This window comes from Dermacentor variabilis, chromosome 11 (genome assembly GCF_050947875.1).
Source record: "Dermacentor variabilis isolate Ectoservices chromosome 11, ASM5094787v1, whole genome shotgun sequence".
NCBI classification, from domain to species: Eukaryota; Metazoa; Arthropoda; class Arachnida; order Ixodida; family Ixodidae; genus Dermacentor; species Dermacentor variabilis.
This window is the reverse complement of record NC_134578.1, coordinates 52963862-53092820: the sequence shown is the minus strand read 5'-3', so window position 1 is coordinate 53092820 and position 128959 is coordinate 52963862. Positions and strand designations below refer to the sequence as shown.

The 128959-nt window shown below is 45.8% G+C and overlaps 1 protein-coding gene and 1 long non-coding RNA gene across 7 annotated transcripts; one reads left to right on the top strand and one right to left on the bottom strand.

The window, feature by feature from the left end:
• The first annotated feature begins 7511 nt into the window (after positions 1 to 7511).
• Positions 7512 to 57504, top strand: LOC142563764 (uncharacterized). 6 transcript variants are annotated; one of them, XM_075674376.1, is made up of 9 exons: positions 7512 to 7576; positions 11768 to 12029; positions 12247 to 12323; positions 19324 to 19352; positions 23138 to 23287; positions 36768 to 36799; positions 42359 to 42426; positions 53370 to 53465; positions 57078 to 57504. In XM_075674376.1, the coding sequence occupies exons 1-9, from the start codon at positions 7522 to 7524 to the stop codon at positions 57200 to 57202; spliced, it is 894 nt and encodes a 297-aa protein (XP_075530491.1). In that variant the 5' UTR covers positions 7512 to 7521; the 3' UTR covers positions 57203 to 57504. The 6 variants fall into 6 exon arrangements, with proteins under 6 accessions (XP_075530491.1, XP_075530492.1, XP_075530493.1 ...); XM_075674377.1 differs by lacking the exon at positions 23138 to 23287; XM_075674378.1 differs by lacking the exon at positions 42359 to 42426 and having other exon boundaries at positions 57078 to 57130.
• A 35616-nt stretch (positions 57505 to 93120) lies between these two features.
• Positions 93121 to 95322, bottom strand: LOC142563752 (uncharacterized). The gene is made up of 2 exons (XR_012824399.1): positions 94358 to 95322; positions 93121 to 93540 (listed from the first exon to the last, which is right to left on the bottom strand). It is a non-coding gene; the product is annotated as an uncharacterized LOC142563752 (long non-coding RNA).
• Between the last annotated feature and the right edge of the window lie 33637 nt (positions 95323 to 128959).

Below are 128959 nucleotides of genomic sequence, written 5' to 3'. Positions count from 1 at the left end.
ACCTTAATCCGCTGATGATGATGTTTGGTAGCACACGTTGCAGACAACACCGGCTTTTCTGCCTCATGGGACATGTAATGTGTTGCTATTAATAAGGAATCCTCCTAACCTTGGATGAACCGAGTCCTCACTCGGATTACCGTTTCCGAAAATAAGGGTTTATTTCTCTCATAACTGCGAGTCAGCCTAGTTGGAACAGATTCATTATTTAAAACATTTTGTGCGCGAACAGACAGGGTCAAAGAAGAGGGGCAAGACAAGGACGAGCACTTTCTAACAACTGATAGGCGTGTTCTGTTTGACTAGATCGCGCAGATCTGTGTATACTTAGGCAGGAAGTTCTTCGAATATAAAACCAGTTGTTGGAAAGCGCTCGCCCTTGTGTTGCCCCTTTGTGATCTCCCTGTCTGTTCGCGCACAAAAAGTTTTTAAATAATGAATTATTTCTCTCCCTAAATGTATTGGTCACTGAAAAAGCACGTGTTTAACAATCTCAATTTCTTGATCATGAGCTAATGACATGAATCTCAGCAGAAGGGCTCAGCTTTCGCGTCCTTGCAAATAGACTCTATAGAGTTAGGCATACCCAGCATTCAAATATAGGATTACCGGTTTTTTTTTTTACAATTCGTCTTACCAAGTTAGTTTTCTTTCTAAACAACATATCTCTGCGTTTTCTTTCGCGTTTGGTCAATTTCTGTTCTTGTTGCGAGAGATTCTATAATACATGTGTATCTATTTAATTAATTTCGATTACAATTACAAATCTTTTAATTAAACAGGGCTCCTCGCAATAAAACTCAGTCCTATACAGTAGCGTAGGTGTTAAGCATAAAACGCTTTTTGCTCTAGTTGTCGGTGACCTTCAAGTGACCGTTATCCGGTGACCTTCAAGTCGTTATCCGGGCGCTCAAACGGGATGGTGCGTACAAGGTGCAAGAACAAAACGAGGTCATCCGGGCAACCAGTCAAAACTTAAGAAAAAGCGGCTTCTTGTCTCCAAACCTTTGTACAGTACCACATTACATACGCTAATTACTGCCCAAAAGAGTTACAAAAATATTGCCTTCCTAATTCTTCCTCACCTTTGTTCACACGATAACTCAAGCTGTGACCTCCACTATACTGAAGTTTTATTTGTCATTTGCAATAGAGACGTTCAAAAAGCAGATGCGGGCTACTACGTGGACGCCATTGTCATATTTTTGTGCTTAAACAGGGTTACCTGTTCTTAGGAACGCCAGCGGTCCGCGAATCCCGTGGCGCGGGTTTTGCGCCGCCTCGAGAGATGGCGCCACGCTGCGTCAGGCGCTATTCTTCTAGCTTGGCAGTGCTCTCTGTCTCCCTGGCGTCTTTCGCTGCCTCGTGCTACCTTCAGGCACTTCTTCGAGCTGGGAAGCGTGCGTATAAACCAGCGCACAATATGGGATGGTGCGGTGTGATGTGAAGGTGTGTCCCGTTGCGAACATGCACAACACCAATTTTAAGAGTGTTGCTGGTATGATATCTAACCCATCTGCTAGGCCGGTTGCCATTTCATGCTTACATCTACTGTCAATTACGGGAGAGCCAGCTATGTTTTCCTTACGAAAAAAATATTTGTGTATTTATTATTTACTCGGACGTCCATGTGTAAAGCTATCTATGTGACACGAGATATTTTTTTACCTTTATTGCGTCCCTTTAGCCGAGATGTCAAAAATAAGCAGAAAATGTTAGAGCATACATATTAAATCATTGGCCGATCTTTAAAAGAATAGCACAGCATATTTTTCTAATAAATATTCGCAGATCCCACACGCTATTGACATATCTTTCTACGTAGATTTTGTTGGTGTCAGCACGGGACGCTGCTCTTGATTAGCATCTCGCTATCTAAAAAAACGCATGAAGAAGTTTTAACGTATTTTCAACGTAAAACACCTCACGCCACATAATCTTGTCGTAATCAAACATGCGGCATGGTTCAGTGCATGACGTAGAAAGAATTACAATGCAATGACGATGACGGCCCGACGACAACGGCATGACGATGCTGGATTGAAGACGTAAGGATGACCTCAACTGAAATGACAACATGCCGTGAAGACGACTACCTCACGGCACTGAAATGAAGCTGGGTGACAACTCACGTCGACTGTATGACGACGATGAAATAACGACAACTACGAGAGTATGACAGCGTAATTGCTGCAAACACCTTCAGTGTCCTATTCTGTACACCTCTGGGTTAGACGACTTTTTGTCGCTGAATGTTTTCATAGTGCAAAGGGAGTGGTATCACAAATCATGGATGTACAAAGCGTGCTCCCCGCCCTCCAACCTTTACACGTTGGAGCTGCAATCCAGTCCCCACCAAGCTTTCATTTCCTTCTGCGTGTTCCAAACTGAACAACCTCTCTCATTCGGTACCATGCCTTTCCGGGAATGCCTAATGAGACATGGGTCATAAACTGCCACCAGCGCGACCTGAACAGCGCGACCCGAACAGCGTCACCCGACAATTTCTCGCCATGTTTCGGGAGTGTGACGCGTAGGACAGACTCGCGAACTACAGCCGCGTGAGCACATTTTACAAGTGGGGCATTCTAAAAACAAACATCTCAGTATACTGCAGTATGTAAGAGATATCAGTTTCAGATGATCTATTATTCATGGATTTCTCTTTACAGTGTGGAATACGTTGACATAATACCTGCATCACGTTTTTGGTAGACTAATAGCTGTGACAAGCCACTGAAAACGAATAACGAGGCTCGGCAGCAAAACCGAACTAGTCCAAAGCTGCTGTGTAGAGCGTGTTTGTTAAACTGCCTCAAGCCGACTCTGATGCCAACGTGCTGAAGGTTATGCGCTCACATTACCCATGTTCATGTGCGTTTATCAAACAAAAAATTATATTAAAGCGCTTTGCTGAGTGACAAAAAAGAGCAAGTAAAGATCCCATTTTCAACAAGGACTCTTGGGGAAATCCAGCTGAAGCACAGTAAATGTAGCTTCTCTTTAGGAGTGCCCTCTCTGCTTCATTTTCCAAGCGAAGCTGTTATTGGCTAACAAGTTTTAGTGGCGTTGTCACACACGCACACATACACACACACACACATGCACGCACGCACGCACGCACACACACACACACATACACACACGCACAGTTGCTTCCACAGTAGAGAAGCTGCGGGAAAGGGTGGTTTGATGAGTTGACAGCTGCGCGATTGCCTCAGCGTGAATCATTAGCAAGGATTCCAGCTGCATAGGCGCGGGCTCACGCCACGCGCGCAACCAATCAGAGCCGTTTCGCTCCTGACACGCAGGGAAAGTGCAGGAAAGGGTTCCGCGTGCGCTGCGGCGGCTTAGTTTCCATTCGATTCAGTCTCGGAAAACCGATGAGATGGCCGCGTGTTGTGCATTACCCCGAGGAACAGGCAGCCTTCGACGAGCGGTGACCATGGCTCGCCAGTTAAAGAGCTCGCCGTCGGCGCGTCGATCTAGCCTTTAGAGCCGCCCGAGCCCAGCAGGCAATCCCACATCAACAAAAAGAAGCTCCAGGGCTGAAGAAGCGCGTGGCCGAATCCATCCGGCACCATTACCTGTGGGTTACATAAGCGAGAGGATGGTCAGGTGAACGCAAGACAAGCTTTGCTCTTGCGTGGCAATCCTGAGATAGTCGCGATAGGGTGAATTCATCAAGTCTTTAAGTATAACATGCTATGTTTTGTGGGAATAATGGTCATCATGCAATAAAACTGCGACTTTGGCAAGTTGGCAATGCTTCATTGTGAAATAAAACAACGCGCAAAAACGAGCACGCATAGAACAAGCGACACACAACACAAGCGACCCGCTGTTGCCGCTTAGTGATCGTGGTGTTGTGCTGCTGAGCACGAAGTCACCCCAGCCACAGCGACCGGATTTCGATGGGGTCGAAATGCAAAAACGCCTTTGTACTTAGATTTCGAAGCCCATTAAAGAACCGTAGGTGGTCAAAGTCAATCTGCAGTCCCACATTACGGCTTGCCTGATAATCGTTTCGTGTTTTGTCACAGAAAACCCCATTATATATTTACCACAAATTTTTATACAACGCCATCGCTATTCTCATTTGAATGTTTTATGGATTGTTCCCCACAAACACAAAGAAGTACAAAAGTGCCCGTTGCATGAGTTGCCGCGGCCTTCTATATGAGCTCAAGTCAGAAAAATATCTGTTGCAGAAAGGTGAATTCCTTGTCAATCAAACAAAATGAAGTCCGGCAAACGCAGTTTTTTTCTTTGCTTATGGCATAGGCTGCTATTACTTCACAGGGAATTAGATATTTGTGCCTTACTATTACCTCAGCCCTGGCAGATAGCGGTGAGCAACCACATGATAGGAAGTGCAAAGCTACATTAGTGGCAGAAGCATTCTTCACCGAAGTCATACAATAATGGAGCTTTCTGTATTGTTTCAAAATCGATGACCATCATGTTCTCTCTGCGCATTGTAGCGGCTGCTCGATTCAAGTGTTTCTAGCTGATCAAAAATTTTTGGATGGTTCAAATATGTATACTTTACATTTACTGATCTTTATTTTCAATTTACTTCTAAGATTCGCAATTTCCAAGGATGTGCGTAAGGTATGAAGGCCTCACCGGTGACGTATTAGTTGAATTTCGTACGCTTTGGTTATTCCCGCGATATTTCAATGGTTATGGTCTGTGGAACGCGTATTCAAAGGTCCAATCGTCCGCTAATACCTCATACTCAACAAGGTTCGAGGCTTGCAATAGTGCAGCCATGACGTTCCTTGATGCACGTTATGAATATATGTCCTTGTATTAAACGTGACTTCCCTAAGTGGAATTGAAGACTTTTTTTGGTGCCGTAAAGCATATCTTGGATATACAGCATCATAAAGGTGTCCGAAGTGAATATATAGCTAATCGTGAAAGGCACTCAGAGCCAATCGGAATAATATCAGGAGCAGCGCGAAGTTCGACGGCAGCTTTATGTCACGCATCTTTTTACGTCACACGGGGATCGGACATACAGCCGCGTTCAGCGGGGCCGCATGCGTGATCAGGTAAAGGTAACGAATAATTTTAATCCGGGTATTTAGTAATACATGCTACTTTGAGATATAGAAACGCTGACCTGGACCTTCGTGACCGTTTGCTGACATTTACGAACGTAAAAAATGTGTCATAAAATCGGTAACTCCAATGTGTGTGATGCAGTATTGAACGAATTGATACTATTCACAAACTTTTTTTCCTTTGAAATGAGTCCGCCTCGGTCTAAAGCTCGTTCGTTTTTGTGTAGTTTCAGTAACACTTCTTTGCTTTTTACAAAAAGTGTTCGCACTAACAATAAATTCTGTAAGTACAGTCTCCCTTAAGTTGCATTATTATTGTTAACACGAACGCACTTTGTCATGCATACCTAATGTAGGATTGGTACCTGAAACTTCGGGTAGGCTGGCGGTAAGAAAGGGACTGTACAAAGCTGTGCCTTGGACCTTGATCCTGTAAGATCCACAATAGCATATCATTTCTGTTTGAATGCTAGTATCAGCTAAGACCTACATTTACATCGTACGGAGACCGTCTGACAGTTCCCCAGTGTTGCTACACACGTGTGTAAGCGTCACCGAATCCTTTCTCAGTAGTACGAGCTGCTCGTTAGTCGTTCATATTGAACAATAAACACGCAGTGAAACATGTGCGCATTTAGCGACAAAAAAAGACACGAAACGAAACCGACAGAAGGAGGACTGCCTTTGTCGCCCTTCTTTTTAAATTTCATTTTGTTACTGAGTGGCTGGAGGTGCTATGGCCTGAAATTAAACGGTTTCTTCAGTAAAATTGGCTAAAATTACGTTTTTCTTGGAAGGGAAGTAAGCGAAAAAGATACTAAATCTAGTAGGAATTTTCGAAAATCCGCTACTGTTACACTGCTGCACATGCAACGTATAGTGCAGCTTGAAAAGTTCACAAAGTTAGCGCAAGTGAACGTTTTCTACGTACACATCGTGTACATGTTTCGAGATATATTGCGAGCAATATAGCTCGTAATAGCACCGAGACCTTTTCGCGTCCATCAATTCACTCTGACATGTCATTAGCGTGTGAGTTGCTTCTTTAGTGATGGGAACGGCAAAAGAAGCAATCATGTTTTATTATAACGTTTCACCATAAGTGGCATTTAGGTAGGAGACGTTTCTTCTCCTAAAAAGTGGATTATTTCGTGTATTTGGTCAACTATAAATGCTCTAAATGTTTCAAATCAAAAGCCTTAATAGTCGATCACAAATCGTGACCCGTGCGTTAGGTGCACGACGTAGCTCTAATGATCACCTAGACTTCATGCAAATTAGAATCTAGTTGACTTCTACTCATGGAAATGTGATGTGGCTTTATGTTAAAGGCACATGGGGACACATGCCTTTTGCTCCTCAGGAAGTAAAGCCAAGAGTTCGCATCTGGCTCGTGATGAGCTGGCCGGCTAACGTGAAAACATACCTAGAGCGCTTTTTCAAAGCGTGACATGGCTTGACATTTACCAAAATGAGCCCGACGCCGATAATGTGCACATGCGGCGTGGCATTAGCCCGAGTTCTTGGGCCTTTCTTAAAAACGCATTTTACTTCGACGTACATTCACAAATTTTACAGTCGCGTACAGAAATCTCAGCTTCAAGCGAGAACCCCGCGGAGCTGCGATTGATTTGGCATGCTTATCTCAAAAGACCGTCCCGCTCAAATAACAATAATATGTAATTTTTATTTGCTAAACGGCCAGATAGGGTCAACGAGCGCAACGACATATGGTGATAAGTTTTCAATGTACAGTGGATGGAGAAGACAGTGGAAATGATAGATATTGCGTGGTTGTATAAAGGCTTAAAAACAATCGCACTAAATTGCGCAAAATATACGAGTAATGAAAACATGACACTGACTAATGGTGTGAGCTATGAGCATAAATGTTCCGTTATGAAAAACTGATTAAATAAAACATATACAGCAGAAGTAATGCTCCAAGAGGGTCCTTGAAATCCAGTGATTAGACGTACGTGCTGTAAATTCTTTTTGCACTGCAGCCTCAGCCTGCAACCAGGTGACTCGGCCAGATGGTTTGTACGGTGTTTACGTCTGCCAAAACATTAACACTGTTTTAGGATCGAAAGCGACTCCTTGTTCAGAAAAAAAACTAATTCTGTCGTTTTACGTGCCAGAACCCCGATTTGATTAGGAGTCATGCCGTAGTGGGGGACTCGGGGTTTATTTTGAGCACCGCGGGATCATTAAAGTGCCCCCAATGCACGGGACAGGGATGTTCTTGCATTTCGCCCCAACTGAATTGCGGTCGCTGCAGCCGGAATTCGATCCCGAGACCTCTTGCTTAGCAGCGCAACACTATAGACGCTAAACGCCCGCGGTGGGTGATTCAGAAAAAAAATGCTCTGTGAAGAAGGATGTGCTCACGATATATGAGATATGTGCTTTTACGCTGGCCTTCTTGTTCAGGGCACTGGACAAGAACATGGAAAACTACAAGGATATTGCCACACCTATGATATGTGGGAGGATCACTTCCGGTAAGGAGGTACGAATGTGTTCGATAGGTATGTCGTATCCTTAACCTGCGAAGGTTCTCTTTGCAAATATTTCAGCAACTCGTGGCGCCAGAAAGGCTTTCGGTGTGTGGGAGGGATAGCTTTGTTTGTGTAGGAATATTGTACTGACGCGGCACTTACGTCTACAGCATCAATGCCTTTTATGCCTCTATGACTAGGTACCTAGCATAATATGGTGACTTGGCTGCCCATCTAAACTGAGCGTATGGAGCTAAAGAGCTCATTGAAAACTTTATTCTCCTGTTTTCGTAGACTCAATACAGCTCTAACGACGCTCAAGAAGGTTGTGAACAGAATTGCGCTCGCAACATTCACTAGCTATATGTGCCTAACTGCGGAAATCATTGTGCATATTTCCGCAGTTACTTTTGTAATGCTTTAGTGCACCAGACATTAAAAACACTGCCCAAGAGCTGCATAAACAACGCCAGTATGAAATTTGTAAGCGTCCGTGCTAACATCTGCACAAGAGTACTTCGCCTACAGTTCGAGGAAGTGCGAACGTACAATTAGTTTCACAGGCTCGTTTGGAAATCTCTATAGAGGAGACGAGATATCACACTCGATAGCCTGCCACTACGAAGGCGGTGGAAGCCTACTGGTAACCAGTAGGATATTCTCTTGGAGCAGTGCGCCTGTTCCTTCAACCGACGCTTCTAAACGCTGGAAAAAAAGGATTCCTCACAGGCGGAAGAAGGGTGGTTTTCCTGGCGAGTTGATGATGCACCAAGAGCACATTATCGTCTCGCAATGTGTACTGGACATGAGTGTAGTTGACGCGATGCTTAGTGCTATACACTAAGTTTTGTTTGTCACATTGTAGGATGTGGGCTCTTTCCTGCTCAGCAAGGAGGCAGCTGTGGAGCGGAGAAACATTTCTATTAAGCGGCTTCTCGCAACACAACCATAGTCATTCTACAGAGTGCTATGTGCATTCATATCTCCAACACCAATATATGGTTCAGGATGTTTGACGTTAAAGCTTGGAAAGTGTGCTCCGGGGTGTTGATGATTCGGAGGGATGTATAATGAACTCATGGTGCGCAACTTCTGAAAGAGCGCTGCTCAGATTGAAACTTCCTGAAGGGGATTTCGGAGAAGTAACTGCAGACAAGCAACGCCTTTGTGTACTATTGCTGCAACCCCACACGACGTAGCGTGTGCGTCGTCACAGTCTTTTCGAAAAATTGCTTATGCCTGAGGAAGTTTCTTTGTGTTGGTTTACGCATGTCTCCTGAACGCAAAACACGTTTGCGTTGGATTCATGTAGAAGTTCTTTATATAGAGGTCGAGATTGTGGATGAGACCTCGCACCTTCCGTTGTAATACTTGTGTATCTATTTCCAGTTGCGAACCGGCATTTGCAGTTGCGGCCTGTCGTATTAACATTAATATTACCGCTACTGTTACCGCTGCGACCACCACCGCGGCGGCCGGCTACGCCGATGCTGCTTTGAAATCTTATTGGAGAAGGAAATAGTCGATGATTCACGTATACTTTTGATGCCTATTAGGTACTGAAATGCGTTGACTGTATCTGTCACCGTTTGCTTTAAAGGTTTTGTTGAATATATGATGAGTAACTTTCCTTGTAGGCTACTTTGTTTATCAATCATGTCATTCCCCTGCTAAGCACCTGGTCGCGGGATCAAATTTCGGCCGTGGCGGCAGTATTTCAGTGGAGGCGAAAAGCAAAAACACGTGTGTGGCGCGCATTGGGTGCACGTAAAGAGCTCCAGGTAGTGAAAATTGATCCACATTCTCCAGTACAGCATAGCTCATAATTATGTGTTGTTCTAGTACGTAAAAATCAAGAATTTATTTTTTAGCCAACATGCACCGTCACGCCGTCGTGCCTGCTGTTTGAAGCCTGGCTGCGTGTTCGTTGCCTAATCTTGTTGCTCAAAATCACATATGGGCTGAGTCAGCAGGTGTCTCGCTCTGTGTTTTGTGACGTCAGCACGGAATGTGACGCTCGAGAGCGAATGCAGAAAAACTGCTCTAATTTGCTCATACATCATACCCCGCACGTCTTTTCAACATTGTTGCGGGTGAAATGTACTCATTATATTTGTCCTTTAGCCGTTGTAGTAATTCCACAGCTTGTTCGATTTGTTAAGCGCTTTTTTTTTGGCAACCAGCTCTCCCATTTGCATTGGCCAATTGGCATTCCTCGACTGGGTATTAAACAACGCAGCTTTGTACCAACTTGCAAGTCGTATTTCTGCCTTCAGATGCGCGACTAGTAAGTACTTATTCTTTCTTACAGAAATCTCTCTTAGGATCTAGAGATCCCGCCACTTGAGCTTAATTGCTGTGGGTTTGCGCTGCTGAGGTCAAGCTGGCGGGTTCGATCCCGATGACAATGGTGGCATCTTAATTCGAATGAAATGCAAGAAAACTCTACGGCACGCATTTCACGCTCACTGTGGACGGTAATGCGTTTAGCGGGATTGTAATGCGTCATGCAGTGGGATTCCTGTTTAGCTCTTCCCTAAGAACACTCGGTGCCGCATAGCCCTGCCTCTGTGAAGCCTGTACGTATGCTCCGAACTGCAGGGCTCGCCGGTGCGTGCCGAACGCTGAGAAACGCGTCACGCGGCAACTGGTCTCCTCTCGCGCTTCTTTCTGTACAACCTGCGCCAACCCGTCGCCCTGCAAAGAAGTCAGCATGGCCTTTGAGCCGAGAAGCGTGGCTCCCCGGTGGTTTCGAACGCGAAGAAGCTTTCAGTAACTTGCCGTACATTGAGTGGCGCGTGTTGATCCAACTTCGGGAGAGATTCATTGAAGAGTAGCTCATAGCCAGTGCATTGATGGCGCAGTTTGCTAAAGCGTTGGCGTGAAAAGCGTTGAATTGAAAGCGGCTCATACCAAGATCTATAGCGCAGCCTGCTAATGCGTCGGGTTGCTGTTCGTAGTGAACCCTTGCGACGCGGATTCGTTTCCGCTCAGCATCGGAGAACTGGGCATAATCGCAAAGGCACATACCTAGTTGCCCAAGTTGGCGTCAGAGAAGTTCGTTGAAGAGATGCCCACACCTACTGGCCCACACCCAATGTACAAAGTTGACATGGAAAAGCTTCATTGAAGACCAGCACAGACCGTGTGGCACACACGCAGTGCACTCAGTCGGTGTAAAAAATTTCTTCGTACAGCAGTACCTACGCAGTACCACGTCTGCATTTACTCTTGTCACGGTGAAAGGGGTTTAATGAAGAGCCGCGCGTATGCAAACATTACCACATATTCGGTGACCTAAGGTGGTCCGATGTTTGGTTTCGATCTCTGTTAGCCAGAACGGCACCCCGATGTACCACGTATTCGACCAAGGAACACTCAGTGACCGAGCTAGGCAGGAAAACAGTTGCATACAAACCTACATAGATACAAACTTAGATATATGGATAGATAATTACAGAAATAGATCGCCACCGAAAGCTGCGTGAAGCGCGCTCAGAATTCAAACGCAATATCGGTGACCTCACATCCAGATAAAAATACCAATCAAAGCCCTCATTGTATCAGTTCAGAGATGGCTGATCAGTGCGCATGATTGAAGAAGTGTTGAGCACAATTGCAATATTGCTTAAAAACATTTAATCACGTGATCATACTTAGCCGACATCGGAACACAAGTGTAGACGTCGCAAAATTCACTCAGCCTGAAACATTTTCCCATGGCGGTACTGAGCCTCGCATGTCTTGCAAAATTATAGCACCTCCTGTAGCGGTATTATAACATTGGAGGTCTTTTCGTGCACTGAAAATAACGATCAGCATTGTTAAATCAGAGCACTCAGTTTTATTGCAATAGACTAGATTCATTACCGCCCCGTCTGCTTATTCATCCACACATTTTTACCCGTGACTTCAATTTACCATATGAAACAAATTAATTAACTGTTTATTATAGAAGACGAACTATGTTGTATCCTTCACTTCTAATTTTTGCTTTACCAATGTTCCTTTTTAGCACTTGATTAGTTGAATGAGTACGCATAACTTTACAGTCAGCTCCTAATAGTAACTGCTTAAGCAACGGTTATAATTTTGAAAAATGCGGGTACACCTAAGCACTTTGAGTTGGGAAAGCGAAAGCATTATTGTACGGTTGGAAGCTGCTGAGCGATCCTTCAAGTTTTCCATTGCTAGCAATGTACCATGGCGGTACGTCCTGTCCGAGCCAGCAAGCAGCAGTAGACTGCGGTGCCAACGCCGCATGCACCCACGTCCTGCGCAACGAGAGACAGAGCAAGCAGCGCTGCTACCAAGGCCGGCAGGCACTCGCAGCAGCTAATCCCCGTGGGGCTGAGAGAGAGGGCGAGCCGGGCTTCCGAAAGGCAATAGCGAGGATGGCGTGCGTTGCGGCGATGCCGTCTCCCCTCAAGGACTACCTGGCGCGCCAGCGCGGCAGGTGGGCCATTTCACCCGCTCTCATCTCAAATTTTCTCACCTAAGGTGTTTCCTTTCGCCCGCTTTCAACTCAAATGTTGGTCGTTGCACTTTTTGCTTCAAGCGTCATCCTTAATGTTATCTTCAGAACCGTATCGAATCAACAACGTTAAAAAATTTATTATTTCTTCCGAAAATAAGAAAAAAATAAAGCATGTTTCTGCTGTTTTCTTTTTCAGAAGCGTGGAATTATTACTGACTTCGAGGAAGATGATATTCCTCAGCTGCATCTTCTTCGTCACCTTCACTTCTCCGAGTAAGTTATTTAGCAGGAGAGCATTTTTCTTAACTTCTCCGACGACCGCTTTCACTGCTTATATCAGTTCATTGCTTACACACAAGATTAAACTTATTTTAAAGAATACGTGGCCAACATCGCTGTCACTGAGTTACATGGAATGTGGAGTTAAGTACGTGGGCGCATTGGTGAAATGTAGTAGTAGAATAAGAAAGTTATACAAAACTACCCATTTTTCGGAAACACACGATCATGCATTTTTAGCGCAGGGGATTCGATCCTTGCTATGCAATTCACTGAACACCGAATATGCAAGTGGTTCTCGTTTTCTTAATAGGGATGGTTTATGTAGTGCTTTCAATGTCACGCTGTATTCAATTGTATTCACCGTATTTGTCATTTGTGTTAATGTTTCTGACCCCACAATCCAGCAACAGTTTGTCAGAATCACCAATTCTCTGTTTTCTTGTTAGGTTACTTTCTTGCTGTGTTACACATATCAAAGTTTTTATGTTCGTGAATTCCTCGCTGCCTCTAGCGTTTTCTACATTTTAACAAATTACTTATTCTTATACTCAAGCGCCATTCAAATGTTTTCTACATGGCGTTCACTGTTTTAAACTGTCTAATTTGTTTAATTTGCGTTTTGTGAACGATGTCAAGGAGAGGAAAATTATTACTGGCAGCCCCGTATATATTGTCGGTGCTTTACACCTAAACATCTGTCAGCAACATCACGGATAAAAATGACAAAACTAGTTCATCCGAAAAGGTTTTCCTATCTATTACAAACACAAAGTGGGACAAATCGGCATAGGCAAAAAGAATGATATTGCTACACTGGCTGCAGAGTGTGCGCATTTGGAAATGTTGGTTTACCTTTCAACTGCCCTCTTATTCAAAGGTACAGCCTTTGGGGTGTATATGTACCACACAACCATAATCGTCATCTGTCTTGTTTGCGTTTCCTTTTTTTAAAACGCCCCGCCCGCTCCTTTCCTGTCGGGAATACTATGTCATGCTGATAACGCGCATGTCGTTCGTTACTGGGAAGTACCGGGCTCGCCGCGTTAAAGAAAGGAAATGCGGACAAGACAGATGATGAGTGTATACTAATATGATCAGTAAAACAACAGTAATAAATTTATTCGTTTCCGCGAGCTAAAGTTGACATAAGCTGTAGTACACGATTTGACTGAGAGTTAAGTAATCCGTAGGTGGGACCTTCAGAAGTAGTCATCGAGCGTGAGAAGCAATAAGCTTTTAAACAAGAATTTAACTTGCTGCCTGCGGCCTAAATAATCATTTACAGAATAGCCTGAATCTATAATGTTGTGAACAGACATCAAATTTTAAGGTCATCCTAAATGTCATACTGCACTTATTTCAGGCAAATACGTACTTGGGCTTTCTGGCATTTGCACTCAAAAAAAATTGTGACTGCTTTCCACCAGTTTGGGAAATTTGTTGCACTAACTATGACGGTACATCACTTTGAAAGCAGACAAAAAAATGGCATCATGCCCTAATTTCATCTGTATGAAATATTTCTATATATTGAAATGATGAACTGCCTTTACAAACGTAGCATTGAACATTGGTCCACAAAGGAATACATAAATCTAGTCCACATATCGGGGGTGTCTGAGACTGTTAGTTTCTCAGTTTACATAGTTTCAATTCTATAACATGTACCATACAGAGAGAAATTGGTGTACATCTTAAAGAAGAAAAAGTCGTAAGCTCCCCCCCCCCCTTGTACGCGATCCACATCATTCATTCTGTGTCAAACCGCAACTGTCACTAATTTAAAATTTTCTGACATCTTTGTTGTTTGATTATAGTTTCTTGTTATTACATATTTTGCGACCATTTGCCTCCCTTCTACGAAACCGCTTTAAGAGGGCCAGTTTCCCATCTTTTGTTAACCCAAATATATTCGAAAAAAAAACTCAGGTAAAGGGAAAATGCAAATGGTGGTCTTCACTGACAAAATGCTTCTCTCGCTGCAAATGAGCTCAAAGACAAAGGAATGGTAGAAATCTCCAGAATTTGCGCTGTTTCAAATTATATTTACTCGTAATTATACTAATGACAGCAGATGCGTCAGCGCTTTGTTTGATTGCATTTATGAAAATAAATTGGAATATTTTCGGAAGCACTGTCTGTTGCGTAGTAAATTTTTTGCCGCCGTTGAAAAGAAAGCTCGTGAAATATGTTAACATACCGTAACTCCGCCCCTCCTATTGCATCGCAGTACTGTCGGTCCTAATTATGATGAAAAGAAGTAAACGCGCTGCACACCTGACTCGGTAGTTCCGCAGCTTTGACGAGCTGGTTACTTGGCATTGCCGCGAAATTCCTTCCATAGAGGAGAGCGTTGCGTATAAACCCATGACTACTTGTGACAGCAGTAAACAAACTACTTTAACCAAATTGTCCAAAATCCCAGAGAAAGTATACATTTGCCGCCTCAGCTCAGCATGCACACGTCTTGAATGTAAGCCACGTCGAAGGAATTTGGCCTGTCATGTATGTGACCGAAACTGGCTATTACGCAGCAGTACTAATATTTATTTTGCGTCCGTACTTGAGAGCACCACTGGTTGGGCTTACGAGCGAATAGTGTTTCACCATTGTCGTTATTAAAATTGACAAATCTTCTATTGAACTAGAGAAAAAAATAATAGCGAATCCACAGGTTTGTCGCCGCAAGGAATTTAATTGCTATTTTCAAGCCGTTCCTAAATCAGGGTTTTAACATATTTGTCATACTTATAGAAATTAAAAGGTAAATGTTCACAACAATCTAATTAGAAGTGGCACAACAAGATTGGCAGTATCGCCCGAAGGGTGAGATACTGACTGTAGTAGTGGGGTCAGACGTTGGGCTTGAACTTCTCAGATAGTGCTCTAGCTATATGTGGGTCCAACTAACGCGGGCGCGACGTAAGCAGGTGCACCAAAATTTCCGGCACCCTCAAAAGCTTTAACGCACAGCGGCGTAATGATATCGCAGGACTGCCACTGCGCGGCCCATAAAAGAGCAGTGCCTGAAAAATTACATCACTTTCAGGTTCGAGCACTGAGATTGTTTTGCACTTTTAGCCATTGTTTGAGAAGTCTTCAGATAAAAAGCGTGAACTGTGAATTTTATGTCTCACGAAACTCGTTTGCGGGCGGCCATTTTCAAAATGTCAATTTTCTTCGAGTGTCCTTATAAGTACAATCGCAATACAAACAATCTACGTTTCCTTTGGTCGGTATTGAGAACATCGTGCTCGTTCACTTCTTTAGGTGCCGTAAGTATATCTGTTATATAATAATTCGATTAAAAATGGGAAACAGTTTCTTACAGGGCCCCAAATTCTTAAATCCCCCAAACTGCAATCAAATTAAGACGCTGCAGAATACTTTCTTGCTGAAGCGAACATCTATTCAACAAGAGCACAAGCAATTCCTATTTTGGTTAGCCTATTTACGCGTAACATCGTCCTCATAAGAAACACTATAAAGATTATGTTTACGTTCAAGAATTGCAGATAATCGTAATTAACATCGAGGCCCATCATTTTTTTGGCATTTACCCATGGCAATGCAGATTGGAAATAAACTATTCGATAAATAAACGGCAATAAAGACTGAGAGCACACTAATCAGAATTTGTGTTACCACAAATAAGCACCCACTTTCAAGCGTTTCCTCGTCGTCGTGTCCTCTTTTCATCGTGTGTCCGTCCTTTTTAGCGCTACCATCACTTTCAAAGACTGCCCGCCAATCTGTTGACTGTATATGCCTTGTTGTTCTCACTGATCTATAAATTTTTTCACATGTGTTCTAGTTTTTTCTACATGCACACACAATGCAATAAACCTTTAGCCGATAGTGAGCTCTTGTGTCTTCGTCTTCAAGGTAATTCTAGGTGTCTTTAGCTTCGCTGTTCAAATGATCAATTCAGCCCAATGCCCGGGCCTGACGGCGAAGCGGGACTCATGGTAGGACATCGCTGCGATACAATATTCGATTTAAAATGAGGCATCGTCGCAGTGTCGTCCTTATAAAACGTGAGGCGGATTGCCAATGCATTATGCTATGCATTACGCACGCAGCATTCATCACACTCACCAGTTATATGACACCACAAATGCTGCGTAGTGCTTTTGTGTTCGTGAATGAACACCGAAAGATGTTGAATCCATGGCTTTCGAGGCTCACTATTGATTTTGCATCTAAATCGAGTCACTACAGTCAGACGTGTGCTTTCCATTGTGGATGCCGAGACAATGTCAGAAGTTGTTGAATATACTTGTGTTTCATGAACTGTTTGAATTTGCCTGTATTAAGTTTTATGCCACTGTCAGAAAAGAATTTACTCGGTTTTCCAGCAGCGAAGAAGCTTTTCTGGCACCATATGTAAGCGTCATACAAGTCACTTTACTGAGGAAAGGCCCACACATAACGCATGGCGTGATCTATCGCAAAGTGACTAAGCGCATCAAATCGTATCAACCTAGCCTTGAGTTGCCCTCCTCCTTGTTTGGTCAACGGGAAGAATGAAAATCCTTTCACGGCAAGGGAACTCGTTGTGCCAGTCAAGCTGTTGACTCGGTGAAGCTTAGGCGTGGTGTCGGCACTTACTGTGGGACATGTGTTGCGCTCCTGCTGAGATTTCTCGCTTCGCAGTAAGGTAGCAGTGCGCTATGTTCCGCTTTGATGCACGTTGAAAGTCATTGCGTTTCAAAGACGACTCTTCTTCCAGAGCAGCAGCAAGTCACTTTGCGAGCGTTTTAAATGTCTTCGCATCAAGATGCACCCACCTTTCTAGACGCACACTTTCAGTCCAGCGAGAAATGATGTGGGCGTGCTTCACGTCATCGATGCGGCCGGGTTGTGCTTCCTCTTCGTGAGGCTGATTTATTGGTTGACTACGCTCCAGGTGAAAACGTATGAGCCGGTGGAATGAATCTTCCGCACGTGCAGCGAAGAGTTCAAGCCCAATTTCTTTCGTGCTTTCCCATGATTCGTGTCTGTCGAAAATATCAGCAAAACGCCAACGCAAGGCCTCACCATCCATGTGATCCCTGAAGTGGAGTTATAAGTCTCGCGCCAGCCATCCTGTAGTTATCGCCTTGACGTGAAAGAAGCGTAGCCATTTGTTTACACGGACGTCATCTTGTGCTTTTGCGCACTTCGGTATGGTGAACACCTTCTTGAACGTGTTGATGACGCTGCTGGAGTATATCCTGTCGAGCTATTGTGACAGTAGGGCCAAGCTGTCAACCCAACCTCCAAGTTTTATACCTGCGCTGTTCCTCTTCCTGCTTCACGGACATCCTTCTAAATGAGCGTGAACCATACGGACACAAAGAACAACATAGAGGAAATTACTTGTGTTGAATAAATGAAATAAAGAAACGATAAATTATTAGAAATGAAAGTGGATGCAAAAACAACTTGCCGCAGGTGGGGAACAAGCCCACAACATTCCCATTGCACGAAGGTTGTGGTTGTTCCCTATGTCATCCTTTGTGTCAGTGTTGGCTTCTTATGATATGACGAACAAAAATTAGCCCACAACATTCCCATTGCACGAAGGTTGTGGTTGTTCCCTATGTCATCCTTTGTGTCAGTGTTGGCTTCTTATGATATGACTAACAAAAATTGGGCCCCTTGATTACGCCCCTTTCATCTCGCTTATTACATAACGAGGGTACTCGAATGGGGCAACTTGATGCCTGCAGGTAGCATGTGTGGGTTTACTGACTGGTTGCCTTCACTCAAAAAGATTACGTTTTCGTGACGCCTGCGGCAGAAAGGATCGTCCACGTTCGCCGCCAAGGTTTGTGAGGCTGCTGCTGATGATGATGATGATGATGAATTTCCCCTATTTTGTCTTTGGTGTAAATGTTTGGTGGCCTCTTGTGATGTTACTAATAAAAATCGGGCCATTTAGTTAACCCCATTTCTTCTCGAATATATATATACAAGCGGGTTGCTTCATGGAAGGTTTCCTGAATAGCCCCTCATGAGTAGAAAAAGGCCAGAATGTGAAAACAAATTTATAAACATAAAGAGAGCTCCAGAATACTTTGAGTGGTATACAAACGACTCGCAAATAAACTCTCCCGCACCCTGGCAGGCCGCAAGCCACGTGCACTTCCAACAGAATTCTGCAGCCAAGTCTTGCATGAACAGTTTCGCTGATTGCTTGTCAAGTATTGTCGAACAAGGCTTCCTTCTCATTTGCGTGCTGTCTTGTCCGGGCTCCTGTGCTGCGTTGACAACACAGTAGCCGCTGTGTTGTCCACGCTCATAAGCTCGTCAAGCCGTGGCGCTCCTACCTCTTTACCGTTTTGCCTCGCTCAGCAGCTAGGAAGTTAGGTTAATAGATGAAACACTCTTGTCATAGTGCACTCCTAGTGGCATTTCCAGACCTGATGTCATTTGTATCGCGGTAGCAAACAACTGTGCTAGAAGGGGCCTATTTAGAACCCCCCTGCCAATACTAAAAATAGGAAATAAATCATTGCTGAATGTTGAGCTTTGGTTATTCCGTGGAATTATTTGTTTCACGTTATGAGAAAAATGTACGCGGGCATGCATGAATACTTGCATTCTCATTATTTGGGGGTGTGAGGGCTTACCCCCTCCCAGGTCGCTCCTGCCAGCTCCCTTACAACAGACGTGGGAGGAGCTGCTCAGAACGGCGGATGAAAAACTACAAAAAGCCGTCGTTGCCTGGGCCGAAAGGGTCGCTCCTCGTGAGGGGCCATCCTAGGACTCGGGCCTGCAAGATAACTGAGCAGAATCTCAATAAATTTCTTACCACCACCACCACTAAATCTGTGCCAGAACTGTCGACAATGTTTGGTCCGAATTTTAAAGAATGGTTAGACTAAATTAAAAGTGACACCCACATTCCTCCTTGCTCCTGCTTATGTATCGGCCAACCTTTACTACCGAAAAGCAACTGTCGTAGCAAATTTTGTAAAATCCATGTATTTTACTTTACTTTCAGGCACTGGTACTCTAACCAAAGTAAAAAAGGTAATTTATATTCTTACATAATTTTCTATCACACAGGGTTACCAGTTGAATCTGTAACAGCACGATTGTTTCTCTTCTTGCACATAGAGAAGTCATTTAGAGAAGTGAAATGTAAAATGATTGAACAATAATTTTGTATAGACCAAAATTTAAGGTGTGCGTTATAAATGTTCTGCTAACATTGAATGATCGATATCATGGATGTTCTTTTGCGCTTCGGTGACAATAAGTCAGATACCAAATATCTAGAGGTGCCCTGGGGCCTTAGCAACGTTTTATATCTACATACACATGCGCAATCCACAAGTTTAAATATGCCAAGGGCATAATATCTGGATGAAAAGTACAGCCAGACTCATGGAGTTGTAGCACGAAGGCAAAACGAGGATATTGACAGGAAAACCATAGACTTGCTGCTGAGGTTTTATTATTCATTGTGCCAAAACCTAGAGAATGCAATAAAACAGAGAAAAACAACGTGAATACATTGTTGCGCCAAGAACAAAAATAAATACTTAGGAGGGAGGATATGAAACGACAGATCGAGCGCTGAGCGTCAACTGATTTTATTCTTACAGCAGGGCCGGGAAAAGGAACAAATGCGCATGCGTGCATGAGTGTTGCCTGGAGCGATTAGAGTGACTTTTTTTTAACAGCTGCATCTCGTTGTGAAACAGAAGAACAAACGTATCACTAATACAACTCGTGCCTCTCTGTTTTATGTGGTATGTCTTCAAAAGTTCTCCTGGTAACGTATCATCACTCCTGCCACGTATCTTTATGTCACGCAGTGGTGGCTGGCATCTGCCTTCCAGGCAAACCATGCAATGCGCAGGTAAATGCGCATTACCTTTATTGATTACAGACAATTCACACTCCCGGGAGGTGATACGCGCAGAGGATCGGCAGCCTTCGCAGCCGTCTTTTAATGAACCATCGCTATTAACACTATGATAAATACTGCGGCCGCAAGTTTCAGCTTCGCTGGTTAACCATCTGTACGGAATGCGTGGGCGATGTGTTTTTTTGTTTGCGCATGCGCATTGGGTTGGGTCGGACAAGTTTTGGGCGTACAGGCGACAGACGGACAGACGAATCGGCTAGCCATATACAACTTTGCTGTAAAATAAAGAGATAGAAGTGAGTATTCAGACACAGCAAAAAAGAACAACAACAGAAGGAGACAATGTGGTCAATGTGTTACAATCGCCATGCACACGTGTGCCCTCCCAAAAATTCCAGCTATTTTTTTTTTCTTATAGGGTCATGTATCAGTCTCCGAAGCATCAGTTGCTTGAACTTAATTCTGGGTACTATCGTCCCCGTGTTTGTGGATACCCGAGGTCCGTTCAAGCCAAATGGTGCAGCTATGCGTGCCGTAAAGAACCTTGCACCTATGATGACGCAACCACTCATTACAGCATCGGCAGTTACGTAATCTTAAACAAAGGCACTATCGAACGTGCATGATATTTGGAGCAGAACAAATCCCATGTAAAAAGAGCGAACGCCTCAGCAAGCCATTCATGGCTGTATCAGCCAAAAAAAAAACCCTGAATTATTCCGGAAGCCGCGCATAAGAACATAGATATTGGCGCTATATACAATTCAGTGTTTGCCTATTGCAACAGTAGTTTTAATGCGTTAACATTCTTAGAATACTTCACGCACTTTCTGGGGCCTATCTGTCTACCTATGTATGTATTTCTCTATGTTTATTTCAATCTATGTATGTGTTTAACCATTTTCCCGCCTGCGTGGGTCACTGGGTAGTCTGCGGTCGAATGGGTAGCGCAACAGGCTGCTGCGCTGGGGTAACAGGGTTCGAAACGAACGCTCGGACAAACTTAGTGCACTGAGTATGTAGCACTGCGTGCATGCGCGTCACTCTTCAACAAACTTTTTCACGTCGACATGGGTCACTGTAATATGCGAGACTGGGTCAGTGCTGGCTGTTTGAAGGCGCGCTTGGAGGCCGACTTGTAGCACTGGATATGTGCCACTTGGTCCATGCCGGCCTTCACCAAACCTATTTCATGATAACTTGGGTGACGAAAAAGATTTCTTAAGTTTCTGCGATGCTGAACGCAGTCGAAGCCACGTAACACAAGTTCCTCAAGCACCGCAAACCGATACATGTGCCGGCTGCGCCGCAAGAGTACTTGGTATTTGCCGCTTTTCAAGGAAAGCCTTTTCGTTTGGCAAATAAAGTTTCTCTCTCTCTTTAGTGAGGGGAACCATAAATGCACTGGGTGTTTGACACTCTTCAGTGAACCTCTCGCTAATTTCAATCACTGAATAAGTGTCAGTGAGTAGGTAGCACTGACTTTGGCAAGTGAGGGAACAATTTTCAGCGTGTGCAGGCACCTGTATGCCAAATTTTGGTTTGAAGTACCATTCCCGAAGTTTTCGACAGTGCCACAGCATGGCGCAGAGTGTCCAGAGAGAAGAACGAGAAAGGAGCCTGGTTGCCGCATGACATCTCTATCAGCATTGGCAGGCACTCGTGCGCCACGCATTTTGGAGGCCATCCACGCGCAGGCTTCGAGGCGGCGGTGCTAGATGGCGCAGGTGGCTTAGACAAGCGAGAAAAAGGAGTGCTGCTGCAGTACACGCATTATACATTGCTTAGTTCTATTGTGCAAATACGTTGTGCCGTTTATTGATTCAATACTAACACATTTTCGTCGACAGTCATGAGAGAGGTTGGTTCTGCCGCATTTTTTTCTACAGCGAAGCTGTTAAGGGCTAGTTCCCTCAGGATCATGTCCGTATGTAGACACAAAACTCCCCATACGTGGTCCGATCCCGAAGATAGCGCAATACCTGGCCGACCTGCGGCGGAGGGTGAGCAGGCGTTAAGCACTCTCCATACTAGGGACGATACCGAAGATAGTGCCATGCTGGGCCGACCCGCGGCGGAAGGGAAGCAGGCGTTAAGCACTCCCTATGCGTGGGCCGAACCGGAAGATAGTGCAGTACCGGGCCGACCCGTGGTGGAGGTGCAGTCACAGCTACAGTCACCGCATACACAGCTGCCCTTGATACTCTTCTTTAGAGAATGGAAGTGTCCTGAGCTTTTTTTTAATTGCCATTTGTCTGTTTATTCTTGTTTCAGTCGTTGCCTAATTATATTTTTTTCGTTTCCCTTTTTTGTGTAAATATCCTTCTATTGGATAAAAAACATTAGTTGGAAGTCCGCGCTTGTTTCTTTCCTATGTGGATCCTCGTTTCGTCTAGGGGCCTTAAACTCACGATATTGGATCACAATGTAGCCGAAATAGCAAGTTTGCTTCCTAATTGCAGGATAATTTATAGGACGGAAATAAAGTTGACATCTGCATAATGCGAACAATTATATGTAGATTTTAGAACACAGGCAATTGATTGTTGTTTAGGTACCCAATCACCCAACTTGACATCAAAGAGGTTCATTGAACAGCGACATATATCCAGCGCTACACACCAAGTGGCACGTACCCATTTGTGTTTCCCTGCGCCAAAAGCGCCAAGTGGCCCCATTTTTAGGCAACCCGTCACAAGTACTCGTCTTGCCATCACAGGCTCATTGAACAGGCGTACATACAAAGTGCCACACACTAATGGCTCCAGTTACATATATCCAGTGGCACCTAGTGTCACATACGTCGAGACCCAATTGGCACATACCCAGGTGGCCCTAGGGCTGAGTGAATTTATCAAGGTGCTGATCGTGCTAGTTGGTAATCCATTTTGAATGTGAAGTGCGAAAGAGCAAAGCGAACAGTTGTGTTCATTTGATGCAGATTGTCAGTGGAAGCGACCCAGTTGTGCTACTGTGGGGAGAATTTCTACCAAAGAATTTAATGAATCGTCGTTGCTGGAGGTCTACATATATTCGCGCAGCGGACAAAGGCGGAGTCAGTGTTACTCTCCACAGCAATTGGATTGAAAATGTGAGTATTAGCACATGAAGAATATCCAATATTACGTTTTCTGCTCTGTATTCTAACGACACTATCAACTGTTGGACGAATGAGATATCTATTGATTATGCCTTAAGCTTGCTTCAATCAATTACTCTCTTAGTCATTTAGTTTTTTATACAACACGTCTCACATATTGGTAAGCATCAGGGGTGGCTTGTTAAAACCATTCAAAAATAACTTATATCACTGCTATTTCATATATCTATTTTATATACTCACGCCTTTTACTTTGCTATTATTGTGGGAAAGAAAGAAGTCATCACTCGACCATGAATGGGTCGTATGCACAGTCGGCTCCGCTTTCGCCCTGCGTGTTGCCCAATCAGACGCAACTTTAACCTCTGGCTTGGATTTCAGGAAGGCACATTGTGGCATGACATATGTTCATCTGAGGGAGGATGGTCGTCGTTGAGAGAACTCCCTCTCAAACTAAAACACGTTCACATTTAGAGTTATAAGGGTTAGAATTTCGCAGTTCTTTAGAGAAACTTGACGGTTGCTTGTCTATGGAGCCCCCGCGTTTGACATGCGAGGTCCAGAAATAGCGTGACGAGGTTAGGGCCCCAAGACTGAGGGATGCCAATTCGCGGGCACTACATTTGACCACATTGGGTTTCTTACGAAAAGGAAGCGAGCACGATTGCAGAATTAGTATGTAAGACCTCCACTAGACCTATCATGAGGTAAGCATGTAAGCTTTATAATGCGTAAATAAGTGGGCACTTGCGTACTTGGTGACAAAGTTTCTTACCATAGTGCCCATATATGACCTTACACTCTCAGCAGCTCGCGCAAGACGTTTGATGCACGCCCATGCGGTTGTGTTCCCGACACCGCCTGCCCAAGTTTTTTAGAGCGAAGCTGAACATGGATACCCCTCCGACCGTCTGGCGGTCGCCTGTATGCCAAAAACCTCTCCAGCACAACCCCATGAGCATGTGCGAAAGAAGAAGACGAAGAGCCGACGGCTTACGCATCGCCAGCGGAGCTCGTCGTGCCTGCCTGTCCCTGGTTCCTGCTTGCCTCGACAGAGCGACCGTTTCGTTGACCTGCAGTGGTGTTTTGGCTGAGTATCGGGTGGTTTAAGGTGTCTCATTAACCGTATTTTAGTTCCTGGTTGATTGGCATTCCTTGCGTCAGCCGTCTTGAGCTGATGTCGACCAGTTCTCCTGGCCAGGCGCGATCCGCCTGGTCAGCATCCCTACCACCTAATGAATTGCCCATAGATTTATTTTTTCGCAGTGGCGTCAGTACCATTCCTGTGGCGCTTGTGCCTACCAATGGAGGTTCCATCAGGATCACGAATCCACAGGCTGTCCAGAAGGCACTTAAGGCCACAACTAACCACTTCCAGACCATCACTGATGTGCGAGCGTTCGGACGGGGAGGTATAGTGTGTCGTTCACCCGACCAGACCTGTGTAGAAGACCTCTTGAAATGCACTTCATTCGCTTCCACCCCGGTGAGTGCTTTTATTCCGCCTCATCTTGCGTGCACCAAGGGTCTTGTACGGGGCGTAGACTCCAGATTAAGTCCTACTGAAACCCTGGAGAAGCTGTCCGCAGCAGGCGTCATTGCCATCTACCGTTGCAATCGACTGGCCAATAACGAGAGGGTTCCGACAGAATCTGTTATTGCCACGTTTGTGGGCACATCATGTCCATCTGAAATAAAGGTGTGGCCTCTTGTGTTCCGTGTAGAGCCGCTTGCGTCACGTCCAATCCAGTGTAAGAATTGTTGGAGATTCGGGCACAGCGCAGGAGGATGTAAGTCTAGCTTGCGTTGCCGCACCTGTGGGGATGGTCATTCTTCAAGTGCATGCTCTACTCAATCTCAAAAGTGCTGCCTCTGTGCGGGAGAACACCCAGCAGACTATTCGAACTGCTCAGCTCGCGCTCAAGAAGTACAAATTCTTGAAATAATCGACCGCCGTCGTTGCTCCCGAAGAGATGCAATTTCAGTTATCAAAGACAGGGCCTTCGGATACTCTAGTGTTGCAGCGCGCAACACTCCAAGCATGGATCTTAACCTCTCAGAAGCAATTGACTCTGCTGTGGATAAAGCAATGGCTAAAGCTATGGATAAATTGATATCCAGTCTCTCTGATTGCTTAGCGCAAATCATTTCCAGTCACATGATGCAAATAATGCAGCCCACTAGGACACCAATGCAGTGCCCAGTATCTAACGCCAGACTTCGAACGCCTAGCAACGAGGTCGAGACGCCTTCCACAGTTGCAGAATATTCCACACACACTACTTCGCTAGTCCAAACACGCGAGGATGAGCCCTCTTATTCAGACACTGCTATTGTCACAGACATCGAACTTGACACTCGAGCTCCCAAACGTATGGGGTCCCCAATTTCAACAACTATGAAACCAAAATCAAAAAAGAGTCAACCAACGCCTGTGCTTACAGAAAGTATTCTAAAGGCGGCAGTTGCCGCTGCTGTGCGTTCAACACCATTGGACAGTTGAAAGTGCTGCAGTGGAACTGTCGTTCTATATTTTCAGCTTCAACAGATTTATCTTGCCTATCTATTCAATTCAATCCAGATATCTTACTTCTTCAAGAAACGTGGCTTTCACCAGAGAAAAATTTTCATTTAAAAGGTTTTCGGTCCTTCCGATTAGATAGAGACTCGCGAGGTGGAGGATTAATGATACTTGTTTCCAGTAAAATTTGTCACAAGGCAAAAATTTCTTTTCAAATCATGGACTGCGACTGTGAAATTTTGGCCATAGATTTATGTCTCCCAGGATACCATCCATTTTCAATTATAAATGCTTATTTCCCCAGCGGTGTGCAAAGTACGCGTCAACTTGATAGGGCTGTGGCTGCATGTAGAAAAGAAATTTTGTTTGTAGGGGATTTTAATTCGCATCACGTGTCGTGGGGGCAAAAAACAGATTTGTGTGGTAAGAGACTTTGGGAGTGGACTATTGATAGTCACCTTTCATGTCAGAACACAGGGCAAGTAACGTTTGTTAGAGGACCCTTCCGTTCAGTGTTAGATTTGACATTTTGTAGCGCTGGCATCAAGGTTTTGTCGTGGGTAGCGGTTGAATCAGCAACCAACAGTGATCATCTCCCTGTGTCATTTGAAATCAATTGTCAAATAACATCTTTAGAATACAAGGCATGCACATTTATGGACCATACGAAATTTAAGACTTTCTTGCGTTCTGCCGTTTCGAAACTTGCCAATGCCAATGATAAGGAAATCGCTTCAACCATTTGCTCAATACTAGAGGATTCCCGGAAGCAAGCTGAATTTGTCATCCCTTCGGCTAAAGGCACCGCTTGTCGTTGGTGGAATGATGAGTGTACGCGGGACTATCGAAAAAGAAAGGCCGCTTGGAAAATGCTTCTGCATAATCAGTGCCCGACCAATTGGAAAAATTATCAGTTTCATGCTGGTGTATTTAAGCGTACTGTTAATCGAGCCAAAGAGGAATACGATATTAGACATTACGATTATCTATCTAATTCAAAAAATAAGCGTGCTTTATTTTCATTCCTTCGTGCTAGGAAGGTGCTACCAACACCCTTAACATTAGATTCAATTGTTTTGAGCCCGCAGGAACTGAGCGCCTCCCTAGAAGAGATTGCCGAAGGCTTAGAAAATCGATTTACGGCCAGGCTTCCGGCTATTCATTCTACATTAGGTCATTGGGATGGCTTTACTCCAATTTCCTTAGCTGAACTAAATGAGACTGCACTATGTTTACCGAATTCAGCCCCTGGCCCTGATGGCGTCACAAATGCAATGTTAAAAATATTGTTACAGGAATCGCCTAACGTTCTTTTAGACCTGGTGAATTATTCAATTAAATATGCATGGATTCCGTTACACTGGAAGCTTGCGAAAGTAATATTGATGCTTAAGAAACAAGAAGGAAGGTATGTATTGGAGAACATTAGGCCCATTGCGCTTACATCAAACGTAGTAAAATTCATTGAGAGGCTTCTTCACCGTCGCATCATGAAATTTATTAATGATAATTCCATTCTTAGTCCCTGTCAGATTGGTTTCAGGGCTGGCTGCTCCATCTGGCATGCCCACGTCGACTTAGAAAGCCGAATACAACTCGCTCGACGTCATAAGCAATACGCTGCCTTAGTGACGCTCGATATCGCTAAAGCATACGACACTGTGGAGCACAGTATATTGATCAATCGGTTAACTTCCTGTGGTGTTCCTGGTTATATAGTAGCGTGGATTCGGTCATTTTTAGGTGAAAGAGAATTCTATTGCTACGAAAGGGGCGTTTCTTCTTCTAGACACAAACAAACGAGAGGCGTACCGCAAGGCTCAGTTCTTTCCCCGGTACTTTTTAATATTCTCATGAGCACACTACCTTGTCATCCAGAAATAACCACTTATGTTTATGCAGACGATATTGCGTTTTTTGCATCTGCCAACGACATCCACACGCTATACCAACGACTGCAAACTTACCTTTATGATCTGGAGAGGTGGTTAGATGCTAGTCACTTCACACTCAATGCCAGCAAATGTGCTGTTTTCGTATTTCCGATACGTGACATAGTGCACATTTCATTGTCTTACCACCTTCAAGACATACCACAGGTGGAATCTGTTAAATACCTCGGAATTATTTATAACGCCTCTCTCAACTGGCGCTCACATATAGATCATTTGACTGGGAAAGGTACCCGTGCAATTGGCATATTGCGTAGGCTGAGCAGTCGTCGAATAGGAATGCGAAGAGATACACTCCTAATGATATATCGTATGTACGTTCGCCCTGTATTAGAATTTGGTTGCGTGCTCTTCTCTGGAGCTCCAGCCTACATGTCCCGTCCTCTAATCCTCTTAGAAAGAGAGGCATTACGTCTGTGTTTAGGTCTTCCTAAATTTGTTGCAAATTCTATTCTTTATCTAGAATCCCGTGTCCCGCCACTTTCGTGCAGGTTCCGGCTTTTGACGGTGCAGACGTTCTTAAGGATTTACGAATCACCACTGCGTCATCCCCAGATAATCTTTATTTCACAACCTGCGTTGTTTTTCGGTGTCATCTGGCCGCGACTACATAATCCGCAAATTATATTCGTGCAAAAATTACTTGACTGTTTGGGCGTGCGCATATGCGATGTTCTTCCTATTACCGACAGAGCTGTTGCCACGGATATTCAATTTGATGATATCTTTCCTAATAATGCAAAATTACTTCCACACCGTATTCTAGACGGTATATTACAAGATCACCTGAAAAACCTTCAAACAAACGTTGTAATTGCTACAGATGCTTCACAATGTGAAGAAAAGTCAGGTGTAGGAATATTTTCCCCGATTCTCGATTGGACATTTTCTCTTCGGCTGCCAGATTTCATACCGATTTTTTTAGCCGAATTCATGGCCGTGGTGCTGGCATTACGCAAATTAGGACCATCAATTACGTCAGCCGTGATAGTCACTGATTCTTTATCATTGTGCTCCTCCCTTACTGCTTCTAATGATTCTCGCGTAATGAGGACATTTCAATCATTGGTACCTGGTTACTTGAGAAGCGTGCGTTTGATTTGGGTGCCTGGCCATAAAGGACTAATCATTAATGAAATTGCAGACTCTCTAGCCAAGGCATCAATAAGTGGCCCGATTCTTCCTTGCTGCCCTTTGACTGCTTATGTTACTGCAGCTAGATTTCGCAGGAGTATCATTATACAGTCAGTATCAGGCTCCACAGTTACTAACTCTGTGGATTACGGACATCTCCTGCACCCTTGGAACAGAGATTTTTGCCGAACACGGAAAATTGAAGTGTCCATAACAAAGCTGCGCTGCCGTATACCTGCATTGAACTTCTACCTCCACAGGTCTGGTCTGGTCCCCTCACCATTATGCTCATTCTGCGGCGAGGCGGAGACAATCGACCATTTCTTGTTGTCTTGCAGACGTTTTTCTATTATAAGAAAACGACTACTCGAAATCCCGCTTCGCTCTATTGGTCTAACTTTATCAGTGCCAGTGATCCTATCTTTTGGAGCCTCCATTGTTGGGTTCAGCAACAGAAATGTTTGCTTGGCGATCCAAAATTACCTAATTGAAACCAAGCGATTTCCATGTTAGATTGATCGTTCTCCCTCCCAACCATAGCTTTCTTTTATTTCTTATCTTTTATTAACTATTATTGTTAATATTATTATTATCTTATACCCGGTTTTCATCTGATTATTTCCTTTTTCTCCAAACACAAAACGTTCGCTTTTAAACTCACACGCCCAAATTGTTAACTCCCTTGTTATCATTATTATTTAGGCACCTAATTAAACCGCCCGATTCTTGGCCAATCCCCCACTGTGGGTATGTGCCACGGCCACTCAGGACAACAACAACAACAACAACATCTAGATAGCACAAGGCCTGTTTACTCCGATGCACGAGGTCACGCTACCTGACCTGAAATTTCTATCGACAAGGCTGGCGCGATGAGAGCGGTGCGACAGAATCACTGTTTCCTACTCGGGAGCATCCGCATTCGACTCCATGGCAGTGGGGCCAGGTAAAATGACTTCATGGATCGCAGTGAAAATTCCTTGTGCTATCTGGGTGGGGTTGGGATAGCTGCGCCAGTAGTGACGTCGTTGCTCTACGTCGGAGCCGAGCACGCGCATCGCAGTTTCTCTCCGGCTCCGAAATGGGTAGGCCACACGTACATCACACGTACTCCTTGGAAGCAGGCAGCTTTCGGTCGGCAACGCCACGAGCAGAACAAGGAACGGCCTCGTCTACGCCGTGTCAATGGTGCAGCTCGGGTACAAGAACAGGCTTGTGTAGCACGTAGCAAGCAGGAACTGCGTACCGAGAATCCGGCAGCCTACCACGCCATGGTTTTGCGAACCATCGTGATTAACCCAGTGATAAACACTGGCGCAACAATCAACAAGCGTAAGGCACAGCACATAAGAAAGTATAATATGGATATAATTGAACATGCTCTCAGGTATGAAGGAAGCCTAAAAGCAGTCAAGAAGAAACTGGGAATAGGCAAGAATGAGATGTATGCCTAAAGAGACAAAGCCAACAATATCATTACCGTTATGCATCAGATAGTTCAAGTGGTTGAGGAGTTCTACAGAGATTTATAGAGTACCAGTGGTCCCCACGACGATACTGGAAGAGAGAATAGTCTAGAAGAATTAGAGATACCACAAGTAACGCCGGAAGAAGTCAATAAAGCCTTGGGAGTTATGCATAGGGGGAAGACAGCTGGGTAGGATCAGATAACAGCGAACTTGTTGAAGGATGGTGGGCAGATTGTTTTATAAAAACTGGCCACCTTGTATACGCAATGCTTTATATCCTCGAGCGTACCGGAATCTTGGAAAAACGCCGACATATTCTTAATAGATGAAAAAGGGCGTGCCAAAAACTTGAACAATTATAGACCGATCAGCTTACTGTCCGTTGCCTACAAAGTATTTACTAAGGTGATTGCAAATAGAATCAGGAACACCTTAGACTTCTGTCAACCAAAGGACCAGGCAGGATTTTGCAAAGGCTACTCAACCATAGACCATATTCACACTATCAATCAGGTGATCGAGAAATGTGCGGAATATAAACAACCCTTATAGCTTTCATTGATTACGAGAAAACATTTGATTCTGTCGAAACCTGAGCAGTCATGGATGCATTACGGGATCGGGGTGTAGACAAGCCGTAAGTAAAAATACTGAAAGATATCTATAGCGGTTCCACAGCCACCGCAGTCCTCCATAAACAAAGCAACAATATCCCAATAAAGAAAGGCTTCAGGCCGGAAGATACGATCTCTCCAATGCTATTCACAGCGTGTTTACAGGAGGTATTCAGAGACCTGGATCGGGAAGAATTGGGGATAAGAGTAAATGGAGAATACCTTAGTAACTTGCGATTCGCTGATGATATTCGCTTGCTTAGTAACTCAGGGGACCGATTGCGATGCATGCTCACTGACCTGGAGAGGGAAAGCAGAAGGATGGGTCTGAAAATTAATCTGTAGGCAACTAAAGTAATGTTTAAGAGCCTCGGAAGAGAACAGCAGTTTACGATAGGTAGCAAGGCACTGGAAGTGGTAAGGGAATATATCTACTTAGGGCAGGTAGTGACCGAGGATCCGGATCATGAGACTGAAATACTCAGAAGAATGAGAATGGGCTGGGGTGCGTTTCGCAGACATTCTCAGATCATGAACAACACGTTGCCATTATCCCTCAAGAGAAAAGTGTATAACAGGTGTGTCTTACCAGTACTCACCTACGTGACAGAAACCTCGAGGCTTACGAAAAGGGTTCTACTTAAATTGAGGATGACGCAACGAGCTATGCAAAGAAGAATGATGGGTGTAACGTTAAGAGATAAGAAGAGAACAGATTTGGGGTGAGGGAGTAAACGCGAGTTAATGACATCTTAGTTGAAATCAAGAAAGCGAAATGGGACATGGGCATGTAAAAAGAGGGAAGATCACCGATGGTCATTAAGGGTTACGGACTAGATTCCAAGAGAAGGGAAGCGTTGCAGGGGACTGCAGAAAGTTAGGTGTGCGGAGGAAGTTTTTTCAGGGACAACATGGCCACAATTAGCACATGACCGGGTTAGTTGGAGAAGTATGGGAAATGTCTTTGCCCTGCAGTGAGCGTAGCCAGGATGATGATGATGAAGATGATGATGATGCTGATGCTGCTGCTGCTGATGATGAAACACTGGCGCCGCACATTTCAGCTCCGCTGGTTAAGGATCTTTACAGACTGCCTGTGCCAGGATACTTTTATTATGGGTTAGACTTTTCATCTCCATGTTGTAGTTTATGTCGCCGAATTACAATTTTATTATCTGCTTTTATGTTTCTTCGTTCAGTTTAGAAATTACGTTTATTTAGTATATTTTAATTACTCTTCACGGTTCCTAGTAGGCCTTAATTAATGTGTATGCGCTACAGTTTTAAGATTAACATAGTTATTATGCACATTTGTAGCTTGCTGATCAAGTTTGACAGCAGGCTTCCCGCTGAGCGCCAAAAAGATGCCCATATCTGGCGATTCTACGGCGTAAGTTGTTATGGGCTGATTACAATAGCCATTTCGGTTGGCCATTTTGTCCGCCGTCGCCGCCATCACCTGTGTCCGGCGCAGCTATCACCTTGATTGAGAAAAAATACCTAGTTATCGACGCGATTGAATCCAGGCCAGCTGTACGGGAGGGAGATATTCTACCACTAATCAATATCAGCGCATGCTGCCTTGCAAAGGAAACATGCCCTATAAACGCTTCTTAGCTTGTGAGGAGACACGGGATGTAACATGTGGTGCCGCGTAGCGTTGATACGTGCAGGCCTTGCATTGCAGTTCCGCATGATTACACCATGCGGTACGCCAAGCAGCAGGTGCATAGGTCGCGGTACATGGTAGACATGTACAGTGACCGCTTTCCTGTGACAGTGATGGATAGGGTTGTTCTTGCATTGCCAAGCGGTTCTAGCGTGCCTGCAGGAATATAGAAGTGCCTAGTGGCACCTTATAGTTCAAGCGTCTCAGTGAACTACTAGTAAAGAAACCAGTTGATACTATGGTGACGCATATGCAGGAAGATTACAGTATTTAAGCTGCATGCAAAATTACTTTCAATGTAGTGAATTACCACTGCTTTGAATTACCAGGTTAGTTTACTGTGTGCGTGGGTTTTATACTCACACAGCACTGCAATAAAGCCTACAATGGTTAGCAATGCGGGAAGGGATGAAACTGTTTTTTTAGATGCGCAGATTTGAATACTACATGTGAATGCATACCCAATTTACCGCAATGCATGTTTTCTTGTTGAACATTTTTACCTTTGACACAGAGGCTGAGTACTGTGGCCTCTTGACTGCAAATTTCTGTGCTCTCTTTCCCAGTGCTCATGGAGTTACCATTTATTTGGCTACTCGACTAATAACTTGATAATATAGCGCACCAATCTTGCAGTTTTACGCAGAATACATTGCGCATAAATCACTAGTAGGTGTAGGTTCATCTCTTTCGCACATAAACACAATCCATACCTCCATGACTACACATTATATACTGTACTGCTATCACGAGTGAGTGTGAGCATAAATTTCTTAAGGTTTATTTTTCATCCGACCTAACATGGGCTATGGAAGTTGAATATGTAACAGCGAGAGCTTGTAAAATATTGAATTTTGTCAAACGTAACTGCAAGGACAACGGCTTCCGAAATTAGGCATCTACTTTACTAACGTAAGATCCAAGTTAGAGTAGGCCTGTGTGGTCTGGGACCCGAGAACTAATATCCTTTATAATATGCTTGAACTCGCACAAAACCACGCAGCTTGACATGTTTCTAATAATTATAACTTTACTTCTAGTGTTACCACACTTAAGCATGAGCTGGGGTGGGAATTATTAAGCGGCAAAGAAAAAAGCATGCGGTGAGAAATGGTTCTCAAAATTTTTATTGCATGGTTAAAGTACACTGCGAAAGAGCATTTGCCCCCAAATTCAGCATCTGGAATGCGGTTTGATGAATGGAAAATAAGGGAAAATATGTCTCGAACAAAAGTATTTCATGGGGCATATTTTTCCGTACACCATCAATCACGTGAATCAACTGTCACAACGAATAACTAAATGCCGAACTGAAGGGTCGTTTAGAGCTCTGTTGAATGTGCAACGGCATGCGCGGTTATTTTTGGTGGTGTATAGCGGCGTCTGTAGTAGCTTGTTGTTTGTTCCACGCTGGGCTTATACTGTGTATTCTTGCCCCCGTGCAATATCGTATCTAAAAAAACGAATCCAATGAACTATCCGTTGCTTTGTTATAAAGAAAAAAAAGGCAATCAATGGTTGCTCAATTTTTTCGGACTGCCCTGTCTTGCACCATATGAGCGTTCACTTCATTTCATGGTTATGTGCATGTGCAAGCAGCTACTACTTAAGAAAGACCCACAAACCCACTCACTACATAAACCTTTTCACACAGCGTGAGATCACTGAACTAACTGCGAAGCTTGGTCTCATCATAATGTTCGCTTGCAGTAACTGGATAGCACTGGCCAGCTGCTCATGTTATGCTATGCATTTCCCTTCATTTTCTTAAAATATGGCTATGCATTAGCTTGCTAAGTTGTTACTACATAACACACCGCCCATACCAAACTAACTCCAATAACTTGACTAGAGCTTAGAATAGTTCATGTATCATGTGCATCCTGTGCGAGCTTAATTTTTATATAGGGGAAAAAACATCAAATTAGAACATGCAGGCATGATGCTGACAGCATCAAACACTAGCGAACATGGCTGCTGCTGGTGTTTTTATGTCACTGCTGCTACGTGTTTAAGTACAGACAATAACCGAAATACTGTATAAATTTGTGCTAAAGCCAAAGACAATTCTTAAGAAGTTTTAAAACTACACCCCGTTTTTATGAAGTAGAAAGAAGTGTTGCGTTAGGGCAACTCCTTACAAAACTGGCCTGCTAAATTCGGGGCCTTTAGGAAGTGAAGATCTGACTACATTGCGCCACCCTTGAAATACGTTGAAGCCGAGAGTATCTTGTTGTCGAGAGCCGTCAACAAACCTCGTTGAGCCTCGGCACCGCGTGCTGTCAGCCGGCGCCGACGCAGAACATTCGCAGAGAGTCGGTTTCTTGTGGTTGGGTTTCAAGACAGTAGCAGCAGGCCAAACCAAGCAAAACACAATTGCCTGCGCTTTGATGAGAAAACATCCCAATTCGCTCACTGGCATATTTACAGCATTTTCAACGGACGCCGGCACATTCCGCGGTAGTTGAACGGATTTAATGTTGTGCTGTGAATGCAGTTGTGGGTTCGATCCCGAGCCTGGCGTTCTCATTTGGACAGACGAGTAATGCGAAAGCGTTCGTTTACCACATATTGGATGCACGTTAGATAACTGCAGATGGTCAAAATATTAATGTGACCTAAAGGAAAGATGTGGCGCCAGGGTTATAAAGGAATAAATGTACTAAAGCAAATCTTTTTTTTTTTGCCTTTAGTTTTGGCGTCCGTGGTCGTTCCTTGCAGAGTAAGTCACGTGACCAACGGGAATAGCTGCGCCTACGCACGCGTTTTGAGTGAGGCTTTGATAGTTTACGCGTGACGCGAATAATTGCCGCAGCATGCGCCTAAAAGACTTGTCGCGTAATCGAGCTACGGTGAATCAGTTCAGTCATTCCGAATTACCAGACATCGAGAACCTAGCTTTAACGTACCCGGGTGCAATTTGTAGGGAACTCGGTCTGCCGACACATGTGTGCGTTCAGCCCTCTCAGCATTGCACAATTGTCCGTACTTAGTTCACATTAAATATGCTTTCACAAGGACGATGTAATACAATGACTCGTGTTCATATCCACGTCGAGAAGCAAAACGTTACACATTCGACATTTGAATAGCAGCGCGTTTATCGCACTGAAATGAGAACAAACATTCTATCCCCATGCCGATAGCTAGAGGCTATGATTTCTGGCTCTGCCAGGAAAAAAGCCGAACTGGAAAGCCGGCTCAGTGTCCAATAATCTACAGTAAATTTTCGCCTTTGGCAGAATTGTTTCTATTAATTCTTTATAGGCATTGCACAAAACTTTCAACAGAACTCATACATTCAATTCAATTCAGCATTATTCAATGTCTGTCTGATGTTTGGAGCACGGACAAAAACCCTGAAAAGTCTTCAATGGGTCCGTGCTTGACTGGATCCCCATCAGTGAACTTCGACGCTACTGCAATTAGCATTGCCGTAATATGGCAACATACGGTATATATCCACGACCGAAATGCGTGAGATATGAGACGTGTGTGAAGTTTGGTTTCTCTTTCAAGCATCCCTCTGGACGAACTGCGTCATTTGGCGCCACTGCCACGAATACAACGTTTGGCGCGTCTCTTAGCATGAATTCCGTCAAGATTGTCTAAATATATGTCAGACGGCTTCAAGTTGGCGCGACAGGTGCTTTTCAATGTGCGGGACACAATCAGTCACCCAGGTTTTCAGCAAGAAGTTTCATTTAAATGTGCCACATACCATAAGACACATATCCAGTGGCCCACACCAATTTACCCAAGTTGGCGTCAACAAGGTTCATCGAAGAGTGGTACATACCCAGTGCCACACCAATTCGATCTAGCGATTGGTTTCAAACATGGTTCCCACAACAGACCAGCCCCATGCTCTAGTAATTAGGTTCTGGATTACTTGGTGAGGCAAGTTGGCGGGAGAATGGTTAAAGGCGCAAAAGTAAAGAAGCAGTTAGGACTTTGCTTCGAGTATCCTAAGAACGCTAACCGCATTAAAAGTAACATTGCTTATGCAGCGTCTCTTTGCGAGTGTTATTAAACCTGTAAAAGAGCTGGTACAGTTGCTAAGCTTTGGTTCTTACACTATCTGATTGATTGCATATCTCTGCTTTTTACAGGCGAACAGCGATGATGCCCGGAGGAAAAGAAAGTATGTAGTCTCTTAAAGATGGAGGGCTCTTATTCCTTTGAAATATTTATGTCATTGCATTTGTTTCTGCTTTTTGTCACGCACATATACACGAACACGGTTGTCACAGCAATTCGTGACCAACTTCTATCAGCCATCCTACACACAATCCACTTGTGTACATGAAGGAACAATTGGTTAGTAAAGGTGTAGAAATGCGGAGACAGCAAAAGACTGATACATTTGTCCTGCCCTTAATCTAATGCAAATAAGCAGTAGCTGTTCTTCATAGTGCAAGACGGAATTATCTTTCGGCGCGATCATCTATTACTCTGTCTTCGGTAATTGAAAGCCTTGGTGTGCATGTTATTTTCATAAACCAATCACACCACCTCTGCCGTCGCCGACTGCATTTCCCGTGCAGTGTCTTTTCTTTGCACCGATACACAATAGGGAATTTGCTCAATTAATTACATGGTGTCTTTACGCACGCCTAAAGCAAAAATTTTCGCTAACCAATTATGCAACTACCATTTCTTCCTTTTAATCAAAACTGCACTACACTATACTCAAGTTTGCTCTGTGGCCTATGCTGCCGTAGCTCTGTCTTAACGTTGCCGCCTATTAAGAACAAAATTCAGAAAGACAACTTGGAGTCCTCGTCTTAACCAACGCTAGCCAAGGAAGCGTTCTGTTTCTCTTCTACGCAAGTGCATAAACCTTAGAACAGATGACTCATATATGAATGCAACTATCATGTTTTCTTTGAACTCTCGTTGCATTCCTCATACTTTCCTTGCTTATATCCTTATACTGTCCGTGCTTTGTCCTCTCCAAGCTTATTTATTGGGTCGAAACCTTCCCGACATCTATTCCTATTGTAATGAAGCAGACGTGTCTCGTGTTTCCACGACGACGACCCGTGTTGTGTTTGGCAAGAGAGATCGGGCTGCTCGCTGCTGCTAGGCTGCTGTTTATCTGCTGCTCCTCGCCATTAATTAAATATCCTTACATTTGGTGGAGATTGCTGGAATCCCTCAAATCAACCTGGAGCTCCGCAATCGTACGTTGCCCACCGTCAGCATCATTGATGCAACCTACGCACCGACTGTACCCATGGCTGCCCCTGTCACTTGAGCCGACGTTCCCTGTCAGCGCGACCCGGCCATGTTTTGCGGGACCCGAGAACATGACGTCGAAGACTGGCTCTCCTCCTTTGAACGTGTAAGCGCTCACAATAAGTGGGACGACCAGTCTAAACTGAATAACGTCATATTTTACCTTGCTGACGTCGCCAGTCTCTGGTTTAAGAACCACGAATCTGACATTTCGAGTTGGTCCGCTTTTCACACGTTTCGCCAAAGTGTTTGGCCGCTCTGCCGTCCGCAAGCTACGCGCCGAACAGCGTCTGCGCCAGCGAGCACAGCAACCGGGTGAGAATTTCCCCAGCTATATTGAGGATGTCTTGGATCTCTGCAGCCGTGTTAACTTAGCGATGGCGGAGGACAAGAATATCAACCATACTCTGAAGGGTATTGAGGACGACGCGTTTCAAATGCTGCTGGCAAAGAGTCCAACCAGCGTCGCCGTACTTTTCAACTTGTGTCAGAGTTTCGACGAATTGCGCCGCCAACGTAACATCGTCTGCCAAAACGTCCCACAGGCTGACTCGGTCTCAGCCATTGCAGATGCCACTGGCCATACTGATCCTTCTGCTCTCGTCGTTCAGCTGAACGATTTCATTCGTGAGGGAGTGGCCCGCCAGCTGTCATTGCTCCCTCATAGCCAGGAGCCTGCACCAACACTACCTCCGGCCGTGCAATAAGCCATCCGTCCCCAAATATCTGACGCAATTACCCCCGCTCGCCCGCCAGCTCCTGTAACGGCACCGCTCTCCTATGTTGACTACCCGCCGCTCTTCGCATCTCCGACGGCACCGCTCTCTTATGCCGACTACGCGTCGCGGGTCACACCTCCGCCGATCAACCATGCTGCCGCTGTCGCATGCAGCTGACTCGCCTCCGAGACTCTTCGATCGCGACCGCCGTTCAGACAGTCGCCGTTCTCCGTCTCCACGTCGACGGTTGCTGTTACCTATGCGTCGTCCGCCATCTACTGCCGAGGGAAAATGACTAGCGCAGTTCCGGAGGGAAGAACTGCAAGCTCATCGAACTTTATAAGGACTCAATATTCACCGCAAAATGTCATTGACATCCATGTAGAGGGAGCAACCGCTCAAGCGCTTACCGATACCGGGGCTGCAGTTTCCGTCATCCATGAAAATCTTTGTCGCAAGCTGAAAAAAGTCACAATCTCTCCATCTCGCATGGCACTCTGTACTGCTAGCGCGCCACGCATTCATCCTACAGCTGTATGCACCGCCCGTGTAGTCATCCAAGACGTTTTCTACATCATGGAGTTTTTTGTGTTGACCTTCTGTTCTCATGATCTCATCCTCGGGTGGGACTTCCTGTAAGGTCATAATGCCATCATCGATTGTTCTCGCGCGCAAGTGGCCCTTTCGCCACTATGTTACTCGCCATCGGTCGGCGCCGACCTCAGTTTTCCCAAAGTCTTCATTGATGATGATATTGATCTCCGTCCGGAGACATCGGTGCTTGCGACCTAGTCGTGTACTGCCGTGCCAGACCCAACTAAGGCATTTAAGCCGTCTGACATGCTTGCTCACCGCAAGGAATTATTTCTCCCGTTCGCCGTCCTCACTGTTACGTCTGAATCTGCTTTGATACCCATCTGTAATTCGCACCAGTATGCCGTGACCATACTGCGCGGTGAGATCTTGGGATTTGTGCAAGCTATCACGTCTATTGAAGACCTTGACGTTCACGATGGCGTCCGGCTTTTACATCTGGACGCCATAACTTCCGTCTCATCATCACCGCCTTCAACAGTTTTCGACAACGCCATCACCGCAGACCTCTCGCGTCTCATCGCACACAACTTCTTACTCTACTAAACGAGTTCGTTTCTTCGTTCGACGGCAACGAACCATCCTTGGGTCGCACGACAAGTGTCTCTCATACTATCGCCACCGGTTCCCATACCCCCTTGCGACAGCGTGCGCATCGCGTTTCCGCAGAAGAGCGCCGATTAATCACGGAACAAGTAAACGACATGCTCCAGCACGGTTTCATTCAGCCTACTCAAAGGCCTTGGTCGTCACCTGTCGTTCTAGTGCGAAAAAAAGATGGCACTATTTGTTTTGTATCGATTATCGCCGCCTAAACAGGAGAACAAGAAAAGACATCTACCCACTACCTCAGATCGACGATGCTCTTGGCTGTCTGCAAGGTGCCGAATACTTCTCGTCTTTCGATATCCGCTCTGGCTATTGGCAGGTCCCCATGGCGGAGGCTGATCGGCCAAAGACAGCTTTAGTCACTCCCGATGGCCTATACGAGTTTAACGTTATGCCTTTCGGGCTCTGCAATGCTCCCGCCATCTTCCAGCGCATGATTGATACCATCCTTCGTGGACTGAAGTGGAAGACTTGTTTATGTTACCTGGACAACATAGTTGTTTTCTCACAGGATTTTCCGGCACATCTCGCCCGTCTGCATGTAATCCTGCCCTGTTTCACTTCAGCTGGCCTACAGCTCAACCTCAAGAAGTGTCGTTTCGCTGCCCGAACATTAACTGTCTTGGGTCACGTTGTCTCGAAAGACGGTACCATTCCTGATCCCGACAAGCTTCGCGCAATCGCCGAGTTTCCGAAGCCCACGTCTCTCAAGGCCCTGCGAAGTCTCATAGGCCTGTGTTCTTAGTTTCGACGCTTCCTGCGGAACTTCGCCTTTATTATCGCACCCTTGATGAAGCTGCTTACCGCAAGCAACGGCATTTCCGAATGGTCATGAGTATGCCATGAAGCCTTTGACAAGTTACACGAGTTGCTGACTTCCCGGCCAATTCTTCGCCATTACGACCCAACTGCGCTGACAGAGGTGCACACCGACGCCACTGGTGTCGGCCTTGGTGCGGTCTTGGCCCTACAGAAAGCCACGAATCAAGAATACGTCGTGGTTTATGACACCCGTACCCTTAAAAAATCTGAGATGAATTACACTGTTACGGAGAAGGAATGCTTAGCAATCATTTTGGGCATTGGGCAAGTTTCTTCCTTATATCTACGGCCGTCCTTTCAGCGTCATCACTGACCATCGCGCCATTTCTTGGCTCTCCTCATTGAAAGACCCGTCGGGCCGCCTCGGCCGTTGGGTGCTTCGCCTGCAGGAATATGACATTCGTCTCGTATACCGCTCTGGTCGAAACATTCCGATGCTGACGCACTCTCTCGCTCGCCGATGACACCTGATGTGGCTTCTCTTTCTGTTCCTTCTCCGACCTTAGACCCGTGACTACTGACTGCTTTTGACATGCCTTCCTAGCAACGCAAGGACCCATCGCTCGCCCTGCTGCTCGACTACATTGCCGCTCCACCGGTCGTTTCTTGAACGCGGACGTTACGCCGTCAAGCAGCCCACTTTTCCGTGCGAGACAACGCCCTGTACCGCCGCAACTATATGCCTGACGGTCGGAAATGGCTTCCGGCTATCCCTCGTCGCATGCGCTCCAGTATTTGAGCGTACTTCTCGCGTCCTCAAAACCTTCACCAGGCTGCGTCAACGATATTACTGGCATGGAATGTATCGGTTTGTGCAGCAGTACATTCGATCATGCACCGCCTGCTAACAAAGCAAAACTCCCCCACTGCGCTCTACTGGCCCACTACAGCCGCTACCGCGCCCTGCTCGACCGTTCGACCGCGTAGGTATCGACCTCTATGGCCCGCTCCTATACAGCCGATGTGGAAACCGCTGGATTATTGTTGGCGTCGATCACCAGACGCGCTACGCAGAGACCGCGGCTCTTCACGCCGCGACCGTGCGCGAAGTTGCGGTGTTGATTCTCCGCAACTTCGTCCTTCGCCACGGTGCTCCTCGAGAACTACTCAGCGATAGGGGTCGTGTCTTCTTGTCAGAAGCACTGTAATCCCTCTATCGCGAGTGCCAGATCATTCACCGGAAGTCGACCGCGTATCAGGCCACGCCCACCTTCCCTGCTGGTTCCCTTGTGTGGCCATGGATACCACCTCACATGCCCGGCCTTTCTGCGAAACTACATGCGCGGTACCATGGTCCGTACCGGATCATCGACGCCTCGTCCCCTGTGTGGGGGTGAATCACGTACGGTGTTAATTCGAGAGAATATATTTCATTAGAGCCACGAAGCATGACTATCGCGACGTATCACAGGAAGCGTTGAAGTTCTGCGGATGTGAGCCACAGACATGAGCGTCATGTTCAGGTAAATATCAAATGGAACTTAAAACTTAGAAGCTTTTTCCCTGCACCATTTGCCACGTGGTATGGTAAACTTTAAACCGAGCACGCCTGTTCCATAAAGAAACAGCATGAGTGCCTCGTACATTTTCGTGTCCATAACTAACTTCTCGCTGTCTGCACGCTTGTTTGTTGATATGCCATAACTTCTTGTCGTTTAATGTAATTTTTGCCGTTAACCGTTCAGTAATACAATAGCATGAATTTCCATTACTTTCAGTCAAGCTGACGTTGTACTGAGATTAAGCACAATAGACGGAAAGCATATATTGAAAGTTGAAGCTACGGGTAAGATTTCCTATAACATTCCTTGCGCTTTCCAAAAACTAATGACTACGTCATGTCTAAGTAGCGTAGTGCTGAACGCGTCTCAAGACTGCCGTATTACGGTGTGATCAACCTGAATCAATCAGCTCCGGTTATGACTTGAATGCCTGCCTCTTTTTGTCCAGCAGTGGACGAAGTACACAAATAATATTTAGGCCCAGACATATCGTCATGCTGCTCAAAAACTGTTATTCAAAAATAAAAATAAATTTGATGGCATTATTCCTATATTTTTGCATGTCATCGGCATTTTTGCACGCGATCCGTAGAAGCCACTGAGGCTAGTTTTATGGCACGTTACTTGCATTAATAAAAAGTCGGGATTATTATCACTTCCAGGCCGGCCGATGAAGTGATCGTACTTATTTTAGGTTTCTGCCGTAGTACCATAGAAGCGAATGCAGGAATTCCGTGGCATTTCTACGCAGCATTGGTCACTAACGTTCTCGTAGAAAATATTCGTCGTTTACAAATAAAATAGCGGTTACTACCACTTGATCAGATAAAATGTGAGTTCTTAGGGTCCATAGCTTATATTTAACATTTTCTACCACTATATAGTACTTTTTCTTCAAGTGCATTTCATAGTTTACGTTTACATAACACTCTGTTTGTCCATTTGATGCTCTTTATTATGACAAAAATGGTAGAACAAATTTTGTTAGTTCACGAGAACGCTACTTCGCTCGAAGGTTAACTTCCTTGCTAAAAACATTTCAGATGAAAAAAAATTTAAGCATGTTTTGTTTACCTCTACCATTGATTTTGTGGCTACCTCCTTGCTAAGTGGACAACAACTTGGGTCATTGTGTATGTGCCACTTGATACTTGACGATGAGCTGCTGACTTTATGATGAGCCACTTGACACAAATCTGTGGACATCGTGGGCAGAACGGGGAACGGGGAAGTTCATGACGGCCCGAATTGTCTCCGGGTCTGTTTGGAGACCGCAAACGCCAATATGGCCAAACACTGTAATTTACATAAGAGCGAAGCGGCACTTCCAGAAACTTAGCTCAAGTCCATTTCACCGGAAAATAGCCAGAATTGTGCACTGACTCTCAAGGCGTGCTGCGAAAGGGGCGCAAAACACAATCACACCGTCCAGGTAGCATAAGCGAGTGATCCTTTTGAATGCTTGAAGTAGTGTGCGCATGACCATTTCAAAACTTGATGAAGCGTTGCGCAGGGTAACAGGCACGGCCTTGAATTGGTAAAGGCGGTCAGTGATGAAGAACGCAGTCTTTTTACCAACCACACCGTCTGCAGCAATTTGCCAGTAGCCAGATCGAAAATCCGGAGACGAAAAATTAGTGCCACCGCGGAAGCAGTGATCTCGTTGAGGTCACGATAGTCGATGCAGAGCCAACAAGTACCGTGTTTCTTTGTCGCTAATACGACGGAGGAAGTTCATGAACTAGACAGTTACTGGATGATGTCTTTAGCAAGCGTCTTCTGCACATCCTTTTGAATGACTTCGCGGACACACGGTAAGGCCGATCGTGAATTGGCATACAGTGAGCGGTGTGTATTCGGCGAGTGACAATCAAAGTCTGACCTAAGCAGTGCCCATGAATATAAAGAAATATCTCTATAAGATGCCAAAGCGTGGAAAAGAGCGTCAACCTCCTGATGCAAAAAGGTCTGATAAGAATCTTGTTCTGAAAAATTGCGTCGCTGGCATCCGCTTACTGTGTACCTTCAGTGTGATTAGAAGCATAGGCTACAAAAATAATTTCTGCGGCCCGGTCTTCCATGGTGCTGAGCTGGCGAAGCGTTACCTGTTGGGAAAGAATTTGTAGGTTCAGCCCAAAATTTAGGAGCGGAAGTGAGACACAGTTGCCCGCAATCATGATGATGGTGTCTGGCGCAGTAACATTGTGCATAAGCTGCACGTCAGCTATGGGAGTGATAATGTAGTCGTCATCGAGGACGGGAGGGGTCCATGACAATGGTTTGAGGTAGTAGATCAACAAATGCGGTGGGGCTTAGACGTCAGTGGGTATTTATTGCGGATCCCACAAAAGAGGAATGTGAAAACAGAGTATATTAGCTGAACAATCAATGAGCAGAGTCCGGCGAAAGAAAGTCAAAGCCCATTATGAAATCATGGGTGCAACGAGCATGGACGGTGAGAAGGACGAATGTGTGACGGTCGGCGATGTTGACGTGGGCAGTGCCGATTCCTTATATGTGGACAGTACCATCATCGGCAACACACACTGCGGGCGTCGTAGACGATGGTAAGGTATTCTGCAGGCGGTAGTGCAAAGGCGCACTCAATATGGATGAATCTGCTCCAGTTTCGACGAGAGCAATGACACTAACACCGTTGACTTGGACGTCAAGAATGGTATGGCCTGTGGGCAGCGTCAGTAGAGGGCTTGTGGATGATCTTGATATTGCAGGTACACCTCCATAAATTCCACTGTATAGATTTCTGGCTGTGAGCCTTCTGAAAACGTCGCGAAGGAAGAGCGGCTAAGCCGAGGAGAGCCGGATTGACGGCGTTGAGGCGATGGAGATCTGGAGTAGCGGCTGACAGAGAAAGAGGCGTCAGTGGTAAGAGGCTCACGGCATGCTGAGGAGTAGTAAGTAAGAGGGGATGAATTTTGGTAACTGTTAGAGCGTTGGTAGGCAGGGAAGGTGGACTGGATTGAAAACCCCAATGGCAGCGGCAATAGCGAGAAATATGTTCGACGCGGTGACAGTGAAAATAGATGGGTTGAGGGTGAGGCATTCTACATTCTGAAGTGTTCCGAAAGGACAAAAGATTGGTGTGGGTACGACGAACGACAGCTCTGGCCCATGGCCGTGGAATGGCCGAGTTACTGGCTGCACGGATGGGAGGCTGTGATTCGCAAACACTTGTCTTACTACAAAATGAATCAGGGTTACCGATTGTAGCTACGTGTCGTAGGTTTGCAGTAGAAAACGGGCAGCTGAATGGATGCGGCACAGGCAGCTTCAAGATTGCGACGGACAATGCGCGTGAAGTTGTCACAGGTGGGTGGCTGGCAGGGATCATCACATGATGAAGTGGCAGCCATGTTTTGAAGTCGGCCGAACTGTTTCGTTATTCGGCGGCTTTTTTCTTGATCATGTCACCACGGACATTATTTAATGATTGTATCTAGAATGGACAGGTTTAAGTAAAGTTGCAGGTAGAACTATGCCTTTTAACACGTGCGCAACTTTGTCCGACTCAGATATGTGGGCGCCGATCATGCGGAAAAGAGCCAAGACATCCTGAATGGAAGCGACGTACGGCTCTGTAGACGTCCGAGCTCCAGTCGCCGGTTCCTTTTTCGCAGCAAGCTTGCCACCAGAGGTGTTGCCGAAAAGGTCGCGGATCTGTTGCTTGAAAGCGTCCCAGCTTCGTGCGTCTTGAACCATACCCGTGGTGCGCAACCAAGCTAGAGGAGAACAGTGGCGAATGCAAGGCGCGGGTCCAACCTGTAGTTCGCGATGACACGTTCGTGAAGGTTGACCCACTCGTCAATGTCAGCTTGGCCCGAGGAAACGCCTGAATCCCGGTTGGAGATGTACAGTTTTGTTGGATGTTGCCACGGGAGTTGTGGTTGTGGAAGACCATGTTTCTTTACCGGAAGATCTGGTAGCTACTCCGATAGTGCGGCAGCTGCGGGGCTCCGTGGTGGTATAGGAAACAACGCGCGCCTCCACCAAAAATATTTCGTAACGAAAGCATGGGTTCTGATTATGTAGAAGGTATGTTTCCAGTGAGATGCAAGGCTCTCAACAAAATGGTGGGCAGCTCGCATGCAGCAACACCGTCCTCTTTGTGGTCTTTTCTCAGCGACGGCTCTTTCCTTTCGCCCTTAGTAGACACATAGCAATATGCTCGAATAGACAACTTGAATCACTAAGTACATTTCACTGGATATGTGTCTGAACAGGCAAATAGAAGAGTAAGCAATACCAAAAATTGGATAGAGGAGTTTCAGGCTAAAATTTTTGAGGCTGTTTCTCTTCCAATGGAGTTTATTTTCAATGCAATTAGCCCCCTTTGCAACTTCAGCCAGTTTGGGATTTACTACTTATAATTTTCTTCTCTCTGCTTCTTATCTATTCTGCCGGTTTTCCAATCCACAAGTGCAGGGTAGTCAACAGGGCACGACCTTGGTTAACTTCCTTGCCTTTCCCGTTTCGTTTCTCTCGCTGCCACGCAGTCTGCGGTATCTTTGTCTATACCGAAAGGTTTTCGGGCCAACTTGTACCACTGTTATGTGCTCTTGGCATATGCCGCTTTCAAATTAACCATTCTCATACCAACTTGGGTCTTGGGTTTATGCCCGTGGGTATGTACCGCTCTTCAATGAGAAAAATATTTCAAAATATCTTGAGTGACGGATGGAGTGGCACCCTCTTCACACTGGTAGGTTAAGCATAGGAATCCGACTCTTTGGCGCCAGGGTGGAACTAGATGCCATAACGGGCCCTCCTTCTTTTTGTAACATTTTATAGGTGTCAAGGACAGGTACCGTGGTCATGCCCAAATTAGCAGTAATGTTTGGAATACGCCAAACAATCAGCAAAGGCTTACGAATCACTACAGAGCATATTACGATAGATTTCAAAGGAAAAGATAGGCGAGGCAAAAGTTTAAAAAATAGAACCTTAAACTTTCGGAATATACCTATGCAAGACAGGAAGTGGCAGGAGCAAACTACATAAATATAGGTGATAGGCTAATTAAACAGACCGAAACAATCACGCAGAATAAGAACAATGCCTTTCCTACTTGAGTCAGGGATTACAAGAAAAAAGTTGACGGGATGTTGCAGAAGATAGGAAAGTGAATACTAAAAGGTTATCGCACTGATAAAAGGAAATCACTCAAGCTAAGGGTCAAAGAAATAAACAACTTATAGAACAGCATGAGCAGGCGTCTAGAGGTCATTGAGTACCCTAAAATTGGGGTACCTGAATAGCCACTGCTTAGATGCAACACATTTCGGGAAAAAAAAACGAAAAACGTTGACCGGTGAACTAGTACAAGAGAGAGAGAGGGAGAGAAATAACTTGTATTTAGGTAGCGGACAGATTGGTGGGGTGGCGAACGCGGCCAAGACGGCGGCCAGAAGCCGTTGGGCTCTGGCGCCATCCTCGGCCTGATGGACTGCCAAAAGTTGGTCTTCGGGGGCCGAGATGTACAGCATTGTCTCTTCAGTGCTTCGAATCCTTAATTTCTGGACCTCCTCAGGGCGCCCGAAGGTAGGAGCAAATATTAATTAATAAGGCAATAATAGACAATACTAATAATAATAAGACAAAAAATAATTTACGGGTAAACGATGGGTGCCTGACTTTCGCAAAAACGATGAAGGTGCACCAACTAAACATTCGCAAAGGGTTTATAACGAATGAAGACTAATATTTCTAAATAGACGACGTGTTGAGGTGTACGAAGCTCCTCATTCCTGATAACATTGGCAAAAAAGAAAGCGCATTCATGCCTTAGACACAGCAACGGTGCAGCCTGAGAGCTAAAAATGTTCTGTGGAAAACGTTTCTTATCGTGACAGATATCATGTGCACACTGCAGGAGCATTCTGGCCGCCGCCGTAATCCGTATATAGTCCAGGAAGAATATCACTGTCGCCGCGCGTCGTATGGTGTATGTGCGAGTGTAAGCAAACGAGCAAAGCCCAGAATCGCAAGACACTACAGCGCCCTCGAAGGAAGAAAGCGGAGATGAAACAGGCCGTCTTCCGTCGCGCAAAATACCGTCGGGTGTATGGGGGAGTGGGCGGCAGGGAGAGGCGGCGTTGTTCTCCGGTAGCAACTGCGCATTTCGCGACCGGGCGCAGGGGAAATTGACAATCGCGGTTCAATCTCGGGCGCCATATATTGAGCAGGGAGGAAGATTCTTGATTAGAGGGTGAAAGGCGGGTCTAAGTGCAGCGCGGTAACTGTCTTTCAACAGAGGGCACCTCAGCCGCACTGCACAAGGAGGGAATGAGAGAAAGGTGGGGTGGCAGTAGCAGCAACGACAGAGGATGCCTAGGCGCGCGTCACCGAACAAGCTCAAAGACGGTCGGCAAGACCGGCTTCATCGGCGATGGTTAACAGAGCACGGAGCATCACCCTGAAAGGAAAATTGTAGCCCCAAGGGTGCAGGATATGTTCCACCACCGAGTAAGGTAGGTTATACTGACGGTCGATGCTGACGAGGGATTTTCGCGCTGCGGCGGAAGCCAGGCACTCGCAGAGCAGGTGTTGCAGAGTTTCCAGCGCGCCGCAGTCGCGGCAGAGGGTGGGCTGGAGCGCCTCGGAGGCGGTGCTGACGTTCGCCTACTCCCAGTATCATATAAAATATTCACCAAAATAATCTCCAATAGAATAAGGCCAACACTGGACTTTAGTCAACCAAGGCAACAGGCTGGCTTCAGGAATAGATACTCTACAATGAATCACATCCATGTCATTAATCAGGTTATCGAGAAGTCCAGAGTACAATAAGCCTCTTTATTTGGCTTTTATGTATTACGAAAAAGCATTTGAATCAGTAGAGATACCCGCAGTCATACAGGCATTGCGTAATCAAGGAGTACAGACCGCTTACGTAGATACCCTTGAAAATATCAACAGAGATTCCACAGCCTCCTTTATTCTACACAAGAAAAGCAGGAAGATACCTATAAAGAAAGGGGTCAGACAAGGATACGTAATCTCTACAATGCTATTCACTGCGTAGTTGAAAGAAGTATCCAAGCTATTAAACTAAGTAAGGATCGATGGCGAATATCTCAGCAACCTTCGGTTTGTTGATGACATTGCTCTTTTCAGCAACACTGCAGACGAGTGAAAACAAATGATTGAGGACCTTAACAGAGAGATTCTAAAAGTGGGGTTGAAGATTAATATGCTGCAGACAAAGGTAATGATGAACAGCCGGGCAAGAGAACAAGAGTTCAGCATCGTCAGTCAGCCTCTAGAGGCTGTGAAAGAGTACGTTTAGCTAGGTCAACTGCTCACAGGAAACCCTGATCATGAGAAGGAAATTCATAGAAGAATAAAAATGGGTTGGATCGGCATATGGCAGACATTGCCAACTCCTCACAGGAAGGTGTACAAGGAGTGCGTTTTACCGGTGCTGACATATAGAACAGAGACCTGGAGATTCACAATAAAGCTCGAGAACAAGTTGAGGACCGCGCATAGAGGTATGTAACGGAGAATGCTTGGCATAACGTTATGAGACAGAAAGAGCAGTTTGGATCAGAGAGCAGTCGGGTATAGCTGATATTCTAAAGGACGTTAAGAGAAAAAAAATGGAGCTGGGCAGGTCATGTAATGCTCAATTTTGATAACCGTTGGACCACTATGGTTACAGAATGGGTACCAAGAGAAGGGAAACGTTGTCGAGGATGGCATAAGACTAGGTGGAGCGATGAAATTAGGAAATTCGTTTGCGCTAGTTGGAATTGGTTGGCGCAGGACAGGGTTAATTGGACATCCCAGGGAAATGCCTTCACCCTGGAGTGGACATAAGATATTATTATTATTATTATTATTATTATTATTATTATTATTATTATTATTATTATTATTATTATTATTATTATTATTATTATTATTATTATTATTATTATTATTATTATTATTATTATTATTATTATTATTATTATTATTATTAGCGCACCAATTTTGCATGATCTGAGACTAGAATATCAATATTTTATGCCCTGAAAAAGTGACTGTTTGTGATTATTTATCTACGTTGTCCGCTTATGGTCTAGAATGCACAATTGCAGCTCCTACTAGACCGGAATTAGTTATTAATAGCCTAGTGCAATCTTGTTTAGACCGCATAGCGGTCAGAGCTCCCAGCTGTTCATTTAGGTCATGTACTATTCTACAACGGATGGCGGACCATTATTTTGTAGCATGCCGTCTTGTTTTACCAGACGCGTCTGGAACGTCATCGGTGGAAACTGGATCTGGGCAGCGTAAATGCCTTGTCCCTACTGTTAATCAATCCAAGCTAGATAACCTTTTCGTTTCGTTTGTCTGGGCATCCTTAACCAAGGAAGATTCTTCGGGCAAAGTATATGAAAGGTTCTGTATGCAAATGAAACATTTTGAATTACGTTGCACACGGCTGATAGCTAAGCCGATAAGAAAGAGTCACTGCTGGATGAACACGGAAATTCTTGCTTCCCTTTCGTATCGAGACAACTTGTGGAAACGCTGCAAAAGAAATCCGAGAAACCAAAGACTGCGATTAGAATACAAGTCGGCAAGAAATAGAGTTGCTGCTCTTCTGCGTGCCACCAAACGCTGTTACTTCTTTGATAAATTCCAACAATGTTCAAATAATGTAAGCAAAACTTGGTCTTTGGTAAATCATCTCAGAGGAGTGAGTTCCAATAACCGGTCTATTTTTGGTGCTTTTCAACAACCTCCCGCAGAAGTGGCTGATGCTTTCAACAGGCACTTTGTTAAAGCGTCCCAAAGGGCCGTCTCTACATATAGAAGCACTCCTCCGTTAGGGCATTCCGTATCTGCGTCGGCTTTTCTTCCGAGAATTTTGAAAGGTGATCTGGAAGAAATTATTTTCAGTTTCCTTCCTAACAAGCCCACTGGATATGATGGAATCTCTTTACACACCATCATAAGGAATTTCAGTGCGCTGTCAGATATTCAGTATATGTCCTGCATATACTGAATGGTTTTTTGCAAGGCGAAGAAATTCCAGAATGCTTAAAAACTGCAGTTGTTGTACCACTAAAGAAGTCAGGGAAGAAAGCTAGTATGGAAAACTATCGGCCAATTTCAATATTGCCGATCATTGCTCAGGTCTTAGAAAAATTTCTTTTCCATACGATGTCTTCTTTTCTTAACAAATTTTCTATCCTGACCAATCGACAGTTTGGCTTTATTTCAGGGCGTGGTACTGTGGCACTGGTTGAGGAATTTTCAGATGAACTGTTCTCGGCATTCGATCAGAATCTTTTCAGATGTGCGCTATTTTTAGATGTAGCGAAAGCGTTTTACACCCTGAATCATCAAATCTTGTTAAGTAAAGTGCATTTTTGGGGATTTCGTGGACCTTCTTACAAAGTTCTCGAAAATTACTTGAGCAACAGATTTCAGGTGGTCTCTACCGATGAGAAGGGCGTATTTAGTTCTAAGCTATCGATAAAAGCTGGAGTTTCTCAGGGGTCCGTTTTGTCGCCATTGTTGTTTAATATCTTCGTTAACGACTTCCCTTTGGCAATTTCGAAATGTTCAGTATCCCAGTATGCTGATGACACTGTATTATTAGCGACACACCTCTCTTATAAAACGTCAACTGAAATGTTGCAAAATGATGTTTACAAGGCAATGCTTTGGTTCTCTAATAATGTAATTGTGGTAAATGCCTAAAAAACAAAACTTGTTTGTTTTCGCTCCCCACTCAAGACTACAGTTATTAACATGCCTCTCTACTTGCGTGAGTCAGACTGTGTTCATTATAAATGTGCGCCTATTCCATACGTGGATTGTATGAAATATCTCGGAATCTATCTCGATAGTAATTTATCTTGGCAACATCACTTATCACTTATTTGTTCTAAACTGAGGCCAGTAGCGTGGCTGTTGTTTAATATCGAAAGTACTGCACCCTTGTCTGTGAAAAACATTATAGCACATGCACTAGCTTACAGTGTGTTGAGGTACGGCATTACAGTCTTTGGCTTTTGCTCTGATCGCTGGAGATGCAGGGCAGACCGGATTATAAAAACATTCTTAAAAATGTTGCATACAATTCCCCAATAGTAACATCTGCAAATATCTTCCGTGAACTTGGTCTACCGAACTTCCATTCATTACTTATAGAAACAGTTGTCGTCAAACATTTCTGCAATTCCGCTTTCAAACAAAAAAGTGCCGCCACAAGGGAGCTTGGAAAACTAGTCCGTTATGTAGTTCCGCGTTCAGCCACAAGGTATGGCGCAGCCAGACTCTGTGCTTATGTGCCTGACATATTTATCAAACTGCCAGAAGAAATTTTTAACGCGACGTCAAAAAGCACGCTCAAACACTTCTTAAAGCAGCTACAGTAAAATTAACCTCTTGTACATTTTTTATTGCCTCGCAATATTTACCTCTTCATCTTTTGTTATATGTAGATAACCAAATGTTATCTTGTTCTTTTCAATTTTTTGCCTTTCGTTTTATTTTTTATTTTTTTTTCTTCATGTCTCATCAATTTATGTACATCTTTTTGCCTTGTCTATCATATTCATAGGTACGGTCCTACAAGCCAACTAAGGCTTAGACCGGCCTGCTTGTGTTGTTTTGTATATTTTGTGGCAATAAACATTATTATTATTATTATTATTATTATTATTATTATTATTATTATTATTATTAAGGTGATGATGATGTCTGGCAACTAAATATAATGAGTAAATGAGAGAATGAAAACACTTTTACTTTGAACGCCCGCAGAAGTAGATGCGTATGTTTCTCAAAGAAAAGAAAAAGAAATATTTGAGACCTCACTATTTAGCTTCCTGGAATTTAACTATCAATAACCACAGAACACATCGTTTGTTGCCATTCTTGACTTGAAACCTCTACCAATTTTACCTCACTGATACTGCGAATTATTTCAGAACAATACTGGTCTATCATCGTGGGTTGACAAATGATCATTTTTGTAACGCTTGAGTAAACTACACTGTATTTATCTTTCAATATTCGTAAATGCGCAGGACACAACTTGATCATTTCTGACATGTAGACAATAAAAAATTTATAATGTGGTAACCAGCGTCGCGTGTTTCATACACGGTTACAAATTTTAAGTACATTATACATGATACACTAAGGGTATTGATAGTTTGTGGGTCGACAAAAATTTGCTGAAACACCAACATATTGTTTTCAGCTGGTAATCAGTTTACAAGTATGGTTGGAGGATCATACGAAATTTTAGGAGCTTCAGAAAGTTGTTTTGTACTGCGCGGTCCTCAACATTTAGGTGGTAAGTGTGCTTTCCTTGATGAACGACACTGCATACATTAAATGTGAGTACTGTTTGCTTACATTCTTTTATTCTAAAGAGCTTATTTCTGGTAAGAAGAAAGCAATGCCTATATCAACAAACAACCTTTCATTAGCTACCAACCGCTAATAAGCAACGTTTTACAACAGTATCTCGCATTCGGAGCACTGTCTAAAATGAGTCTTTCTTTTTTTTTACGGCTCATGTTTGATAAACTACAAGCAAGCTGCTTTTGTCGAAATGAAGCAGTCACATTGATCTGGTTTTCTCACTTTCTAGCAACACGCAATGAAGTTGTGAGCTAGAAGTCTCCATCAACCAGATTTCAGCCGGTATGAGAGAGCGCTGCCAAAAAAAAAATGAAATTTTTCTGCCGCATGCCACTAAACAAACCGAGAGGGAATTCGTAAGACGTAATTCACATATATAGTTTGAACAAAAGCATATATATATATATATATATATATATATATATATATATATATATATATATATATATATATCCTAAATTATGCAGAATTCGTCACCATTCCCCGACCATTCACCTCAGATGGAGCTCCACCCTTAAGTTATGGCGGGGTTGTACCTAGGCCAGGAGCACGAGTCTCCATCTTGTTTTTTCACCAGATGCCTCGTGCACCGCGTGCTGCGATTTGAACTGTACCTGCCGTCGCAAACTCCTGGCGTACGTGCAACGATCGGCCGAAATGATTTGCTTGTGGCTACACAGGGCGTATCGCCCGCATTGTCGACGCGCTCAGTCTACTGGCGCCGAATTAACCGTGACATCACATAGTACAGGCGTGCTAAGGCCATTTTGCAGCTCTTACGGCTCATCTTCTGTGCTTGGTTTCTCCATCGCCGAAGACATTACGCCGGTTCAGCGTTCACAGTTTCTATACTTAAACGAATTTCGTTCTTCTTTGAATGTCATGCAAACTTCTTTGGGCCGCATGTCCGCCGTTACGCATACCATTGACACTTGCTCCTAACCGCCGCTGCGACAACGCACATATCGTGTATCTGCCATAGAGCGTCATGTTATCAATGGGCAAGGCGGCGACATGCTTCACGTCCAAGACATTTGACCTTCATGTAGTGCGTGGGCAGTTCCTCCTGTCTTTGTTACGAAAACGCATGGCTCTCTAGCTGCTGTGAAGATTACGCACGACTTAACAAGATAACTAGCAAGGATGTCTATACCCTACCGCGAATCGATCATCAACTGTCTACAAGGAGCGGAAATCTGTTCTTCATATTTTTGCGGTCGGGATACTGACAAGTGCCAGTGGCAGAAGTCGACCGGCCGAAGACATTTGTTCCGCGTGATCGCTTATACGAAGTTAACGTATTGCCTTTTACTTTGTAATGCGACTGCAACGTTCAGTCCATGACGGACGACGTTTTCCGTGGCTTGAAGTGGCACACATACCTACGCTATATTGATGATGTCGTTGTCTTTGTTTCAAACCTCACCATGTACCTTGAGCGTCTCAAATGTGTCGTGACGTGCTTAACAAATGCCGGCCTACACATTACCCTGAAGTGCCGCTTCGCAGAAAGACAGCGGGGTCATGTTGTACGTAAAGGCGGCGTCCTGCCGGATCCAGCCAAACTTCGCGCCGCCACTGAACTCTCTAAACCAACGTCGATAAAAGACATACTCAGTAGCGTCTGACTCTTTTCTTGAGACGGTTTATTCGAAATTTGCCGTAAACGTACCACCCCTGAAGGAGCTGCCCGGAAGCAATGGCCCTGTCTCCTCATAGTTATCGGAGTGTGAGGAAGCTTTGAGAAATCTGCGCCGCCTTTTACTTCACCCCGACTTTTTCGGCATTACGACCGAACAGCCCCTACGGAAGTGCACACGGATGCTAGCGACGTCAGCCTAGGCGCTGTCATTGCGCAACCCAAGCTCATAATCCCTGAATACGTGGTTGCATAAGCAAGTCGGAACAAAAACCGAGAGCAGCTGCAGTGTGCCGAAGAAAAAATTGTTAGCCATCATCTGGACCGTTACTATGTTTCGTCCTTATTTGCATAGGTATTCATTAGAAGTCGGCACAGATCATCATGCACTCTGCTGGCTTTCAACATTGAAAGATGCCTCAGGCTTCCTTGCTCGCTGGGCAAGGCAGCCATATTGTCCATGTGCAGCGCCTCAAGGCATACTATGGCCCGCTCATCGTGGTGAGCTCTTAGGTTTCCAGCAAGGCTCCTTCTCGTTCCCGGGGGTAATTGCAGTGAACACGACTAACGCTGGCCCAACATCATCACCAGCTCTAAGCATGGGTTTGCCGTTCGTGCTGGGACTCTTGCTTATATCGTATCGGCTCGTTACACGCTTTGAGTTCACAGTAAACAAACCCCTTTACTATCTATATCGTGGTTGCTCAACGGGCCAAACAATTTATAATCGAAAATGATTTTCACAACTTCGCGGTAATCTTTGCTTTATTGCCCAACAGTTTGTGTCAGTGGACCGATGGTTGTCAGGGGTTACAGGCAGGGGAAGTCGTCCTCTTAGTCACCGAAGCAGCAGAGTGCGTGTGGGTTTTTTGCCTATCACACCTTCAGAAGCAGTGCACGAAATTATATTTAAAGTCAAATAAATACAACATCTCGGAGTTACACTTTTCAAGTGGACAAAAACATTTGGAAGTAGTTGTTGGTTATACTTAACGTTTCCAGCTGGTGGACCCGCCGAAAAATTTAAGCAACCTCGTCTCACTTCCGAAAAGTTCGTCGTTGCTCTCATGCATACGTTACGTCAGGTCCAGCGTGCTTTACTTTGACTAGCACCCCCCTTTATACATATATATATATATATATCTGCCTTTTTGCATGTGTGCTCCTTTTTTCTAAATTGCGTGCATACGGGCGTACATAACTTTCCGTATAAAATGCAAGATTAATGCATGTAAATATATAAATTTAAGCATTTGCTTGGTCATATAAGGCGCACGTGTGCGTGTGTACGTGTGAAAGTATGCTGTAAAATATTGGGCGTTAAGGCTGCGGAAGAAGCATAGGTACTTTACAATGTGAAGTATTTTACAGCGAAGCTGTTAGGATACTTCCGCAACAATTTCTTCGCGGCATATAGTTGAAGCCTACGCCGGCCTGCTCGGTGGAGTGCTATTTGTGAAATATGAATAAAGAGCCGCCAGAACTGCAACTGTCGGGGTTTCTAAAATGGCTAAGCTTGTTCTTGTTGCTTCTTTTTCTTCTTTGCTTCTTCGGCCATACTTTGGGCTACTCGCTTCTTCTGTATCCGATTACGATAGAAATTGAGCCACTGGCTAAGTGTGATTTAGTGTCTGAATAAACAACTTTGTCCACTGGCTGCCTGCAAGTGGGCATGTTACAGAGTGTTCGTGTACATTCTGATGAATAGGAGCCCCTTATCTCATTTATCTATACATCTGCACTAGCTATAGAGTAATTGTGCTTATCATAAATCTTATAAACATTGAAGTATTTTTCTCATGGTAATTTGGGTTGTATGGTTGGCGCTTTAATGGCAGCAGCCAGTTCCGAGCTTCATGGGGATAGATAATCGCGAATTCATTTGCATCTTCTTTTTTTCAGAACAATCCATATGTTCTGTGTGGGTCCCCCAAAGCTCTGCTAAGCTGGATCACACTGAATGCATAAGTGCATTTAAATCGCAGTGCAAGCACGCCCATAGCTGTCTAAAGAAAGGACAGTCGTGATTTCTTGCACAAATTGCGACTCCCGGGATGAGACTATTGAGTAACTTGTTTTAATATACAGAACTAAACAAGCCCTGAAGTCTTCCTGTGATTGCTTGTTCCTTATTTTTGCTGCCTGCAAGAAATACTGTGTAATACGCATTCTTCGGTTATTGTACGCTGTACACTGAAACATTCAAAACATTACCAATCCCACTTTTTGAGATCCCGCGCATGCTCAGACATTATAGAAATTTTTGTGGCATTTCGCTATTCCACCAACGCATGCCACATTTTCCATCTTATAATAAAAATTTCCCTGCGGCGACAAATACAGTGTCAATATTCGTTTCAGGGAACTCCCGTCCGAAATATACAATGGCACGTAGTGTGCCGTAATAATATGACTGCAAAGTAGTGCTCAACATATGAGGATTCTTTTACCAATGGCAAGACATTTTCATGAGCCGTAGTATTTACCTTGTACTTACACGCATGCGTCGTATTTGCATCCGGCGAGGGGCTAATGCCGTAGGTCGAAACAGTGTTTCTTTTTTGTACGACACTGTGCTGCTTTTCTTCCTTAATATCTTCAGCCCCATGCATCTATGTACCGTTCGCGATTCCGTGTTTTATATGTTTTGGAACAACGCGAAGGAACGCAAAGGGTATACGCTACACTGCATTTGTCATGTCGGCTGCATGGTAAAAAAGAAATAGAAGAATGGAAGAAAGAGACGCAGTTTTGCCCGAATGGCGAAGCATCGATACTGTTAGCAAAGTATTATACAACTACGCGAAGGAAGGTTTGCAGATTTCTTGGACGTTTAATTGAGGCGAAGCTACACTGACTAGTTAGGTTAGCAAGCGCGTTGTCACGCGTGCACGGGCAAGCATGAAGAGACCTCACTCGAGAAACGCGAACACTTGCTGTCACAACGTTGGCGTGATCAAGAGTTGCAGCAGGGGGTGAACGAATTGCCCTTCGTGCTGCCTCTCACTTCAATCGAAACTAGGCGCGTCAGCACACAGCGAATTCGAAGCGATCAGCCATATGCGCATCCAGCCTTTGTACGCATCCCACATTACCCTCGAAGACAGGGCGAGCACGACCGCACTCAGTCGCGCCATTCGCAGCCGCGGCCCGACTAGAGGAGACGCGTACTCAGGTGTCCCCCTTGCTCGCTCCCCCTCCTAGCGTGCGGTCACCTCGCCATTTCCTCACATGCGCAAAAGACTACAATCTTAAAATGCGCCGCGGAAAATGACAGTAACTGGACAGTTAGTCTTAAAAATGGTGCTTTCCTCCCCCCAGAGGCTAACTGCAGGAGTGTGCTTGCCGTGTGAGATTTTTAGAGGGTAAATGTTTAGTCCCTAGTCGGAAAGAGGGTGAAGGGAGGATGAACGGCAATGCCTACTCCCCATGCACTGCGTCATTATCGCCGGTGTCTTCGAATGAAGCGGCGGAAACGGTATCGTCTGTGTAAATAGCGAAAACGCAAACAATCTTCAGTTCGTGCACTACCCCTTGAACTGCATGCAGGGCAGCATTTTGCTTCATCGTGAAAAAAAGTGCGTGAAATTTAGAAAGTGGAATATAGCGAGCCTTTCACTTCGTGTGCATAATATCGGTGAACGATATGCATTAAACGCGCAAGTCACGTATGTACTGGCGGATGTTCTTCGTCAGTGGTACCTATGTGTCTACCATTCGAGGGGAATTATAAACTTAAGGGGTGCGATGCATGCTTCAAACGGGACAGGCTAAGCATCACAGAAGTTTCCAGGTTTGCTGCTTCCAGATTTGTTTTATGGGGATGACATTGGGTTGCCAGCCAACAAGCGAAGTGATATGCACCGTCTGGCTAATATCTGTGGACATGAAGGTAAGAATTCGGGTCTGTAATTAAGCGTTAAAACTTAGCTGTTATGGTATTCAATAAAAACTATGAACAGAATGTGTCAATTCAAGGCCAGCAAAAAGCTCTGGTAAAGGAATATATATACCTTGGTATATGAATAAACAAAGGCGACAGATATCTGGAAACACGGGAAAAAGCAATAACAGCAAATGGGAAGAGAAAGGCGGCCATAAGGAAACACATAGTGCTATAGGGAACAATAGGTACGAGGTGCTCCGGGGTATGTGGAAAGATGTAAAGGTTCCAGGACTTACATTTGGAAATGTGGTTGTTTGCTTGAAATCAGGGGTACAATCAGGACTCGACGGCGACCAAAGGTCAGTGGGACGCGTCGCATTTGGCGCTCACGGGAAGAATACAAATGAAGCTGTGCACGGTGATATGGGCTGGACAAGCTTTGAAGTGAGAGAAGCGGAAAGTAAAATTAAGTATGACGAGAGACTGAGGAATATGAAAGAAAGTAAATGCACTAGCAGAGTTTTCAGGTATTTGTACAGGAAAATCATTGATTCACAGTGGAGGAAAAGAACTCGGCAGCTCACCAGCAAGTATGCGACCTGTATGGTGAGCAACATGGCAACGAAGAACGTCAATTGGAAAGTCAGAGAGGCTGAGACAATCTGACTGGTGGCGGCAATGGAAAAGAAACCTGCTATGAGTAACTACTTAAGAGAAATAAACTAAATCAGGAAAGAAACAATACTATTATTAACTCAACGGGAAGCTCATATCTTTTCGAAGCGAGATCAGGATGCCTTAGCACAGGCACTTATAAAGCGAGATATGAGAAGGAAGAAGAAGCATTTGCTTGCTGCTGTAAAGCTAGGGAAACGATGGAGCATGTTTTTTGTATGTGCAGATATCTGTCCAGCGTTCAATTTAGGCATATGTGGCCTCCTTGAAGCCCTTGGCGTGAGCGAGAGCAGGGGAAGAGTAAACATGTCCACAGTAGAGTTGAGGAAGCGGCGATTGGAAGATTGGCGGAAGAAAAGCACGGAAATGACAAACAACGGAGGTGTGCAAGAACAACGTTCACAATAGAGGTTCAGAAAGTTTGGCTCTGAAAACTGATCGTGGGGTTCATTTTGCTTTCCTTTCTTTCTGTTTTAACATAGGTAGGACATTACGCAATATAAGAACAAGAGCTTGGTGGCGCAAACCAAAACCCCGTTAACAGAGGGCGCTCATAGCATCCATCCATCAATCCATCCATCCATCCATCGAAGTCAATATGTTATGTCTTCTCGCTTGCCATGTTTGTGTTTCACGTACACCAGGTAATGTGTGTAATCTGCAATCATCCCGAAAATAATCGGGCAGCTTTTTTTTTTTGCAGCCGCATAATGCAAGTACACCCAAGGCTACAGTCTCTTCGCATACACAAACCTAACAAGCAAATAAACACAAACTGCACACACACACAAACATGCTATGTTAAGCCAAGAACCCAAATGGTTTGAGTCAAAGGTGTTTGTTCAACGTTCGAAGCACTTAAAACCCGAAGAATACGAAGCTAGGCGTGGGAGCATCCGTCCCATTGGCGCTGCTCTTCCAACTTCGTTCTCTTGTCTATTGGTCTGGAGGTAAATAAAATTTTCAACAGGCGCCCAGGCAGACAGTACTGATGTACAACTGCAGCCTCAGGGACTGCTCTTGTTCGTGCCTGCATCCGGAGTCTCCATGCAGTAGACAAGCTGGATGGTTCGTCATAAGGCTGCTCTGCAAGGTGAACCCCGGTGCAATAAAGGCAACTCGCGCTCTTTTTTAATCGCATGCAGTTATATACCGGGTAGGTGCTTCGTTTTTGATTGCACACACGTTGCATATTTTTACATGGCGAGTATTACATATATCGCGCGGATCTATATATACTGCCTTGACTGCTAGAAACACATTTGTCGCACACACTTCTTTTATTATTTGCAGTTATATCCTGCGCGTATCGCGTTAAAACTGTCTTTGCTTGGATTTGCAAGGGCTTTACGAGCGCGAGTCGCAAAACTTAGCCTCTCGTATTTTTTAGTTAACACCGCAGTTTAGCTTGGCTATCTGAGTCTTCTAAATTCGATGCTTTTGCGCGTACAGTGTCCTCAGCAAGTCATTAGCGCACGGCGCGCGCGTATGTGCAAGTCAAAGTGCACTTTGCACTGCCGAATGTTGCGTCAGTGCTATGTTGCGGCCATTTACGCTGAGTCATGTGGCTGCATCGCAGAAAGGTGTGTACGTGCTGCTCCGAATGGGAAAAACACAGCTCGTGTGGTCAACTCCTGTATTCTGGTTGTCGATCAGCGTTTCCCGTATCCATTATCTTATCGGAAACTCTTTGCTGCCAGGTATCTTGACCCTGCTGCATCTACTTTGGAGATAAAAACGAATTACTTCGCCAAGAAATGACCTGCTGTGCTTGTTGCTATCCCCATGACAGGGCTTCGGCATGCTAGTGGCAGCAATGCTGGTAGGCCAAATGCTGTTTAAATGATAATATTGTCCAATGTTTCCTTGGCTGATCACTGTGAATATGAATGCACAACAGTGAATTCAATTGCGAGTGCTTCACGAATTCTGCGAATACGTTTCGCATTGAATTCAATGTTAACTCCCACCCTCCCCCTCTCGCGCTGGTCGTTGTAGTTTTCATTTCTTGAAGCATGTATATAACTGTATAACTTACTTGAACGAACGTGAACGGAATTTTAAACACCTCTGGCCGTCCTTTAACAATGTTTTTACCTACCGACATGGCTTAGCGACCACGACAAGGCGCTGCCAAGCATGAGGTGGCGGGTTCAATTCCCCTCTGCGGTGGCCGCATTTTAATCGGGGTGAAACAAAATAACGCATGAAGACCCTCGTGGCCTGGAAAGTTCGCGTCCAGGTACCTGCATCCCCTGCAACACCAGGGCGGATCTCAAACTCTTAATCTGGTAGTACCCGCTGTACTCTGGCCCCAGGCAACGGGTCCTTGCTTCGCTCCCAACGGAATGGCGACCAACCTCCCTACAGACATGCTACCGAGACACTGCAGTGCTGCGACCGCCAATGAGCTCTGGCAGTCACTGCACGAATTCCTGGTTCATCCTAAGACTCCAGCCACTGGGACCAGGCTTCTGCATCTCGAGCGTACCAGCGAAAGCGTCAGATCCCATGATGTGGATAATTAGGTCCCCCACGGTTTTCCTTACCTTCTCACTCCCGCCACTTCCCAAGCCAATTTACTGCTGCCCTTTAAGGGCAAAAATGTGAATAAATACGTGCAAACAACAACAACACGTGTGCCACATATTGGGCAGATGTTTAAGAACCCCAGCTTGCCAGAATTATTTCGGAGTCCCGACTACTGCGCGTTTCATTATCACATCGCGATTTTGGCAAATAAAACACGAGGGCATACCCTAAATGAAGTTTGTAAAAATGTATTACATAAAATTTCTAACAAGTCTAAACAAGCAATTTCAAAAACACGCTGGCGCGTAAACGGTGGCTTGGAGGAAACTCGCGGAATAAAATAACACTTCGCGTTGCTGTTTACATGCAGTACCTGAAACGAACGTAAAACACTCCGGCCTTCCGGGACACATAAGGCAACAACGTCGCTTGCACATACGCGAAAAAAATATGTCGTACTTGTTTTCTTCTTGAGAAACTGTGTACCCTCGACACACAGCTTATCCTTTTTTCCCTTTTCTGCCTCCCCAAGTGTAGGGGAGCCAACTGGGCAGGTCCTTGGTAAACTTCGCTACCTTTCCCTTTTTAGTTTCTCTCTCTCTTCTCGACACACAGATGACGACGGTTGTTTAACATCGCCTTTTCTTTGACATGTGGGCTTCTTTGAAACTTCCCTAGCAATTTAGATATAAGTTACACTGACGTAGATGCGATAAGTCTTGTGGATGACATATGAGCCATCATGTTATGAACGTGAGACTTGCAACGAAAATATCGCTACTTGTAGCAAATGAACCGTGCTCATCAATTCGCATGCATTACTAGGTGCCCATATCGACTGGCAAACACGTTGCGCCACCTGTGAGCTCTGGCTTATCATTAGAGTGCCATATTTAGTAATAGTTATAGTGATCTATAATATATTATAGCGACACCACCGGAAGGGCACGCCTGGTTTTCCGGCGTCCCGTTACGCCCTGAAAAGCCGCCAGAGGCGCTGCCGCTCTTTTACATACTGTGGCCCGGACGGCTGGGCCTGCATAGTTGAAAGTTTCGTAAAATCGGTCATTCATTGCCCAATCACGAGTAATCGGGCGTGTAATATGAGTGTGTTTAGATATCAGCACCGACCGTTTAGAAATCTACGATTATTGCGTGCGGAAAAGCCCGAGAAACCGTAGGCCGCCGCCACCTAGCAGTAGGAAAAGCTGCGGTGACGCCATCTCGTGACGCCCGCGCAGAAACGGGCCGCCTGCGCGAAGCCGCTCGTGCCCTTAACATATTTTTCTAGTTTACTATAGTAACAACGCTCCACAAAGGCTCTGGCATCTGTAGTATACCTGAATGTGTTATTTCAATTTCCCTTTCGCCTAGCAGTGGGACAAAATGCGCCGGCACCAGTGCGCTCTGAATACCAAAAGGGAATTGCTGAGGATTTCCTTACCTTGCAGTTGCAGTATACAGCGTGCCCCAACTATCATGCAGCAAGAATGAAAAAAGAAATATGCAAATGCCACGTTGCGGGACCGCACCAAGGTAATGTCTGCCGTAGCTTGGAAATCGATTTTTTTGCATTGCGTCTGATTTCATAATTAGTCGTAATTTATTAAATCAACTTCTGAAACATTATGATAACATGAAATGTGTCATTGACAAAATTTAAGAGCAACATAAAAAAAACTCCCGATGCAGGTTTCTGCTGCTCAATACGTGCTAGATGGAAGCATTTTTCCAAGCGTGAAAGGAGCCTGTGAATACACGCAAAATTGCCGCCCGACTGGCCGCCCGAGGCCCTTTGCGTGTATTTGCGGGCTTGTTTCACGGTCGGAAGAACGCCATTATGTAGCACGTATTGGGCAATAAGAAGCTGTATCGGGAGTTTTTTCATTGTGATCAACAATTTTCTCATTGACACATTTCGTCTAATCGTAATATTTGAGAAGTTAATAAATAATTATGACTGATTACATAATTATACCGAACAAAAAATGTAATCTGAATAGCTCCAAGCGACGGCAAACAAGATTACCTTGGTTCTGTCCAGCTGCGTGGCATATTTATTTTTGTAACTCCCGGTGCATGAGCGTTGGGACATCCTGTATACATACGATTTGCTTCGTAGAATTTGCGCTGCTTGATTTCTCTTACCCTTATGCGTATCAGCGCAATTTGAGATTGCACTAGACCAAGTACTAATGTGCGGCTCTTTAAGTTTCATAGGACGCTACTAGGTGGCGCTTTTGCAATCGTGGGTAACGTGGCGCGCGCTTTATGTCCCGATACAGACGACGAGGGTTTCGCTGCCGTCATGAGCTTGCGCTCTTCTAATCCCTAGATACAGTGCTATGTAGTCTCTCCAGCGTTTAGGAGTACACATCTGTGTATTTGCTCGCAACTATCCTTTACTAATTAGGTATGACAGACCAGCTTTTGCAAAAAGGCGCGCTACTCTCCAGGTACGAGATATAGAGATGTAGAATTGGCACTGCCTTCATCTCTTGCCGCGGCAACGTACAGCCACCCTGTCACATCTAGTACGAACACGAAAAGCAAATTTCTAGTGTTTAACCTTGGACAAAAGCTGTTTGTAAGGAGGAAAAGTTAAGGATTTCGGGAAAAATACGCAATTAAGCTAGAAAATTTGAAGCAACCCATCCACGAATCACTAGCACTCCCCGCAGTAGAAGCATAAGGGCGCGCAATGCGTGTTCGGGTTAAGTATGACAGTGGCTGTATATACACAGTTCACAGACAGACAAATCAGAAACGGAAAAACAACAACAGCAACGAACTTAAGCGAATGAAACCGTGTTGGCAGATGTGAGCTCTACAGTTGCTTGACGTTAGACAGATCTTCAAGAATTATCTTCGTATTGGATGTGCATTGACGTTGACTTGAACTTTGACGGAGCGCAGTGGATCAAGCATGGATTGTCGTGGCGTGATAAGCACCGTGGCTGCAGTGGCCAGAAGAGCACAGTGCTTCCGGGGTGGCTACGACGAGCATTTTGGTTAGAGTACCCGTTTGGTAGATAGCCTGACAATTAGGCCATGCAGTTTTAAGAACTTGGAATTCCCCACACGTGACATTAGTCACTACAGTCGTAATGATAAGTAATCGTACAACGTCGCATAGGACTGTATAATATTTTATTTTATTGCGTTCACTAATAAACATACTTTCCGCGCTGGAACGATAAAATGTATATGTGCTTAACACCGTATCAGCGATCCCTCTTTTAGTCGTCATAAATTTCCACATGCGGATGGAGCGTACATTATAAAAATTTGGCACTATATATTAGCGGCCACGTCATACTTACTGCGCACTACATACACTAAAGTGCGCAGCCCCTGGTCTTTTAGCACTTGTAGAGGGTCACAGCCTGTCAAAACTTATCTTACATGTGCGAAGCGCTAGGTGATTCTAGAGTTTTCTTGCTAGGCTAAGATAAGCAGTAACGAAGGCCCCGTGATCTGTTTTTGGCATGGTACTACGAAGTCTAGTAAATCTGGATGGCGCTGGGCCTCGAGACGGTGCCATATTTGTTGTCTGCTCGAAGTTCTGGTTGTTGTTCTGACCGGTGACGAGAGTTCTTCGGTGTCATTTCGTCCACCCTGTGACTTCGCCTAGATGCTGGAAAAGTTGTAAAATACTATGAATAAGTTTGACGATTCTAGTGTGATCACAGAAGTAAGGATGAAGAAAACAGGCTACGGAAGGGCTTAGGCAATTAAGATGCGAAACACACGAGTACGTGGAAAGCGAGCAAAGTAAAAGTGTCCCGAAAAAGTACACATTTAGTGCTGGCTGTTATTGGCACAACCTACCGATCGTTTGGCATTCCCCGCGCAGAAGTTTGCTGAGCTCGGCTGGTTGGTGCATGTCGAAAGGGGATCAACACAAAACCAAAGATGGCAGGTAAGGGCAGACCCCAGAACAGCGCTGTTTCAGTCGTGTCGCTTTAGTCGTTGCGTTTTTAATTCCCTTCGACAATCCTTTCGGTAACTTTACAACAAAATGGTTCCCGTCTAAGTAAGAGGGTTATTGGTGTCTCCGTACTGGCACCTCGAGTACCGATCGAGTGCATCGTCTGCTGCACGCGCATCAAAACTAGCGCACTACACACAAAACCATGATGCGGTCTTCACGTCTACTCTCATGCATCGCTGAACGACTTGGTTATATATGCCCTTGATCTACTGTCATAAGAATGTTATCCTTACCATATATATGTCATGTTGATCGGCGTTCAAGCTGTCCGTGTTGGTCGAAATCCACGCGCAGCAGTCGTTAGCCATCTCCCCCGGAAGGCTTCGCGGAGTTGCTAGCCGCCAAAATATCGGACGGCCACTGAGTGCAGAGACTCCAGGTCCGCGTAAACGCCAGACTTGAACGTGTCGGGTTTGCCACGGAGCATCTTTTGGAGAGTTTTAGTCAATCGATCCGAATATCCCCCTGGCGGATGGTAAATCGCCAGGCACGGCAACGAAGTCCAGAGGGAGAGGCAGTAAACCTTGTGGCACGCCTTTGGGGCTTCGGTGTCCCGAACCAGTACGCAGGTACGGATAAAGCTGTGGGTGACCTTGAACGAATACGCGAGTTCGCCTCTGTTCAGCATCCCGCTCAAGAAGAGGTCGACAAGGCCACCGTAATGGACGCCCCCCGGGTGGTCAAGGTGATAAAGCGTCCAAGGCTGTACCAGGCGTTGCTCCATGAGACCGGAGTATACGTCGGCTATGCGCACCAGGCGCTCTTTGGGGTCCTTGATAGATTCCACATGGACGCGGAGCGTGCTGATGGCATCTTCCCTTGACATTCCTCTGACCTTCGAAAAGTTGAGCAGCCTTTCGTCGTCCAGGTGAGACAGTCGACCCGTCGGAATGCGGGAGAGGTGGGAGCACAACATGTCTACGTCTTCAGATGTCATCCCGAGTACTGAAAATGGCTCAGGCGGACTTCACCTTCAGAGAAGCGTCCTTGTATGGCTCGGTTGACAGTACCATCGCCCGCCACTGATTCCCATCGCAGAGATCGGCTCAAAAAATGACGCCGTGTCGTTCGTTCTTTCACTGGCGCAGCGGACGTTTCCAAGAAGCGCAGTTTACGTGTCGCCTGTTAGGGCAGTCCCGTCTTCAGGCTGAGGCCGAGATGCGTGCGCGCTAGCAATCCCACCCGAGGTACTCCTTACACCACAACGATGGCGTTCCTTCTTAATGCTCACAGCACACGAGTGCTCTATAATACGCTTTTCTTTGACCACAGGCACTTGGAAGTGAAGTTATACGCAGCGGTTGGTCACGTGCGTGGCAGTTATCTAACTAAAAGCACTGTAATTCGGAAGGAGTCATGGACCGACTTTTCCAGTGAAAGTTTATCGCAGACTAATAGAAGCGAATGAAAAACAATTTTTTTCGTGAGTTAGCAAATCGACAGCGTGCGACGCGTATACTCGTTCCGAGCACTTTATTGGTGATGCAGTAAAGCAGTACGAACTTTGCGTCGCTTAATCACAGATGGTCCATATCTTGGGCGGGCAGAATTCGTACGACCAAAACCGCCTAATATCATAAAACACCGATTCTGCGATGAATTAGAGATGCGAGGTGCTGGGCGCGGTGCTCGTGCTCGGGATATAGAATATTCGCAATTTCTTTCTTTTTTTTTTTTGCGGTGGCGGAGCCTTTCACCTGGGGCTTATCATGCATCGGCTGGCTTGGCTTCAGCTGCGCTCACGTTTCTGTATGATTAGCAAGTGGATGCGTTTTTCTGTTTGCCGTTAATTTTTCTGACCGTTAAGGTGAAATGACGAGGCCTAGACACTCAGCCGGAACTATGAATTTTTTCGTTCTTTCTTTTTCTTTTCTTTTTTGACTTAGGCTGTGCCAAACATTGATTGAGAACTGATTGCAACGGCATCCATAATGCACCGTAATTGTTGCCTTTGGTGTCGCAGAGTACGAAAAAAATCACTACATTTGGCAGCGTAAGCACTTGGAACTGACAGTCTTTGTGAATAATATGAATAATGTGAATAATATACACAAGCCCTATGCAGTGCAAATGCAGTGTGTTAAGCCTTTTCTTTAACTTCACGCAGCGACGTCTATATTGTCGAATGCTTGTATTGCTGTTGTGTTAACTTATGACACTTTATGGTAGATTGCTTTTGGAGCCCACATTCATCGATAAAGTTATTACAAGTGCCTGAGAAGTGAAACAATTGGGCAACAACTTCAAGCACTTTATTTTTTAGTGTGTAAAGAGATGCCGGAGCCTCGTCGAAGGAGTCGCAACATCTCTGCATTGACCTGAATTAAAAAGAGTAAAACACATGACGCAAAAGTGACATACACAGTGCAAAATGCGAAAGCGCTCTTTTTGCAGCCCGCTCGTTACGGCATAGCCACCTCGATGCAAGTTTAATAAATATTAAACATTTTAAGAAATAGTTATTAAATATTTCAAGACAAGGGACAAGAAAGTAGGAAAGGTGCAACAAAAGGAAATTGCATAGCGCAATAGCATATGTAGAACGCACTATTGATTAGATGATCCTTCACAACTGAATTTCATAGGAGCAAGATTGCTGGTTAATTTTTTGAATTGTCTGTAAACACCTTAGTTTTACGTTTTATGGGAATGGTTTATAAGAGAACGAATTAGCGTATGCTGCGTGTTGGCGAGAATTTCCAGGGCTTGGGCGCCTCTTGGGGTATCTTATGTAGTTCAAAGTGTCGCGTGGCGCTGTGATGTAAAGCAAAGATTTCATATTGCTTTTATAGCACGTTTTTTGTAGCGATTCAAGGTTTCTTAAGCTCGTGTTGGTCAACAACTTAATAGAACCAGTAAGTTTCGTATTTTTAGCGCGTATATAAAGCGGTTTCCGCCCAACCGAAATGCTCGGTACGCGTGGAGCGTTTCATTCCAGCGAGGGCGTGCACACTGCAGCATCTGCAGCATCGTCCCTAGGTATCGCTGCAGCATTGCGGAGTGCTTTTAGAAAAAAAAACGATTTTTTAAAACCTGAGAACTGACGCAGGCACATCAGCGATTTCGTATCTACAATTACTACTGCAGAGGCACATTTGGTGGATTTCGACCACGTCAGCTTGTCACTACGCACTAATCTGAGAAACGCCAAAGATGATGGCAACTATCGAGTGGAAATGAAACGGTTGATAGTCTGACGCCTGACTGCATCTGGAAGCCCCCATAGTTCGTTTGTTAGCCGAGATTAAACATTGAGCACGTTATGATTTTATAGTATTCTATGTCAAAAATTGAAATGCCGTTAAATGCATCGCAATAAATGTAACTTATCGCATCTCACGATGCCTATACAGCTCCGTTCGTAAATTGTCTTCGATTTCTTTAGAGGCGCTGGGTTGTTTTGTTGTCGTTAAAACACAAGTGAACGACCATGCGCTCATTTGGAAAAGCCAGCGAAAGAGCGTAAACCAGGCAATGTGCAGTATTGGAGTCTTTCCAAGAGAATCTACTACCGCATGCAATGTTCTGACGCGCGCGCTAAAATAGTCGCGTCGCCACTGCTTCTGTCATAGTTGGAAAAAATTCGTTTAATTAGTTCACGCTGCTGCACGTCCTTTTGCCAACAGCACTAAATATCGCAACCACGTGAACTAAACCTTGGTTCCTTGTAACTCTGCTAGAGGTCTCTGCCTTCCCCTTATGCTTATAGCATAAGGCCATTTGGCATTACGGCACCTGAATGCTACAAAGAATCATATAGGAGGTATGTAGCATCGCCTTGTTTCAAAGGCGACGATCATATCACTATCAATATTTTTATATATTATTATGTATCGTAAATGCTATCGAATGTGTTGTCTACCTGCTAAGGTCTCAACCCGAGACTAGCAGTATTCCAATATATATATATATATATATATATATATATATATATATATATATAGGGGTTTTCTTCAAAGTTCAGCACGCAGGACCCGACGTAACATACGCAGGAAAGAGACGACGAACTTTTTGGGAGACTTCTTTTACTTAACGTTTTCGGCTGGTGGACCAGCCTTCGTCACAGTACAGTCACTGTACTGTACTGTACTGACGAAGTCACTGTCACTGTACTCTGACGAAGGCTGGTCCACCAGCCGAAAACGTTAAGTAAAAGAAGTCTCCCAAAAAGTTCGTCGTCTCTTTCCTGCGTATATATATATATATATATATATATATATATATATATATATATATATATATATATATATATATATATATATATATATATATATATATATATATATGTTTCCTGCAACTCCCCTAGATGGGTATGCCTTCCACGCATGCTCGTAGCGTAACACTATTGAGACATGATAGTACTGGAATGCAGAGAAAATCTTTAGGGCTAGGCATAATGCAGCTGCATGTCATTAAAAGAAAAACATATTGAAGGCATGTAGCCGTTACCCGGTGTCACGGCTTGTCACCTGTTCGCCGTTGGCGCGACGTCCTCCACAGGTTATACAAGCCGGTTGGTCGTTCCGTACTCAAGTGAACACAGCGGAGGAGTCAGAGTCGGGAGAAGGAAAATGAAATCGTTTATCGACTGAGAACGACACAGAGTTTAAACGAAACATAAAAAACACAAGAACACTAGCACAGATGCACTTAATCTAGATCAGTGATGCAGAGAAAAGAAATACAACGAACATTTAACAGTGGTTATAGAAATTAACACTACAGGAAAAACACTTAAAGGTTGACAAATAAACAGAGTTGAAAAGAAAGGAAATGATTGCATACGCATGGCCGGATAGCAGCAGCAAGTCCTTAAGGAGTGGAGTCGACGGCAGAGCTTTCCCGAAGAACGCTGCATAGCCGATCTCGTTGCGGCGGATACGACTGCTGGGCTTGGTTTCTCAGTCGTCTAGGTCTGACGTTTTCCCTCGAGCAGGTTGAGCTAACTTTAGGGGAAATACCGTGAACTTCGTTGCAGACGTTGGTTTGCCGTCTCATTCGTCAACTAGTAACTCGCAGTTCAGACGCGGCTAGACGGCCCAGGCGATACTGGATGGCACTAGCTCCTTGACGCTTCTCAGCAGATTGTAGCCTCAGCTTCTAGACTGCGCAGCTCGGTATAAATACCGCGTTTAAATAACTTCTCCATTCCATAGTTCCCTGTCCTCGGAAACGGCAGATATTGGTAACGATCCAATCAGGTTCACCCAATTGTATCCCGGCTCCTCCTAAGGTCTTAGCCGCGCCACTTTTGGTTAGGGGCGAGAGAACGGGTGACTCCCCCCTGCTGTTAGAGGTCGCGCACTTCTATTGCGCCATACACGCACACCCTTGAGTCCGTGGCGGGCCTCTATTGTTGCTCACTAACACAGGAGAAACGACGGCATCCGGCCAAACGGTGCTGTCGGCGCACATACACTGTCAGCGACTCGTGCGCACAGGATTGCACAGAGACACCACAAATTTCGGAGTATTCGCACCCCTGCCTTGTTAGCAAGCTTTTGAATGTAGGCGCGGGGCGGAGAATACACAGGGTTTCCTACAAAAAGCTGTCGGGGCATCAGGCTCGCGCCGAAGACAAAAGGTCGATGTCTAAACCTGCCTTCGATTTCTTAAGGCCGCTTGCGCGAGGGGCTGGCAATACTCGTATTGCTCGCCGGTTCCTATTCCTACTACCCTTTGGCGCCCGTTGATCGGTGCTTCGCTGAAACGAATAATGCCGCACCGTGACACCCGGTTTTCTCTTTAGAGTGTCTCGATGGAAGTTAATCTGTTATACTTGCTTCTATTGCGTGCGCCTTCTAACTTTCGTCGAAAACATCTGTTGTCGCGGTTGTTTGAGTACACTAGAAACTGTTCGAGTGTACCAGAAATGGTTTGCGCCAAGCGATCCTATTTATGGTCTACCCAGTACTAGAAACTGTTGTTCAATGTGGTGTACGGTGCTCTCGCCTCAGTGGCGGGGTGCGCGCTTGGCACGCGTAGCGTTTTATCTCAAGAAAGAACTCTCTATTCGGTTTCACCGATGCAGAAACATTTTGCGATGTGTTTACTAGTCCAAGAGTCGGCGTTTCGTGACGTCATCGCTATCCCGGTACAGCTCCGCTCCACTTCGTGCACTGACCGACGTCTAATTTTGGTTGTCTCACCTCAGGCTACGTTGAGCCGCACGTCTGCTTGTTTTCACGCGTAGTTTTGCAATGTGGGTCGCCACACGGAGGCCCGGGAGAAAAGAGCAGTCTAAAGATTTCTTTTAAAGGCCATCGCTAAGAACTTGCGTTAGCTTATTTTAAATCAGTTGTCATATTGTTGAGTGGAATGTTACATATAGGCAGGATTCAACACATTCGGTTATTATTTTCGGAATGTTCGAGGTACTTTATTTTTATAATTCTACCTCCAAAACGATTTCCTTTTTATTGAATATGTTTTTGTACGTAAAATTTCGTCGGATTAGTCTGTAGCTGCATCAGAACTTTGAACCTGAAGCGTTCTTCATCATGCACATCCTTCTAGTGCATTCTATATACTGCATAAGAGTTTGACAAAGCAAGCGAAGGCTCAACGCCCTACGGCAATGAAGGAAATGCAGGAATAAGTAAAGTGCATTTGATATACTAGAAATCATCTATACTGACACTTTATTTGTAACGATGTGAGGGCACAGAGCTCCTAGGAACGATGAACAAAAAGCGGCAAAGTACTATCGCGCTCAATGTGAGCTGGAACGCATGTGCTCACGGCCAAGGGCCTTCTAGGCTGAATCACGTCAACACACGAAAACTTGGATGATTAAACGGCGTCCTCAAACTGGCATTTAGTTCACCAAAGTTTTTGTACTTGACGGCGTCGTGAGGCCTCGAAAAGCCTTGGGCCACGGGCACCTGTGTAACATCTTACACTGAGCGCGACTATGCGTATAGGACTCGCTGTCATCATCAGCGAACTTGTCCGGTTCATCCACCGCAGTGGCCTTGGCGTGAAGCTTGCAAGGAACCCTCCCATGGTTGTTTGGGCCGTCTAGCTTACGTACCCTGCCCTGTTATTTTCATCATAGCGACAGGCAATGGCGAGAGACATGATGGCCGCACCGTCGTATGAGAAGCGACGCGCCGGCGTGAGGCTTGGAGTTGCTGTTCTTTATGTGATACTTTTAGAAAATACTGCGCGGCGCTGCCTAGAATGAGCAAAACCAGCGCGGGGAAGCATGGCTACGAATTCACCCCTTTCTCGTCTCCAAATTTCCTAAATAAATGATGGTGACTGTATAGTTTAAAAAAAAGAAAGAACACACATGGATAACGTTCTGGTTCCATGCGCAGAGATGACTTGAAGGCTAGAAAGCCCGAAGTTTGTGTCCCTTACAAAATATCTAGAAGGCGGCTAAAATTCACTTCCCAAACATAACAACAATGGGCCACTGATTTTATGCTACCTTATAAAGAAAATGTTTAAATTTAAGTAGCGAGGCCAACGTCATAGAACACTTAATATCACTTTTCAGTCGTATCGTACAACACGCGCAAAAATGATCCTAGAAATCGTGGGACAGGCGTTAACGCATCGGCTCCGAAGTAGTTAACTCTAACCGCTACACACGATGCAAGGTGTACATCCAACAGTGCTAATCAGCGCTGCATTTATTGCATGAAGCTGCATCATACGCTAAATGGAGCATTCAGGAAGTCGAAAGCTTTTATGAAGACGTGGAATCGGCGATGGGTATGAAGACTGCTCTTTTTCGTGCCTGCATCCGGAGAATCCATGTGGTAAATAAGCTGGATGGTTCTTCATAAGGCTGCTCTGCAAGGTGAATCCCGGTGCAATAAAAGCAACTCGCGCTCTTTTTTAATCGCATGCAGTGATATGCCGGGTAGGTGCTTTGTTTTTTATTGCATACACGTTGCATATATTCACATGGCGAGTATTACATATATCGCGTGGATCTATTATATACTGCCCTGACTGCTAGAAACACTATTGTCGCACACACTTCTTTTATTATTGGCAGTTATATCCTGCGCGTATCGCGTTAAAACTTTCTTTGCTTGGATTTGCAAGGGCTTTACGAGCGCGAGTCGCAAAACTTAGCCTCTCGTATTTTTTAGTTAACACCGCAGTTGAGCTTGGCTATCTCAATCTTCTGAATTCGCTGCTTTTGCGCGTACGGTGTCTTCAGCAAGTCATCAGAGCACGGCGCGCGTGTATATGCAAGACAAAGTGCACTTTGCACGACGCCGCACTTTGCAGTGCCGAACCTTGTGTGAGTGGTCTGTTGCGGCCATTTACGCTGATTCATGTGACTGCATCGCAGAAAGGTGTGTACGTGCTGCTTTGAATGGAAAAAACAAAGCTCATGCGGTCAACTCCGGCATTCTGGTTGTCGACCAGCGTTGCCCGTATCCACTTATCTTATTGCAAACTCTTTGCTGCCAGGTAACTTGGCCCTGCTGCATCTACTTTGAAGATAAAACCGAATTACTCCGCCAAGGAATGACCTGCTGTGCTTGTTGCTATCCCCAGGACAGGGCTTCGGCATGCTAGTGGTAGCAATGCTGGTAGGCGAAGTGCTGTTTAAACGACAATATTGTCCAATGTTTCCTTGGCTGATCACTGTGAATATGAATGCACAACAGTGAATTCAATTGCGAGTGCTTCACGAATTCTACGAATACGTTGCGCATTGAATGCAATGTTAACTCCCCCCCTCCCCCCTCTCGTGCTGGTCGTGGTACTTTTCATTTCTTGAAGCAAGTATTTGCTTGAAGCTTGTATATAACTGTATAACTTACTTGAACGAACGTGAACGGAATTTAAAACCCCCCTGGCCGTTCTTTAACAATATTTTCACCTACCGCCACGGCTTAGCGACAAAGACAAAGCGCTGCCAAGCACGAGGTTGCGGGTTGAATTCCCTTCTGCGGTGGCTGCATTTTAATCGGGGCGAAACACAATAGCGCATGAAGACCCTCGTGGCCTGGAATGTTCGCGTCCGGGTACCTCCAGCCCCTGCAACACCAAGGCGGACCTCGAACACTTAATCTGAAAGTGCCCGCTGTACTCTGGCCCCAGGCAAAGGCCCTTGCTTCGCTCCCAACGGAATGGCGACCAACCTCCCTACAGGCCTGCTACCGAGACACTGCAGTGCTGCGACAGCCAATGAGCTCTTGCGGTCACTGCACGAATTGCTGGTTGATCCTGAGGCTCCAGCCACTGGTACCAGGCTTCTTCATCTCGAGTGTACCAGCGACAGCATCAGATCCCATCATGTAGATAATTAGGTTCCCCACTGTTACCCTTACCTTCTCACTCCCACCACTTCCCAAGCCAATTCACCGCAGCCCTTTAAGGGCAAAAATGTGAATAAAGACGTCTAAACAACAACAACATGTGTGCCGCATATTGGGCAGATGTTTAAGAACCCCAGCTTGCCATAATTATTCCGGAGGCCCGGCTACTGCGTGTTTCATAATCACATCGCAATTTTGGCAAATAAAACACGAGGGCATACCCTAAATGAAGTTTTAAAAGTGTTATTACTTAAAATTTCTAACTAGTGTAAACAAGCAATTTCAAAAACACACTTGCGCGTAAACGGTGGCATGGAGCAAACTCGCGGAAGAAAATGATACTTCGCGTTGCGGTTCACATGCAGAACCTGAAACGAACGTAAAACACTCCGGCCTTCCGGGACACATAAGGCAACAACGTCGCTTGCTCATACGCGAAAAAAATATGTCGTACTTGTTTTCTTCTTGAGAAATTGTGTACCCTCGACACACAGCTTATCCTTTTTTGCCTTTTCGGCCTCCCCAAGTGTAGGGTAGCCAACTAGGCAGGTCCTTGGTAAACTTCGCTACCTTTCCCCTTTTAGATTCTCTCTCTCTTCTCGACACACAGATGACGACGGTTGCTTAACATCGCCTCTTCTTTGACATGTGGGCTTCTTGGAAACTTCCCTAGCAATTTAGATATAAGTTACACTGACGTAGACGCGATAAGTCTTGTGGATGACATATGAGCCATCATCTTATGAACGTGAGGCTTGCTACGAAAATATCGCTACTTGTAGCATATGCACCGTGCTCATCAGTTCACATGCATTACTAGGTGCCCATATCGACTGGGAAACACTTTGCGCCACCTGTGAGCGCTGGCTTATCATTAGGGTGCCATATTTAGTCACAATTATAGTGATCTATAATATATTATAGCGCCACCACCGGAAGGGCACGCCTGGCTTTCCGGCATCCCGTTACGCCCTGAAAAGCCGCCAGAGGCACTGCCGCTCCTTTACATACTGTGGCGCGGACGGCTGGGCCTGCATAGGTGCAAGTTTGGTAAAATCGGTCATTCATTGCCCAATCACGAGTAATCGCACGTGTAAGATGAGTGTGTTTAGATATCAGCACCGACCGTTTAGAAATCTGCGATTATTGCGTGCGGAAAAGCCCGAGAAAACGTAGGCCGCCGCCACCTAGCAGTAGGAAAAGCTGCGGTGGCGCCATCTCGTGACGTCCACGTAGAAACGGGCCGCCTGCGCGAAGCCGCTCGTGCCCTTAACATATTTTTATAGTTTACTATAGTAACAACGCTCCACAAAGGCTCTGGCATCTGTAGTATACCTGAATGTGTTATTTCAATTTCCCTTTCGCCTAGCAGTGGGACAAAATGCGCCGGCACCAGTGCGCTCTGAATACCAAAAAGGAATTGCTGAGGATTTCCTTACCTTGCAGTTGCAGTATACAGCGTGTCCCAACTATCATGCAGCAAGAATGAAAAAAGAAATATGCAAATGCCACGTTGCGGGACCGCACCAAGGTAATGTCTGCCGTCGATTGGAAATCGATTTTTTTGCATTGCGTCTGATTTCATAAATAGTCGTAATTTATTAAATCAACTTCTGAAACATTATGATAACATGAAATGTGTCATTGACAAAATTTTAGAGCAACATAAAAAAAAACTCTCGATGCAGGTTTCTGCTGCTCAATACGTGCTAGATGGAAGCATTTTTCCAAGCGTGAAAGGAGCCTGCGAATACACGCAAAATTGCCGCACGACTGGCCGCCCGAGACACTTTGCGTGTATTTGCGGGCTTGTTTCACGGTCGGAAGAACGCCATTATGTAGCACGTATTGGGCAATAAGAAGCTGTATCGGGAGTTTTTTCATCGTGATCAACAATTTTCTCGTTGACACATTTCGTCTAATCGTAATATTTCAAAAGTTAATAAATAATTATGACTGAATATATAATTATTCCGAACAAAAAAATGTAATCTCAATAGCTCCAAGCGACGGCAAACAATATTACCTTGGTTCTGTCTAGCTGCGTGGCATATTTATTTTTGTAACTCTCGGTGCATGAGCGTTGGGACATCCTGTATGTATACGATCTGCTTCGTAGAATTTGCGCAGCTTGATTTCTTTTACCCTTATGCGTATCAGCGCAAATTGAGATTGCACTAGACCGAGTACTAACGTGCGGTTCATTGAGTTTCATAGGACGCTACTAGGTGGCGCATTTGCAATCGTGGGTAACGTGGCGCGCGCTTTATGTCCCGATACAGACGACGAGGGTTTCGCTGCCGTCATGAGCTTGCGCTCTTCTAATCCCTATATACAGTGCTATGTAGTCTCTCCAACGTTTAGAAGTACACATCTGTGTATTTGCTCCCAACTATCCTTTACTAATTAGGTATGACAGAACAGCTTTTGCAAAAAAGAGCGCTACTCTCGAGGTAGGAGATATAGAATTGGCACTGCCTTCATCTGTTGCCGCGGCAACCTACAGCCACCCTGTCACATCTAGTACGAACACGAAAAGCGAATTTCTAGTGTTTAACCTTAGACAAAAGCTGTTTTTAAGAAGGAAAAGTTAAGGATTTCGGGGAAAATACGCAATTAAGCTAGAAAATTGGAAGCAACCCGTCTACGAATCACTAGCACTCCCCGCAGTAGAAGCATAAGGGCGCGCAATGCGTGTTCGGGTTAAGCATGACAGTGGCTGTATATACACAGTTCACAGACCGACAAATCAGAAACTGAAAAACAACAGCAACGAACTTAAGCGAATGAAACCGTGTTGGCAGATTTGAGCTCTACAGTTGCTTGACGTTAGACAGATCTTCAAGAATTATCTTCGTATTGGATGTGCATTGACGTTGACTTGAACTTCGACGGAGCGCAGTGTATCAAGCATGGATTGTCGTGGCGTGATAAGCACCGTGGCTGCAGTGGCCAGAAGAGCACAGTGCTTCCGGGGTGGCTATACGACGAGTATTTTTGTTGGAATACCCGTTTGGTAGATAGCCTGACAATTAGGCCGTGCAGTTTTAAGAACTTGGAATTCACCACACGTGACATTAGTTACTACAGTCGGGATGATAAGTAATCGTACAACGTCGCGTAAGAGTGTATAAAATTTTATTTTATTGCGTTCACTAATAAACATACTTTCAGCGCTGGAACGATAAAATGTATATGTGCTTAACACCGTATCAGCGATCCCTCTTTTAGTCGTCATAAATTTCCACATGCGGATGGAACGTACATTATAAAATTTCGGCACTATATATTAGCGGCCACGTCATACGTACTGCGCTCTACATACACTAAAGTGCGCAGCCCGTGGTCTGTTAGCACTTGCAAAGGGGCACAGCCTGTCAAAACTTATCTTACATGTGCGAAGCGCTAGGTGATTCTAGTGTTTTCTTCCTAGGCTAAGATAAGCAGTAATGAAGGACCCGTGATCTGTTTATGGCACAGTACTGCGAAGTCAAGTAAATCGGATTGGCGCTGTGCCTCGAGACGATGCCATATTTGTCGTCTCCTCGAAGTTCTGGTTGTTGTTCTGACCGGTGACGAGAGTTCTTCGGTGTCATTTCGTCCACCCTGTGACTTCGCCTAGGTGCTGGAAAAGTTGCAAAATACTATGAATAAGTTTGACGATTGTAGTGTGATCACAGAAGTAAGGATGAAGAAAACAGGCTACGGAAGGGCTTAGGCAATTAAGATGCGAAACACACGAGTACGTGGAAAGCGAGCAAAATAAAAGTGTCCCGAAAAAGTACACACTTACGGCTGGCTTAGTTGGCACAACCTACTGATTGTTTGGCATTCCCCGCTCAGGAGTTTGCTGAGCTCGGCTGGTTGGTGCATGTCGAAGGGGATCAACACAAAACCTAAGACGGCAGGTAAGGGCAGACGCCAGAACAGCGCTGTTTCAGTCGTGTCGCTTTAGTAGTCTTTGCGTTTTTAATTCACTTCGACAATCCTTTCGGTAACTTTACAACACAATGGTTCCCGTCTAAGTAAGAGGACTGCTATTGGCGTCTCTGTACTGGCACCTCGAGTACTGATCGAGTGCATCGTCTGCTGCACGCACATCAAAACTAACGCACTACACACAAAACCACGATGCGGTCTTCACGTCTACTCTCATGCATCCCTGAATCACTTGGTTAGATATGCCCTTGATCTACTGTCATAAATATGTTATCCTTACCATACACATGTCATGTTGATTGGCGTTCAAGCTGTCCGTGTTGGTCGAAATCCACTGCAGCAGTCGTTAGCGATCTCCCCCGGAAGGCTTCGCGGAGTTGCTAGCCGCCAAAATATCGGACGGCCACTGAGTGCAGCGACTCCAGGTCCGCGTAAACGCCAGACTTGAACGTGTCGGGTTTGCCACGGAGCATCTTTTGGAGAGTTTTAGTCAATCGATCCGAATATCCCCCTGGCGGATGGTAAATCGCCAGGCACGGCAACGAAGTCCAGAGGGAGAGGCAGTAAACCTTGTGGCACGCCTTTGGGGCTTCGGTGTCCCGAACCAGTACACAGGTACGGATAAAGCTGTGGGTGACCTTGAACGAATACGCGAGTTCGCCTCTGTTCAGCATCCCGCTCAAGAAGAGGTCGACGAGGCCACCGTAGTGGACGCCCCCCGGGTGGTCAAGGTGATAAAGCGTCCAAGGCTGTACCAGGCGTTGCTCCATGAGACCGGAGTATACTTCGGCTATGCGCACCAGGCGCTCATTGGGGTCCTTGATAGATTCCACATGGACGCGGAGCGTGCTGATGGCATCTTCCCTTGACATTCCTCTGACCTTCGAAAAGTTGAGCAACCCTTCGTCGTCCAGGTGAGACAGTCGACCCGTCGGAATGCGGGAGAGGTGGGAGCACAGCGTGTCCACGTCTTCAGATGTCATCCCGGGTACTGAAAACGGCTCAGGCGGACTTCACCTTCAGAGAAGCGTCCTTGTATGGCTCGGTTGACAGCATTATCGCCCGCCACTGGTTCCCATCGCAGATATCGGCTCAAAAAATGACGCCGTGTCGTTCGTTCTTTTACTGGCGCAGCGGACGTTTCCAAGAAGTGCAGTTTACGTGTCGCCTGTTAGGGTAGTCCCGTCTTCAGGCTGAGGCCGAGATGCGTGTGCGCTAGCAATCCCACCCGAGGTACTCCTTGCACCACAACGATGGCGTTCCTTCTTAATGCTCGCAGCACGTGAGTGCTCTATTATACGCTTTTCTTTGACCACAGGCACTTGAAAGTGAAGTTATACGCAGCGGTTGGTCACGTGCGTGGCAGTTATCTAACTGAAAGCAATGTAATTCGGAAGGAGTCATGGACCGACTTTTCCAGTGAAAGTGTATCGCAGGGGCGAATGAAAAACAAATTTTTTCGTGAGTTAACAAATCGACAGCGTGCGACGCGTATCCTCGTTCCGAGCACTTTATTGGTGATGCAGTAAAGCAGTACGAACATTGTGTCGTTTAATCACAGATGGTCCATATCTTGGGCGGGCAGAATTCGTACGACCAAAACCGCCTAATATCATAAAACAGGGATTCTGCGATGAATAAGAGATGGGAGGTGCTGGGCGCGGTGCTCGTGCTCGTTATATAGAATATTCGCATTTTTTTTTTTTTTGCGGTGGCGGAGCCTTTCACCTGGGGCTTATCATGCATCGGCTGGCTTGGCTTGAGCTGCGCTCACATTTCTGTATGATTAGCAAGTGCATGCGTTTTTCTGTTTGTCGTTAATTTTTGTGACCATTAAGGTGAAATGACGAGGCCAGAGACTCAGCCGGAGCTATGAATTTTTTCGTTCTTTCTTTTTCTTTTCTTTTTTGACTTAGGCTGTGCCAAACATTGATTGAGAACTGATTACAACGGCATCCATAATGCACCGTAATTGTTAACTTTGGTGTCGCAGAGTACAAAAAAAATGAACTACATTTGGCAGCGAAAGCACTTGGAACTGACAGTCTTTATGAATAATATGAATAATATGAATAATATACACAAGCCCTATGCAGTGCAAATGCTGTGTGTTAAGCTTTTTCTTTAACTTCACGCAGCGATGTCTATATTGTCGAATGCTTGTATTGCTGTTGTGTTAATTTATGACACTTTATGGTAGATTGCTTTTGGAGCCCACATTCATCGATAAAGTTATTACAAGTGCCTGAGAAGTGAAACAATTGGGCAACAACTTCAAGCAGTTTATTTTTTAGTGTGTAAAGAGATGCCGGAGCCTCGTCGAGGGAGTCGCAACACCTCTGCATTGACCTGCATTAAGAAGAGTAAAACACATGACCCAAAAGTGACAGATACGCAGTGCAAAATGCGAAAGCGCTCTTTGTGCAGCCCGCTCGTTATCCGATAGCCACCTCGATGCAAGTTTAATAAATATGAAACATTTTAAGAAATATTTATTAAATATTTCAACCGTGGTCGACAAGCGACAAGAAAGTCGGAAAGGCGCAACAAAAGGAAATTGCATAGCGCAATAGCATATGTAGAACGCACTATTGATTAGATAATCCTTCACAACTGAATTTCATAGGAGCAAGATTGCAGGTTATTATTTTGAATTGTCTGTAAATACGTTTTATCGGAATGCTTTGTAAGTGAACTAAGTAGCGTATGCTGCGTGTTAGCGAGAATTTCCAGGGCTTGGGCGCCTCTTTGGCGTATCTTATGTAGTTGAAAGTGCTGCGTGGAGCTGTGATGGAAAGCGAAGATTTCATATTGCTTTTACACCACGTTTTTTGTAGCGATTCAAGGTTTCTTACGCTCGTGTTGGTTAACACCTTAAAAGAACCAGTAAGTTTCGTATTTTTAACGTGTATGTAAAGTGATTTCCGCTCAACTGAAATCCTCTGCACGCGTGGAGCGTTTCTTTCCAGCAGCTGCGTGCACGCTACAGCATCTCCGGCACCGCCCCTCGGTATCGCTTCAGCACTGCGGTGTGCGTTTAGAAAAAAAAAACGATTTTGTTTTGAAACCTGACAACTGACGCAGGCACATCGGCAATTTCGTATCTACAATTACTACTGCAGAGGCACATTTGGTGGATTTCGACCACGTCAGCTTGTCACTACGCACTAATCTCAGAACCGCCAAAGATGATGGCAACCATCGAGTGGAAATGAAACGGTTGATAGTCTGACGCCTGACTGCATCTGGAAGCCGCCATACTTCGTTTGTTAGCCTAGATTAAACATTGGGCACGTTATGATTTTTAGTATTCTATGTCAAAAATTGAAATGCAGGTAAATGCATGCCAATAAATGTAAGTTATGGTATCGCACGATGCCTATACAGCTCCGTTCGTAAATTGTCTTCGATTTCTCTAGAGGTGCTGGGTTGTTTTGTTGTCGTTAAAACACGAGTGAACGACCATGCGCTCGTTTGGAAAAGCCAGCGAAAGAGCGTAAACCAGGCAATGTGCAGTATTGGAGTCTTTCTAAGAGAATCTACTACCGCATGCAATGTTCTGACGCGCGCGCTAAAATAGTCGCGTCGCCACTGCTTCTGTTAGTTCACGCTGCTGCACGTCCTTTTGCCAACAGCGCTAAATATCGCAACCACGTGAACTAAATATTGGTTCCTTTTAACTCTGCCAGAGGTCTCTGCTTTCCCCTTATGCTTATAGCATAAGGCTATTTGGAATTACTGCACCTGAATGCTACAAAGAATCATATAGGAGGTATGTAGCATCGCCCTGTTTCAAAGGCGACGATCATATCACTATCAATAGTTTTATATATTATTATGTATCTTAAAAGCTAACGAATGTATTGTCTACCTGCTAAGGTCTCAACTCGAGACTAGCAGTATTCCAAATAATATATATATATATACATATATATATATATATATATATATATATATATATATATATATATATATATATATATATATATATATATTCCCCGTAAGGAGCCTGGCGGTGGTCTCGTGCGGACGATGCCCTCTCGGTGAGCGCATATTTCCCCCCTCATCTTTTAAGAGATTCAATACATACAAGCATTTGTCTCGCAAACCAGATTGATTTCAAGGGAATTTTCCACGTCTCAATTATTTCTCTCGTCGTATTCGAGTGCTCATTGCCGTGTTATAGTTTGTTAACGAAGCTTCCCCTCAAGTCTAAATCTTGTAAGGCAGTTTGTCGTGTGCGTATCATGGCCACGCATGCTTATATCGCCTTTCCGTTTCTCTACCACGGTTGCGCCTTAAAACCACGGCGCTGCAAGTTTGCTTTCTTTTCCTTCCCTCTTCTCCGCCCTTAAACTGGCTCTCTTAACTACTACACGCAGAGGCAAGAAACAACGCGCTCTTTAGATACTATAGATGAGATGAATATTTACAATTATTATTAGGGTTATAATTATATTCAAGTGCTGATTGCCGTGTTATAGTTTGTTAACGAAACTACCCCTCAATTCTAAATACCTTAAGGCAGTTTGTCGTGTGCGTATCATGGCCACGCATGCTTATATCGCCTTTCCGTTTCTCTACCACGGTTGCGCTTTAAAACCACGGCGCTGCAAGTTTGCTTTCCTTTCCTTCCCTCTTCTCCGCCCTTAAACTGACTCTCTTAACTACTACACGCAGAGACAAAGAAACAGCACGCGCATGCGATCGCATAGATGAGATGAATACATATATATAGAAAAGCATCAGTCATAGCTCTCGAAGTATAATATAATATAATATAGAATAGCTCTCGAAGATAGCTATTCCGGCGGCTAGCTTCCCACGCTATGCGTGCCGTCCTCGCACCTGTTAAAACTTTTCCTAGACGCTAGAACTATACCATTCCTACGCAACCTTGAGCGATCGGAAAGCGCGTTTTCCACGCCTGGCCGGCGGAGAGGGGAGGCTTCGTTCCGGCCGCGAAGCTCTCCACATCCCCGTAAGGAGCCTGGTGGTGGTCTCGTGCCGACGATGCCCTCTCGGTGAGCGCATATTTCCCCCCTCATCTTTTAAGAGATTCAATACATACAAGCATTTGTCTCGCAAACCAGATTTATTTCAAGGGAATTTTCCACGTCTCAATTATTTCTCTCGTCGTATTCGAGTGCTCATTGCCGTGTTATAGTTTGTTAACGAAGCTTCCCCTCAAGTCTAAATATTGTAAGGCAGTTTGTCGTGTGCGTATCATGGCCACGCATGCTTATATCGCCTTTCCGTTTCTCTACCACGGTTGCGCCTTAAAACCACGGAGCTGCAAGTTTGCTTTCTTTTCCTTCCCTCTTCTCCGCCCTTAAACTGGCGCTCTTAACTACTACACGCTGAGGCAAGAAACAACGCGCGCTTTAGATACTATAGATGAGATGAATATTTACAATTATTATTAGGGTTATAATTATATTCAAGTGCTGATTGCCGTGTTATAGTTTGTTAACGAAACTACCCCTCAATCCTAAATACCTTAAGGCAGTTTTCCTAGTCTCTAAAGCCGCTCGAGTTCACGCTGCTCCTCTGGCGGCCATTTTTCCAAGAAATTATGCCAAGAAAATTATGCCAAGAAATCGACTGTCGCGGACAATACCAGCCCCTTTCCACATAAGTATGAGGCTCGGAGCAGGAGCTATAGCGCTTGAAAGTAACCGCTGGCTTGACGAACCAACCGACTGAGCTACCTTTCCGGGCAACATTGAAGGATCACGAGTTGAAATCACATGTTATGTTCCTTTTTTTTAAGGTATTTTCCTTCCTTTTATCACAGTACGGAAACCCTCCTAAAAAAAAAAAATTCTATATCCTCAATTATGTGTGGCCACACATGTGCAGGTCATAAATACCAGGTTCTCTAGCCGAGTGCCATCCATGCGGTATAACTGAGCTCAGATTGGTCCACCTTGACTGATCAAATAGGACGTCACTGTAGGTTAAATGAGGCGTACAACTCCTGCGGGACCCGCCGTGGTTGCTCAGTGGTCATGGTGTTAGACTGCTGAGCACGAGGTCGCGGGATCGGACCCCGGCCACGGCGGCCGCATTTCGATGGGGGCGAAATGCGAAAACACCCGTGTACTTAGAATTAGGTGCACGTTAAAGAACCCCAGGTGGTCGAAATTTTCGGAGTCCTCCACTACGGCGTGCATAATCAGAAAGTGGTTTTTGTCACGCAAAACACCATAATTCAAATTTTAATTTAACTCCTGCGGGGACGGTAGAGTATCCGTCTCCAGTGCAAGGGGACCGTGATTCAAATCCCGGTGCCGCGCAATTCTCCTCCGGGAAATACACAAAAAAAAAAGAAAAAAGAAACCGTGTGTTGAGAAATTGCACAAACAGGCCTGGAGTGCGGCCTGATCCCGGTGACCAGAACCGGTAACGCACTCTCTCACCAGAGCAGGATTGGCCACCCTGGTGCAGTACTTGGCCACAACCTCCTATATGAATACAACAATCAAACCCCGGCCCTCAGTCCCCAGCAGCCGCGAAGCAACTGACCACGGCGGCGGTCAGATCTGTAACGCTGCAGAGGGTGCTAAGAATACCTGGCTCCGGACAGGCCGCCATTGGAATCTGAACCTGGCAACGTTTAACGTTAGAACGCTATCTAGTGAGGCGAGTCTAGCAGTATTATTGGAGGAATTAGAGGGTAGTAAATGGGATATAATAGGGCTCAGTGAGGTTAGGAGGACAAAAGAAGCATATACAGTGCTAAAAAGCGGGCATGTACTGTGTTACCGGGGCTTAGCGGAGAGGCGAGAACTAGGAGTCGGATTCCTGATTAATAAGGAAATAGCTGGTAACATACAGGAATTCTATAGCATTAACGCGAGGGTGGCAGGTCTTGTTGTGAAACTTAATAAGAGGTACAAATTGAAGGTGGTACAAGTCTATGCCCCTACATGCAGTCATGATGACCAGGAAGTCGAAAGCTTTTATGAAGACGTGGAATCGGCGATGGGTAAAGTCAAAACAAAATACACTATACTGATGGGCGACTTCAATGCCAGGGTAGGCAAGAAGCAGGCTGGAGACAAGTCAGTGGGGGAATATGGCATAGGCTCTAGGAATAGCAGAGGAGAATTATTAGTAGAGTTTGCAGAACAGAATAATATGCGGATAATGAACACCTTCTTCCGCAAGCGGGTTAGCCGAAAGTGGACGTGGAGGAGCCCAAATGGCGAGACTAGAAATGAAATAGACTTCATACTCTGCGCTAACCCTAGCATCATGCAAGATGTGGACGTGCTCGGCAAGGTGCGTTGCAGGGTCCATAGGATGGTGAGAACTCGAATTAACCTAGACCTGAGGAGTGAATGGAGGAAACTCGTACATAAGAAGCCAATCAACGAGTTAGCGGTAAGAGGGAAACTAGAGGAATTCCGGATCAAGCTACAGAACAGGTATTCGGCTTTAACTCAGGACGAGGACCTTTCTTGAAGCAATGAACGACAATATTATGGGCATCATTAAGGAGTCTGCAATAGAAGTTGGTGTTAACTCAGTTAGACAGGACACCAGTAAGCTATCGCAGGAGACGAAAGATCTGATCAAGAAACGCTAATGTATGAAAGCCTCTAACCCTACAGCTAGAACAGAACTGGCAGAACTTTCTAAGTTAATCAAGAAGCGTAAGACAGCTGACATAAGGAACTATAATATGTATAGAATTGAACATGCTCTCAGGAAAGCAGGAAGCCTAAAAGCAGTGAAGAAGAAACTAGGAATAGGCAAGAATCATATGTATGCGTTAAGAGACAAGAACGGCACTGTCGTTACTAATATGGATAAGATAGTTCAAGTGGCTGAGGAGTTCTATAAAGATTTATGCAGTACCAGTAGCACCCACGATGATAATGTGAGAGGTAATAGTCTAGTGGAATTTGAAATCCCACAAGTAACACCGGAAGAAGAAAGAACGCCTTGGGAGCTATGCAAAGGGGGAATGCAGCTGGGGAGGATCAGGTAACAGCAGATTTGTTGAAGGATGGTGCAGACATTGTTCTAGAAAGACTGGCCACCCTACATACACAATGCCTCATGACCTCGAGCGTACCGGAATCTTGGAAGAACGCTAACATAATCCTAATCCATAAGGAAGGGGACGCCAAAGGCTTCAAAAATTATAGATCGATCAGCTTACTGTCCGTTGCCTACGAAGTATTTACTAAGGTAATCGCAAATAGAATCGATCACCTTAGTCTTCTGTCAACCAAAGGACCAGGCAGGATTGCGTAAAGGCTACTCAACAATAGACCATATTCACACTATCAATCAGGTGATAGAGAAATGTGCGAAATATAACCAACCCTTATATATAGCTTTCATTGATTACGAAAAAGGGTTTGATTCTGTCCAAACGTCAGCAGTCATGGACGCATTACGCAATCAGGGTGTAGATGAGCCATATGTAAAAATACTGCAAATTATCTATAGCGGCCCCACAGCCACCGTAATCCTCCATAAAGAAAGCAACAAAATCCCAATAAAGAAAGGCGTCAGACAGAGAGATACGATCTCTCCGATGCTATTCACAGCGTGTTTACAAAAGGTATTCAGAGACCAGGAGTGGGAAGAATTGGGGATAAAAGTTGATGGAGAATACCTTAGCAACTTGCGATTCGCTGATAATATTGCCTTGCTTTGTAACTCAGGAGACCAATTCCAATGCATGCTCACGACCTGGAGAGGCAAAGCAGAAGGGTGGGTCTGAAAATTAATCTGCAGTAAACTAAATTAATCTTTAACAGTCTCGGAAGAGAACCACAGTTTACGACAGCTAGCGAGGCACTGGAAATGGTAAAGGAATACATCTACTTAGCGCTGGTAGTGACCACGGATCCGGATCGTGCGACTGAAATAACCAGAAGAATAAGAATGGGCTGGGGTGCGTTTGGCAGGCATCCTCAAATCATGAACAGCAGGTTGCCACTCTCCCTCAAGAGAAAAGTGTATAACAGCTGTGTATTACCAGTACTCACGTATGGGGCAGAAGCCTGGAGGCTTACGAAAAGGGTTCTGCTTAAACTGAGGACGACACAACGAGCTACGGAAAGAAGAATGATGGGTGTAACGTTAAGGGATAAGAATAGAGCAGATTTAGTGAGGGAACAAACGCGAGGTAATGACATCTTAGTTGAAATCAAGAAAAAGAAATGGGGGGGGGGGGCATGGCAGGACATGTCATGAGGGGGGAAGATAACCGATGGTTATTAAGGGTTACGGTCTTGATTCCAAGGGAAGGGAAACGTAGCAGGGGGCGGCAGAAAGTTAGGTGGGTGGATGAGATTAAGAAATTTGCAGGGACAACATAACCACATTTACTACATGACCGTGGTAGTTGGAGAAGCATGGTAGAGGCCTTTGCCCTGCAGTAGGCGTAACCAGGCTGATGATGATGATGATGTTGATGATATTTCGACTTCAACCACAGCAAATTTTCCCGACGCTTTCTTTGGCTTCATTGTCTGTTGGATTTCTATGGTCATGATATGTATATAGAACATCGCACGCGTAATGGAAAGACGCGGGATCGTTCCCTACCTGCGGCAAGTTGTCTTTTCGTCCGCCTTCATTGCCATGTATCTATAATTTCTTCAAATCAATTAGTAAGTAGGAGTGGTTATCCTTATGTTTTCCTTGGGGTCGTTGTTGGCGTCTCATGATAAGATTAATAAAAATCGGGCCCCTCGGTTAACCACCTGTCTTCTCGTTGTATATATATATATTTATATATATATTGGGAAATGTGGAGCTATATACTATAAGTATGTAGTAATCGCACGCGTAATCGGCCCCTCGGTTATCCCCTTTCTTCTCGTTGTATATATATGTATAGATTGGGGAATGTGGAGTTATATACTATAAGTATGTAGTAATCGCACAGCGCCAGTGAATTCGAAGTGGTCTTTCTCGGCGTATACCTTATTGCAACCTTTTTCATGTTTGTGCCCAAGTTATGACCAGTTCTGAGTGTATTAGCAATGTATATGCGTTTCATTTTTTTTATTTGAGCGCAAATACTTAGGAAATAATGTTTTTAAAGTGTCCTTGTGGTAATCTAACTTTCTTCTTTACTACTAAGTACACCCAAGGTGTACCAAGGTGAGTTGAGATTGTTCGCTAAATATTTTTGTTTGTCTTCATCGATTATCAAGTACCTATTTCTGTTTATCAGAAATGATATTTATATTTTGCGATAAAAATTGTTTGCGTCGCGCTGGGCGTTGTTTACTTTATGTCAAATATTCTTCAATATTTTCGTTCCTAAACGTGGGCTTAGCGTGTGCAGCACTAGTTGTTGGAATCCAGGGAAAAACTCGGCGAAGGCGTGAGATGGTAGTTCGTGAAATTTTAAGCAGAAACATTAAGACATGTTGGTGCGAGCAAAAGTCAGTCAGCGTCATTTCCCCGTGATGAAAGCATGTTGTCGACCCAGGTGCAAAACCTGTAGACACCTTCAATGTGACATTGAAATTAAAAGCACCACAAATAGGTCTGTACGCGGAGTGAGCACTACCTTTACTTGCACTAGTTCCGATGTGATTCTCTATGCTTGAATGTTCATTCTCTAAGGAACAATGCATCGACGAAACGGGACGACCAGTGAACGTCACGTGAAATGGACATTGCACTGACATAGCGAATAAGCTTTCCAAAGACATTGCGGAGCATTTTTACCAACCAGGTCATAACGTTGATGAACTTAAACAGGCATCCTACAGTCAAGTTTCCATTCTGCGCGAGACAGAAAATACAGAGAATCAAACCCCATCTATAAGTTCGAGACATTGCAAACAATACGCGTAAACCTTTCAAATGGAGATTCAGAATTTATTCGCTATGCTACATTTGGAGCTACAGGCATGAGCACTTAGATATTTTTCATTGGGCTGCCTAATGTTTTCTTTTCCGTTTCTTTCCTCCCTTTCTTTTTTCTTTTAGTTATATATTAATTTAATTGCAGTATTTTCCCACGTGAACCACTTTCCGCCACTTCTTTTATTCTCTCTGTCAGAGACGATTGCTCACTGACCTCCACCTAAGCTGATAATCGCCTCCACCTCTCCTCCATCCCCCAAGCCCTTCTGCACTAAAAAAAAAAAAAACACACGGCTAACTGACACACGGCGCTACCTAACATTCGTCCACCAACGTTGTATAGTACACCCTTCTTTTTTTTTCAATTCACCCTCGCCACTAACACACCTTCGTTCGTTGCCTCGCCCACCCGCCTTATCCCCTCTCTCCTTTAGAAGAAACGCACCTATATAAACTGTGTAGAGGAAACCGTATGTAGCCTTGAAAAGGACAAGTCCACTGGTCGAAACTTTCGCTCCCTCTTTTACCTTCATCTGGCTTTGCTCACAATGTATATAACACGTTGGTGTCAAGCTGCAAATATACGGTTTTTACTACTTTTGCAGAAATGAATGCCATAAAACAGGCAAGAGTAGTAGGAGTGTTGCCTTTCTAAATTCCTTCATGTTCAATATACAAAATTAACGTTAAGAAAGAGAAGAGGGAAAGGGCAGGGTGACGCAACGAGCAGCGTCCTTGGGTGCCTCGAAGACGAATGACGTCACCAGCGACAGGTAAAACGGAATTTAATGTAAAAAAAGAAATGCGTAGAAAGAAAGCGAGGAAAGGAGACTGGATAACCTCGTGGCAGCGGACTGGCAACGCTTCACTTGGGAGGAGTGAAGCGGAAAGAGAAAAGGAGAAAGGAAAGGGTTAAAAAGTGATGCATGTGGACCTATAATGCGTTTGCCGTTCCTTAAATGCACTCGCCGGGCCCATTCGCCTTAAAGTATAGCAGAACTCTTGTGCGATACACTGTTTATGACTCTCTATAGTTCATGGATCCAATATTTTTCATTCCGTGAATTTGTCGCCAAGTCAAGTGTAAGGGCAGTAGAAATGAATTTGCTCTACGGTCTCGCCGCAGTCATACGAGTTGCAAGATGATTCAAGCTTCAGTTCAAGTGCAAGAAAAAAAAGTATTTTCCTGAGCGAGTTTCGGGAGGAAACGCTGCGCAGTCACTAGGAACGGCACTCTACCACGTCACCCCTCGCGTGAGGGCAGTAGGAAGAGCGCCAGACTTTCAATGCTTTCATCGAGCGCCACTTCTAATGTACCGTTCCTGCGGAACGACGCCTGCGGTAGCACTATCCCACGCATTATGCTTCCTACGTGTCTCCATGCCTTTGACGACAGGTGTCACTAATAGTTATCACCTACCAAACAATCACGAACCACCGGACAACAGTGATGGCCTATTCATTAGCGAAGAGGCTCCGCCCAGAAGACCCTGGAGAGCGGGAGGGGCGGTTTCAGAGGGGGTTGACTTGCCGAGACTTGTGGAATCGTATTGCTTAGTAGGCCATAAATATGATGCCTTGGCGCAAGCACGGAAGGGAACCAGGGTAGCACAAAAGGGAGGGCTCCCCTTGTTCCCACCATCCCGTTCTTTTAAATTTCTTTGACTAGGCTTCAGGATTGTCACCCGACTCTCCCTCCTAGCTTATTTTTTCCTTCCTCCATTGCCACGGCATCCGCGGCCGCGTGGACAGTCTCGCCTGCCCTTGCGAGGGAGGGTCAGCATGCCGTGAGATGGGGAGGGCTACGCTTGTCCGCGGCGTCAGCTACTGAGGTCAGCCCGCGCTACCAGCGTCTGTGACGTGGATCACTGCTCTTACAAGGGGAGATGCCGAGTGGCTCGGTGCGAGGCTCCCTTGGGTGTTGTCACCGCTGACACTGGTGGCACGACTTCGTTGCGACGAAGGGGCCGTTATCCTCGTTGGTGGAACCAAAGCGGGAGAAAAGCGTAGTGCCGCACAATACAGGCAGTGCGGCAATGATAGCTACGATATGGCGCCAGAGTTGCGCGCATCGTCTGTATAGAAACAAAGCGATGCATGAGCAGAGGTCTGTCGGCGACGGTTGCTGTGAATCGGACCCACGTGTTGCCTCGCGAGATCTCCCGATTAGCGAGGCAGAGGCACCACACTTCGTTTGGAACGTGTCACATGCGACAGATCGTTCGCGCCAGCCAATATATCGCGAAATGATAACGCGTCTCAGGCTACCTTCAAATTTCGCATTAGGGAGCATCTTTATCAACCATACCTTTTGTCTTATTTGTTTTCGAGCGCACAACCTTGGGTATTCCACAACATTTGCACGTATCACGACATGTTTATTTTTAAGAGGCGGCCGAATGGCAGCGTTGTTGGAATATGACCCATGCATCGTTGGTCGAGGGTAGTACGGGGGTATCATGCAACGCTCCACTATCTTGGGGGGAAATGTTACGGCGGCGGACAAACTGGTCGGTGTCTCAAACGATTGCCCGGCTAATACCAGAGGCGGGTGAGAATCGAGCGGGTCCGCATGGCACCAATTTGCCGCGCATACGTCACCGCCGGACTGCCCCGTTAGCGCAACGCTTGGCGCCGCTGCAAGCATGGCGATCCTTGCTGCTTAAGGACCGATCCCCCCACCCCCCACGGCGCGCGTTCTTCCACGAATGTGGGCGGTGCTTAGACAATACATAAAATAATCTATATTCGGACGAGTGATGAAACAGGTTCACCTGCTAAACGAGGCAACATATTTTATTTGAAATTTATTGTGCGCCTCTTCTGTGTGCCTAAACAGAACGTTGATGGCACACAGGTTGTAAAACTTTGGCGGAGCGTATGTGGCCACGTCATATATACAAGTCTAAAAAAAGAACCGAAGCACTTGTTTTTGGTCGTTGCAGGAAATCCTACACAGTCAAAACATGCTACGGACGCTCAACGTGAGCGCATTGGAAAAATCGGTCTTCCTGCTTTCCAGAAGGCGTTGGTGAAGCCTCCAATACCAGTTTCTTTCGTAGCATGCGCGCATGTAAGAGCTGTGGTTGGTATCGTACTTCAAATTCCATGCTTGGATAAAGCCTCTGTGGCCGTCCTTGCCCAATTAAAACTTGTTTGCCGTCTTTCCTTGGTCCGTCAAATGACTTCGTCTTTATGCTGGAAAAGCAGTAAAAGACGAATAATCTTTAACACAATTGCAGTCGTACTCAGTCATGAAGTACGTAGCAAAGGGAATAGGGTATTTGGTAAGCAAAATTCCAAGCATAATACTGCCTATCGCGTTATGGTGAATTGCAATTGATACTGCCGGACATATAAAAAAAATTAGATCGCATCTAATACCCTTACGCATACCGGTATTATTGCGTCAGAGGGATAACCCTTGCAACATCGTATAATTGGAACTCTGTGTTGTTAAAAAAAACTTATCCAAAGCTATCAGGTGTTGCTTTCGATTACAGGCAGAACAGCTTCATCCTTGATCATCCATGAATACAGAACCAGATATTGCCAAAAGTATCAGACATGTCTGCAATAACGTTAGGCTTCTACAAATTTTCGTTCCGTAATTGGCCGCAATAAGACAATATTTGCCGATACCGCTGTACTCGTAATCACATGCAAGACAGGCACAAAAGCCAACGCCCTATTACACACATCTTGCACATTACCGGCTCTAAGTTACATTACCGGCTCTTACCCCTGTATTTACAAAGACAACTTAAATTGAAGCCCATGGTTGACTTAATATAAATGACGCCTGGCGTTAACGTGCCCAAAGACGCTCACTGCGTCTCCTTCGGCGCGTTCACGATAGGAGTCATTTAGAACAAGTCAAGCATGGGCTTCCACTTAAGTTCCATTGCTAAATGCGGGGGTAAGTTCCATTCCAGGCTCTAAGTTACACTACAGGTAATAGGTTATCAATGTTAAGACCTCGAGCTATACATTACTAGAACAACAAGTTTCTTACAGAATAAGGTCTCTGGTTGGATGGCGATTGAGCTCGCTGTGCCGGTGGTTGAAGGGATGTAACGCAGTCTTTAGGAGTGGCCGGGAAAAAATGTTTGGGCTCCGTCAGCCGCCGACTCCAGGTCGCGATAGGTGCCGCAAGTGAACGAGTCGGGATCTCCCCGCAAGAACCTTCGGAGCGTACGCGTGAGGAGAGCTGAACGCCCCTCTGGCGGTTGATAGACGGCCAAGCACGGCAGCGAAGGCCACATGCAGAAGCAGTAAAGCCTATGCTCAGTCGCTCTCTCTTCGTCCTGGGTCAACAAGCAGGAGTAGGCGTGTGGTACAGTCGTCACTGTGTGAAATCCAACCTCGCGTCCGCGCTGCAGGTGGATCATCATTTTGCCAAAGTGAGTACCGTAGTTCCTGCATACATGGTCCATACGATAAACTACCCAGGGCTGTAGGACCCTTAGCTCTATCAGGCAGCAGTATATCCGGGCCATGCACGACAGACGGTTCTTCATGACGCGCATAGCTTCCAGGTGGGCGCGGATAGCGTTGACGCCCTCTTCGACGGACATTCCACTGACTTTCGGAAGGTTAAGCCTTTTGTCATCCAAAGAATGCAGCGTCTCTGCTGACATGCTCGAAAGGTGGGAGCACAACACGTCCAAGTCTGGAGATGACATCGCGAACGCTAAGAGCGGCTCTGGGATACTCGACTTCAGATAGGGCGTTGCTCGGTGGCTTGGGCAAAACCGAGGCTGTTGGACAAAGCCACGGAGGTCAAAGCAGTGGGCGTCTTGTTCCCTGTAACGCTGGCGCTGAGGTGTCCTTATAGAATGTGCAGGCGTACCGGTTTTTAAGTTGAACTGGTCAGATGGGCAGGCTAGGCTCGAGAAGTGCCTCGGTTGCCGGTACAGACGGATATACCTTGTGCAGCGTCGCGGTGAAAGTCTGCGCTACTGAAAGGACACGGCTACACTGACGAGTGTTCCTTGGCCACAGGAACATTAATGCGCGCCTTAACTTTGCAGATGGTCACGTGCTTGATAACGTAGCTAGTTTGAAGTATTGTCACTCAGCAAGAAAAAGAAGATAGTTGCACAGGCGCACGTTCTCAATGCCTATCAGATACTACGAACGAGTGGCCCCTCATGACCTGGCCTTTTAGATTGTGTTTGCAATTTCATAAATAAGTGAACGTAATGGGCCCACTCCACATAAAGCGTTTTTTTTCTCAATCTTTTATGATAGAAGGGTCATGACGACACGGATATTTTGTGCCGAGTACTGAGCGAGAAACAATCATTGTTCCGGGACCACCGTCTTACAAAATCAAAATGCCGCAAACAGTTGGCAAAAGGCCCTTCCCAGTCGTGATGTCTGGTTATCCATAACATCGAAACAAAACGCGCGTAATTAGTACATTTGACCTATATAACCATTGTGACGGTACCTCGCAGGACAGGGACTTGAAGAGAGAGGAAAGAGGAAATGTTGGAAAGATGACTATAACCGTTACATGTAGTCTGTACCTTAGACTACATTAATTAGTAACAGGGAAGATAAAGTTTGTCAGCGTGTGGTAAACTGCCAAAGAACGTCCCATTCGCAACGTCACTGTCACATAGAATTATTTAAGAGGGAAGCTCGATACAGGGTAAATGTTGGCTCTGCGGCGGGCAATCAGGAATTGTGCGTGCGGCCCTGGAATTTTGCAGAAATACCACTTTTGCCGCAAGAAAAGACTGATCATGTGATAAGTGAATCGTACCAACAAGTTCGCAGTTGGCGAGGGGGTGTAGCTCTTTGACGTCATTTAGGCGTCGGGTCTCTTTTATGTAGGCGGGCCAGCGCGTTGTACCAAGAACAAATTATTTAATCATAAACGTTCGTTGACAGATGAAACATTGTTTAACCTTGACAAGAATTATTGCGGTTTGGCTCGCACTAAAAAAATAGAGGGCACAGTAGTATTCACGTATAAAAACCAAAGATCGCGCATTATGGGGCATGCATGGAAAGCCAATAATAGTACTATCACAAACGTACTATGGTGAGCAGTATCAGCGGGAACAGAAGAACGCGTGGCATATAGCCCCGAAACCTAGTTATCGCGATAGGGGGATTGAGCTTTTAAAAACAGAGGGGAGAGGGGGGCGCTCTTCCGCTAACTGTTTGCACTCCCGCCTCGCTAGCTTTGCTACGAAACGCCAGTTGATTGTGATTCAGCAGCGGCCGCTAACGATGATAGACGATGATAGGATGGTTCTAACACGCAGAGCGTGGTAATGTGTTGCTTATAATTCCGCGCAAACTATCTCTCTGTCTCTCTCTCTGTCTCTCTCTCTCTCTCTCTCTCTCTCTCTCTATATATATATATATATATATATATATATATATATATATATATAGGACACGTACCGAACGTCTGGCAGTGATACTTGATACTATAGTGAGTGTAATAGCGTTTGCGCGCAGGAAGAAGCATTATTCTTACACATACATTTTTGCTCTATCCTAGTTCTCGTGAACGGAGGAAACTTGCACGCAGTAGACGGTTGAAAAGTTTTTATTTGGCGCTTGCGAAGTGACCACAAACTTTTAATGCTCACAAAGAAAGTACCCGATTATATCAGCATTACTTTGTCGCTTGTCTTGCGGATCTGGTTGGCTAATAACGGGCAAGGGCACCGCCGGATTGAATGACGGCCTCCATTCATTCTCGCAGAGACCCATAGGGAGCCTCTATTAAGGCTGTGTCATCTTGAAGACGTTTCCTCTATTTTTGTGTAGCTTTCCTCAATTCGTAAGCGCTCTTCAAGTCCAAGGAGACCTTGGGAAGGTTAATTTCATACGGGCCTAAACATGCTATATTATCTTCATGTCCGCACCCTTCCCGGACCACTCCACGCGCTTTACCCTTCGTTCATCTAAAAGACGTGTCACGACCTTTGCTGTATGCACGGAAGACAAGTCCTGTTGGACTAGATAGTACACATCGGGGTGTGGACCATTCAACGCCTATGGGATCATCTCGTGCTCCAGCAACGTGCAATGATCACCACTCGTAAATCTCCCAAAGTGTCTTACATGGGACCTGGCCCTCACGAGAAATGTCTAATGACGTGCGTCCGCTTGCGGCCACCTACTTGATGTTAAATTATGGGATTTTACGTGCCGAAACCACTTTCTGATTATGAGGAACGCCGTAGTAGGACTCCGGAAATTTCGACCACCTGTGGTTCTTTAACGTACACCTAAATCTACGTACACGGTGTTTTCGCATGTCGCCCTCATCCAAATGTGGCCGCCGTGACCGGCATTCGATCCCACGACCCCCGTGCTCAGCAGCCCAACACCATAGCCACTGAGCAACCACGGCGGGTACCTTCTTGATGTTCTGCGGACAGAAGCGTATGTTCTCCTTTCGCCACACTCTTGTTGCCGGTCCCAGCGGCTCGAGAAAGTAGGGTCGTCGGAGAAGGCGACATATTTCCAATCTGCTGCCGTCCAGCTGCGGTCATCGACAGCGAACTTCAGGCGAGCAGTTTTGTTGGCCGCTCTGTGAAGGGGCTTCTGAGCGGTGATGCGACTTGAGAGTGCGGCTTCTGTTAAGCTTCGGGATACCGGGCTGTCACTTACATTGACCAGGTCGAGCGTAGTGCACACGTCCTTCGCACTTTGAAATTGCTTTTCATTGACTGCGGTTAGAACTTGTAGGTCTTGCTCCATCGACATGACGTGGGGTCGACTCTTGTGTGGCGCATCCTTAATGCGCGTCCTTCGCTCTTAAACAAATGCGCACCCTTTGGGTCGTATCTTGCCACTCAATAATAATCGTCATCTGCCTCGTTTGCGTTTCTTTTCTTAAAAACGCGGTGCTTGCTACTTTCCTGTTGAGAATGCTCTGTCATGCCGATAACGCGCATGCCGTTCGTTACTTGGAAGTACCGGGCTCGCAGCGTTGAAGGAAGGAAACGCGGACAAGACAGGTGACGATTATTTTTGTGTGGCAAGATATGGTCCCAAAGAATGTAATTTTGCTTAATTGGACTATCCTGCTGACGGCCCTCAAGTGGTAGCCTGTCAAGGCAGCAATGTTGCGCTGCATGTTACCTTTCTTTGACAATTTGACGACTTGTTCCCGCTTATGCAAAGGCACTCGCGATATTGTTTGGCGCTGAAACACAGATGACTACAAGGCGCGGATAGCCATGGTCTACTTTATAAGCATATTCCACGAAAAAAATTAAAATAGGCGTATCAATACTCAGCCAACACCACCTAGATATAAGCACACCCCGTGTATCAGTGCCGGCTACTTCGCTGTTGATCCCTCAGTAATTACGTAGCCTGATGGGTCATTGGATGTGGCATAGCGCGCTGATATCAACTCATACCATCGCCAACGGCCGGTGACAGGCAATTAGCTGCCGTTTCGTAGCAACGCTAGCGAGGTGGGAGTGCGAACAGTTAGCGGAACCGCGGCGCCCTTTTCACTGTGTGTTCGACAGCGGCAGCCTCGAATCGCACCACGTCGGGATTGAGGATGCTTGCCACACGTTCGCGTGTCCCCACTCGCATTGCTCACGATAGTACATCCACCCTGGACTATGTTCGAAAAAAATCACGCAGAAACTCCTCTGGGATTTGCCTGATTATGCGTAAGCATTGTGCTACAGCTGGCTCATCTCCACGCAGCCCGGTGTCATTATCACTGTTATGAAACTTGATCTGAACAGTAAACTCGACAGCGCTGCGGCCACGCGAACTGATGCTGACGGCGCCGCAACGAGCATTGATGCCACAAACAGAATGCTGAAGGTGGCGAAGCCAGGCGCGCTGACGATGTTCCCTATATTTGAAGCCATTATCGCTCTTGAGCGCCTTACTCTTCTATAGAGTAACATAGTAAACGACAAGAGCGGACACTCGAGCCGTTTCGCGGCCTAGCTATGGAGCTTCGCCGATTCCGCCAGGTGGAAGAGCCTATCAAGAAAAATGCGGCTGTGGCTGCGGCTGCGGCTAGCAGCTTGACAGGCGGCACGGCCACTGGGCACGACCCAACATGTGCGAAGCCTTGTGAGACCGCTCCCCCGGGCTCTTTCTGTAAAAAGCGCCTGAGCATCGTTGTTGGGTTCTTCTGCCAGCATCTCCTTCGCCGCTGTTCCATGGTAAGGTCAAAGCAAGTTCTTTTGTGCGTTGTTAGCGACTCATTCTCTTCGCATTTCGTTATGTCACTGTTAACCGCATGAACGAGTGACGACGGCCTTGCAGCCATGAACAGCTGCTGCCCATTGCTTCGCTGACTTTCATTTCCTATTCTTTTTTTATGCGCAGCAATGAGCGGTGATGCTAGCAATAACAGCGATGCGGCAGCGTCCATGCTGTGCGGCACGTTCGATACAATGACGAATTTAGAAAATAAAATGAAATGGTTCGTTAAGAAATGCGGCCTACGAACACACGCCCTTCGGGGCAGAGAGCTTTATGTTACGCGCAGCGACTGCTGAAAAAAGTATGGGGCTCTACTTTTGCAAAAGAAATGTAGCTATTTCTAAAGCGGTACACGCGCAATATTTGCAGCATTGCAATAATGCGCTCTCTCTTAACGTTTGTAGCAGGCTATGTCCACACGAGCGTTGTTAGCTGTTCTGAATTGGACTGAACATTCGTGTTTTCATGTGTTAATTGTGTATGGAGTCGTTAGGGTAGAAAGTTTATTGTTTCTTAGCATTTATAAAAGTGCTTCCGTAACAAAAAAATACACGTTACATGCAGTAACGCAGCATCTCCATTATAAAGCTTTGCAGGCTCCAGTATTCCTTATACGAAGGAACGTAGCGTCTATATTCAGTAGCTTTGAAGCCTCCGGTATTGCTTACCTTCTGTCTGTCATTCTACATGTTACAGGAATCTCCACCATTTGCTCAAAATACACTGTACAGCCAAAGACATCATGCATTTTCAAGGGCAAAATTCCAAGTATCAGAAGACGATTGCAAGGATTCGAAGACAGCAGGTGAAGACCCCAACCCAAAGTGCTTAATTGCAACTGTTTAATGATGGCCACACTGTCTTACACATTCGAGGTGGAGTTGTTGGTGCGTGCTCAATTATTTCTGCAGCCATTCTTTTTCGGCACGCTACCATTCACGTAATTTTGCTACCATCATTCACCCTCTTTAGCAGACGTACAAGAAAGAAACATCATATATTGTTTTTCCTTCCAAAACAATCCCATTTTGAGCAATTTAATTGCTGTCGTGTATTTGCAGTTTTTTTTTCATTATCTGGATAGTTGCAACACGTCTTATATGTTTTGTTTTTGCTTGTGCAAAGTTATTGCCATCACCCCATTCTTTTCCGACTAGTCTCCATTATGCCGGTGTCACACGACCACTTTCGATCGCGAACAAGTCCCATCCGAATTGAAATTCGCGACTGATATTGGCGCCATCGCAACAGCTTGCGCAAGAGAACCAATCGCGACCGAGAAATTCAAATCGGATTGGGCTTGATTGCGTTTAAAAGTGCACCGTGTGACGCCCTTATTACTTGCATTTCGCTGTTTCTTCCCGTTGTCATGTATCTGCCTCTTACAAGCTTGTTGCAATAAATTATTGTCTGCTACATTTGTTTACGATACAGCTTATGGCGTGAGTTACTAGACGTACAATATTATAAGCGACAAAGTTCTACTTCCGCAACAGTTGGCATGATTGTTGCGCTAAGTTAGCTTGAAACAGCAAATATCAAGGTAAATGAAACTAACATGAGTAAAACACCTTTGCGCGCTAGTCGTCACAACATATAAACAACGGCACAAGTGTCTGCATGAAATGACGCGGTTTAGATAAGGGTTGGGTCACAAAAAAAAATACAAGAAACGAAACTTAAATTGGAGCCTCCGAGATTCTGCAGCTGGCGCGACCATCCTGGAGGCCGGTGCGTTTCGACGATTCCGCTAGGTGCGCTGAGAGCCAAAGTCGGCCGCAGGCGCCTATGGGACTGTCCACTCTTTATGTTTACTGTGTTACTCTATGACCCATCCGCGTCGAATCGCTATGAACCGTGGCAAAACTTAGTCGGCTGGCGGCACTGCCACGCGGACCATGCCTTGAAAGCAATCTACGATGCCGAAGAAGGTTGCCGACTGCTGATATAGCTACCTTAGTAAGCATTGCTTGCCAACGCTTGCTTAGCGTTGAAGAGAGACACGGGGGCCCATATCTTGAAAGCAATCTGCGAAAGTGACTGAGTGCGGCGTGCGCTTAAGCGCTTTGTTCTCACCGCTTCGTTGGTGGCGAGGCGAGAGGCAGCACCAAGGTAAATTCGCTCGCTGCTACTGGCACTGTCTTGAAAGCGGTTGTCTTACGGTGTGAACAGAGGGACAGTTTTGTCGTTGGGTGAGCATAGACATGCTTGCGCATTAAAACAAACACAAAAAGGAAGTAATGCCTAAACAGTCATTTTGAAGGGTGCGTGGAGGCATTGTGACTGACGCATTCGCGGCTGTCTTCCACTGAGCATGCGCAGATTAGTTTAGTTTCTTTATTTTGCCTTCCTTCTTGTCCGTGCTGTACAACCTTTCATCTGTTTACCGGCGTGTATTGATAACTTATGATTCGTCTTGTGGCCTCGCCTGCTCACATGCCGCTAAAGGTGCCATGAATTCTGGCCAAGTTACTCGAATTATGAAATTAAAAAAAAGTTAGTGTTTGACGTGCCAAAACTACGACCTGATTATGAGGCACGCCGTAGTGGGGGACTTCCGAAATTTAGACCAACTGGGGGTTCTTCAATTTGCACATAAATCTAAATACACGGGTGTTTTCGTGTTTCGCCCCGATCGAAATGTGACCCCCGTGGCCGGGATACGATCCCGTGACTACGTGCTTAGCCGCCTCACACCATAGTCACTAAGTAACCACGGGGAAGGGGTGATTCATGGAGTTTGGCTGTTCGTTTCTTGGAAAATCTTCTCAAGAATACTTGCGCCAAGCGATATTTTCCACCCCACAAGCACAGCACCGGCTTAATCGGCTACACAATGTTGAACAAAGTATTTTTTATACGTCCGGATCGCGTCCCAGAAACCTTATCTAGTGAAGCCAAGCCAATCTAGTAGTCACCGAACGGGGCAACCCGCCGGGCAAACTAAGTGGAGTTGCTAAGTTGCCAAAGTCAGATTCTGCGTTTTGAATGTGTCTAGCGAGTTGGGTGGAGGGGGGGGGGGGAGTGGGGAGGTTTCTTTTTCGTGTTAAGCTGCCGTGTAAGCTTGGGTGACTGCTTCGCGTACTGTTACAAATATTTGTCGTTCGAAATCAAGCTGCAGGAAATCGCACAGTGACAATGCAGCCCAGTGATAATCGCGTTTTGCTGTTGTGCTCCCGGTCGCAGCGGCTACATGTTCAAGAGAACGAAACGCAAGACGTCTGTAGGCCTCAATTGACGTACAAACTAAAGAGCCCAGAGTTGGTCGAACTTACCACGGATCCTTCAACTTCGGTGTCTGACACAACTAAAGTCTTCACTTCGTACCTTAAACACAACGAATCAATCAATTAATAAAGCGGTGCCAACTACACCTTTAACGACTTGTGCTAACAAAGGCGGCTATAGAGCGAGATAAGTTATAAGAAACGTCTGTTGCGAAGAACTCAGCTATCATTTGATTGAGCGTGTCTGACTACTGTTCCAAGCAAACTGCAGACGGAGATTTCGTGCATGCATTTACCGTAGTCGCGTCTTTCTGTAGCGACTGCATGATTATGGTGGAAGCGCGTTTATATTTACGATAACGCGCTTGCTTCTTCATTACGCTGCTCTAAACTTTTCTGCCAAAGGATGACTCCCTCGTTTTCCTGTTATTATTGATCAAGATTGCAGTTAAAATGCAATAAGATGGCACTAACAATACATCTAAATAAACAAGCATTATGCCAACTATACGATAATTTTTGTCGTACTATATCCTGCCAGTACACTTTGCGTAATAAGAAAATAATGTGCTTTAGCGTTTCCGAGGTAACGTTCCGGCGAAGCCGAAGTTCTTCATTGTTCTGAGCTGTATGAAAACACGGGTAGGTGGCCACTCACTACAGCACAGAGATTACCAGATCTGTGGCCGTCGTAGAATAAGTTAGTCAAAGATATAACTACTGGTTAAACCAGCTCTGTTTTCTAATATTCTTGTTCGTGGTGATACATACTTTGTACAAACATAAGAGGATACATGCTCTCGGTTTCTAGAAAAACCGTGCTCGTGTTCCTCTGCAAGTGGCGATTGTTGAAGTTTACGGTAGCCCTTGGCTTCTTGCAATCTAGCTGACGACTGGTTGCAAAACAGTCTAGGTGTCTAGCGCCATGACTAAGCACACTCTGCAAAAGTGAAGATCGTCTAGCTTCAGTACGCACTGCGCGCTGTGTTGAGTCTTCAGGCCGCTCTACCAACTGAGAAGACCGCTTGTCGATGCCACGCGGCTGTTCCAAGTGGCTAATCCACTATTCCCTACAGGAACATAATTTTTATTGTAGCATGAGGCGCAATCAATCAAAAGTATTCAGCATACACTATAACTATTCTATCTTAGGAATTGTGCACTTATAATACGGCTTCATAATACCTGATCATTGGCATCAGGCGTTATAAGGATTGCACAGAAGTGTTCTGAAGCGCTTGACAATGAAGGAGCAAATTTTTTTTCTGTTTATTCGAAACACATGATGTTTGTGTATACCAATGTGGGCATGCCAAATCGAAGGTATTCGTAATTACTTTTTAATGGCATTTTCCATTCTTGAATTTCCGGAATGAAAAAAAAAGACAGGTATTCAGCAGGATCGTGCATGCCGCAAAATTCCACCAGGGATGACAAATTCGATTTCTTGCTCTAAAAGTATAGTTCTAATATTTTGTAGGTCTGGTACGTTACTTATGCTAAAAGGGTAAGTCTAACATTACGTTATGTGTCCGCATTCGCAATACGCTCCATTATCTTTACGTTATCCTTACACCTAGGCGCTGCCTCTCGCGATCTCCCGATTGACGAGGCCGTCGCTCCACAGTTAGCTCCTACGCAACGTGTCGCACAAGACGGGCTGTTCACCCCAACCAATATATCGGGAAATGAAAACACGCATACAGCTGCGCTCAAATTTTGCATTAGCGAGTATTTTACCTGGTGGTGCGCTTTTTTTTTTTTGCAGTGCAATATTTCAACGAGAAATAAATTATCATTTGTATTTGATGAAGCTTACCTGTTGTCGCGAGTTGGCGGTTCTTGGGACACGAGCGGGTCATGTTGAGCCTGAAATTGCAATAGCGACCGATACAATACAGAAGAAACAATAGACTTCTAAATATGAAAGGCTAGGTACGATATATGAATCTATTTGACAGAGTGCAATAATTTACACCAAAACGTTCTTCCTTTTATCAGCACCAGCGTGAGACAATTATAAAAAAACAAAGACACCCTATTGCTATACTGGGCGCACTGACTGCTTCCCTACATTCAAAGCACGCCATTTACTGGCTCTGGCTACTTAAACTTTCTTTGGACTGCTCTGCTAAGGCTAGGGCATCACTCACTGTTAGTATTCGCAACAAAATGAGTTTGCGATCATATTGAAAAGGGGGCCTACCAGCGTATGGGAGCTTGGTTTAGTGGAGGCAAGGAATACACGGTTTAACAAGTTGAGAACGGATATTCGACGGGCTTTATTTAAAAGTAAAAGCAGGGTAAAAAAGTAAAAACCAGTAAAAGCGGCGCCCCAGTCTAGCAGCCACTTCGGTTACAGGAGCAGGCAGTTTCGACCATGATGTCCTGTAGGGGCGTCGCCTCAGGCCACCTTGAGCAGCAGTCGACAAACGTGAAGAGGTACCTGATACGTTAGCAGCGTGGAAGAGGCCTCACCAAGTCTAAATGCACGTGATCGGAACGGATCTCGGGTGGCCGAAATGGCTGCATCGCGGCTTCACAGGCTTGGCAGGTTCTTGCCCAGCTTCGAGTATCATTGTTGAGCCCTGGCCAGACGAAGCGGTCTGTGAAAAGCCTCTGGGTCGTTCTGATGCGGGGATGGCTTAGCCCGTGCAGTGAATCGAATATTCGTAAGCGATACTGATGGGGCATGAAGGGGCGATATGTCTCGCATGGGAGCAATGAACTTTTGCAGGGAAGCGGCACCTCCGCAAGTAGCAGTGCCGAGCATTTTTTCCGCAATACGCACAGTTCGGGGTCGTTTTGCTGGGCGCAGGCTGGAACTTGGAAATCCACAAGGCAACCAGGCAGAGCGCCGATCCGCGACAGTGCGTCAGCTGCCTGATTTTCTGTCCCAGAGATATGCCGGATCTCCGTAGAAAATTCGGAGATGAGGGAAGTTGACGTAGCTCACGTTCTGAGTAGGAGGAACTGTTCTTAAAAACGAAGGCTAACGGCTTGCGGTTGGTAAGTAGGTAAAAGCTACAGCGTTCAAGAAAAAAAACGGTAATGCTTGACAGCGCAATTGATGGCCAGCATTTCCCTCTCGAAGGTGCTGTAGCGTACTGCTGTAGGTTTCAGGCGCTTTGAGAAGAATCCCAGTGGCCTCCATTTTTTGCCATCGTTCTGCAGCAGTACTGTATTCACTGCCTGGGTCGACGCGTCTACCATAAGGCGAGTTGGTGCGTCGGGCAACGAATTAATCAGCAAGACTGCAGTAACACAGGCTTCTTCGAAGTAGTGTTCGTGCTCCTAGAACGAGCGGAAGGTAGACGGTTTTTCTGGGGCAGGGCCCAATAGGTCGGTAGGCGGCTGAAAACTTGCGCTTAGGCTGGTATGAAGCGCCTGTAAAAATTATTAGCCTCAGCAAGTCACGCAACTTTCGGGAAGAGGTTGGAGAGGGGAAGTCCAAGATTGCCCACACCCGTGATTCCACTGGCCAGATGCCCGGGGGTGAAATGCGATTTCCGAGAAAATCGGGGGATTCAGCGCCGAAAATGCATTTCTGGGGCACTCGGAATAGGCCGTGTTCATCCAGTCGCTCAAATAGAAGGCGAGGGTACTCTTTGTGCTGTTCGTATTGTGCGACTTGCAATGAGAACGTCGTCAATGTATACGAAAATGAACGGTGGTGCGTGAGTGACCTCGTCCATGAAGCTTTGAAAAGTTTGCGCCGCATTCTTCAAACTGCAAAGCATACCGAAGAACTAAAATAGGCCAAATGGAGCAGTGATTGTTGTATTCAAAACGTCGCTGGTTTCGGCAGGAATTAGGGGGTGGGCGCTCATCAAAAAGACCATGCTGTATATTTTGGTTCCTGCGAGACGAGTGCCGTAGCCACGTATGTGGGGAAGACGAAATGAATCCGGAGCATACGGAATTTAAAGCCCGGTAGTCACCACAAGGTCGCCAGTCACCCCTGTCCTGCCTTAGAACCAGAACACAGGTGAAGATCAATTGCTAGAGGAAGGACGAACAACGCCTAGCTGAAGCATGTGCTGGAACTCGTGGCGGGCTGCTTCCAACCTCCGTCCAGCCAGCCTCCTTGGCCGGACGGCGGCAGGTGGGTCAGTCGGTGGTGGTGATAGGATTCATCACCTTGTGTTTCATGGGCAGCTCATTGTTTCGGCGCTTCGTGAGTTGCGGCCACTCAGCAAGTATCTCGTCGTTCGTTGTGACCGGCTGAAACGTAGGATGTCTGGTGAGGGGATGTTGGACTGCAGGCCAAGTGCGTCGAGAGATGTGACGTTATACTTTAGGCGCCAATAGCAAACACTCAGATCTAGGTTGAAATGTCAGTGTAAATCCGCTCGCACTATGGCAAAGTTGACGTCGGCGATCAGCGCCTGTGTGCGCTGTCTAGCGTTAATGGCCGGAGCCAATGCAACGCGATGTTAGTATTTTTCGCTGCGTGGAGCGTGGGTGTAAACTTGCCGCGTTGGCGATCTGCGGCCGCGACGGGAACGATAGACAGCTCGTCTCCAGTGTCCATGAGAAGGCAAGTTCCGGTGATGCGGTAGACTACGAAAAATAGGCGGGCTTGCGTGAGGGGCGATGCTGCATGCCGCCGTTAGCGACTGTCCGATGCGTTTCCCTTCCACGAACAGGGCTGGCGGTGATATGATAAGCACGGTATAAGCACGGTATATGTAGCGACTTGCTTATTCGTGAAAGTGGCGGTTGTACCAGCACAACTGCCGCGGTTACTCTCTGGGTGTACTGTGAGACTGAAGCCGAATGGTTGCGCCGATGTTGGTTTCCTGCGTTGCTGCCAGTCGTCAGCTTCTCCAGTGCACCGGTAAGGCGGTCGACTGTTTCCTTTAGGCGCGAGAGTCGGTCTCCTGGCTCTGAGACTCTCGCAGCGGCGATAGGTATCTGGTAGTTGGGCCGAAGACGAGCTTTCGCATATGCAGTCAGTGAATGCAGCTAGCCAATCGAGGCTCAATCTGTCCGAATCCGCTGGTGTCATGCGTGCGGACTGTGGGAGGCGTTGCAAGAACAGCTCGCGTAATATTCGAAGCTGGCTTTCGTTTGCGGGGTGGTCGCTTAGTAAGTGGCACAACCGGTGAAGCAGTTGTGACGATCGTTGGCTGCCGAGTTCCACATAAAAGCGCTGTTGGAGCCTTCATGTTGCGATGGCTCGAGGCGCTGCAGGACTGTGCGTTTCAAATCGTCGTATGCCGTGTCCGAAGGCATGTCCGCTCAGAAGTCGTCTAAGGCATGGGCTATGTCGGAGGGTAGAGCAGTGACGATGTGCAGGTACTTTGGTGTCTGTAAAGGGATGCGCCGGAGTAGAAAACGGGACTCTACTTGCATAAAGCGAACTTGGTGATTCTTGTGCCACAAGCTGTGAGGCTGAAGAACTGCGGCGATGACAGGAAACTTAATCGTGGCGTCATCTTTGTCAGCTGGAGGAGCAGCAGGGTCATCAATGGCTAAAATTTAAAAGAAAATGTAAATGTCCTTGGTCACCACTTGTTCGCAGCCCGGTTTAGTGGAGGCAAGGATTACACGCTTTAAGTGGTTGCGAACGGAGAGTCCACTGGCTTTATCCAAAGTAAACACAGGTTTACCGAGTGGCAGTGGTGGCACGCCTGTCGGGCTGCCGCCTCCTTGGTTCCAAGAAATAGCAGGAGGCGATGACCCCCACGAGGAGCACTGCGCAGCGACGGACGGTCGTTACAAGCGTAACAATTTTCCCAAAAATAGTCTACGTTCTCTCTTCTGCTTTGTAGATGGCGTCAGAAACGCGCAAATCTCATCATTGCTCTTTGAAGCACAGCATTCCCAACGATGGCATTAAATATTAAGGTTTTCACACTACCTCAAGCGCATAGCGTTTCCTATTGTGCGCACGTATCTTGTAATAACATGACGCTTCAATATTTTGTTCATGGTTATTACTCTATGGCTCATCTAGCATTACAGATCGAAGTTAGTAGAATTAACGTTGCAAACATCGCGAAAAACGTATTCGGCAAATTTGGAAGCACGCCAGTGTGTGACCACATATTCATCAATGAGGCATTATTTGCAGCTCTTTGGCTCTTACGCGTGCTTCTCTGACGGGACGATGACCACATCGAACAGTGCGAGCTAGCACCAAAATGATTTCTTTTTCTGCCGTCGCATTCATACATTAAGTTTATTGCTTCAACACGCTCTTATTCATTTACCTTCCAGCTTAAACACTAGAACCAGTGATATACTTATTTGTTTATCTGTAGTGATCCTTCTTTATGCATAACTTCCGTCTGGCCGAGGTCGCTCCACAATTTATTCCTATTAGCTATGCGTTCTACTTGCACGTCCTTTGTCTTTATATTTCTGCAGCCGCCCCTGTTACACTTACGCTATTCTGAGTCTTTACTAGCAGGAGTGCTTTCTCCAAAGTCAATTATTTGGTCTGAACACATGCGTTACATATGACCATGTTACTAGGGCATTTGTATGTGCAAATTTTCATCATGCCTATTTTGATTTATTGTGGGAAAGCATTCTACGTTTTTGATAGTTCATGCAGTCAAGAGGAAGAGGAGAGTCCTTGAAGCACGGCTTCATTTACGTAGTTCATTGCTGTGCGTAATAGGATGCTCAAGCAGTGTGTAAATTCATATTGCTTCTTGAAGATATCTCGGACAAAGACTTATTCCCACTTCACTAAATGCAGGACTGTGGCCAGTAAGGCTGGGAGTGTAGGAGTGTTGCCCTTTTGAAATATTTCATGCTCAATATACAAAATACGCGCTAAGAAAGGGAAGGAAGAGGAAAGGGGACTGGGAAAAGGGCGGGGTGACACGCCAAGCAGCAGCCCAGGGTGCTTGGAAGCCAAGTGGCTCCTCTATTGACCCGTAAAACGGACGTAACTGTAAAAAAGCAGACAAAAAGAAAGAAAAGCAAAAGGAGGCAGGATAACCTTGTGGCACCAGACTGGCAACGTTTCGTTTGGGAGTAGTGAATGGAGAAGAAACAGCAACGGAGAACTGAAAGGGACAAGAGGGGCTTCGTGCCAACTCAAAAGCAGACCGCTCTTGAAATGAACCCGCCGAGCCCAATCTTCTTAAACTGCAACAGAGTACATATTTAAATAATTGCTTATTGCTGAGGCACGAGAGTGCCCAGCTCGACTTTATCTGCAATATGAGCCATTGCGAGTGCATCTAAGGCTACTGACTAGACACAGGAATCATCCACTCATGAACATCACAAGCATACGGGCTGTCGCCGCCTACTCAGAAGCCGTGTTGTCGCAGCAACACTTATTGCCGTCGGACTTCGAATCGTATGACGTACCCGAATTCCGCTCTGGACGTTGACAAAGCGAACGATGAGACTCTCAATCCCTGAAATAACAAATAAGTCGAAAATGCCGCTTGCTGGGCTCAAGCATTTCGCGTTATCATACATTGCTTACATGTATGGATATTCCGAACATGGTTTTACAGATGGTTCTCTGGCACAGGCTTCTTCCGCGGCGGCCTACACGGTACCAGGAATGGGGATTGCACAATGGTTCAAGATAGGACACAGGACGTCATCTACAGCAGCTGAGCTTACCGGAGTTCGAGAAGCAATTCGCTGCATACCGCAACAAAGCCTCGAGAAGTGGACAGTGTTCTGCGACTCAAAACCAGCACTGCAACTCGTCAGCAATTATATGAATGACAGAATCGCATATAGTCCACTGGTATATGACATCATGTCTTTGCTTGCCGAGGCGTCTCACTCCGGGCATATCATCGTGCTGAAGTGGATTCCTGGCCATTGTGGAATAGCTGCAAACGAAAAGGCTGACGCGGAAGCAAAAAAGGCGCACTCTGACGGAAACATTATAAAAATTCATTTTTCCCTGTATGACATTAACGCCTTGCTCCATAACTCCATCTAAACTTATATGGCGCGACATTGGGACAACCCCGAATATCGGCAAGAGTGCTTCCATAGACTTGACGCTGGTTTAGAATTTCGGCTTCCACTTCGGTTGCGGAGAGGCCAGGACAGGAAACACTCATTCATCAATTACGGCAGGGTGTGGAATACACCCACCGATACCTTCACAAGATTGGACAAGCACGGGACCCTGACTGTAGCGTCTGTCACACCCCTGAGACAATAGCTCACGCACTTTGCGCGTGCCCTCAATATGCGGCCGAACGTAGAACACTCAAATTTACTGTTGACTGCTTGGACTCCCACCCCTTTTCGGAAGAAAAGCTTTTGGGCGTGTGGAGGAGTGTTGACTGTGACCAACGTGCCATAAAATCACTTTTGAACTTTTTTAGTGACACTGGTTTAGACGATCGCCTCTAGAACCTGCGAAACGTGCAATCAGTGGGAAATGTGTTTGCACAATAACTTTTTGGGACAAGATTACTATTTGCGTGGACAAGATTGCTCTTGCGTGTATTGCGTCTACAGTGCGCATCCGCATATTGGACAACGTATATATAGTATCTCATTGTATCATAACATAATCACCCATTACCTACGTTTCCCTTTATTTCCCACTTCCCCTTACCCCAGTGAGGAGTAGCAGGCTAGAGACATGCTCTCCAGGCCGACCTCTCCTCCTTTCTCTTCATTAAAACCTACTCCTCCTCCTATGCCTGTCTAGTCCACAGACGTAATATTTTTCCGAGGGTTTGTCGCAAAGCCAACTTTAAGGGCATTAGAAATGAATATGTTGTATGGTCCGCCGCAGTAACACAACTTGGAAGGTGATTCAAGTTTTAGTTCAAATCGATCAAAGACAGTGTCTTCCTGAGCAAATTTCGCGTGAAAGTCGGACGGAGTCACTGTAAACGGCACTATCACGACTCCGTCCGCCGGACTGTTTAAATGTTTCAGCTCTTTGGCGCCCGTTCCTGGGCCGAGCGTAGGCGTCGGCGTAACCGAGCGAACGAGCACGTTAAAGAGTGAACATGGCCGCCGCGGCGGTCAAAGACGCGAGGAGGAAAGCGGAGCAGGAAGGTGCAGCGGAACCATGAGGCTGGAAGCTGAGGAAGAGGGCATGGCGAAAGCCCAAGAAAAATAGCGCAGTGCTGCGACGATCGCTGCGAGATGGCGCCAGAGTAGAGCACGTCATCTGGGATGTCTGTCTGCGGCTTCGTATCGCGTCCACGCATCACCTACACGCTGCCTCTCGCAATCTCCAGAGTGGCGATGCAGTCGCGTCGCATTTCGCTCCGCTTGCAACGTGCCGCACGAGACAGGTCGTCCGCGCCAGCCAATATATCGCGAAATGAAAACACATACCCATCAGCGTCGAAATTTCGTGTTGGGGAGTATTGTAATCACCGGTACATTTTTTTTCTGCACAATATCAGGGATTCGCCAACATTTTGAGGTATCATGACGCATTGATTTTTAGAGGTGGGCGAATGGCGACTTTCTGAATATGAGTCAAATTAGATTGGCCGAGTGTGGTACAGACGTTGCATATCACGTTCGGCTGTATTTCGGGATATGTTAAGTCGAAAAAAACTGGTCATTGTATGAATCTAGCGCATTCGTATGACACGAGCTTCCAGCGCCTACGTCACTGCAGGGGCCGCTTTCATTGGAGTCTTCCGTTAGCGCCACGCTTGCCGCCTTGGTAAGAGTGACGATCCTCCCACGCAAGGACCGATCCCTCCCACGGCGCGCCGGCCGTATATTTCGCCGATGTAGTCGGGGCTTAATACAATGTATGAAATTTTATTTATTTGGACCACTCATGAAGCAGGTTAAGGTGCTAAAAAAGGCAGCAGATTTTTGATTAAAAAGTGTATTTGTGTCCTCGTTGCTGAAATACATTGCTGATGGCACGCTGTATTGTAAAATTTCGGCTATGCACTTGTGGCCACGTCATGCATACAAGTCTGAACAAAGCACTCAAGTAGGTGTTTGCGGCCATTGCAGGAAATTAAACACTTAAAACAGATCTTATGGACGGTCAAAGCGAGTGCCTTCGAACATCTGTTTTGCTGCTTTCCAGAAAGTGCGGATATAGGGTACGAAACCAGGTGCTCTCGCTGCATGTGCACATGTGGGAACTGCTGTAGGCGCCGTACTTCAAGAGGTTCCAAATTACCTGTCTGGTTAAAGCCTTTGTGGAAGTCCTTGTCGAATGAAAGCTTGTTTCTTGCTTTCCTTGGTCCGTCAAGAGTTAGTCTAAATGCTGGAAATGCAGTAAAAGGCGAAAAAAACTTTGTCAATCTCACTGTCATTCCATTATGAATTACGCAAAAAAGAAACTTACAGTCTTTGATAAGTACGATTCTGAACACAACGCTGCCTTTCAGGGTACGGTGAATTTCAGTTGGTACTAATCGACACCAACAAAAATGACATTGCACCTGCCACTACGCTTGCGCATACAGATATTATTGCGTCAAAGCGATAAGCCATGCAACATCATGTAACCGGAATTCTTTTTGAAGAAATGTTTGCAAAGCTTTCAGGTATTGCTTTGGCTTACTTGGCAAAAGAGGCACCACATATTACCACAAGTATCAAACATGGCTGCAGTAAAGTTATACATTTTACGAATTTAGGTGCCGTAATTGGTCTACATGCGGGACTATTTGCAGATGCCGTCGTACTCACTTACATTCAAGATACCCACGAAAGGCAACCCGCCAGTACACACATCTAAAACATTACACGGCTATAATTTATCTACGTGGAGGCCACGACATATAACTTAATAGAAGAACAAATTCCTTACTGGACAATATCTCCGGTTAGGTGGCGCGAAAGCTGGCTGTGTCCGTAATAGAAGGCATGTGCAGCAGTCATTAGCGGCCTTCGAGAAAAAATCGGCTGCCCGCATCAACGGCCGATTCCACGTCGGGATAAGAACCGCAAATTAGCGAGTCGGGATCTCCCCGCAACAATCTTCGGAGAGAACGCGTGAGCAGAGCTGAACGCCCCTCTGGCGGTTGGTAGACAGCCACGCATGGCAGCGAAGACCACGTGAAGAAGCAATAAGGCCTGCGCTCAGTCGCTCTCTCTTCGTCCGGGGCCAACAAGCAGGTGTAGACGAATGGTCCGACTATCCTGGCGCAAAATCCTACTACGCGTCTGCGTCGCATATTGTTCAACAGATGGCCAAAAAGAGTGCCACGGTTCCCAACTAGATGGTCCATACGATAAAGCACCCACGGCTGTATCACGCGTAGCGCCATCAGGCAGCAGTATACCCGGGCCATGCGCGACAGACGATTCTTCACGATGGGTATAGCTTCCAGGTGAACGCGGATGACGTTGACGCCCTCTGCGACGGACATTCCTGAGACTTTCGGAATATCACCGTCTTCCTCATCCAAACGATGCAGTGTATCTGCTGACATGCTCGAAAGGTGGGAGCACAACAGGTCCAAGTCTGCAGATGTCATCGCGAATACCGAAAGCGGCTTGGGGATGCTCGACTTCAGGTAGGGCGTTGGCCGATGGCTTGGGTAAAAGCGATGCTGTTGTACAGAACCACGGAGGCAAAAGCCGTGGGCGTCTTTTTCTCTTGCACACTGGCGCTGATGTGGTTTTGCAGAAATGGCAGGCGTAGCTGCTTTTAAGTTGAGCTGGTCAGGTGGGCAGATGGGGATCCAGAAGCGTCTCGGTGCCGTCGCGATGAATGTTCGCGCTACATGAAACGACGCGGTTACATTAACGGGCGTTCCTTCGCCACGGGAACGCACCTTAACATTGCAGATGATCACGTGCTTGATAACACAGCTTGAAGTATTGTCAATCATCAAGCAAAAAAAGGAGTTCTACAGACGCGCATTCCTAGCGCCTATCAGATACTGTGAAAGAGTGGTCCCTCATGACCTCATCTGTTATGTTTGTCATTTCATGAATAAGTAAAACTAATGGGCACACTCCACATAAAGTTTTTACTATTTTACGTTAGGAGTGATGAAATGATATGTATATTCTGCGGAGCACTTAGCGGGAACAATCAGTGTGGCTTCATAACCGTCATGCACAAACAGAATGCCGTTAACCGTTCGTCGTAGGCTATTCCCAGTCGTTATGCATGCTTATCGATCACATAAAAAATAAGCAAGCGTGTAATTGGTGCATTTGGACAATATATATCTTGTGCCGACAGTTGCTGGATAGGGATATCAAGAGAGAGGTAGAGGAAATGTTTAGAAGATGTTAAGAACCACAGCCTTTGCATGTACGCTATACCCTACATTTATTGATAAAGGGAAAAATAAAGACTATATGCCAGGAAGAGCATGCCAGCGCATAAAAATGAGAGCGAACGTCGCACTAGAACATCACTGTCGGGAAGCTCAATACGGCGTGAACCTTGTAAATGCGGCCGGCCATTAGATGGGAATCATATGCTACCCTGGTACAGGGAAAAAAAAACCAGCCGTTCCGCAAGAAACATCTTATCAGGTGATATGTAAACCATAGCAACAGCTTCACAGTATGTCGAAGGGGTGTAGTTCCTAAAGTTAATTCGTAAAGAAAGCTAGTACAAATTCGACAGTATTTGAGCATAAACGCTCGTTCTCTAAACATTGTCTAAGCTGTGCTTGAATTATTTCGGCTCGTGGAATTAGTCGTCGCTTGTGCTCTAAAATTTGCAGGCACCAAAAATGATAGTCTTGCCTAAACAGTTACCCCACGTGGATGCGCCGACGCACCGTGACTGAAGCATTAGCGGCTGTCTTCCATTGAACATGCGCAGATTATGTTTTGCCTTCCTTCTTGTTGGCCATGGTATAACGTTTCCTCTGCTTGTCGTTGCGTATTGATGTTTTATCGTTCGTGTTTTCGTCGTGTCTGCCAGCCTACCGCTATATGTGCCATGAAACCCTGGCAAGTAAGTGGCTCGATTTATATGATTTCATTCGTTATTTTATTGCCATTATCTTATAGTCATAATGCCATGGACACTCCAACCGCATTTCTGCCGTCGCTGTCACCGCGATGTTGCGTATAAAGTCCAAGGACGATAACATGGTCGCCGCGAGCCCTACCCTGTATTGGGACGGAAAGCTTGTGAGTGGGGTCGACGATCGCGGCTCAATCTTGTCCACCCGAAAGGGAGGGAAGCGGGTTCGTTTTCTGTAGCGCGCGAGGCACCCAACGTTTCCAGGTACCCGGGGGAGTGGAGAGAGCGCTACTCCGGCTACAGCTGCGCATGTGGTGATCGCGCGCGATCGCGCGGTCGTACCTTGAGAACAATCCTCGTTGGGGATTGTTCTCAAGATTCGTTGGGGATTGAGGTGCGACGGCGTCTCGTAGTTTTGTGCGTGCTGTGTGTTCTCGGAATTGACTTTGCCTCGAAGCGATATTCAGCCCAAGGTCATTACGCTCGCCGCAGCTGCCGCGTTCCCTCACGCCGGCGCTTCGGCAGAGGGTGTCCGCGGCTGTCGAGCATGGTGTGTTCATGTTTGCTGTGCTTGCTGACGCCATGTTTGCTAATTTCGTCACTGTGCGTATGTTTATCAGTTTACACTGCTGATAAAACTAATGTACTCACCTCGTGTAGCTGTCCACTAATTTGCTATCGTAATCGGTGCTTCGCCTTTCGGCTGAAACTGCGACTTAATGTGACACTCACTGCTTACTTAAGTGTACAATAGGCACCGTCGGTTGTTCAGTGGGCGCCACGACGTTTTTATTTTTCATCACAATATGACGGACAGCGGCCACTAGGGAGGCGATGAAAGTATTGTGCCATTCCAACCGGCAGTGGCTCATTTTTCATCGCTCGTTTGAGTGTTATGCACTGCGTTTTGACGAACTCACTATTGTTCACTATTTGACGAACTCAATCTCACTATTCTTCGCGCTTCTGATATCGATCAATTCTTGTGCACACATACGCGGAGCATGCGCACTTCGACATTTTAACAACTTCGAGGTTCTTGCCTTGTGATGAGCAATCGAAATTGTCATGGCGATTGCACACAAAGCATATCCCGATTTGCTGGTTTTGACGTTGGCTTTCCCAGAGTATCACTCGTAGATGGCAACAGATGTCACCCTCAAACCGCCATGCAGGGTGCCTATATTGAAGCGATTACCTTTGCGCCACGCCTTTGCCTGGCTGTCTTATCAATGTAACTATCACACACTATGATCCGACAATGTGCGGGGGAAATAACGAGCTTTTAATGCGTTTTCACGTGCGAGTTCAACTCCATGAGCGCGGACTCGGATCTGTCGGGTAGCGCATTAACCACTGCATCCACTCTACAAGGCAAACGCCACCGTGCCTTCGGTGATACTTTTTATGTCCACGTGTCTAATATCACAAGGTGAACACAGTTTAGGCCCTTGCACCTGGCTGCATGCGCAGTGATCCCTGCCACAAACGTCTGACTGTAGCTGTCGCAATGAGTAGGAGCAGCCCCCGAAAAATGCATTACGACACAAAGCCCGCAAACGACCGGCCATGCAGGGCGGCCAACTTGCGTACCGGTAGTCTCTGGTTACGTAATTCTTGTGCGCATGGGACTATCTTAAAGAATGTGGTGCACCGTAAAACCGTATGCGCGACACGAAATTCTGTTTAGTCTCATTACGGTGTCGTGTATTAGTGGTAATCGGCAAACCAATTACGCAATCGCCTTTACACTCGCGTCTGCGTGACTTACCGACTCGCCTTATTTTACTTCGCCCAGAGATGGTGGCAAACAGGTTTGTACGCGTTTCACACTTTCACACTAGAACGAACACACTTGTGTTCACGATCATTTCTACGGCCGCAGCAATTCGCTACATTGTACAAGTCGCTCACGTAACTTGTGCTCAGCTGCCCCCTCTTCACTGCATCTCCACACATGACAATGCGTGACGTACTGCAGTAGGAAATACTACTAACGACGTCTTCACGAAACGTCGCATCTTTCATTCACCACACCAATTTTACCGCGCATTTACCGCATAGCGTACCCTACCAACTCAACTCGCTGCCTCAGATGAGTTGTGACGATGCGTGTGTCGCTGACACATCGCGAGGCTTCATCGTCGCAGCGCTCTACCCATCACAAGGAACCTCGCGGAACGACGCCAGTAACTTCTTGCTGCACACCTTCCGTTCGCTATACCTACTGCGCTGACCAGCTCAGACGCGCAAGAGCAGCGACGGCTGATCCGGCGGGCACGCGGAGTGGCGTGAGCCAATGGGGCCTTGAACTAAGGGCTCCACCCTGCGAGGAAGTCGCCCAAACTCATGATAAATAAATGTTTTCTCTCTCTCTCTCTCTCCACGATGCGCCGATGGTTGCTACTGGATACTTTATTGAGAGCGCGCTTCGACGTGAAAACGAGCGGCTTGTCTTGCTCATTGGTGCCAAACTTGGACTTGGCCTCCTGTCGGACGCCATACTGCACACTACACACAAGAGGTGCTCGTATCTTGTGGTCAGAAAGACTTTCACATTCCGAGTGCACTGCCTGCCATTGCCAGCCTACTTCAGGGACCACAAAGCGGTTGCCACGGTCGTCGTCGAATGAACTGTGTTCCACTTATGTTCACGTGCGTCTGCATCATAATGCACTACTTCGTGCATTTCATTTCTACAGCCCACTACATACACCACTTACTGTTCGCCATCTCATTTATTGCGTTATTCTAAGCATTTTTCGAGCAAGCGTCCCAGCGCCTACGTGCCCGGCGTCCCCAGTCTCATCTGCTGTGCGTGCGATGGCTGCCACGACGACTCCACACCGCTGCTCCAGTCCTACCTTTATGCGCGCAATCTTCCCCTGTACCGTTTACTCACGGCTATCTGATGCGCTCATTTTCCGGCGTGCAGCACACATGCAATACAATACATACACGTGGTAAGCACTGATGCCGCCTGGGCCAATGACTTTTACTATCGTTCCAATATTCATCATTCTCAATCAAGCCGCATAAAATGGCGCCACCTGTTGTGGTGGCGCAGCGACAATCGGGTTGCGCCGCTATGGACTAAATTCCTGGTTGAATTCCCCGTTTCAGCGGCTACATGTTTATGGGAACGAGAGAGAGAGATAACTTATTCCAAAGAAGGCAGAGAGCTCTGCCTGAGCTAACGCACTCTAGTTTACCATTCTACACAGCGGGAGGGGCAACGGAGACAAAAAGGTGTGATAAGGGATGATGATGACATAGAAATGCAAGATTGCTTCTGTGCCTAAATTAAGCTGCAAATTAAAGAGCCCGAGTTGGTCGAAATTACGTCGCAACCTTCCACTTCGGTGTCTCGCAGAATGAAAGTGTTTCTTTTGTGCGGTAAATTCAACGAATCAATGAGTTAAAACAAAGGCGCCGACTACACCTTAAACGATGATGAAGAAATGGCGGCCACAGACCAAGTCAAAGTGAAAATAACGCAGAGACGTTTCGGGACATGTCTGGGTTCCTTAGTCACACTAAAGGCGGGCAATAACCGCAAGTCGTTTTTATGCGAAAATGTGACGCAAAGAACGGGTGTAGTTGGCAGGCAGATTCCCATCAGTCTTGTTGTTGCTGTTGTCGGTAGTTTGAATACATAGATTCTAACAAGAGTCGTGTCATTGGATTCTTTTCTTTAGCTATTATAGCAGCGTTTTCCCAATCGATGCGGCGACTGCGATTATGGGCGTGTTCGGCAAGGGCGTTCGAGGCTTTTTTCTTGTTGCTGTTTTTCTTGTTTGGTGCTCTTTTAATCTTGTCGTGAATTTGCCTGTTTCACCGATATAACTACAGCTGCAGTCTGCCCATGGTACCTTGTAGATGATACCGGGGTAATTTTTTCTTTCTAGCTGATCCTTTACGTTAACAAGCTGAGATGGCATGTGTGCTGTTGTAAGATCGCATCTTGAAAATACGCAGCTAACAGCTTCGCTGATGCCAGGCACATATGGGAAGCCAGCGCGTTTCGTCAGCGACTTGCCTTAAGACAGCTTGGGATGGAGGGCACGAGCTTCCATTTTCTTCATAAACTTCTTGGGTTACCCGTTCCTGGATAATTCGTGACGAATTATATTCAGCTCGTTCTGCATTTCGTCATCACTTGAGGAGATTCGTGTGGCCCGCGTCACGAGAGATGAGACGACGGTTTGTTTGTGGCAAGCCGGGTGACATGAATGGAAGCTTAAGTACCGGCTGGCATAGTCGCCTTCCTATGCACGGCAAATGAGAGTCTAGTTCCACTTCGCCGTACGAGGAGTCAAGGAAAGGGAGGCTATTGTCACTCTCGTATTCTGTAGTAAATTGTATGGCTGCTTCTGCTGAGTTGACAAGACGCAGGAGGCGTGAAGCGTCCTGCCTTCGCACAATGGAGAAGAAGTCGTCTACGTAACGGATGAAAACCTTTGGCACGGGAGCGAAGTCAGACAGGGCCTTCTGTTCGATGACCTCCATGAACAAGTTGGCGGTAGTAACGGAAATGGAAGCACCCATGGCATTTCCGTTGATCTGCCTGTAAAACTGTTTGTCGTAAGTGAAGTAGGTGTTGCTCAAACAAGCCTAAAAGCTCGGCAATGTCCTGTACTTCCAAAGGGGTGCGCGCAGCTAGCGTGTTGTCAAGCAGCAGGACATTTCTGCACGTGCATACAGCCAGGTCAACAGGCACTGAAGTGAAGAGCGACTTCACGTCAAATGACACCATAACGTCTTCTTCATACAGGGAAATGTTGCGCACTTCCCCACGAAGGCTGAAGAATTCGAAATGTGCGTCGCTGTCTTGCCGACGAAAGGGAGCAGCACTTGGTGCAGGTAACCTGATAACCGGCGCAGCGGTGACCTTGTGAAGTCGGCAATAGGCCGTAGTAGAACGCCTGGCATGTGAACTTTCGGTAATCCGTATATTGCAGGTACGTACCCTTTAGTACACAAGAGGCGATGGTAGAGATGCTTTTGCTGCGGCGCAACAAATTTAAAAACCTTGGAGAGGAGCTTTTGCAGTTGTATTTGCACGTTTACCGTGGGGTCTTTTTGGATCGCGACGTAGGTATCCTCGTCTCCGAGCAAATACTTCATTTGCTCCTTGTAGTCACTTCTGTTGAGCAACACGATGGTGTTTCCCTTATCTGCAGGAAGGATGGCAATGAGGGCATTGATCCAGAGGCCCTCGATGGCTTGTTTCTCAGCAGGTGAAAATCGCGCTTGAGGGTTGCGCGTCCGCAACTTTGACAGAACATCAATGGCGCGGGTGCGAGCTTCTTCTCTTACTTAGGAAGAAAGTTGAATGACGGCCTGTTCCGCGGCGCAGATTACTCTCGGCGGGTTGGGTGAGGCACCATTGTTGAAGTTGAAGCCCTTGCGCAGAACGGCAGCTTCAGATTCGGTAGGCTTGTAGGAGGATAAGTTGAGGATGACTTCCTTGGTTTGGGTGGGTTCCTTCGGCCTAAGAGCGTCGAGCTTACTTTCTTGTGACTTCCTCCACTGGCGGTCTCTTAACGGCGCCATGAAATTTGCATGAAGCTTTACGTCCGAGAAGTCCTGAAGAATGGCGTGTTCTAGCTGGCGCCTTGGGAAGAACGTTTCCGTTTCTAAATCCTTGATTTTCTGTCGGCATTCTTGAACCCTTGCTGCCAAAATTTTCCTCTCGGCCTGTCAAATGAGCTTATGGCCCCATGCTGTTGCAACCGGTGTCTTCAAGCGCAGACTTTTTGAGACAAGGCCTTCCACTTTGCACGTCTGGTTGAAGGATATGTGGCACTTGAATGCGGTTATTTCGAACGTAAATGCGACAAACGGGCGAATTTTGGTTACGAAGTCTTGCCCGTAATTAGTTCTGTAGGAAATGGAGCTGAATGCGAATTACTTCATGCATCTGAGCTGTATCAAAATACGGGCAGATGGTCAATGCCTAAAGCACAAAGATAACGTGATCTGACAACTTCGTACAATAGGCTAATGCAAGATATAACTATCGGTAAAAGATCTGTTTTCTAATATTGTGCAAACATATTGCACAAACATGAGAGGGATGCACAGGGATGGTGGAGTTACATATAACACACACACACACACACACACACACACACACACACACACATATATATATATATATATATATATATATATATATATATATATAATATGTATATATATATATAATATGTATAATAAGTATCTCTTATGATATAATATCTCTTCTGGAATGATTTACCCCATGCTCTTAAACGATCAAGCTTGCATGCACTCAAATATGAACTTAAAAATGTAATTTTTATAACAACAAATGCGAGTTTGTCATCCTTATTAACTTATTTTGTATATAAAGTGTGTACCTCATTTATCAAGTTGGTTATAAAAACTTAGAAAGGGAATGTGTGATTTTTTTTCATGTACGACTCCTTGTATAAAAATCGAATGTATTCCTTTACACTACGTCGGTCCCTTTTTATTTACTTACATATGCATAATTTTACAATGCTGTACTAACTATTCGTTCTGTACCAATATTCATAACCCATGGTCCCACTGCGGTCGTTTGACTTTGGGACCCTCGCCTCCTTACTATTACCAACCAACTATGCATCTCGAAAGAACAATAAATTGAAACTGGAACGGAAACTTCTTGCCTATCAAATCATTAAGCGAATCGTAATGTAATCTTATGTTACCATTCATTTCCGGAAACTTGCAGCCAGATAAATCTGCTTTTGCCTCCTTTAGGTCTATCTTCAATTTATTTCTAAATATTTTATATTCTGAAAGATCTCCTGGTTCTTCAGAGCACAAGGAATGCGCAAACAGTTCAGTTTTCATCTTCATTCTCTGAACGAGTGCCAGTGTAATACATTATTTTCTTGCTTTCTTTGTTTTTTACTATTACACATTGAAACGCGATGTTGTAATTGCAAGCAATTTCTATAAAGAAGTTGAATGCCTTCGTAGGGTCAATTTTCTGGTACATATCATCCCACTTCCACTCAAGCAGTAACGAATGAAAGCAGTGAATGTTTGCATCGTTAATATCTCTGTCGCATATAGTTCGGTAGGTCGTGTCGTTCAGGCATTTTGAATAGCGTAAATAACTATAAGTGATCGCTTACACCGGACGAAAAAACTCCAGCCGAAACAGTTGCAGGCAACATGTTTGTGAAGCGGACATTGATAAGCGTTTCTGATGCCTCACTTATCCTAGTGGGAGCGCTGATAATATATTCATAGCCATGCAACAGAATTATTAATACGAGGAACTGTTGTTCCTGAAAACGAACATAAACAGCTTGTGCTCGATCAGGATGTAAAAGCTACAGCCAGTAAAAAAGCGTAAATGCTTGACAGCGCAATAGATAGCCAACATCTCTCTCCCGAAGGTGCTGTAGCCAGCTTCCGTAGGTCTGAGGTGCTTTCAGAAGAAATTCAGCGGCCTCCAGTGTGTGCCATCGTGGGGCTGCAGTACTGCACTCATTGCCGTGACAGACGCGTATACGATAAGGCGAGCTCACGTGTCGGGCAATGGATAAATAAGCTACATTGCTATCGCAATTCGCGCTTTGGCTTTCTGGAAGGAGTGTTCGCGCTCCTAGGGCCAGTGGAAGGCAGGCGCTTTCTTGGAGTCTCGACGCAGCAGGTGGGTAAGCGGCTGAAGAACTTGCGCACAAGATGGTATTAGGCGCCTGTGAAAATTTATGAGGCCCAGAAACTAGCGCAGCTTTTGAGAGGCTAAGTTCTCGATTGGCCGCACCCGTGATTGCAGTGGCTTGATGCCTTGGATGAATTGCGATGGTTGAGAAAATCGAGAGCATCAACTGTGATAATGCAGTTCTGGGGCTTTAGGGCTGGGCTGTGATCATCCAGTCGCTGAAATAGAAGGCGAATGTGCTCTTTTGTCTCTTCATCTGTGCTACTTGCAACGAGAATATCGTTAAGGTAGAAAAATGAACGGGAGTCTGCACGTAACCTCGTCCATAAGTTCTTCAAAAGTTTGGGCCCTAATCTTCAAACCGTAAAACATACGGACAAACTCAACAAAGCGAAACGGAGTGGTGATTGCTGTCGTGGGAGTGTCACTGGGTCAACAGGAATTTCGTGATAGGCGGTCATGAAATCGATCTTGCTGTATGTTTTGGTCCATACGAGACGGGCGCCGAAGTCATGTATGTGGGGAAGGTGATATTGACCCGGTGTAATGACAGCATTCCGAGGGGCTGATTACCACAAGACCGCCAGTCGCCACTGTCCTCTTTTTTAACCAGCTGGAGAGGTGAATACCAATTCCTAGAGGAACAACCAAGAACGCTGACCTGGAGAGTGTATTCGAACTTACGGCGGGCAACTTCGAACCTCCATCCAGCTCGCCTGCGTGGCCAGACAGCGGTAGGTTGGTCGGTGCTGGTGATATGTTGTATCACCTTGTGTTTCAGGGGCAGCGCATTGTAATGTTACTTGGCGAGTTGCGGGGAACTCAGAAATTATATTTTCGTACGTTTAAACCAGTCCAAAGGTACGGATTCCAGATGAAGTGAGGTTGGACTGCAGGCCAAGTACACCGATGGATGTGATGTTGTCATTTAGGCGCCGACCGCAAACACTCCCATCTAGGTTGAAATGGCTGAAGTCCGCTCCCAGTATGAAAACGCTGATGTGGGTGATCCCAAACACCCCTCTGTGCAAGTGCCTGAGTCCGATATCTAGCGTTATTCACCGGAGACCATACGACGCGATTTCAGCGTTCAGTACGTGAAGCACCGGTGTGGACTTGCCGCGTTGGCGATCTGTGGCCGCGGCGGGAACGATATACAGCTTGCCTCCGTTGTCGAGGAGGAGGCGGGTGCCAGTGATGCTGGCGAATACGAAGAGTGGGCGGCTTGCTCGAGGGCCGATATGCGATGCCAGCGTTAGCGACTGGTCGGTGTGCATTCCGTTCACGGAAAGGCCCAAGTGCAGCGCCTTGCTTGTTCGCGGAAGCGGTAGTGGTACCATCACAATTGCGCTGCGAGCCTCTGGGTGTACAGCGAGACTGTGAAGCCGAATGTTTGGGCCTATGATAGTTGCCAGTGCTGCCACCAGGCGTGAGCTTCTCCAGAGCACTGGTAAGGCGGTCGACTGTTTCCTTGAGGCGCCGGAGTCTGTCTCCTGGCTCTGAGACTCTCGCAGCGGGGATAAGTAGCTGGGCCGAAGACGAGCATTCTCATGTGCGGTCAGCGAGTGCAGCTAGCCCATCGAGGCTCGATTCGTGCGAACCCGCCAGTGTCATGCGTGCGGATTGTGGGAGGCGTTCAAGGACAGCTCGCATAATATTGGAAGCTGGCTTTCCTTTGCGGAGCTTTCACCTAGTAACTGACGGAATCGGTGCAGCAGTTGTGACCGTCGTTGATCGCAACGTTCTACGTAAAAGAGCTGTTGGAACCGTCTCTGTTGCGATGGCCCGAGGCGCTGCAGGACCGTGATTTTCAGGTCGTCGTATGCTTTGTCCGAAGGCATGTCCACTAACAGGTCCTCTATGTCATCGGCGATGTCGGAGGGTAGAGCGGTGACGACGTGCAGGTACTTTGCTGTCTATGAAGTGATGCGCCAGAGTTAGAGACGGGACTCTACTTGCACGTCACACTGTCTACTACACACAGCACCTGTTTAGATCTTGTGCTCGGAAAGGCTTTCGGATCTCCAGTGCATCGCCTACCATTGCCAACCTACTTCAGCGACCACAAGGCGGTTGTTGCGGTTGTCGTCGAGTGTACAGTGTTCATCTTATGTGCACGTGTGTCTACATCATACTGCAGTATTTCGTGCAATTTATTTCTGCGCCTCAGTATATGCACTACATACAGTTCGTCATCTAAATTATTGAATTATTCTAAGCATTATTCGAGCCTGCGTCCCAGCGCCTACGTGCCCGGCGCGCTTAGTCGCATCTGCTGTGCGCGCGCGATGGCAGCCACAGCGACTCCACACCGCTGCTCCATCCGTACCTATATGCGCGCTATCTTCCCCCGCGTCGTATACTCATGGCTATCTGATGTGCTCATTTTCCGACGCGCAGCACACATGCGATGTTCCACGGATCGGCAACGCAATACGTATACATAGCGCTTCGCAGCGGCACGCGCTGCCCATGGAGCCGCTTGTACATGCACCATTTCACAAGCGCCTCGTCGTGCTGGTCCCGTCTTTCTCTCCATATCGGTCTCGTTACGCCGCCGCACAGGTGCTTACTTGGCAAGCTCATGCTTACTATAATTCATGTGCGTCCTTAAGCTTGTAGCATTAGTTTCTATAGCCTTCCAGTCTGTTGCTATTGCATGCGTTGCTTCGCCCTTGCGCTCCAACTGGCTTTTTATGCACAACTTTCTCAGGAAAACCTTTCGCCAAGCGATATTTTGCACTTCAGGAGCAAAACCAGACGAAACACTTTTCTTTATAAGTCGAACGCTCGTCCAAGAAACCTAATTAGTGAAGCCAAGCCTAGCAGTAGCCGCCGAACGTTGGAAAACTGGTGCTCAGGACAATTGGAGTTGCTAAGTTACCAAAGCTGCATTAGCCGTTTTGAATATGTCTTGCAAGGGGGGGGGAGGGATTTACTTGTTAAGCACTGATGCCACCTCGGCCTAAGTTTTCTAATACTGTTACAATGTTCAGCGTTCTAAATCAAGCAGCATGAAATGGCAACACCCGTTGCGGTGGCCCAGTGCCAATCGCGTTTCGCTGCTGTGCACTAGATCGGGGGTTAAATTCCCCATTTGAGCGGCTACATGTTTATGGGAACAAAAGAGAGGGATAATTTATTTGAAAGAAGGCAGAAAGGTCGGCCTGGAGCTAACGCGATCTAGCCTGCTGTTCTACACAGGGGGAAGAAAACGGGATCATAAAGGTGTGATGGCTGATGATTATGACATAGAAATGCAACATTGCTAGTGCGCCTAAATTAAGGTGCAAATTAAAGAACCCCAGTTGGTCGAAATTATGTCGAAACCTTCCACTTCGGTGTGTCGCACAATTAAACTGTTCCTTTCGTACGTTAAACTAAACGAATCAATCAATTTATAAAACGGCGCCAACTACACCTTTTATTACTTGCGCTATCAAAGGCGGCTGTAGAGCGCGATAAGTTACAAGAAATGTCGATTTCAAACGACCCAGCTACCCATGAACTCTGCGTCATTTAACACTTTTCCGAGGCGATAGCAGTCAGAGACATTGTGCATGCATTTACTGCAGCTGCGTCTTTCGGTAGCGACTGCATGATTGTGGTCGAAGTGCGTTTATGTTTACGATAATACGCATGGTTCTTCTTTACTCGGCTATAATGTTTTTTACCAAATCATGACTCTCTCATTTGAAATGCGATAAGATGGCACAAATTATACCCATAATTAAAGAAGCGCAATGCCAGGTATACGTTATTTTTCCGTGCTATATACTGCCGGTCAACTTTGCATAATAACAAAATTATGTGTTTTATCATTTCCGAGGTAATGTTTCGCTCAAGCCGAATTGTTTCCTGCATGTGAGCTGTATGAAAATAAGGGCACGCGCTCACTACCTACAGTACAGAGATTACGTGATCTAACACCGTCGTATAATAAGTTGGTCAAAGATATAACTATCCGCTAAACTTGTTCTCTATTCCGCTGGTCCTGTTCATGGTGATAAGTGATACAAACAGTAAGAAGATACATATTCTCCGCTTCTAAGAAAATCTAGCTTGTGTTCCTCGGCTTGTAGCGATTGTTGAAGTTTACGGTAACCGTTGGCGTTTTGTAATCTAGCTGACGACTGATTGCAAAACAGCCCAGGTGTCTAGCGTCACGACTCAGCACACTCTACAAAAGTGAACCTCGTGCCTTCTAGCCTAAGCTCGCACTGCGAGGTGCGTTGAGCCTTCAGGCCGCTCTACCGAACTTAAAACACCACTCATCGACGCCAATTGGCTCAGGCGCCTGCAGCCCACGATGCCCTACAGGAACAAAGTTTCGATCTTAGTATAAGGTTAAATAAATCAGAATTTTCCAACATACACTACAACAATTAGGTCTTGGAAATTATACACTTAGAATACTGCTTCATAAGGTCTGATGATTGACATCAGAGGTTATATGGATCGCACAGAAGCCTTCTGAAGCACTTGACAGGGAAGGAGCAAAATTGTTTTTTTTTTATTTTTTCAAAACATCTGAATTTCATGTATACGAAGGTCGGCACCCCAATTCGAAGGAATTCGTAATTTTTCTTACTGGCATTTTCCACTCTTGCATTTCTGGAATGAAAAGAGGTATTGAATAGTAGCGCGTGCCTCAAAATGCCACAGGGGCGACAAATTCTGGAGCTCGTTCTAAAAGTACTGTGACAGTGTTGTGTTAGTTCAGTGGCTGACTTCGGCTAAAATGGTAAACCGGAAATGTTGTTATGCCTCCGCATTCGTAATTGGCTGCTTTATTTGTGCAATACCGAGATGCGCACGATTTCGTTTAGTTCATTTGTAGGTATTTTCTTGTTTTTGTTTTAAGGAAAGCTGTATGACTTCATTTTAGCCGACATTGTGTAACCTTCAGAATTGATTTTTCTTCAGGCAAATGGATATAAAGCACAATAATAATAATAACAACAACAACCGCTATCGCAACGATAAGATATGGCAAGGAATGAACTGCAGAATCAACCGAATATGCCACTTTTACCGTATTATGGTCCTGTTGGATTGTTTTAGGCTCGTAGCACAGTTCAGAAAGAGCAAAACAGGAAGGAGGCAGGGGTAATCAAAGGGAACGGAAAACAGAGTGAGCGCTTCCTTCTTTGCTCTTTCTGAGCTGCGCTACAAGCCTAAAACAGTCATGACATACCAACTCGACCAAACTGCCACGCTTTTGTCCTGTTGGATATTCTCTTGACATAAAAATTAGGTAACTTAGGAGGAGCGGCAAATAGATTTCATGCTTTTATAAAAAAGACGCATGGGATTAGATGCAGAACGTTACGTTGTTACACTAACATCACTGCAACAAAATGCGATACGGTGAATTAACTTATCTAAAATGTGCCACACCCCGCAAATTCTTGGTGGAAGCATATAATGTGGCACTCTAAATTGTGAAATTCTTCGAGCACCAGTGAAAGATTAGGTTGAATTGCGTGGCTACATTGTATGCGGGATCGTGAAAATGTATTTAAGTGAGAAATTCGGTGGGTAAGCGCACCTTTACCACTGCGTAAATCAGTTTCGGAGCTCTTATATTTTGTAGGTGTCGCATAT

What these genes read in the sequence shown, in the direction of transcription:
- LOC142563764 (XM_075674376.1), top strand. Translation starts at nt 7,522, where the DNA reads ATGGAAAACTACAAGGATATTGCCACACCTATGATATGTGGGAGGATC. An exon ending in CTCTAACCAAAGTAAAAAAG is followed by an intron (nt 19,353 to 23,137) that starts GTAATTTATATT and finishes CATTTGATGCAG; the next exon opens with ATTGTCAGTGGAAGCGACCC. An exon ending in CGGTCCTCAACATTTAGGTG is followed by an intron (nt 53,466 to 57,077) that starts GTAAGTGTGCTT and finishes TCTTTTTTTCAG; the next exon opens with AACAATCCATATGTTCTGTG.